Genomic DNA, 144,179 nt, shown 5'->3' with positions numbered 1-144,179 from the left:
TCAAATAAAGAAACAAATGCAGTTAAAGAACCAATTGCACCTCTCTCTGGTGCTGTTTGTGTGACTGTTTCATGTTGTCATAGCCCGTAACCTCATGTTTAATGTGAAAAGTACAGTACAGTAAAGATCCATTTTAAATGACTGTGGCTGCTCCATGTTCCTCTCCAGTTTGATTCCTGTTCTGGGGTGGTGGTGGGAGACTGATAACTTGACAATAATTAGGAGTTACCACTGTTTTCCAGAGGAATGCGGCAAATGTTTGGTTCCTGGTAGTAAACACAGGTGCAGCTACAGGTAGTGGACAGCTGGACAGCTTTGCATTCGAGTTTCAAATCAAGGCAGGGACTCCATTTTGCTGCTTACCATGCAAACAGGTGGAGTCAGTGCTGCCCCTTGGAGAACCTGCAGGCTAAAGAGATGAGGCAGAGAAAGGGAGGTTGTTACTCTCACTGATGACAAGAATAGATCACATTTTAATGCTGATTTCAGGGGGAAGTTGGGGGTCAGTGCTGCAAAGATCTTGACCCAACAACTCATTTAAAGTAACACATGGAGTCTGCCTACAAGTTGTTTCTCATCTAGTGTCTTTGGCACAGAACCAGCCTTCCTGGCAGCAGGTAAAGGAGCCAGGGCCTCTCTTCCTTTAGTCCCTGCTAATGCGTAATTGTTGTCATGGGTAATGCTAGCAGGCAGCCAGAATGTAGCATAGAGGCAGTCTATTGATCCCGGCTGAGACCACTGGGAATGAGGTGGTGAAGTTGCTGCTAATGGTGTTCCTATCACAAAGACTGAGCCGTAGGTGAGATTTCTGATAGGAAGTGCTAAGGCTCCCCTCATTTTTTCACAATTCACAAGTCAGGATGTTGCACTCTGTGCAGTGCTGACATTCAGCAAAAAGCCATCAATAACGAGAAGACTACTAGTAAAACAGACTTGTTGGAGTGAGCAGTACAAGTCCAAGGAGTATGTGCCTCGGGGCCTGAGGAAGAGACTGCAAGAATTGCCTACCTGGCTCAGGTTTAGCTGGATGAAGGATCTTGCTTTTTGAATGCAGATGTGGATGCAAAGAGGTTTGCGCCAAAAGGTGGAGCTGCATCCAAAACAAAACATTTTTAAAGGCATTTTGTAGTTTGCTTTTCTGGCTTTGTTATCAAGCTTGAGGGAGGGGCTTCTCATTTTTTTTTCCTTTTCTTTTTGCTTTGATCCTAATTAAAGCAAATGTATGATCTTATTGTAAGGAGGCAGGTTTGGGACAGCTAATTTATGATCTCTATTAAAAAATAAATAACGTGTGGTTTGCGAGCTCATGGGTAAAGGGTCAAACCACAAATTGCTGATCTGCCTCAGCTGGATTCCCTGCCTAGAGTTGCCTCGGGCAGAGAGGGGTGTTGTGACCAAACCTGTTGGGTAGTGCATCAGGATTGCATAGGCAATCCACCTTCGTCTCCTTTCTGTCTCTGCAGAAGGGGTTCTTTATTATGGCTGGTTCTGGAAAAGAAGGTATCTAGGTGGCTTTCCACAGTGCTGCTAGTGGCTGACCTGACACGCTGACGGAAGCTGGTTTCTTGACAGAACCATAGATGGGCACAACCTTGCAGTCATGTCTGTGGCTAGATCAGGCACCTCCCGTGAAGCTGAGAGATGGCACGAGACACTCAGTTGGAGAATGTACAGGCATTACAGTATTCCTAACCTCCTCTTTGCTGGCAGTATTTCTCCCCCTTTAAACTGAGCCTGAGAGCACTGCAGGTTGGACAAGTGCTGCTGTGAAATACCCAGTAAACTTCATCTTGTCTGAGCTCATCCAGTCTTTCCAACAAGGAGTACTGAGGTGGAGAGTCCCTGAGGAAGCACCAGCAATGCGACAGATTGACACTCTCAGAAATAGGCTGAGGAAAGTCACGATTTCCACAGAACTATTTTTTCCTGCTTGTCTGCTGCAGTAGGATCTAAGGTCCATTTCAGTTTTGCTCCTGCTTTTTCTCCCTGTTCCTGGGGTTCAGCTGCAACCTGCTCCAAAGGCTGGCGCCTGTGTAAGCTGGTCATCTCCACCTAGGGCTCTGCTTGGGCTCAGGGGCACGTCAGAAGAGGGCACTCCGGGACTCGAACATGTTTCCAAGGATGTTCAATGCAAATTTACTCTTTTTAGAAAGGAAAAGAAGGAGGACACTGCATCTCCACAGAGGTGATACTTAAGCTTTCCTTGACTGAGGGCTTTTTTCCTGTTCAAAGTTTTTTGTCTTCTTTCTGTAGGAAAATTATTTGAAATAATGTACTCTCTTAGAAGCTAGGAGCTGAGAGTGTGTGTGAAGAAGTAGGGGCAAAGGAGGTGTGTGGAGCATGGACATGAATAACAGTGAATAAAATGTTGAAGACTGGATGTAGGCTGGGAAGGCTTCAGGCTGGCTTAGCTGGGAATGCCACAGGCCAGCTTTCAGGTGTGACTGGCAGATCTGCATGGGCGCTGGTTGTTCTAGGACAGATTTATGGCGTGTTGGCAGCTGGTCTGTCATATCAGCGCACAGCTGCTGTTTGACAGCTCTTCTCTCCATAGGAATGGGGAAGCACTTTCACTTGCCATGTTGCATTGCCAACATACAGGAGATTTTTGTAAAGCGTCGTGGGGGGACGTTATTTCCAAAGCAGACTGTGCATCCTCTGAGTGATACTGAAGGGACCGGACCAAAGTTTGGTACCTGGGACAGTGATGGTCAGTGTCAAATAACAACTGCTGTTTCCTCTCCCCTATTCCCCTGCCTTGTCTCTAGTAAGCCTAATGCTAAGCCCACAGTTCTTAGTTGTGGCCTTACTGGTAACAGCTCTTTCCTTGCTACTTGTACTAACCTCAGAAGCAGGGACTAGCTTAGTATTTGAGTCCACCTCACATCCAACAAAAGGTATTGAGTTAGTAGGTTGTGTGTTTATTTTGTTGCTGTAAGAAGGGCTCAAAGTAGCAGTGGAGAGAGGCCATGGTAATGAAATTCTGTGGTTTTGAGTTCCTAGCTCTCCAGGCACTGTTGGAGGAAAGAGCTATGAATTTTTTTCTCCTCTAGCATCTGTCAGAACCTGAGCATAATCCCAGCCCTTCTGAGATTCAGTGCATGTCCCTGTGAATAACTGCACATCTCATTGTTCGCTTGCTTGGAGAGGTACTAATGAGGCCCATCTGTCTGCTTTGCAAACTCCAGCTGTGTCTGCTAAGCAGCAAAAAAAGGTCAGGGTGGATGTGCAGGGTGAGAGGGCATCATAGCCTAGCAGGACTCTTGATCAATGCAGTCCTCTGCTGCCTTCCTGCCCAGTTCTTCATCCAGAGGGTAACTCTGCAAGACTGGAGAACTGCAACGACGACTGGACAGAGGTGCATTTTGTTGCGGGATCAGTGAAGAGGCAGGGTCTGAGGCTGGATGCAGAGGCGGAGACTCCCTGGTCTCCTCCAAACAAGTGCATGTGACTGGATGCCTGACTAGAGACTAGACTAGAGAGCCAGGAGCCCGAGTTCTCGTGTAATACTGTCACTCACTTGTCCTGTAACTCCATGAACCCTGCTTAGGAGGTGACTTACTGGGGTAAGTGTTTAAACATGATTGACAAAACAGGCTTCAGACAACTTTTTCTAGAAAAGGGCAAGCTTCTCTGTGTTCCACCCAGCACAGAGAAGGCTGCTCTGGCCTTCTCTGGTTTCTAATAGTCCGCGTGACGTTGTTGTAGCACTTAGGTCCTTCCTGGAGTGAGCAAAGAGGCATTTTCTGGGAAGTTTCCTCTGTCCTGTGTTGAAATGGGCTGATTGGAAAGACTGTCTGTCTAGTGAAGAGCAGGGCGGAGAGCTGATCACTGCAATTATTCTGCCTCAGAACATGCTGTCCAGGTGCTGCCCCATGCTGCAGAGCCCAGCCCTGTTTTCTCTTCATACAAAGAGGAGGCTGTTTTGACCTTTCCTGTTTTTAATCCTCCCCTCCTACTTGGCTGGGGAAGCTGCACTTTCAACACATTGTATCTAAGTCAGCAAGAAACAACAACAAGCCCATTGGATGTGGTTTTTGCGGTGAATTTGTAAGTGGTTGCCCATGCTACCAGGTCTGGTTTGAGACCAGCCCAGTGGTTAAGGCATAGTAACGGCAATCTGCAGACTTGGGTTTTCGCCTTGGTTTTGGGGACAGGTGGGTTTCCACATCCCTGACATTCTTTCCACTGCTGCAAAATCTTTGAGGCAGGTGCAGTCCTTGCTCACATTTCACAGTGCATTGCACCATGGCTTCTTGGACTCTGGTCAGTGCTGTTGCAGGTGTGAGAAACCAAAGGGTCAAAGCAAGAGGCGCAATTATCGGGCTCCTTGGCTTCTTACCTTGCTGTTTCAAGACAGGGAGTGGGTGGTTGGCTTTCCCTGGGAGGAGGCTTTTATATTTCTTCTGCACAGCCTGGTTTGCTCCAGCATGTCTGCTGGCTCTGACTGCACCTCTGAAGAGACAGAACCTGCTGGTACCCAGCTTGCTTGAATCCACTGCAGATGGACTCAGGCCCTCCTTTAACTCACAACTTCTCGGGAATATGCTCAGGGGACAAGCAGGAGCTTTCCAGCAGCTTTATGCAATGCTGTCTGAATCACGCAATGAACAAGTCCAAGCCCCATCATTAGACTTTGGAAACTGCTGTCTTAGAGACAGGTTTGCTTATAAATATCCGTTATTTTCACTCTGGCTCTTCACTAGGGCAGCTGGCAGGAAAAAGGGATCTCTGCTTCTCTGGAATCTGCCTGCCCCTGCTGTTGTTGCTTCCCACCTGAGCTCATCTTCCTTGCTCTTCCAGCCTCCCAAGTTCTAGCTGTGCTAAGGAGATATCTGCTCCAATGTCAGCAGGGTGGCAAATGCCAGCTTTTTTTTTTATTGGGGGAGGGGACACCACAAGTAATAAGCAACTGGGCAGAGCACTTGCCACAGTCACTGCAGTGTGTAGGTATGCAAACCAGCTGCTTTGGTGGGTAAAGCAGAAGTACTGGGTCCAGTTCCCTACTCAACTCCAACAACACCCTGCATGACTGTGAGAAAGCCCCAGCGCCTCATGAAACAGGGATGACAGCGCTTCCTTTCTCTGCCTTGTTTGAGGAGGGACAGATCTAAGGCTTGCCAAAAGTCAGTGGAAATGCCGGCTTCAGCAAGCTTTGCAGCAGGCCTCTGGACTGCACAGGCTGTCTCATAACATGTGAATACATCTGGCCTAGCAGGGCTGCTGTCTCATTCAAGGCTGTTAGCTTTCCCATCCAAATGAAATAGCAGTCTTCTCCCCATGCCAAATCTACCCAGCACCGATTCCCCCGACCCTCCCACCTGCCTGTGCTGCTGCTCTCTCTGCCTCTTTCAGTTGTTTGGCATGAGTACTTTTAGCTGTAGGGTGCTTTATCGTCCCTTGCAAAGCTGATTTTGTATTTTGTACACTCAGTATTTGCTCCAGGGAACTGGGTTCAGCTTTCTGTCAGAACCCAGGGCTCCTCTTTTACCTACACTTGTTAGGTAATGCTCTGCTGTACATAAAAGCCCCAAAGCTGCTCAGAATGCACCCTGTATCATTCTCTGTATAAACTGTGGCAGGCACAGAATAGCCAGGACATGCTGTAGGCTTGGAGAAGGGATAAAGGAGGTATTTTTAAAACAATTAAAGAAATGGCCAGCTCCCCTCCAGTGGATGTTGCTGTTAAGGGTGTGGGGAGGGCTGGTGTGGGAGCTAAAAATCTCAAAAACATTTCTCATCTTTCTCTAGGTTACTGCCTTGCAGCCCTGGATTACTTCTCTTTCTTCTAGCTAAGCCTGGCAAAACAGGTCTGTCTTACCAGGTCAGGCAGTAGATCCTGCAGTGCAAATGCGGTGCTTGTCATGTTGCCATGCTCCCCACACCCTGCGGCTTGCTTTGCAAACAGCTGGAGCTAGTGTCTGGTGCTGCATCCCTAGTGCAGTGAGTGGTGAGGTGAGTGGGAGGAGACAATATTGTACGTCTCCAGTTGGCCACCTGTGCATCTGTTTGCTGGGGCCCCCTTTCCACATGTCTTCTTTGCCTGCAGATACCTCCTTGTCAGGGGAGTGTATGCCTAGTGCAGGCTTCTCTCCTCTTTGACACAGGGACGGATGCAGAGGGCAATGGGTAGTGTCTTTAAGGAGCTAGGATGCTCGGATCACTCAGCAAGTGATGCCAGGGAGATTATAGAGAAATGTGTACAGCACTCTGGCCTTAGCCAGTTATACCAGGTACCAAGCAGAAACTGACCGCTTCTGTGAAGAAGGAGAGTGATGCAGGGCTATAAATCCCTGCCTCAGGCTTGCTGGTGAATTCCAGGGAGTGGCAGAGCAAAGCAGGTGGCAGAGGTGGAAGAGCAAAGGGAGAACGTGTGTAGGGTGTAGCATTTGGAAGAGGCATTTGTAGTTTTTCAGCCAGGAGTATACAGTGAGGGTGGTGTAAGGCATAGAGACTGTAGGGAAAAACATAACCAGAGGTATACTTGTGTGAAGAAATTATGTTGGCGGAGGCATCTGAGGGAAAGATTTGGGGGACCTGCCCTACAGAAAACTTGTTCATTTCCTCTCAGCTTCCAAGCATTTGTGTGATCCTTGAGCTTTTCTTGCTTTCCATACAGCATCCTCTGCAGGCTGGTGCTGAGTGGTGGCAGGTCTAGGAGATGGGGACAGCAGTTTGCAAATGGAGAGCTTTATTCTTCAGTTCTGTTAAGCTGGTCTGTGTTTGGAGGCCGTGGCCGACAGAAGCTCATATAAGGAAGCGGGATCTCACCTAACAGCTGGGAATCTCTGTTTTAAGCCCCCGTTCCTCCCTTCCAGCCCCAAGGCAGTGGGTCCCTGGTGGGAACCTTGCGGAGTTTCACCCCGCTCCGGCTGGGAAACGCTTCTCCAGCCGCTTCCTCAGGCCCCCAGGAGAGGGCACCGTGCTCCACGAGAAGTGGGGAGAGACGGGGTCTTCAGGGCTGCCTGCTGGGCTGCAAGTCCTGGGGATGGGGTGAGGAATTGGGGTTTTTGCTACAGGTAAGACCTTGGGTTTCAGGACTGCATCCTTGCAGTTGTGTGGCAAGGCTGACCTTGCTGGGATCCCACTGGGAGCACGGGAGGAGGGCAGTGGCTGATGCCTGGGTGTTTTCTCTCCAGACGGGCAAATTATAAGAGCTCCCTGCCCCTGTGCTCTGACGGCCTGCTCCCACCCTCCAGTGCCTTTGTGCTCTGGCCTGAGGAGACGTCACAGGAGGGTGCAAGATGCTCCTGGAAGGGCTCAGCTGGTAGCTGGGCCCTGGTGCTATGTGGAGACAGGGCCTGGAGTGCTCTCCCTACACAGGTGGGCAGCAGGCTGTGCCCGCATGCCGGGCAGGCAGGTCATTGCATCCTCCTCTCTGCTCTCTCCTCTCACAGTGGGCATGTGACGGAGGAGGTGATGCTGACTGTTTTCCCTCGGTGCAACCACAATTATGTATCCCTTGTTGCTATGATAGCAGTGGAGTTTTAGTTTAGTTGGTTCAGATGGCTTTGTGGCAGCCAGACCTGAGTGAAAGGATGCACCAGCGCCTCCATGGGGGGTGCAGAAGTGCTCATAACTGGAGAGGGGGAGCATGCCTCTCCACACCCCTGGGGTAGACTCCTGCACTATGGTCAGTGCTTTAGCTTTCCAGAACACACCGCTCCTCCTGTTTCAGTAGCTTCTGTAAAATCCTTTCCTTGTGATGGTCATGTCTGTGAGGCCCTCAGGTTATAATACAGCTAGCTTTTGTGTCTGTGTGTGTGTGTGTGTCCGAGCATCCCACCAAACAGTGACTCAGGTCTCCTGGGCCATCACAGGAATGCATCTCTGGCCTTAGTTGTTCAAGGTAAGCGCTGCCTGTTGCGTGGGACAGTCTGAACCCAGCCTGCATCTGGCATGAATGAGGCTAGAGGGCTGCAGACTTCTCACCTTCAAATCCTGGGTGCTGGACTGAGTGAGAGCGGAGTGCCCTGCCTGAAATCTTGCAGTCAGTGGAAAAGTTTGGAGCATATGTGTGTGTGCGTGTTGAATTCCTGTGCAGGCTGGACTGCTGCCCAGCTGGCGGAGAGCCCCCTGCAGTGCCTGCGGAGTGTGTGGTGTGTTTTCCAGATTTCTACAGACGTTTAAAGCTACACACTATTGACAGTACAACCCGGCAGTGTGGGAGATGGAGGAGCTGAAAAGGCAGGGAGTGAGGAAACTTGATGCCACCCCACCATGCTGAGAGTTTCCCTTCTCCCTTGTTCAGGGATTGCTGATGGTCCCTTTGCTACTGTGCACAAGAAATGAGCAGCTGAACCAGGGCCTTCTGGCAAAGCAAGTCCCCTCCCATTTTTAAAGCAACCCAGAAAACTTTCCTGCCTAATTGGGATTATTTCTGGATCTCATTTTCTCTAGAGGGTTGACACTTATTGACAGATAATCCATGTCTGTAAGGAAAACTAATGATTAATTGCTTCCTTTCAGTTAGGCTCCCTGTCCTCTGTCTTGCAGAATTTGCTAACAAATATATTATCTTTCTGGCAGTCCAAAATAAACAGTTGTCCTCATGTGGGAGCTGGTGCAGAATCCAAGGCTGTACTTGTCTTTCCCAGCAACATCAGGCCTGGAGATAGGAGTCATTGTGAAGGAGTAGATGCAATCCTCAATTCACTTTTTTGGCCACAGACAGGTGACAGGGAATAGTAGTAACTTAGGCAGGGAAGAAATGGGTGGTCTGATTTCTACATTTTGTGAGAATGTGGAGAACAAGGCAGAATTGCTAACTGTAGGACTTTTCCTTTTTTTGGGGTTTTTTTTTTTGACATCATAAAAACTCCCTGGAATTTTGGCCACAGCATATATTCCATGGTGTTCAGGCAGGGTGGTATTTTCTCCTAAACACAGGGAAAGAAAAGATTACAGGGTGCTTGCCAACAGACTTAGGGTTAATGGGACTGCCTCTTAAATGTCAGTTATGATCTAACATGCCTGCTGCATTAATGATTTACAGGAATAGCAGTGTGTGTGTGTGTGTCTGAGCTTTCATTGTGAGAGTGGCTGTGATGTCTCTGAGAGTCAGATGACTCTAGAGCTGTGTAACAACCCCCAAAAGCTGCCTTTTTACTTCAGCTATCTGGCAGTCACCATGTAGGGCACTCCAATTACACTAGTAAAAGACTGTGCATGAGAAGGACTCTGAATTTTCACATTTTTTACTGGTGAGTTCACAGATGCATTTCTGTGGACTTTGTACCTAACACTGTGATGAAAATTGTTGATGTGCTTTTGTGCTTGGTCTTCATGCCCTAAATAGCTTTGGCCAGTTCTCCATCAGCTGACTGAAATGCTGATGGTGCTTGGACAGCAAATACTGCTAAGGAAAGCTGGTGCAGGCAAAAGCTGAGTCGTTCAACCTTTTGAAAGGACTCCTTGACAAAAGAGGGCAGACCAGTGTCCAGCATCAGCCCTAGAGGAGCTGGGTTTAGTTTCCTGCTCTGCTGCAGCACTTGCTGTTTCTGGCAATCTGTTCTAACTCCGTGGCCATCCTCCTCGGCTGGGACAGGGAGGTGTGCAGAGAACCCAGCCCTGCTTACCCTTAGTGTCATGCGAATTCCTTGTATGTTTTTAGCTTACTCTCCAGAGGCTGCAGACAGGCTCTGGGGTTCCTTTGTTCATGAACAGAGCCATTGTGCAGATCAGCTGTCCAGTACCACTTTCCAGAAATATTTGCTGAGAAACTTCCTTATAGGGTTTTGTAAGCCCAGTGTCCTTGCTAACTTGTGAGGGCTCCTCCTCTGTGCCAGAACTGCCCTCACCAAAAAGGAGGATGAGCTGGCTTTTTCCAGTTAACTAGTCAATATTTACTCTTCCAGGCAAGCTGTTAAAATGCTGTTGCTCTCATGTTTTGGTATTTGTTTCTCCTTTCTTGCTGGAATATTGCCCCAAAGTCTCCCACACTGGCAGCTCTTGCTTGTGTAGCGATGACGACATGTGGGCGTTCATAAAAGACAAGGTTGCGGGAGCCGTCCCGTGATTGCCAGGTCATGTTTTCATTTTCTGTTCTTAGTGTGGAGTGTGTTTCAGCCTGTCTGCTTCAAGAAAGGCTGGAGTTTGGGAAGAGAAAGCCACAGGATCATTTATTCAATCCCAAGGTGAAATCTTGCTTCCACTAAAATCCATGAGAAAACTCCTGTTGACTTCAGTGGAGTTTATTTGCCTCAGTCACCAGGACAAAGGCATCCCAGGTCTGGTTTTGGCAATTCCCACCTCCCCAGTTTCTTGTCTGCCTTTTTGTGCTGTATCACTGCATCCTGGGTCTGCAGCCCTAGTGTTCCTCTGCAGCTCCAAGGCAGCACCCTGAAATGATGACTGAACACGTAATAAAAAGTGAGACACTATCACCCTGGTGAGAATGAGGGGTCAGCCTGTGTTAGGGGCATCAGGAAAGCCCTGTCGTCTCTGTCCTTCAGTACAGTGATGCTGGAGTATGGGTGGCTTGTCCCTCTGGCCTTTTGCTGAGTTCAGTTCAGCCAAGGCAAGAGTTATGAAGATAGTTCCACCTTAGACTGATAGAAATGAAGCTGGCATTCCTCTTCCATCTCCCCCTTGCCCTAAGAAGTATAGCATGGTTTTGATCTGTAGTCTTAGCATGATTTTGTATTTGTTAGATGAAAGGATACGTGGCATTGAAAAGATGTACAACTTGCATATGGTGATAAATCTCAACCTAAAGTTTTGTGCCACAGATCCATAATTCTCCCACACTGACCTGTTCTTGGCAGGATACTGGGGCATTCCTCTTCAAAACCCCAGGGCACACATGTTTTTAAATGACATTTATTAAAGCTGTTTGTGTGTTAACACTCTCCTACAGAAAAGGGAAGGGGTCTTTGTGAGTTTTCCTGGTATAGAAAGGGAGCAGAGATGCCATAAATTAAGAAAAACTCCTTTTAACGTGTCTGAACAGATCAGCACAGACAGATTTCCACTCTGATACCATGTTTCTGGCAGTTGGCATGTAAGCCAGCTCCCATACAGAAAACATACCAAGTTAGCAAAGTGTTGCACCTGTAGTTTGCTGAGACAGAGTTAGAACAGTTCTGGAATAGCTCAGAGCATGCACTGGGAGGTGTCAGTTCTGGCTGCATTTTTCTATGCCAGCAGGTCCTTTGCGTGTGTACCGTAACCATGCTACGTTGGGCTCTGGTGATGACAGTCCACACTTGCATTACTTACTTGCAGTGTAAAGGTAACAGGGATGCTCTCTGCCAATAGCTTTTTTGGGAGTCCTGATAGAGAACCTTGGCCAAAGCCCTGTCTTAATGGATTTTTTGTGTGTGCACCACTTGGATATAGCTTGTGTGTAACATTAGCTGGAGCTTTGTCACTGCAAGTCCTTGGTCTAGCAGTCCTCTCTCTTTATTTTCAATTATTGTGACAATTAATTTCCTTATTACTGCAATTTCCTATAATCCCCAAGCATTTTTTTGAGAGAGGAATTACATTTGCTGCCCTGCCTTTCAGTGCACTTGCTGTTGCCTTTCTGGTTCACTAACAAGAAGCTTGAAGATCTTCATTGGGCAAATTATTTACTTTGTCAAAGTTATTTGGCTCCAGTAAGAAACTTTTCTTCTCCACTAGTAGGGGAAGGCTGCATGGTCCTTAATTGCATTCTGCAGCTTAGCCAAGTGAAATCTATCTTTATGCTCTCAGAGCTGAAGCCAAAAAAAATACCCCCCACTGGTCCCTCATGCTTTGCAACTCCTCACTGAGTGAGCCTGTTTCCAAGTGCTTGTCTCTCCTGAGATTTATAACCACTGGTGTAGTTAGCTTGATGGAGAAGATTTAAAGCTCTTGTGTGCAGAGCTCCACATAGGTTTGAAGGGTGATTTGCACTAGTTTATCTTTGTTTAAAAGTCCAGGTAGATAAGAGACTGGAAAGAGTTTTAGTGAGGGAGGAAGAGCCTGCCCCGGACAGTTCTCAAAACTGTATCTCACTGGTGTGCATTATGTTTGTGTTAGTGGCTAGATGCAAGCCCCTGGCTTGTGATTAAAGGCACTAAACTCACTCAGGTCTAGAGTTGAAGATACAACTTTCCTCCTGTGATACTGTTTGTACATGTAAGTCCACACCATCACCTCCCATCTGTCTGGATGTACAGTAGCAATGGCATTCTTCCTTGTGATTGAGTATGAAAGCCTGACTTGAGATGTTTCTGCCTCCCTGATCATTGCAGCTCCAATGGACTCCCCAGAAAGTCCTTTACAAAGTCACTTCAGTGCATCAGTCACCTCCCATTCTGTCCTCCAAACTCCACTATGCCGTAAGGTCAAAAAAACCTGTCCAGTGGTGGTGTGTTAAGCAGCAGGGCTCCTTGTCCTTTGGCCAGTCTCATTTTCTGGCCCCAGCTGCAGTCCCTGGCCTCAGAGAGTGAGCTCAGGACAACTGTGCCTTAGTTTTGTGTCTGTGTGGGGCTAACAGTTCTGGGATGGCCCTGCCTCAGAACTGTGAAAGTAGAAATCATCCGTAAAAAAGGTGTTCGCTTGCTGGTACCTTTTGGTACCAGCTGGATTCATCCCTTTTGTTGGTAATTATTTGCTCAATTCATACCAGTTTTAGTTTGGTTGGCTTCTGCTCTTCCCTTCTGTCCTTTGCACTTTTAACTATTTTGAAAAGTCTATTCAAAATCACAGTTTCATAAATTCTTACCCCTCACTGGTGGAGTCAAAAGTACAAGCCACACAGGTTGGAGAGTGGGGAGGATAAATCCTAGCAAGACTTGAAGACAGTCCTAGAAACTGTGCGGAAAATCATGGTACTTTTTCAGGTACTATTTCTACCCTTGCAGGGGAGGGAGGGCGTTAACACTCATCCAGCCCCCAAGACAGATTGTTGTGGTTTTATCTTTCAGTAGTGCAACTGGGAATATGTTTCCCTAAACCTATCAGAGTATCAAAGCCCCAATTAGACCGAATTTTAAGAACTTGATGAGGACCACTTGCAGCAGCTGTGGGGCAAAGTGAAATCGGCATTGTTCGTGCAGCTGTGGAGTACACAGTTCTTCTCTTGCACAACTTCTGTTGCTTTGCCTGCTTTATTCAGACGGCTTGCATACCACAGCACTGGGAGCAATTTCACAAGCTAGAATAAAGCCTCCAGTGCTTGCTTCCCTCCAGCTTCCCTGGGAACATGGGGCAGATTAGTTTGGTTGGAGGGAAATGGGTTCTCCAGCTCTTACAGGTGTATAGTGTTAGGTACTAACTTAAGAAATGCTGTGGCACCTTTTTCTTGAAGGCAGACTTTTGGATGGTTACATTCCTTTGACCGATGATCATTTACAAAGCTTAAGTGGAATTTTTCAGGTGATTCTAGGTTGGCTTGGTGTGCAATTAGTGAGCAGTTATGAGTACATATAAATAATAGTGTATTTAAGTATGTATAGATGCTATAATTAAAAACTCTTACAATATTTATTAATACTTAATTATAGACGGCAAAGGTTGCTGTATAATTCTGTAGGACTTCACTGATATTCTCAGGGAGGGAGCAGCTCCTCTGTTTAATTACAGCAGTGTCTGGGGAATAAAACCCTGCCCAGACCACCATTGGTCTCAATGTGTGATCTCAGTGGCTGCAGCTGAGTTAGCTTGCTGGGAAGTGCCTGGCTTTCATGATGGTTTCTTTCTGTAAGTACACTAGGTATCTTCCCAAACATAAAGGCAGGATGACCTCACAACAGGACAGTGTGGGCACAAAAGGTTGTCTTAGAGCCTCTTTGCTCATAGCGTCTAGGGCATACTCATGGAAGTAGGTGCTATGTGCACTGAGTAACATGTCAGACCTGGTCCTGGTCCTAAACGAAACATGGCATCTTCAAAAGTGAAACAAGACAGTAAATATGGAGTGATGGGTAGAGGAGATCAGTAAGAATCTGGTTAGTAAATGCAGAAAATCTTTAATGTGATGGGTGATTTATTCAGGTTGCTTGTTCCCTTAGCTCTAGGTGGAGGGAAAGAGCTCAGGATCTTCTAACCCTGTTGTTATTGCTCATTTCACATGACAGGAAGGATGTGTTTTGCAGTTAAACTTGTGTCTTAGAGCCTCAAGATCATGTTATCAATCCTATTGCTAACAAAATTGGTGACAAACCATGCCAAATGGAGCAAATGCTTTCTTTGCAAGGAAGGTTGAAATCGAATTTGTTCATGTTTGCAAAGCTCTTTGCACTGGTGGCTAGAAAGCAGAGTTTCAGTTTCTGACACTAGCTCCTTTTCAAAGGTGGTTTCCAGCATGCTGGCTAGAGGGGAGGCATCTGGTACTTCAACATCAGCATGAAAACACAGCTCAGATGGGGCCAAACTACAGTAAATGGAATGGGGCCTTGCATGTATAATATGTGCCTCTCTGAATGCCGGCATGTACCTGTTGAGAGCTCCTGGCATCTCCTACCTCTGGGATCTTGGCCAGAATTGCACTTTGTATGAGATACAGCACAGGAGATGTGCAGATGAGCAGTCTCCAGCTAGATGCTTCCTTTAGCAGTCAGGCTCCCCCAGATACTTAAAAACCCGGTACTGATAAAAGAAGTAGGTAATTGCCTAATCCAGAGGGGAGAACAGGTCAGGAAAGCAATGTGAAGAGAGGTTGTTGCTGTTGTTGGGAGGGAAGCTGAGCCACAAAATGCCACAGGCTCCAGCAAGCGTAGTGGCAAAGTTGAGAAATTAAGTGCATGTCTCTTGAGTCCCAGCCTGGAGCTTTCTTGGATGGCATCATGCTATGTCCTGTTGAATGCAACATCCTGCCTTATAAAAGAGTGGCAGCAAGGGGGTTGAACGCTGCTTGCATGGGAGATGACTTAACTGACTGCAGATGGTTAAGTACCACTAGGGGAAGACAGACTGTATTTAGGTGGTTGCTGTAGTCAAGGGAGCAGGACTACAGGAAAGATTCCCTGCTGCTCTGGAGTGCTGCTCCCTGCTTTCTTTGGGCTGCTGGGTCCCCATACGAGGCTCCAGTTTTCTCCGTGTTTTCATATTGCTGATTGTCTGTAAAGTCTTCTCGGAAGGAGACAATCCTAGATGCTGCAATCTGTTTCCTAGATGCAAAAATGTATAAGGAAGAGACATGTATTTACCTGTGTGCCAGCATCCATGATTTGTGAATGACAGAGCACCACACCTTCTGAAGGGACAGGAGCTGCAGAAAAACTGAGCTCCCATGCCCTTTTAATAAGGACACCCCTGTAAGGCTTTTTTTGCACAGCACCTGGCAGAGCAGAGGCTTTGGTGGGGCAGCTGAGTGCTCCTATGGCATAAACATGCAGCCTCTAACGTTGCAGCAGAGCTGCTAGGCCCCAGGCTGCTGCGGCCATGTCCCCTTGCCAGCTGTAATTTGCTGGTACAATGCTGTATTGTCAGACACCAGGTCCTAAGACCGTGAGGTCCCCAGATGGGAAGTTCATCAGGCTTCAGGCTTCAACTCCGACACTCCTGTGCTGGGGAAACAGGAAAGCCTGTACTACTAAACACGTTGGAGAAAACTGGCTTTCACCCCTCTGCAATTGCAAACATGCCCTGGGTTTCAGCACAGGGTCTCCAGGGACAGAACAACTTCTCCCTACAAGAAAGGTATTTCTTGAGCTTCCGGGCTCCCAAAGACCAGCTGAAAAGCTTCCTTAGAGCCCGTTATAATAGTGCATTCGGCTTGGGACCAGCTCCTGAGTTCAGCGGAGATTATGGTTGTTTTATTGTTGCTGGAGTTTTGTTGTTTTACCGTAGCAATAACTAGTATCAAACAGCAGGCTTTTTGGTCAGGAAAGTAACCAAGGAGAAAGGCTGAGCAAAGGACTCTCTCTTGTAAGTAAATGCTGATATGTTCAGTATTCACAATCCACGAAGTAACCCAGAAAATGTGTTGCTGGGCCCCATCAGATGTTCTCCTGCTTGTAAAAGTTCAGCTTTTTATAGTAAAAAATTACATTCTGAAGGGTTAGGTAAGCAAGCAAGCAAGGGAGAGTGTATGTCTTGTGTGTTTTCCCCCTTCCCTTGCAAAGCAGATGCCAAAGTTGGATTTAAACATTGATGCATGAGTTTATAAGAAACCATGAGCTCATTCCTGGGGAATCTAATGGCATGAGAGCCCACACTGAAGCAGCCAAACGTGATTTCCATGGTGCCCTGTTAACAATGGGCTGGACCCGGAGCTCCCTGAAGGTTTTCTGTTTGCTCCAGTGCATCCTCTCTTAGATGTATCTCTAAGGGGGTCCCAGGAGATGCTTAATTTCTTATTGGTGAGAGAAATGTAAAAGCTGATTATTTTATTATTATTATGGAAACATGAGGAAATCTTGTTGGGCAGATGTCCAACAGAAGTCTTGCATTCTCTCAGGGAAAACTATTTGGGGAAAGTCCTAGCCTGCAAAAGGTCTCCGCAGGTTTTGCACACACCAGCAGGCTAATGTAAACCTCTCACCTATGTGTGTATCTTGACCTGCTTACACATGTAGAAGGGACAGCAGCTGTACCTCCACTAGGATTTCTACCTGCAGTACGAGAAAGCAATGTCAGTGAAAGACAGCCCCCCATGCCTAAACAGAAAAGGCAGCAAAAGAGCAGGAAGGAGAGAAATCGTGAGGGCAGGGAGGAGCCACGTCTGAGGTCCCTCCAAAGCAGTAGTGGTGGCAGGACTTGGAAAGCTGCTTTCTGTTCATAACCATGGTCATGAGAGTACTGCACTTCAGCTGTGGTAGGCCAGATGTCTGCTCAGTTCAAGTGCTTTGATTTTGGTGGAATTTCATGCAAGCTCTTTGGTTTTGTACAAAAGGTGCCTCAGAAAACTGCTCTTGCATCCCGCAACCTACTGTGTGTGTGAAAGGAAATGTATACCTGAATCCCTGCTGTTGGGACTCTTCACCTGTCTCTGAGACAGCTACCTTACTTAGTGAGAGCTGCGAACACCCCCGTGCTCATTTTGCTTCAGCTCTCTTGTTCTTGCCTTTGGTTTACTGAACAACAGTAAAGACAAAATGTTTTTATCCTCCTTCCTTTCTGGGAATGGGAGACAATGGCAAGTGCTCTCGAAACAGCCCCACTTCCAAAGTCTGCAATTCCTTAAAGACAAAGCGTGAAATCCTTGAACACTGAAGTGAAATTAGAATTTTGCTTGACCTCAGTGGAGCCAGAGGTCCGCTGCTGAGGACTTGAGCTTTTGTTCTGCCTCTAAAGGAATGTATTTAAGCTGCTGTGATCACTTGATTTAGATGCATATTCTTAATAGCCACTAACTGATTTGTTTCCTGGAAGGTACAACAGATACGAGTTGTTCAGCATGAAAGGGGAAACCAGGCACGTTTATTTTAGAGGCTGCCTTGTCTACATGTAGTTGACTCTGCTATTGGGCAGTGACGTCATTCACAGAGCAAGTGCTTGGTGAAGGATCTGCTGTTAAAGCAGGCTGTGTGATAGGAGTGGACATTTCTTACAAACAGCATTTTAAAATTACATTAATCAAGGCTGAGAAATTTTAAGCTTCTGTCTGCCTACGGGCAGAGCAGGCAGGGAACCTGCTTTCCAGAGCTGGAAAACCTGTTTTATGGGGCCTGTCCTTTTGGGTTGCTTTTCCCTGTTCCAGCTGGTGCTTTGTTCCTGTCCGTGTTCTCTAAGGAACAGTCTTTCAGGCATGACTATATTGACTGCAGCAACGCCCCTGCAGGCAGGTCAATGCTTTTAAGCCACTGTAGAGAGGGAACAGTTGTACAGCAAGCTAAAGGTATCACCTGTACATCCATGAAAAGTTGGAGTTACAGGGTAATTCCCAAGTAAGCCATTCAGCATTAGGTACCACAGCTTTCCAGAAGTCCCCAGAAAGCGATTTGCCCTTCAGCTAGCAGCAGTTCCTCTCTGTTGGGAACTGACAAGTTCATCCTTCAAGCCCTCAACGGCAGGCCCACAGAACTGGATCGTTGTTTCAGAGCCTGTACGGCAAAGCACGTGGTTCTCCCTGCCTTCATCTACATTCACCTTGCTTCGTGAATAAATGGGGGAGATTGGTGGACCTTCTCCAGGGAAACCCTCAGAAATGTGTAGCTAAGTCAGATTAAAGTGCCATGCAGCAGTGGGGAATATGTGACTGCTAAATTTACCCACCATCTCATGCTGGGTATTTTTGTGTGACCTTGGAAATACCCTTGGTGCCTGGAGCTAAGCTTGTCACGAACAACCAAGGCCTTATCCTCACAATCTGGTTAGAAAAGTCAGATTGTTCCCAGTTATATTTTTAAAACCACTCAGAGCTGGTGTTGAGGTTTTGGATATTTTCTTTTGTTATAAAACAAGGAGTGTTACTTTCTGTTTAAAAAAGAAGACTTTTTTTGTTGTTTTTTACTTTACTGAGAATTTCTGTCTTTTGAGATGGCAGACTTGGTAGTACCGTCTCCAAAATCCCCTCTGACAGAAAAAAATCCCTCCCAGCAAACCTTTTAGTTTCGCCTGCCTTGTGACTGAGACCTACTTCAAAAACAGGGAGAAGGGCACTACTGAAAACAAAATGCAGCAGCTGATCCTGGCTCCAAATACCGTGGGTGCTTGAACTGCCTGTTGGCAGCAGGAGATCGGATACTACTGGCTGTCAGCTGCCTCTCTTAAGAAATGTTTTGGCCATTTTTCTTTCTGTTTAGATACAGCCTGAATTGGTCTGCTAGCCCATTAACCCCTCACATGCTGTCTTTGCTCCAGAAAAAAATGCTATGTTTCTAGAGAGCTAGAGGAGTGTGTTCTGTGCTACTGTGTGAAACCCAGCATGACCCAGATCCTGGGGTCCTTGCTGGTTATGGGAAGGCCTTTGCACAGGAACAGTGCCCGTGAGGGCAACATCCTGACGTTTTTCTACTTTATGAACCAAACCCTAGATGCCAGCATCACACTCTAAGGGATGCTCTCCACAGACTAGGGCATTGGGTAATAAGAAAGAGCTTTTTATATGTGTTCCATGGGCTCTTCCCAGACCTCTCCTTTGTGCTTGCTAAAACTGATGTTTGGATCATGTCAGCCCTGACCCAGCGGCTTTTGCACCAAGAACACCAGTAGGACATGTAAATTGTTGCAGGTGTGCAGCAGCCAGATCATGCACAGCCTCCAAAGTGTGGCACCCTGCCCCTCTGGGCGGCACAGCCCTCAGCCTTCATTCCGTGCTTCTGGAGCACCTGTGCTAGGCTGGCTACTGCTAACAAGCCCTGATTGCCACCACCTGGGTGGCACTGAGAGCACTCCAGAAGTTTCTCCACAGTTGAGTTGGATGCAGGCAGAGTATGTGGTGGTTATGTGGGTTTGCTGATAGCTGGAGGTAAGACGGAGAGGGGTTCGACTGTGGGGTGGGTGTGCTGGGAGGAGGAAGCTCTGGCTGGAGATGGGGTGGGGAGGGCAGGGCAGTTGAAGTGTGGCTAAGGGCTCCAAAGGCACAGAAGGGTGCTCTGTGGTTTGAAGTAAGTCACCGCCTGACAGGATTGAGGGCTGGTGTGTTGGCAGGACAGTAAGCTGCACCTCTGGCTGCAGGGAGCCATGTTTATATCGAGCCTGTGTAGAGCATGTGCTGTGTGAGATGTGGTTGTGCTTGGCAAAAATGATAGTGGCTCCACAGCACCAGTGACTCCCTGTGACCACAACCTGTGATGCTGGTGCTGTGTTTCTGTGTTCTGTCTGTAACATGTCTTTTGTTGGACGCTGTACAGACTGTAGAGTCCCTGCCCTGAGTGGCTTCTAGTCTTTCCTAGGATGCGGTTCCTGGAAACCTACAGTCAGATACCAATAGTTACTGCTCTCTGTTCAGGGAAAATAGGATGCCTTTGTGTATGTAGATGACTTGATTTCAGAGGTGAGGGGTGCTGGGGAAAAGCAGCCACTAAGTATAGGTCTTTTTGGTTGCCAGGTGAAATGTGTAGCGGTTTCCCTTTGTTGCTTTACAACTGAATGTCTCTGAGCTGCTCGGTGACTACAGGAGGTCTCTTGGCCTGTAAAGTAGGTTTCTCCCATCCCCCAGTGACCCAGCTAGGAACAATGGAGGCCACACAGTACAAAGAGCGCTGTAATAAAGCTGCCAGAAGCTGATGTTGCTTTCCCCTCTGAGTTTTTCCAGGCTTATTTTTAGGCAGTTTACAACTAATTCTTTTGGAGAAAAGAAAAATTGCCATTGTGGCTTCTAAGAACTGTTGATATAAAAGCCAGCCCTTTTAAAGACTGATATTCTGGGACATATACCCCAGGGAAAGACAAAAGTCTGGATATGTCATGCCAGGGCTCTAGGCAACATGTTCAAAATAAAGCAAAAATGCATGGGTGTTTCTTGCACTTTGTACTTAGCCTCCAGTTTTGAGTCAAGGGTAATACATGTATGAGCTGCTTATGAACCCTTGTTTTTTTGCTGTTGCTGTGTTTGTGTTTCTCTTCATCAAATCATGTCATCTGAGCAGGTCAGAAGGGAGTTATCAGGGCTTCTTGGAACTCAAGAAGTGCTTGCTCAGGGAGCAGACTGTCTTTGTAGGTTCTTTGAAATAGGTTGTGTGAGTTTCCCTGACAGTGATTTTGGAAAACCTTCCACAAAATTCCTGTTGTCATTGTAACTGCTTCTGCCAAAATGAAGTGAATGGTACTCGGTGTTGACTTTCCAAGTCCATCTTGCTCTATGGAGTATTAAACGCACCAGTTAATTGTCATAATCAATACTTAGGCTAAATCATTCTGGGGAACTGAGAAATATCTAATCTTTTTAGACTGGCAGTACTGAATCAGAGCTCTGGCCTCTCTTCAAATATGAGATTGCTTTAAATAAACATTAGTAAAACAAGGTGAAGTGCTTGGGGCCACAGGAGTGTCTTTGGAGCTAGAGGTTAAGGGTCTGGGTTAAACTAGAAAAGATAATTGGTAAAGCCATGTGGTTCTAGGAGGAGGTCAGGGTCTTGCTTATTTAACTGGAGCTTGGCATCAGAGTGGTATGTGGCAACCCAAGGTATTAAGGAGAAAAATAGCCTTCTGGCTTCATGACAACTTGGTTAGGTTTTCTCACTCTTGTTAGAGGCTTTCTGGGGAAACAGTAAATGTGTTTTGACTTTTCTTTTCACAGACAATGCTGTAAACGTACAGGGTTAACTTCTCCTGTCCTGTTCAGCTTGACAGGAGCCTCAGCACTTCAGTGCCAGGTGTAGCTGCTCCTTCAGGGTAGTGCAATGTGTCAAACGGCTCCAGGGAGGAGCAGGGTCCCTGTGCACGTGTGCTTGGTTCAGGAGCACACAGCCAGTGTTTGCTTTGACTTGACCTAACCCAGTCCTTGAGCCAGACCTGTCTGGAGACATGCAGGTCATTGGATGGGCTTGGCTCTGTCGGAGCAGAGGATGAGGGTCTGGATACCACAGCATTGTCTTGCATTGGGGGCACTCATGGAGACCCTCGGTGCTCTGCTGTGTCTGTTGGAAAAGGGTGATTTACCTTGTGGCTAGAAATGAGGAATCCTGAGTTGGTATGCATTGTAGCAGTAAGCCTTGCTGTGGTGGGGCCTGTGCGCAGGCGTGTTGGCTGTGGGCATGTTTTTCTAAGGTTTAGTGTAGGATGCGCAGAGCGTGCCTCTCTGTGAGCCTGCTGCTTGTGCCCAGCAGCAAATGGTTCCCGCTCAGCATAAGGCTATCTGGTTTGTGCCTCAGTGACTCAGGCTCTAGGCAATTGCTGCTGGACCAGAACTAGTATAGAGCTGGTGTTTTTAGGGGGTTTTGTGTGTGCATGCTTTTGTTGTTGTTGTTGTTTTGGGTTTTTTGGGTTAGGTGGTATTTTGTTGTGGGTTTGGGGGGGGTTCTTGGGGGTTTTGTGCTTGCGCTTTTTTTTTTTTTTTTTTTTTATATATATATATATCCTTACTGCATCCAGAGGAGTTGGTGGATCCCTTGGCAGGGGAAATCTGGCAGCTATTTCTATTTCCATCAGCAGCTCTGCGGATTCTCTCTGGCTTGCTGCCATTCTAGCCATCTTCCTGGGGAAGAGCTTGCTCAGTGCATGAAAAGGGTTAAAGGACTTCAGAACCTTCCTTGGCTTTCTGTGCTAAATTACCTTAAACTCTGACAAGTGGGATGGCCTAGACAGATGTGTTGACATGGCAACTGCTCCAAGGAAATGCTTGTCAAGAAAGGAGAGCAGCTGGCCTCCAGTCATGACAAGGTACTGCGAGCAGGAAGCTGCAGCCACTGCCCTGGCTGTGCCCCCAGATCTTGCTGTCAGCGCCCTGATTAGTGTGAATAATTTATATGTCTCTCTAACAGCCTGCAATGCAGCTGCAGTGACGTGAGCAGTGCTAACAGGACTCAACCACTAATTTGCGGCATTAATAATAATGTCCTCTTGCTTTTGCTCATAGCAAGTATATCCAGGGAAGGAGGTTAAAGCCAGGTTTTCTGTGTGGTGGCTCCAGTTGTTGTTCCCCTCTTCACCCCAGGGAGAGTGATACGCTTGGAGGTTACAGTTGCAAGGCTGGGAACTTGGGGTGGGAGTGCATGCCTGAACCCTGACAGGCGGGGCCACTGGCTTTGGCTCCTTTTCTGCCCACTCTGAAGGTGGCAGACCCAGCTTGCTGGAGAAACAGCGTGGCCTAGTGGCTGTGGTGCTGGGCTGGGGTTTGGGAGACGCTGTGCACTCACTTTCCAGCTTTGGCACCGTTTTTCTGAGTGGAGGTGGAGGGGATTCTGCCTTCATAGGTATTTAAAGAGTTACTTGCCTGTAGTACCTGCTGTTACTGTACCTACCATTTTCTGGGTGCTGTGGTCCGAGACCCTGATAGTATTTGCTGGCCAGCGCTGCTGTGCAGTTCCCTTTGGTCGCTGTGAGTCCCTCATGCAGACTAGACTTGGCAGGCTGGCTTGTTGAAGGAGAGGACCCCAGGTCTTACAGAGCCATAAAAAGGAGCTCTGCTGCCTTTGCGGACATGTAAGCTCCTGATTCCCCAGACCAGCAGTGAAGTGGCCTCTCCGAGTGACAAAGATGTAAGCTGTTAATTGCAAACAGAACAGCCTGTCCTGGAATAGGGAAGCCTTTGCTCTCTTCTGAGAGGTTTTGCTGTTTGGCATCTGTGTATCGCAGTACCCGGCTCTTGGTACATGAACTGAGCAATGGTGCTATATATTGTGCTTTCAGAGAAAGAGACAACCCTGAGTCCTAAGAAGCTCAATGTATTTATTTTTTGTTGGGGGGTGGTGGTCCAGGAGAATATTTACTTGATCTGATGTAGCATTTTCCGCGCAAGCAGCCATCTCAGCTTCCCAGACTGCTTTGCAGCACAGTGTGCTCAGCAGGCTCTGTGGAAAGGGTAATGCATACCCAGGTGATTTCAGTACATGGTATTATTTACCCTATTGACGTCAGCAGCTGCATGCTCTCAGCTTCTCTCCACTATAGCAGCCTGCAGGAGACAAGCTGCAGAGAGTTTATGAACTCCCTAAATGTGCCTAACCTTTCCGGTACTTGGCGTATAATTCTCAGCTAAGTAAATGTCCATTTGTGAGTATTTTGGGAACAAACCTCCTATTAGCTTTCTGTGTGCAACTCATTTTGCTCCTATTCTGCAAACCAACACCACATGGATTCTTATCAAAACACTGTAGCCTTTATTTGCTGATAAGTCAGTTCAGCGGGGACTGTTACATAAAACCATATTATGGCATTTTCCTTGCAGAAAATTACTGCATTTAAGTACCTTTTTGAGCAAAGAGATCTCTTCTCAAACCACCGTATTTAAACTCTTTCCTAACACTGAGTGACAGCTCTATGGGAAATGGAGCCTTCCCATTAGGGATACTGTATTGAATACTGGCTGGAAAGCGCTGGAAAAATGGACAGATAGAACTTTTGAAATAAACTGGAAAGATAAGATCCGGTGTATGAGTCTCCTTTCCCTGAACAGCCTTTTATTGATACAAATGCTTGTAGAGGAACAAAGAGAAATCAGACTCTTAGCATAATCCCATTTTCTGTTTAGCAGCAGTTTGGGCTTGGACAGAGTGTTTTGGGCATCTTGGTATTGTCATGCAGCGCTGCTGTTGTGTGCTTCAGTCTCAGCTTTGGTTAAGAAGTACGGCTCCAGCAGTTTGGGTTAGAAAAAGCTGCTTTGATGTGAACTGAGTGTAACTGTAGCAGAGCAGAGCTGTCTGGGTTTGCAGACAGCTTTTGAAACAAGCCGCTGTGAGCCATGTACTGAACTGCCCCTCTCATCTCTGTAGCTCTGCGAGGCCAGGTGGGAGGCGACAACGGTTCCTGTTGCATACTCCTGCAGTCCTTGGCTGGTGGGAGAGGGGAGATCCCACACATAGGCTGTGCTGTGCAGAAACAGTTGCAGGTAATCTTGTTGTGGCAATAGAGCAAACCACAGTGTGAGTTCTTATAGGAGGGGAAGGTGGTTTTATTTTAAACGAAGCCTGACTTGAATCACTTACACCCTTGTACCCACATGCTCATGAGCATGTTGCCATGATGTGTGTACATCCGTGTGGTCTGTTTGGGATTCCCTGCAATGATGCTGAGGACAGGGACGGTGCCTTAGGGCATCCTGCTTGCACCTCTGTCATTATTCTTAGATTGGTGGTGATGTGCCTTTTGACCCCTTTAGGAGCTGACAAGGTTCAGGTTCTCAATCTTTACCCCTCTTCTGGTCCCCACCGTTTACTCTGTGCACCCCCAGCATTAGTTTCTTGTCCTTTGTAATATTTGTTGTTTTTTTAACATAATAATACACAGTTTTGCTGTTTGATGTCAGCTTGTGAATAGTACATTATTGACACTGAATGGTATGTTGCTTAAACTGTAGGTTTGATTTTTTCATTAGGGGCCTTTTCTTTTAAATTAGAGGAAACTGTGAGCTAGACATGTCTCTTCCCTGGTTTCGGTTTCCACTTGTCTTGGGGTTTACACTCAGATTAACCTAAAATTTCTTAGTCTGTCTGGATGTCCATGTTCTGTTATAATTAGTCTTTGTTCTACTAATTTTCAACCACTGAGAATAAGAATAACCTGTCCAAATCATGTTAATACCTTGTTTAGTCCACACAGGGTATATTCTGTTAGACTTGGAAATCTTAGTCAGTGGCACACTGACTGTATCTTGAGGTGTATGTAATCTGTTTCTTGAGGTGTAAGCAATAGTACAAATGCTTTGCAATTGCCTCCTATAATCCTTAAAGCAGTGGAGGCAGAAACGTTCATTATTTTGCAATTGCTATTAACAGTAAGAGGCATATCCATCCCCACTGAGAGCGCATGCTTCCCTTGCTTGGTGGAGCTTTCAAATTGGACCTTATTTTTTCTGTTTTCTTTTTTTTTTTTTTTCTTCTTCCTCCCCCCTCCCTACATGTTTTTACCTCCCTGCTGGTAGTCCCGCTCCAGTTTCTTTCTTGTGTCTTTATTCACCTGTGGCATTTGTTTATAAGGAGGGTTATTTGTATTAAATGCCTGAGGCTCATCCATTTATGTTTACAAAGGGCCTTCCCATTTAGCCCGTAGATTGTGGGATTTTTTGGGTGTCAATTTCAAACACACAACAGAGTATCCTACTTCTTGTATATGAATCCCTCTGCAAAGGAATCGCTACCAGACAGCATTCATTGCCATGGGCTGTTTTTGTCCGCTTATGTATAAAATGTGCTCATAAGTGTGCACACAGTCTGACAGCCTGCTGGGGTGGCACGGGGAGGTGACTTGTCTTTGTCTTGCCTCCTCTTCTGCACATTTTGATTTTTGGATCCAATCTCTTGGCACCTCTTTCAATCTATGCTGTTCCACACTACTACTTAACTTGTCTTTTTCCATGTATTTTACATTTACCATGTAAAATGTTATGACATCAGTTTATCAATTCCTCCTCTTTCTGTCTGCCTTGGTCCTGTTCTTTCTGTTGTGCCAAAAGAACATCCATTGCTAGTTGCTCCATGTGCCCCAGGCTGCCTGCTGCTTTAGCAGCTAAATCTGCCTTATTTCTCCATTCATTTTCCTGATTCTTATTCCTTTGAGGTCTTGTGTACCTAATTCACAGTTGATTCCCTGTGAGATTCACCCAATTAGAAGTTTCTTTTCATCATATTTAAAATGAGCTTTCTGCCATCTGACCGCCACTCCAAACATGCAATGTGATATTCCCATTGGAAAATAGCCTGAATCAGCGAAAATCACAACGCTTTTGTTGTTTTAACTAGCAATTCTCTACACTTGGTTGACCTGCTTGGCAATGCTCCTTGTATTTTGTCCTCATCAGGGTCAGGGCTACAGAATTTATGCACCGTTTTCCAGTTTTGCAGTTTGAATGTCCAGTAGTGGAAGGGGAAAGGGAAATTTCTGCTATAATTTTATATGGTCTTAAATCTTCTTCAATTTCATGTGTAGGGTGTTCTTGTAAATGATTTAAATAGTCATGCTCTACTCCCTCGTTAGAGGATACACAAATTAAGAGATTAATTTCTACCCCCTGCTTGTCATACAGCATTGCATTCAGTCACATCCTCTGTAGCAGCAGCTAAATATACTTGCAAGTAAGTCTCATCTTAGATTGCATTCCCTCTTTCAGTATTTGTGAAGTCTGATTATCGTCAGTCTGTTGCTGTTGGTGCCTTTTTGTTTCAACTCTCTGCTTCTAAGAATATTCTCCATATTGTGACCCTTTTAGGAGGGCATGCTGTTAGAGACACAAAGAGGATGCCCTTTCTTTTCATTTGCTTTATAAAGTACAGATTTTACACTTATGTGTCTGCATAGAACAGTATTTACTAGAATATGCCCCATTGTCAGACAGGTTTGCATATCTGAAACTGCTTTAGCAGTCCAATGAGCAAGTCCTTCTCTTGGATTAGCTCCTTTAGAAACTTCCAAAAACCTTTAGAGAGGTTACCCACTCTGTCCATTTTGGGAATAAATTATCTGAGCCCCTGCTTTTTTTTGTGTGAACATAACTTAGTTGAGCCTTTTCAGATCTACTACAGAATTTCTAAAATGCAGCCCCTTCTGCCTTTCAGGATGTGCACATGTGACTTGACTGCCAACTCTTTATTTAAGCAGTTCCAATTTAAGTAGATCCAGCTGCTATTTGATGTGATCAATTGCAAAAGTCATCCACAATATCTTTTTTAGAAGTAATGCAGCCCTCTGCCCATCAGCTCCATTCTTATTTTGAAATAACAGCCATTAGGATAAGACTGGTTGGTTGGTTTATTTGTTTTACTTAAATCTCCTAAAACAGCTGTAGCATAAAGCCTAGCATATGTGTTTCCCTTTTGTGTTGTCCAGCAGTTAAGTCTATACACATTCCACCTACACCTTGTGGTGTTCTTCAGTTAATGTGGAAAATACTGTTGTGACAATGTGAGGTCTTACAAGAGGGGAAAATGTGATTTCAATTTAAAATACACTTGATCTCCCTTGCACACTCATGCCCACATGCTCATAAGCACCAAGATGTGCATATCCATGTGATCTGGGGGATGCCTATGGCATCCTCCTTACGTTTCCTGGGTTCTTCTTAGATTGGCAGCAAGAAGCTGGTTTTGGATGTACCTTTTGACACCTTGAGGACCTAACAGGGATCAGTCTCTCAATCTGCTTCACTCTTCTACCCCCGCACTTATTCTGTGAGCTGTCAGGATTAACTCGCCATGTGCTGGGATCCGAATGTCCTGTTAATGTAGATGCTACCTACACCTTCTATTCTTAAGCCCTTCTCCCACACGTTGTTTCTTTTAGTGCTTTCACACCTGAATGTTCCCATTCATTCTCCATTCACATTAGCCTTCATGTTTATGTCATGTTTCTCTAGACAGTGGGAAGCAGGAGGGCAATAGTCCCCTCATATCCTGTAGGCTGACTTGAGAAGGGGCAAAGGAGAAGAACTGAATCTAAAAAGCATGGGGTTCCAATGAAAAGTGATAGTTCGTCGGGAGATAAAACCTCCAGAGTCTCTCTTGTGGCCTGAGACAGTGCTTTGCCCGGCTTGCATAGTGCTGCTCAAGCTCTGCTCTGTTGACTGCATTTGCCACCTCACAAGGGCTAGATGAAGGTATGCTCAGTAGTAGGCATGAAGTAAACTTGTCCTTGTTTGTGCTGCAGGGTGTTGGGTCTGTCAAGAACAGGTGCTGGTGAAGCATTTATTGGTTTGGTGCTTGCTTTTATGGGCCTGATGTTTTTGCTGTGGGAGAAAGTCTGCCTCTTGGGAGGAGCTGTAGGAAGGAAACTAGCTTATATTTGCATGCAAACAGTCCTGCACTGGCTGTCACTGTAAAGCAGATGACTCCTGTCAGTGCTATAATGTTTGGCTCCCAGTGTCACAATTCTCTGACATGTGAGCAAAGTGCAAACCAGCATGGATGCTGCACACAGGCTTTGCATGAAGCTGGTGGAGGGCTCGACACAAGCTGGGAAGAAGCATGGCTGTGATGTGGAGTATTCCTGGGCAGCCCAGGACTGGGCAGTGCTGTTTATCTGAGGACTATGCTGCTCTCCATCTTGTCTGTGATGTTTTAGATAATCCCGAGTTCGTACCTCAGCAAGCAGAGCTGGGGAGGGAGGGAGACTTCATCTTCAGCTGACAAATCAGTTCTTACCTGGTATCAGGAAATCGGCCAGCTCTGTTTTGCAGCTGGGTAGGTGTGTCCTTCCAGTGCCCAAGTCAGTATAGCTCCAGGTAAATGCATGCAGCCTTGTTGCTGTTTGGTGCCGTTTACCTATCCAAGTATACAAATCTGCCTGTACTAGGAGGAACAGTATCTAGATTTGGCCGAAGCCTTGCAAGACTAAAGCTCCCAGCCAGCAGCTGTATCACTCTTGGAGCTTTTCTGGCCATATGTCTGCGTTCTGGTCTGCAGAAGTCCTTCCTGCTCTGTGTGTGCAGAGGCTTTTGCGTCTTTTTGAGCTGTCATTGAGAGTATTTGCTATTCTGGGGCTATCTACTCCTGCAGCCCTCTCCTAGACACTCACCCTTTCCCTCTTTCTAATGCACCAGTTCTTTCACAGGCTTTCTCTCCACTCTTCCTTCAACTAATTCCGCACCGCCCCCCCCTCCTCCCCCCGCTTTGCTCTATACCTAAAGGACTTCGGGATGGAGCTTTTCAGGGCTTATCCTGAATGTGTTTAGGACTCTGGTGCAAGGTGAACAGAGGCTGAAGCTCACGCCCATAGAGATGTAGAGATGTTATGTACCGAATTCAGACAGTTTTAAAGCTAATACTCAGATTGTAAAAGCCTAATCAGCAGAAGAGATGTGTATGCGTTCTGCTTTCACCCCATGCATAAACTGTGCTGATAGTCGGCTGCTACCTCGTGTGTATTGTGTTCTTGTGACAGCCTTGCTGCTGATCCATCTGCCAGGGACTTAAACGAGCACTGTCAGCCAGATAACACTGAAAAGGAAAGCTCTGCTGGCCTGAGGCCCAGCAGAGAAATGCTGTGCTCTGCAACTCTGTAAGAGATTTAAAGGCTCTGACCTAGTCTGTAAGTCAGAACTTATCCCAGTGAGGGGGAGGGCTTTCTCCTGTCTCAGTATCTCTTGGGGATACAGAGGGCTTAGCCTTTGCATTTTGGGGGGGTGGAGGGGGAGGGGAGTGTCTTCCAGCTTGTAGGGTTAGTTGAGGTAACCCCTGAAGGTGTGACCTTCTGTGGTTCTGCTTTGACTGTCAGCAGTGAAAGACTATGTCTCTATGGGAAAGTGCCTTTGCATTCTTTTTTTTTCCTGTCCTGTACGTAGCCTGTTTGTGGTGCTGTTGGGGAAGGAGTGACTAACAGTCCCTGTTTCTGTGGAGCTTGAGTCATCCTGTGATCTCTGGCTGATATCTCTGGTTGTGCGGGGCATGCAGGCAGGTATGGTGCTTCACCCTTCTCACTTGCATCATTGCCCAAGACTGTATCAGGAGTTTTAGGAGTCAACAGAGGAGCAGGCTATGTGGGAAAGCAGCCATGCGAGATACATTGAGTCCGTTGAGCTTGGTGTAGAGTTAAGGCACAGCATTGCTGGTATCCTGTCTGGGTGCGTAGTCTAAAGTCGCCTTGGCACTTCTGATTCATGGGAATGTGGAAGATGATCGGTGAATTCGTCAGTACTGTTATAAACCAAGCTACTAATTCTGTTGCAAACTGTTTTGTGTCCCAGTGCATTGTACTAACTGCTCAGCCGCAGCTGTTTGTGGCCAGTTGTAGCTGAGGTTGCTACGCAAATGCAAGAGGGACAGCAGTTTCAGTGTGGGAGGATAGGTGAATCTGCTGGGTACTACACTAATCTTTGCTTGACATCTCTGAGCATCACACTTTTCTTCCTATTGGAAGGGTTTCCTTAAAAAACCCTGAGGGTCACAAGAGTGTTGCTAGTGATTGTTGAGAGAGCTATTCCCCCCCCCCCCCCCCCCCCCCCCCATCATGACCTTTTGTGTCATGTAATTGTTGCAGTCCTATGGAAGAACTGTAATGTCTTCCCTGTGTTAGTTATCTCTGGTCTCTGATGCTCCCTCTGTGAAGAGCATGGCATTTTGTTTTTCTACAGAGCCTCCTCTGCAGTTGCCTCTTCTCTCTGTGAATGTAACCTTTCTGCCTAAATTACCAGAGAACAGACATGGTTCACTTTCAGTTTTCACCCTCAACAGGACAGTGGTGTAGTGCTTCAAGCAACAGAGTAGGATCAATTTTTCATGGCTGTTGCTCATAGTTCTAGAGGAAAGAAGCCTCTCTTCTAAGAGGGAAGTCCTAGATTGTCTTAGGCTGAGTCAAAGTAAGCCTATTACACCCCAGATCAGAGTAAAAGGCTTTAAGGAAAGCAGTTGACAGGGTGCAATTAATGAATCACAGAATGCTTTGGGTTGGAAGGGACCTTTAGAGATCATCCAGCCCAGCCCCTGCAGCGACAGGGACAGCTTTAACCAGAGCAGGGTGCTCAGAGCCCCGTCCAACCTGACCTGGGATGTTTCCAGGGATGGGGCCTCCACCACCTCTCTGGGCAACCTGTGCCAGTGCCTCACCACCCGCACTGTAAAAAAATTCTTCCTTATCTCTAGTCTAAATCTATTCTTCTTTAGTTTAAATCCATTATTCCTTGTCCTGTCCTGAATATGTCCTTGTCCTGAATATCTATGTCTTGTTCTACTCTTGGGAGTGGGGCTTGTCTTCTCAGATCTCTTTCTTACACGCCAATTCAAACTTGCTGTGCAAGCAGAGAAGGGGGAGAGCAGAAAACATGGGTAATCCTATTGTTGCTGATCCCACAGAAGAAAAATTTTTCCCCAACTTTGCCTACTGTTCCTTGATCTCATCTTAAGTAATTTTGAATGAGTCTTCTATTAAGGAAAGTGGAAAGTACTGTAACAATCTTGTGGCATGAAGTTTTCCAGTCTCTACAAAAGACTGCAGTGTCCCATGCAGTGCCTTGATCTTTGGTCTGCCTTAAACTCTGTGTGTTTGTGGACTGCAGAAATAGACTCTTGGCAGTTGGTACCATAACTAGCTCAGTAGGACCTAGTTGTAATTTACTATTGCATGAGTAGCTTTCCAAAACTCTCTTAATTTAGGAACAGTCAGTGAAATCCCCATGTGGTAGACACCTATTTCCAACCAGTATGGTCCTGTACGCCTATGGAAATACAGTCATTATAAGTGACACTGCAAGGTATAAACGTATGTATAGCATTAGGTTGTACTAATCCAATTGTTTTTTTAATGAAGAATTAAATCAGTGGAAAGTAACTTCAAAAAAACCAGCTCAGTTCCCTGACAACTGCTCCTATGCTATCTGGAATGGCTGTAACAAGGATCTATGCTATTTTTTTTTTTTTTGCAACCTTTTTCTCTACAGAAAAAGGACATTTAATTTAAAGAGTTTAGGACAGTGTTTTTATTTGTATCAGTTTCTTCCAGTGAGAAATTGAGGAGCTTTGTTTTTCCCAGCAAAGAGTTAATTTATTTTTTTGAGGTTCCCCCATCCTGTCCCAAACTGGTTTGCATTGCAGAGCTGCTAGAACAAGTATTGTAGACGATGTACAGAGAAGTAATGTTTTTATAGGTAAAGATAATGTGGAAAGTTAGAAAAGCAGGTAAGCAGATCTTTTTCTGGACACAATCCTTTTTTAATTGCACTTGATGTAACAGGAAACAGACAAAAAAAGACTAACCTCAAGAAATTTCATGATAACTTTGGAGTCTTGGGGAAAATGTTCCGCTATGATGTCCAAAATAATCTCATTTCTTTCTGTGAGGTAATAATCCTGATCCCAAGCAGCTCCCTCTGTAAGTGCTTTTTCTAGTCAAATCCAGGCTGGTACTTCTCAGTGGAGCATGGGATGACATGGTGGCATGCTGTGATTATGTTTCTAGGGAAATTATGATGGATTCCCTCTGGCAGTACCCAAACCCCCATCCCCTTTCACACAGTGTTCCTGGAGTTTAGCATTATATGATCAGCATTAAACTGCTTTTGTATTGCCTGTTGGATAGCATATACTGATTAATATGGAAAAATGTCAAAACTGATAGTAGTTTTGAGAATAACTTTCCTCTTTCAAAGTCAAGGTGATACACCACTGACAGATGACCTTGCCTGTTGTCCTGGTTTTGGCTGGGATAGAGTTAATTTCTTCCTAGTAGCTGGCACAGTGCTGTGTTTTGGATTTAGCATGAGAATAATGTTGACAACACACTGATGGTTTAGTTGTTCCTCGGTAGTGCTGACACTAGTCAAGGATTTTTCAGCTTCCCATGCCCTGCCAGGAGCCCAAGAAACTGGGAGGGAGCACAGCCAGAAGAGTTGATCCAAACTGCCCCAAGGGCCATTCCATACCATATGACATCATGCTCAGTATAGAAACTGGGGGGGTTGGCCGGGGAGCAGCGATCGCTGCTCGGATCGCTGCTCGGGAACGGGCTGGGCATCAGTTGGCGGGTGGTGAGCAATTGCATTGTGCATCACTTGCTTTGTATATTTATATTATTACTACTACTATTTTACTTTATTTCAATTCTGAAACTGTTCTTATCTCAACCCAGGAGTGTTTCTCTTTCTCCTCTTATTCTCTCCCCCATCCCACTGGGGCAGGGGGAGTGAGTGAGCAGCTGTGTAGTGCTTAGTTGCTGGGTGGGCTTAAACCACAACACCTGTGTTGGAGGCATGCTCCTGAAGTGTTTGACATTCCATGGGATAGCAGGCAGTAAAGAAATGCAGCTTTTTTTTCTTGAAGCTATTAGAATGCTTTGTCCATTCATATCTGCCTTCAAAAGCCAGTGGTATCAATTACCGAAGGATGTCAAAATGATTGGAAGCAAACTTCAGTCTAGAAAATCAAGCTTTTGCAGTAGACATTAATTTTCTTTTTTGTCATTTGTAGCCTGGTGCCTCGGAGAGGAAATAACCTCAATATAATACATAAAGAAGCTGCTAAGAACACAAGAGCGGCAGGGGCTGCTTTAGCTCACTAGATATTTAAAAATGAAATGCACATATTCTTTATTTTGTATTAATACACTGTAATTGCTTTACAGAGTCCAGCATATCAGTTGCATGTAAATACTACAGATGAACTTGCCAAACTGGAGCTCACAAAACTAGTGCATTTATCCCAAAGCAGAGACTAAACCCTCTAACTCCTTGAAAAAATACATTAAAGAACATACCACACACACATATTGCACTTTTCTCCATATGAAAATTTTACCCCATATACATCACACCAAAGTCTCTTCAAAGGAATCTGTAATACAAGATAATAAAGCTAACAATTACTCTAACAGTAGTGTACACAGTTCTGTAATGTTAGATGTAACAGATTTGAACAAAAAAGCCACTTCAAAGTAGTATGAAGTGGTGCCCAATGGATACTCTGCCATATTAGAAGGCATTAGAAGTCTTTTATTCTAATTGGCTTAAAGGAAACTACGTGAAATGTTAAATATGCTTTTGGTTGAGGGGAAGAGTCAGTCTGAACTACATTAAAAAACAGCGTAGCTTCCCCCTTACCAGCACTGCAAAGCTCAAATGAGCTTAGACTAGTTGGCACATTCTGATAAATGAATTGTAGAACTCAAGAACAGAATTATTTTTGAGTCCTGAAATGTACAGTATCCTGGAGTTGGATGGGGAAGGAAGTGGTTATAGTTATGGCAGTAAACCAGCTCCTGGAGCAGAACTGGGCCTGTCTCCATAGGTGGTGTGTGTCCTGTTAGCAGTTTTCACTGCATAGCTCCTCGAGTGCTTGGTCAGGCATTAAAATTCCAGAAATTGTTTATTATGCTGTGGGGTAGGGAAGAGGGAATGAAAGGACAGGACTCTTTGTTGCCTCTCTCTTTTTTTGCAGTAGTGAAATGCCAGGTCTGTTATGCTGCAGTATTTGTCAAGTTGTTTCCCTTCCCTTTGTTAGTCACTTAAGGTGTCATAGGGGTTTCTGGGTTCCATAGCCATTTACTGTGTCGGATGAGTTTCCTTTTGAAGTGAAACCACACAATAAAAACCTTTTCTATCTCAGCTATTTAAAGTTAAGCTTTCTAGCTCTCTTTATTCTGCATCACATAAGTAGTGTATGGATGTGATTCCTGTTCTTTACACTCTCCTTGCTGATGCCTTGAGAATCACTGTGGTATCAGAGGTAGAAGCTGAGTGCTTAGGGATTGAGTCCAGCTGCAAAACTGGACCGGTACCAGAGCAGGCTACATAGCAACAGGATTTGCCTCTCATTGTAGTATACAGGAAGCAAAGCGCCTTCTTCCAGTTGTTAAACCCTGCCCTGCTCACACAGCCTACAATGCAGTGACTGAAGTCCTACTATTCCACATTTAAATGTGGTCTTATTGCTGTAAATACTGGCTGGTTATCCACCTTTCTACTGAAGGAAAAGAGAGCAGCTTTGAGAACTCCTTTTCCTAGCTTGGTAGGATCTGTGATTTAACAAATACGGAAGAACCAACATACCAGAAGTACCTTTTTGTTTGTTTCTTCCTTCTGCTACCTGTTCAACTCATTCCATTTTTAAATCACCACATGCCCTGAATACCCAAACTTTTGAGTTTGGTGACTGCACCCTCATTATTTGTAGTATCAAAGACCTTAACTGACCAAACTTCCCAGCAAATGGTGTTTTCTACACATCATCAGCACAGTTTCTCTGCCATTCTTTGTGCTTTAATGAATCTGCAGTTGTGCTTAATGTTTGCTTAGAAAAGGGCTGAACTGTCTAGCTGTGAGCCTTGTTTGTCTATCATCCTGTAATGTCCCACAATACTTCAAGGCTAGACACAAAACGCAAACTAGAGATCTAAACTTTCTGCAGATTCTTAATCCTCCTATGACTCTCATTTCATGACGGAAAGTCCTGGAGACACAACTGCTTGCTGAGTTTAGTATTTCTTGAAATGGTTGATACATCAACGGTTTGTGATGCTAAATATTGCTGTAATACTTTCAATGTTATATACACACGAACAATCAAAACACTAAAAAAGTTAAACATTATGTTCCACATGGTGGAACGTGTGCTCTGAAGGGACTTTGGCTATAGCAAGGACATAAATGGGGTACTGTCTACTTTCTTCAGAAAAAAGCATATAGGCTGATAAAGAACTGAAAAAGGCACAGCACTATCACTTCACAGGGTTTTTTTTTTTTTTAAGCTCATTGTTTTTATCCTTAAGTTCTAAAACCCTAAATAATTGTCCAAATATACAAAGCTCAATAAACCACCAGCAACACATACTGCAAATTCAAAACACAGTTTGTTTGCTTGTCTTTAAAATGCAACAGAAGGACAGATGGATCCTTTCCAGTGATTGGAACTTCTCCAAGACAGAGCCCTCCACAAAGGCCTGCCTGCAAAAAGGCTTGATTTCAAAAGCCACCCAGGTGGTTTTTTTTGTTGTGTGTTTTTTTGTTGGGTTTGGTCCGCCCCACCCCACCCCCCGCCCGCCACTGGCTGCAGCTCTTGATTTTTTTCACGGTACTTCTTACCTTCTATCTCTCTGTTAGCTAATCCTTTATCCTTTAGTATTCTGATCCCCACTCAGAGGTCTCTACAAACCACTGTGTGACCTGTGTCAGTTCCAGGTATCTTTTGACAAAGTCAAGATGTCACTTGGAAGAAATCCAGAAGCTTCCCTTAGTGAACAATTAAGAGTTCCTTGGCAGGCTTGGGAGAGACTGCTTACTTGCTAGCAGGAGGAAGGGGAGGCTGCCTGAGATGCCTGGTGATCTCAGAGACTTACCATGGAGTAGTTCCAGATCAGTAGCTTAACCAGCAATTGGATGCCAAAGTGCAACTTTCCTTTAATTCCACCTCATGCTACTGTTTCAAGAGTATTACAGTTGCCATCAGCGCAGACCCAAATCTACCCTGAATTTCAATGAAAACTATTGCTTTTATTGCCAAGAAGTACAATACAATGTGCACTCATTCTTGTTTCTCCAAGTGAATGTTAGAGGAATGCTGACAACCCCCCCAATTTTTTTAGAAGGAACTATTTCCTTCCTCTAAAACTCACTTTTTTTGCCGCCTCCTATGCAAACTAGTTCATTATAGGATGAAACTGCACTATCTGTTCTCTAGCCCCTGCCACCAGCAAGAGGAGCTAGTGGCCAAACCGCTTCTTGCCACCTTCTGCTTTTTTTGCAGTCAGGTGGATATTTAGTTCCCCTGTTAATTCAGGGGTTGAAAAATTACCATGAACTGTGGGGTAGGAACAAAAACCAAAAATTCACATGCTTCTCCATTTGTCCTGTCTTCCACTCTCATGTTAGTCACCCCATGGTATTAATTCACCAGGACATAGCCACTGTGCTGGGGATCTACAGTCTCCATCATTTCACAATCAAAGAGTCCAGGCAATTCCGAGAGGGTTAATGCATCATAGTTTGACTGGGACTCGTGAGATGCTGAGCTGCTCTGGCTGTCAGGCAATGCTACACTGCTCTGTTGTGCTGGGTCCATGGAATACTGGCACTGGTCTGGGTAGTCTGGCTCAGAAGAGGTGACAACAGGCAATTCACAAGTCTGATATGAATATTGTAAGGACTGTGGTGGCGGCTGCACCTGAACTGGTGATGACAACCGCGATGGGCTGGTGATCTGGGAGGGTGGCAGTGGATCCAGCTGCACCTTCTGGTATTGACTGAGGAAGGGGTCGTATTGCATTTGTTCCGAGGAAGGCTCCATCACAGGGCTCAGAGGCTGCTGCAAGCTGAACTGGGTTGATTGCTGCTGCTGCTGTTGTTGTTGTTGCTCCTCCTGGCATGAAAGTGGCAGTTGACTTGACCGTGAGTATGAGCTCTCAGCTATTTGCATCTGGTTAAAATAGGCCTGCAGCTGGGACTGCTTCTGGAGAAAGAGTCTCTTCTGATGCAGCCTGAATCAAGGACATAAACAGCAATTATTTTCACCTTTTGAAGTGTTAAGGTGCTAGCGTAAGTCCTGCATGCTAGTCACTCAAACAGTTCCAGCAGTGAGTGAAGTACACAACTGGAAAATTCCTGAGCAATCTTGTTCATTAAATTTTACAGCAGACCAGAATCTTCACCTTTCAGCAAATGCGCAGAGGCTGAGTTTGTAGATCTCCTTTTGATAAACTTTTTAATCGCCTAGTGAATTCTTTCCTGTGCAATCAGGTTAACCCCATGCATTGTTTAATTTTGTTTGCTAAGAATAAGATGCATTGTATTTGTATTTTAAACCTGCTATTCACTGCTCTGTGGAACTTGGGAGCTGAAGAAGACTTGAGTATTGCTGGCTACTAATGGAAATGAACAAAGTCTCCTTCTCCCCCGTATTCTTTTTCTCTGAACTGCTCCCTATGACTTTTATGAAACTTCATGGTTTTGACTCTTTGCAAACAGTGAGAATTTACAACGCAATGCAAGGTTATGGCTACCTTTGACATATTCCTGTGATATGACAAAGTGGAGGTCTCCTGCCAGCCAATTCCCAAAGCATGCACAAATAGGAAACCTACTACTGATGCAAGCTGACAACGTTCAGAAAATTAATCTGTTGCTTCCCAGCTTATTTCTCTATGCAGACCTCCTATTCTTAAAAGGAGTACACCAAGCTGCTCTCAGTACTGTTAGTTAAGTTCTTGATTAGGACTAATCAACTCTGCAATTGTCAGGAGTGGCCATAAGCTAGAAAGTAATTACAGATTGCATGCTTTCTTGAAATCAAGTAGTATTTTTATACCTCTGTTCCTCGGTCTTTTTACTCTACACAGCACGTAGCTAGGTTATTTTCCTTTCACTTTCTGTGATTCTTTTGCAAAACTCAGGGACAGTAACTGTCTTGCTTCCTTGTTTGATGATTACCAAATGATGCGTTCATAAAGAGCTTACAGCCCTTTAACTTGGCAATTAAAATCTTGTCTGCTATAGTATGTACAGTTATAAGGGGGCACTTCAAATCTATTCACTCTTTACTGTAACTTTTTCAGAGGGGTGTCACTTCTAAACTGATCTTATGTGACAAAAAAAAAGTTGATTTACTTTACTGTAAAATTATTGGGTCATGGGAATGAGACAGGAAATAGAATCATAGAATCATAGAATGCTTTGGGTCGGAAGGGACCTTTAGAGGTCATCCAGCCCAACCCCCTGCAGTGACAGGGACAGCTTTAACCAGACCAGGTTGCTCAGAGCCCCGTCCAACCTGGCCTGGGATGTTCCCAGGGATGGGGCCTCCACTGCCTCTCCGGGCAACCTGCGCCAGTGCTTGACCACCCTCATTATAAAAAACTTCTAATGTCTAGTCTAAATCTATTCTTCTTTAGTTTAAATCCTAATACCTAAATGACTGCAGGGCTTCCCAGCAGGCAGAAATACACCATCCATATTCTGACTTACGATAAACACTGTGACATGTAGGCTATAAGCAGTGGGTGGTTGGGAGGCTGAGGGTGGAAATTAAGTACAACAATGTAAGTAGTAGGGTAGCTTCCTCCTACGCTTCTATACGCCCATTAGCACTAAATGAAGCATGCGGGTGTTTGCAGTTTACCTGCACCCTAGTAGTGTTAGCTACTAGGGTGACAGGGAGATAAAGCTCGCAGCAGAGAAATTTGGAAACGTGTGGCAGGTCTGTTGCCTCTCTTAAAAGGAGGACTGTGTCCTTACCAATTTTAAAGTGAAGCTTTCCTTTTTCAAATAATTTCTAAAGGGACAAAGATTGTCCCAGTTCTTTTGTTACTCTTGAGAGTAAGAATAAACAACTTATCTGCATAGTTTGGAAGCTTCTTACCTATGCTCCTGTAACTGCTGTTCCAGACTCCGGGGCAATTCTTTGCAGTACAGCTGGCAAGCATTCTGACCTTTTGATAGTAGAGTGGGTTTCTGCAAGAAAAGCAGTGCTGTTTTTACATTGCATTTGATTTAATGCATTAGTCCAGAAAGCAAGCAAAAGAAGATTGTCTACCCTTATGACAGTGTAACTGCCTGACTCCACTTCCAGCAGCTGTCAGTAGAGCTGCTATCTAAAACCACAGCTACTACTGCTCATTGGCTTCTAACCCTTAGACATAGAGTATCTTTGCATGATAGATTGTACCATAAAAATCCATAGAAAGATATCTTCCCAAGTGAAAGGGAAGCTGCATAAAATTGGTTTAAAAAAAAAAAAAAAGAGGGGGGGGGAGAAACAGTAAGCCCAGGGGGTCAGAAGTGGCTCCTCAGATGCTGATGCATAACCTTTATGGGGTGCAACACAGATAATAGGTATTCACTAGCAGTTACTTCTAATTGCTTTAATAACACTGTACAGTAACAGACTGAGTAGGAGAACAGCAGTAATATAGTATACTTTTTGCATAATTAGGGTCAGTGTCTGACAAAAGAAAAATATAGCATCGTTTCAAATTCAGCTGACTCCACTAATTTAGCCTTTGACCGATTTTTCCTGAGTAATAAGATCTAAAACAAGAGTCTCCTGTGTAGTAACAGCAGCTGGTTTAATTCAGTGGAGGGGAGGTATGGTACCTGGAGCCTGTGCTGTAAGTACTGCATTTCTAAGCTTTGCCGCCTGGATAATAATGGGGGATGTGCACCATTAGGGAAAGCAGATGCAGCTTCCTGCTGCTGCTGAGATGCTTCCTCCTGCAGAGAGAAGAGGAACAAGTTTCATCCCCAGAAAAGGCTTTTCTGCCTCAACCCCTTCTTTAAGGATTTTGCCTGACAGATGTTTCGTAGCTGCCATATGGACTGGTCTCTGGTGTCACTCACCACTTTCACTGACTGCATGGTGAGAAGCCTAAATTACAAAGCTTTGAACTATCTGTGCTGGAAAATGGCAAGGGCTTACATCTGTAACTGGAACAGCATTACATATAATGTATTTTCTGACTTGCCCTCTGAAATAGTGCATGTACAGGGTGCATCTACACTCTGAACGTGCTTTCATGCGGCTCTCGCTTCACAGCAACAGAAGGTGAAAAGCTTTCAGTAGTGGTGGACAGGATACGTGTGGAGTAGGCATCTCTAGCAAGCTGGGGAGTGCTGACATGGGAAGGGAATGTCCTGAGAACACCATGAGCACTGCAGCATGTTTACATCAAGTGAGAGATTCTGTGAAAACATTGCAACTTTGTGGTTGTCAGAACTGAAGTTTTCCAGCAGTCAGAAAGTACCAGCTGGAGCTTTAAGAACAGTAGACTTCATCTGGAACATTAGGTGCTTACAGTGCCTCTGTACTTCTTACCCATTTTCTTCCTGGGGTTTAACAGAAACTTATTATGCCTGTTTGCTGTGACCTGTTCCATTTGAAACAAGTAACTAGGGAGCTGGTAGAAGCTATTTAGCACTTCACTATGCAAATCAGGCTAACAGTTATCACTAGGCTTTTGCACTTCTTACAGCTATACCAGACCAACTCCAACAGGGAGAGATGTTATTGGGCTTTGTTAAATCTAAAACATCCTTCAGATTAAAAGCAATAATAAAATCTTGGATTCTGAAAGCTAACAAGGCCATCTCACTGACACCATGAGGATGGTAAAGGCTAGTCTGCAAATGCCCATTTTCTATTCTGCAAAAGACAGAAAGGAAAGAGGGAACTTTATCTGTGAAAGTTAGCTCTCTCCAGATCTGCAGAACACCTTATCCCCTCCTCATCTGTCCCAAAGCATTAACACCTGAAAGATGGAGCTTGGTTTCTGGTTTAAGTACCTGCGGAGGACTATTAATGAGGTCCTGCAACTGGGTGGCGGTTGATGTCAGAGAAGGTTCTTCTTCTGATCCCATCTGTTCATACAGCAACTGGACTTTGTTCAGTTCCAGGATTCCTTTGGTTCGTGCCAGATTCTGGAGGTGCTGTCTAAATGCTACAATTCCTGGAGAAGCGTTGAGCAAAACGGTTTTCAGCGTTCTCAGAAAATCAGTTAATTTGTATCTGGTTAGCACAGCAAATGTGAGATAAGCTGAGTAACAACCAAGTCACAAGGTGGCTTGGTGCTTCTGTGTATGGAGTACATTTACTACTGTGTCTAGGTATAACGTGTCATGACAATGCTTGTAATTACCTTGTGTGAGGGATGTGTCAGAAGCTCTGCGCCCCTCTCGGAAGCTGACAGGAGAGCGGTTGTGGGCCTCACGCTTTTGGGAGGTGAGTGCTTGCATGGCTGGATTGGCAGGTCTCAGACCTATGAAAGGTGTTGTCATTCTTGGTGCTTGCTGGTTAGTTAGCACCATTTCTTTCAAGGAAGGGGTGTCTTCCAGGAATTTAATATCTCTCTGAATGGATCCCATGTCATACTCTGAATCAATACTGCTCAGAGATGAGTTTTCATCCAACGAGTAGACTTTCCCTGTGACAAAAACCAAAAGCCAGAATAAAAGGAAAGTGCAGCAGTAATTTAACAAAGCAAAGGAAGTGCCATAGGCTCAAGCTATTCCTGCCAACAGTGACTGTCTTAAAGAAAACAAAACAAAAAATCAAGTTTCACAGAGGAATTGTAATTTAACAATTGCAGCACCAGAACAGGGATTTGGTACTGGTTTTTACATTATCGCAGTGGTAAGATGCTATGCGGGTGATATTCACTGGCTGGCTGGAGAGTGTTCAGGTGGGTTTTTTTTCCCCCCCACAGATAATCCTGACAAGACTGTAGCTTGAGCTGAAAGGCTTGGTCACCTCGCTGGTTTTGGAATACCTGAGAAGCTGGAGGTTTTTGTTTCCCCATGGTCCTCCTCTGCCAGCGCATCTTTGGGGGATGAATCATCTGGGGACATGTAGTTACGTGAAAAAGAACAAGCCAACTTGCCAGACTTTACTAGTTGCTATAGGGGCTGTACATGACTGTAGCCAGCTGTGTATTTGTTGCTTTGGTTTTACACTGTCTGTACAGCAGGTTTTGGGGTGGTTTTGGTGTGTTTTTTTTTTTTTTTCCCCTTTGCCCTTTATAGCAAATGCTAAGTAACAAAACCGAGAAACTCTGTCTTGTACTAGCCACTCTTAAAACCTAGCGTTTTTCATCCTGGGCTTATTAGATCCAGTGCCAAGAGCAGGAAATGAGCTTTGAGATGTCTGTGCTAACTTCTGTACCTGTGCCTGGCATCATCACTAGCTGATTGGTAACTTCTGCCAGAGTGTGACGCCGCTTCCCACAGCGAGCTGCTTGGAGGGCTGCGAATGCCTGTGCAGGGTCATCTTCTGACTCTCCTTCTGCCTCTATTCCTTCATCAATAGAAGTTTCCATCATGCTGGTAGGCAGTGATTGACATCCTTTCCTAATCACCACGGGAGGTACAGGATCTAGCAGGCAGCCATTTACCTAAGTGGCACAAGGAGGAGGACAGCTTTCAATTATGTGCACAGAGCATCACCTCAAAGAGCAAGAAATCTCTGCCTATCATATAGACTGAAGGCAGCCTGGGTACTTAAAATGCGTGAACCTCCCTATAAGCTACTGAGGCAAATAAGACTTGTTAGGAATTGTACATGACAAACAAATCCCTCCAGGTAGGATCACCACTGACATTCTCTTAGTACTCAACTCCCTAAATCTAAATACTCCTATTTCCACAGTACTATGTTCTCCAGGGCTGCTATTTTTTTTTTTTTTTAAGAGTTATTAAAAACCTCTGCCAGCTTAGTCACAAATATAAAATATTTATGGAACGTACAATATTATTGTTTCCCCTTACTATTCCTACTGTGCTCATTTATCATGCTCAGATAAGCACTATGAAAAAATAGTCTTGTATTTAATTCTGCAGCATTCTTGCAGAGATGTGTTCAAGAATAATACAAGAAATGCACCCTTTCCAGCAAAAAGTCCATTTGATTCATGGTGCTCCTCTGCAAACAAAGGTTGCCTAGAGAAGCTGTGGAATCCCTCTCCTTGGATTCATTCAACTTTGAAGTTAGACCTGCTTTTAGCAGGAGGTTTGGCTAGACAGCCTTTAGAGGTATTTTTCCAACCTAAAATACTCCTAGGACTTTAATTCTGTTTTTATTCTCCAAAGCAGTTTGTCCTGAATCCTTTTGTGCCTTAACTAATTCTTTGTCATATGCAACTACTTGGGTTTTGAGGACCATGGCCTGCACATGTGCTGTTTTGGGGTGGGTATTCTGTTCTGTAATACCTTAGAAGCTCTAATTTGTGTCCTGTTGCACAAGTCACTCCTACCATTTTGGTATGATCAGGTTGGGTAAAATATGGATGAAACACCACATTCATTATGCATAAAACCTGGCGCTGCTACAGGTGATTTTATGTAAAACTGTCAATGAACCATTCCTGAATTTTGTTCAAAGTTCTTTGGTATTTTGAAAACAAGCGTGCTTAGAAAAGAAGCTGTCAGCAAATGGCCTTGCAAGCAGACTATATGGTAGTACTCTAGGAAAATATTTAAAGCAGTATCAAGAAATAGCTATAAATATTTTGAGCGTCATTAAAACGATGATGCTTGCACAGGAAAATTCTGGATCTGCTGCCTCTATTTTAATGTAATGGATTATATCTTTAAGCTTAATTTCTTGCACACCTTACTTTCCATTTGTGACTTCCCCATTCAAATGCCTTCTACTGACTGGGCAGCAAAAGCACTGGGAAGACTATTTTGTGAACTGCGGGAAAGGAAAAAGAGAACCAGTACCATGTGGACAGTTGGCTCTCTGCAGTTTACCATGACACATGGATCAGAGCTTGGAAGTCTTTAACAGACATGTTCTATAACACTTAAGACACCGAATATTCCCAAGTCAACTGTGATTTGACACCTCACTGTAGTCACCATTTGTTGATCTATTCTGGCCAAACTACATCTATAAAAGCAAAGGGGGATGCAAAACAAAGTTTGAAATCTTAATTTCCAAATGTCTTTGAACTGCTTTTTGCTTTCCAGCTCTAAGAGACCACACAAGGAGTTACTTAAAACAGTGATGAGAACCAGGGCCACACTCTTAGTGCTGGTAACTAACCAGTAAGTGAGCAATAAAAGCTTCAAAATGGCAAGCATGAAATCAAACCCCTAGCTGGCACAATACAATATGCTGAAATTAAAGTTCTAACAACAAAAGTTTCATGAGAATAATAATATACTTCATAAATGTAATTCTTTTAAGCTATTTCCCATTTCTCACAAAAGCTCTAACTGCTAAGTCCTGTGTATTTCACTTATTCCTTGCTACCCTACAGAGTATTGTCACAGACCTCAAAGTTGCATAGCAAAATGGATCAGGCTGTAGCTTCCTTCGGAGAGCTAAGCTGTAACCATCCATTTGTAAGGCTGTGGAGCCGTCACATCCTATTAGTTGAGTTCAGTTAAATCTGTTAACTGTGGAGGTGTGGAAAGCCTACATGAAGTCTTCCAGTCTGATTACAGGAAACAAAACCCATTAGATGGAGCTGCAATTTTACATGGTCTCCAGTGAAGATTTTACAGGCATTCCTAGTTACAGAAATGGCCTAGCTGAGAACTGCTACAACCTATTTGAGATGCCGCAGTTCTAATAGTTTTTGACAGTCAGATGGTTCTGCTGGCTATTTACCATTCAACAAAAAATTAACAAAAATGTAACTTTTGGCTGGCTGATTATGAAATTGGCAGAGAGATAGAATTTTAAGGACATGGTATTTTAATTGCTTTAGCTGGCAATGGAAGATTATGGTTAAGGTTCCATTATACCTTCCTGTTCTCATTTGCCTGAATTTTTGGATGAGTAGCTGAGCAGGTTACTCTAGATACTCAGCAGTGAACCCTTTGTATTAAAAGCTATATATTAGAAGTCTCCAGGGCTCTTAAAAATATATTTGAGAAGAAGAAGAGAAAAAAAAAACACTCTTGTAGGTTGATTTTTCTTTTACAAATGACAGTGTGGTAAGATTAGGATGTAAGCAAAGAACATGAGGCAGATCAGTGATCAAAAAAGAGACACAGCTGTTGAAAGTTATATGCAAGAGAGAAGTAAAAAAAGAATCTGGCATACATAGAACTCTGACACTCAAAGAATACTTAAATTTAGGGAAATGGGCACAATGTTTTGTACGTGGTAGTACAAGAAATGTACAAATCAAGTGTGTAGATACTAAAGGTCTTTGTATTTGACTTGCTGTCTATCCTGAGAGATTACCCAAGAATGAGAACTTGCCAGAGGCCAGCATTTTGGGGACAGCATATGCTTAAGAGTAAGTGCTTGGGAGCAGGTTGAGAACATCGGGTCTTTGAGTAAAAGGCTACTAAAAGCAGAGAGGAGCAGGGTTCTCCAGCTCACCTATCTGCAAGTGTAGATATACAGGAGGTCAATGAAGTGACATTAGTTTGGATTAGCAAATGCTCTGGCTCCACAGTGCTTTGTGCTAGGATGATGAACTCTACCCTGTCAGAAGAACTGTTCTGCAATTAATTCTTGAAGAGCTACAGCTACTACCACTAGCTGTGCTTTTACTAGGCAACAATCTTTTTTAGCCTTATGATTTTTGACAAAACAGTAGGGTGATTTTAAGCTGTACCTTTGGTGTCTCAACTCTTTCTTCCTCCATAAATGCTGACTCTCCCTGGCAGTTGGATGGAGGGAATGAAAAGGCTTCTGCTCCTGAAGCTGAGGGAAGACCTGGAGACTGCAACAACCTTGCGTTTTGTGAATGCAAGTTAACTGAGGGTACCACAGCTTGTGCCTAAAAAAGATTTTAAGAACTCCAAAACCAGAACAGTTTTAGGTAGAAAACAACATACAAAGTCACACATTAAAAATAAACAATACCTAGCCCATTTCCAAAGCACGAGAAGTATAAGATTTATTTCCTCATTCTTGATGAATTACATTCTTAGTTTTTAGACTTTAAAAAAACTACACATCCCCCCCCAAATACACGAACAAACCCCAAAGGTCATTAAGCTAGCTACTTATTGCACCTGAGCACTTACTAGCAGTAACAACAGTGCTTGGGACCCTTTGGTGCCCTCCAACTTCTGACATGCTAGAATTCCTTTTTATATTCAGTACAAACCCCCTTAATATTACCATGAGGCATAAGGCTAGTTTCAATGACTTTTCTAACATGCACTGATTCCAGCAGGAAAAAGCATGAGAAAGAATAGAGCAGGCTGGATCTGAAATAAGGTATTGTAACAGAGGGAGCCCTGTTGAAGGGAGGAGTGTGTCTCATGGAATGCAAGCATGGCACAATTAGGAAAACAGTGGTTTTCACTGTTTCTTAACCTTAATTTGCTGAAGTGCAGTATCCACACAACTTGCCTGTCCAAAAGGAAACGAGCAGCCTTAGACAGGAGCCTGTGGTGCCACCATGTGTGAAAACAAATTTTCTTGTTACTCAGAATAACTGCAAGATTCCTTGCAGTCCTGAGGAGAAAGTAGTAATATGGCTATAAAGTAAAGGAATTTAGTACAATAATGAACTACCTTCTAGGACGTTTTTTCCTCCTCCTTGTTCACCTGTCTCCACCTGCTTTTAATACATCTTATAATTAATAATCTGCTTTTGAATACTGTGTCTTTCTATCATTAGAACTACTATGCTAGAAAATAGCTGGTTTTAGTCTGTCAGCCATATTGTTCCTGGACCTATGTTTTCATAGCTGAAGTGATTTGGCATTCATTTCAACAGAATCCAAAACCAAATAGTGTCTTGCTGCCTCAAGCGAAAAAGGAGAAGCATGGTTGTGATTCCTCCTGGAAGTGGAGTCCGGGCGCTTGTTCCATACAGCAGTAATACAGTACCTAGGAGGCTGTGAACTTGAGAGAATATTTACTGGAGACCATGATAAATCTGAGTCATCTTAGGCCAAGTCTTTCATGTTTCCAGTTATGCATTAATAGAAATCAAAAGCTATACAGCATCTGTGTATCTTAATGAAACAAAAGAACATGTAAAAAAAAAAAAATCTGAGAATTATTGGAATAAGACATGATAAACTGTACATGACCCTTCTTTCTGAAGACAATTACTAGGGAAGAAGCAGACTGAATAGCCTTAAAGCCTGTGCTGAATCAGTCAGTATAATTAGAGAGGATACTAAGTGGACAGCCTTCCGCAATGGAAGGGCTGGCACCAGATGTAAGGAGCACCCAGAATTGCTCTTGATAAAATACATGTGACATCCTTCAGACTTAAATCAATTAGTGATCACATTGGCTCTATGCACATAGAGAGGTTTTGCAGCCATGCTGCAAAGTCTCCCTTGAAACCGGACTCTTGCAGGGTCACAAGAGGAAAAAGTGGCACAAATCTTAAATAACATTATTTAGGAACAAATCTCTGAGTCTTGAGCCATTAAGAGTCTCATGACAATGATATTTTTATTGGGTACTTAAGATATCACAACGAATTGGCATCTTAACCTGATAGGTTGATCCTAATATTTTTCTTTTGGGTACCTCTTTACTATTCTCTGCCATGCTTCATTTCATGGGAGACAGAAAGTGTATCTAGAGAACAGCAGGGGAGAAAGCAATTTTATTTTCAACAGGTCCCTTTAGACTGACTATGTTTGTAACACTAAGTAAAGCCTGCATGCTTTTAGCCCCTGTGCTAGCACAGCTCGCCATAAATTCAACAGCTCGTTTGTCAATCATGTTAAAGATATTCCAGGTGTGCACAGTTTCCAGAAATGGTATTTCTCTAACATTTTAACCCATGACTTCCCAGCAAAAGGTTTGGAATTCTCAAAAACTGAAGTGGTCCAATTAGAAGCACCAGCACAATATTTTCCCTTTAACTGGGAAAGAAACTGGGAGTTAAGGGTAAATGATGCAGATACCCATTAAAGCCAAAACCAAGCAATTTTTTTTTTTTTTTTTTTTTGGAGGAGGCAGCAGAAGCAGTTGTAGGAGGCATGCCAGACAACTGATTTGTCATCATACAGTTCTGACAGGAGGCAAATCCAAAGAAGTCTTTCCAAAATGATGCTGCAAGACTACATACTATAGAAATCAGAAAATAACAATGGATTTTAAGTGAATCTATGCAGAAATACCATTTTGAAAGAGAAGAATGTCTTGCACAGCCTTAAGCCCACCTCTGCTAAGAATGAGACCTTACCTTGGCTACTGTCTGCTCAGCAATGGTGCTTGGCCGACGCTGACGAGGATCAAGTCTCTGTTCCACAGGGAAGCTACTCCGATGTGATTTGAGTCTTTCCACTAACAAGTAATAGATAGCAGCAAAGTGGTTATAACTCTTGTTCTGCAGAGACTGAAAGACAGAAGCACAAAAGTGTGGGTGCAGCCAAATATACATTATCTTTTATGTTCTACAAGACAAAGAAGAAGAAAGAATTGCCATCTGGGGCAGGGAAGATACTGAAGAGGCAGTGAGGTAGGCAAACATTCTGAATTGAGAAAGTTTCAAACCAGAGTACCAGGTAAAGAAAAGCATCAACATTAGTTTAGTGGGCAAGCTCACGGGAGTTGGCTGTGTTCTGGGCTGCAATAGTACTTGCAGCTAACATTCAGGTGCTACTCTGAACCCTCAAAGATTTGAACCTGGAGAAGGGACTGAGCTCCAGGACCTTCTGAATATATTGGCCATGCCAAGTCACTAGAAGCAATGGGGAACTAAGCCTCTGCGAAGTAGAGAAACTAGCCTCTTCTAGCAGAAAGTACTCAAACTGCCAACCTCCACAACAGTTTAAAGTATCAACCATCCTACAGAAAATGATTGTGTTAACTCCATAGGGAGTCTTGACATTTATGTTTGGTAAGAAGCATGATTTGGGATTGGACAGAGACATTCAACTGCTTACTGCTTTTATGGTCTTTTTTGAATTTCATTTTCCACCCTCTGAGAAGTTCAAAATGAATTTACTTTCAATTCTGATTTCCCCTCCTCTCTCTCCACTTGACAAGTAATGATTTATCCAGCCCCACCCAGGAGCAACAGTGTGGAACCTAATGTGGCTCCTTTATTTTACTTCTGCTTAAGAATCAACTTAGCTAGCAAACAAATCTCTAGAAATGACCAATTGTAAGCAGCAGCAAGTATCACCATTTTAACAGGCAGCCCCTATTGGGCTACCATTTTTTATATAGTGCACGCTATATTTCTAAGTGTCCTCTAGCTTAAAGCAATTGCAACACTGAATTTTTATAAAATGTGTGCTTGTTTAAATTAAGTAGTTAATACACTGACAGAACAGTACTTAGTCCTGGGATACATGACCAGAACACATTATTCTTTTCCATGGGTTCTAATGTGGATTCCTGACAAAGAGGAATATCCTTTCTCTCACGGTGCTGCCTTTTCATTGACCTTTTTTTCCTCTATGGGCAAAGGATGCCTTGGACTGGAATAACTGTGTGTGGCCAGCCAGCATAAGGCACACGGGTGAAGTTGTCTGTGGGCCTACTGCACAATGTTTTGCCTGCAGTTTGCATAACGCAGAGACACCTTATCCCTGCCAACTGTTGAAATAAAGAATGTTGCAAGCAACTCGGATAATAAGTTCTAGTCATAAAAACAAAACAGGAGACCCTCCCCCCCCAGGGACAAATACTGGTTTAGTCTATTTTACCTCAATAGTTTTCTGTTGGTCTATTCCAAGGCTATGCATTAGCCGTAAGACCTGCTCATTATACTCTCCAATGGAAGGCTCATTCTCCTCTCCTGGTGGATAAAGAATAGGTCTCTGTGCAGGAACTTCTATAAGCATCCACTTGTGCTCCTTAATCTGAGCAATAGTTAACCGTTTGGATGGGTCTAGGACCAACATTCTTCTAATCAGATGTTCACACTCTGTTGGGGGAAAAAAAAAAAACTACCAACCTGCTAAGTGGTACTTGCATATATTCACCTGAGACCTACCAATACAGAGCATGACAACAGGAAACTGCCTTACTTCTGTGCTACATTTCCTGAAGGCTAAACAATCTCTCAAAACAAGATGAAAAATCACATTAAGAAGGACAAAACCCCAATTTTTAAATGCATAGTATGGCTAACAGTGTCATTCCTTCTACACAGCTCCTACATGGGGGTAACGGTAATATTTAATACCTCTTTGAAGCTGCTTGTGCTGTTCTAAGTACAGTGCTGACATTAACTGACAGAGCTTCAAACGACCTCTGTGAAGTGTGGTGGGGATTAATTAGCATCCTTCTCCAGCAGTTTGAAATAGTGTGTCCAGGCTCATAAAACAAGGAATTGGCAAAACTAGGGTTTAGTGTCTGGATTTTTTTTTTTTTTTTTTTTTAATTTTCACCCTAGTGGTCACAAAACCAAAGGTAAAAATAATGTCTCTGTGGCTGTGAATAGTAGCCAGTGGGTCTGCGTGCTTACCTGTTTTAATTCCAGGACCAAAGCACAATCAGTAGCTTTAGGTGCCAAAATAAATCTGAACACACCAAACCATTGCTGCTTTTTGACTACTACATGCTGGACAGCATTAAAACCATCACATTTTTCTTCAGATCTCAGCTGGTTTTTGGAAATGAAGGCACGAGAGATGAACATGCAGTTTGTATATGACAGGAAGTCAATGTAAGTTCCTTGAGGGGAGCTTATCAATCTGCCATGCATTTCTAGCTGACCATGATATGGCTACAGCACAGTTGCTATGAGTCAGTCCATTCAGGTAGTTACGACAAATAGTTTGCAGAGAGATTTCTGGCTATTTATTTCTGTTTGTCTCTCTTGTTTTCACAGTTTTGCCAAGAGGCGCACCCTTCCCCACTCCCTGCATCACCATGTGATCAGCAAGGGGAGAGGCAAACAGCCTGTGAAACAGCTGATCTACACTGCAGTCACAGCAATGATCGCAACTCACACAAAGGTACCTGGATCTAGCTTGCATGCCTATGTCAGCAAAGCCACAGAAACACGATACGGTTCAGCGCTGGATGCAAAATGTGCCCAGGAAGCTGAGGGGTTGCTGTGGTGCCATAATGGCATTGCTAAAAGCAACCAAGTGCACTATAGCTACACCGTAGTGGCTATTTTCAGAGGTGGTGTGCAGGAGTACATGCCACCAGAAAGAAAATGGAAAACCAGAATGTTTTACACCACAGAACCCTTAACAACAGGGCTGAAAAACACATTTTTAATTCCCTTTGGGGGAAAAAAAAAAAAGCACAGAAAGCAGTATATCTAAAGAGGATTTGATTCAGGAAGGTTGTTTTGAAGTAATCTGGTTTAGAGACCCTTTAATATAGGGAAACTGAAGGACACCATCAAATCTTGTGTAAAAGTGGCCCCACTTGTACTTGTCTGAACAAGGCATGAGGGAGAGTGAAACCCAACAGATGGGTCAATTAAGTGAGGGAGAGATCTCTCAGTTGCATATGGGAGTGCCAGACACATGACAATGAGAACCTGGCATATCAACTGGTTGTGCACTTTTCCTGCTTTTGTTTAGCAGACACTGTCAAAACCCAGGAAACACCCAATCCACAACTTAGGTTTGACAGCGATACTGCTTTCAGCGCATTTTCTTTCCACATTAAAATGCATACGGCCTTGCAGGACGAAAGCTAATTGCTGCACAAATGTGCCTCTCCCCCTGCATCCCCAGATTTCTGTTCACAGTAGAATGAGAGATCCTTCAGCTTCCATTTTGACTCCCTCCCTGCCCATGGGTACAGCGACACTGCAACCTCCATGCATTGTGTCAGGAAAAATGGGTTGGTTTGCCTAGCAGCAGCCTAACTGCAAAGGCATACAGCTCACCTAGGCTTATTTGTGTCTCTGCAGAACGAATAGTCTGCTATACCATAGCCTAGTGTGCAGATGCACCACCCTTTGCTGTATTGCAACAGAGATTATTCTAAAATTTACTCAAGGTTTACCACACCAGGAGCATAAGAGGGCACATTGTTACCTTCTGACATAAAATAAGGGATCCTGAACCTTCCTTCAAGAACTCGTTGCCTCAGTATGGGGAGTGTTGGTCCATCAAAAGGTAATGCTCCACAGACCAAAACATAAAGAACTACACCCATGCTCTGTAAGAAAGAGAATATTCATTTCATTTTTCAAGCTACAAGCAAAGTCTCCGAGGTTGGCTAGCCAAATCCTGTCACAGAAAAAATTAAAATTACATTCTGCAGAAACAAGAGATTTATACAAAAAGGAGTTAGGTTTCTGAAGATCCCTAAACATTAAGAACACTCAGCTAACCCAAAATGGCTAGGCTTGCAGTACCTTGTGCTGATAAGCAGGTAAGCTGAAGTGTAATGGGTTAGAGACTCTGGCTGCTAGCAGGAAGCTCCACGCAGATGACTGAATGATACCTGAAAAGTGAGCCCCAACTTCAGGTGAGAATTAGAGATACTTTTTATTAATCTCAATGTTGTTCAAACAAAAACAAACCTCAAACAGCAGCCACTCAAAATAAGAAACTGTAACCTTTTACATTTACCAATTCGCAAAAGCCTGGGTAAGAGGCACACTGGTAACTTCATGAACAGTCAGCTTCAAGGGAACACCAACTAATAATCCTGCACTGCTCTGTGCAGTGCTGAGCATGAGGTATTATTTAATATGAGCAAAAGGAGACAATCTGGGCAAGAGTTCTCCTCCAACTGCCAGACTCATTTTTGAAAGTATGCAAATGGAAATAGTCTTGCAGTATATGCCAAAAAAATATAGTGCCACACTAGATGAAATAACCACACCAGACCCTCGTGCCAATCAGTTGGCATAGATAGCGACAGCACTGGATTTCTCAAGGGGAAAAAGCAGGCATTCAACATTCACCTTAAAACTCTGTACATACACAGAGATTTTAAAATTAAATATATATTTTTAAAAGTCACTTCCTTCCTTAGCCTGCCAAAAACTGAACTGTGGATTGCTGCATTCCTCCTGCAAGCTCAGCACTTTCAGCAGACCTATTCTGTGACTGGGTGATGCAAAGAGATACAGAATCCTTAACTCGGAACATACGTGAAGATGATGATGATTTTATCTTAAATATAAACATGCGTGCGCTTCTCTTTGTGGGCAGGCAGATTCTGTTAACGATTTAGAGTCTTCTATATTTAAAGAATATTTACCACGGTTCAGAGATTCACTTCTGACATTCAAACAGTGCCTGTGCTACTTGAAATAGTAAGCATAGCTGAGGTCTGCTGTACGTTTATTTACCGGTTACTAAAAGGCTGTAGCCTTGTTTTTAAAAAAAATCTAGCTAGCTACATATATATATGTGTATGTAGATAGAGAGATACATGCATACACACAAATATATGTATCTAAAATGACAGGTTTTATTTGTTAATGCAATTAGATTAATTTAAATTAGATTAGCAGCCGAAAGGTGACTTTCCATGAACTGCCCTGTTTGTATAACAGGCTCTGACCAAAATGTCAGTCCCCATGTTACGCTGTTTGCAATATTATCACTGCAAACCTGATGCCAGAGCAGAGACTGCTTGTACTGTCTCTGGTTGCTTTAGAATATGAATACATCATTATAAATACCAGAATACTAAAATTAAAAAACAAACAAAAAAACCCAAACAAAACCAAATTAGGAATGAAAAGCAGTCTGACAATGTGTGAAGGGTGCACAGAGCTTCTTCAGTTCATTTTAGTCCTTTTCCATCGCATAACAATGTGGGTTGCGCTCTCTGTCCTCTTCCATTAGAGTAGTACGCATGGAGACATGCTTATTCAAAAACATGCAGCTGCAGTAGAAACGTTTGTGGCACAAATGTGCTTGTTTCTAGCTCAAAGAGCAAAGCAGTCATCATCTCTCCTGTGTTTCACTGGCTCAGAATCCCTTTAACCTCATGAAGAACTTACAGCCTTTCAAGTTCAATTCCCACTTAACACAGAAGATGCTAAATGCACTGAAAAAAGCAAAGTTCATGCAATCAGTCAGGAGAGCGTTTGGAGGAGCTACAGTTTTTCCTCTAGTGGGCTAACATGCACCTACAGTGTACATTTAGTAGTCACCTGGAGAGGCAACTTCAATTCCATTCAATGTTAAGAAGCATTTTATGACACTCAAGAAATAAAGCTTAAGAACAACAGCTTGTCCACAGCCTAAGAAAAATCAAAGATGATTCCTTTGTTCCAGCTTCCTAAAAGTTGAATCCAGTTAAAAAAAGAATAATTATACCCAGATATCCAGCTGGGGTCCCTCGTATTGCTGTCCTTCAAAGACTTCTGGGGCTGCATATGGTGGGCTTCCACACCATGTCGTCAGAGGCTCACCACTCTTATAGAAATTTCCAAATCCAAAATCTGTTGAGACATTAAGGGGAAAGTCACTCCACACTCCAGTTGCAGAACAGAGGATAATTATATGCATGGGCTAGGCCTGAAAGCTCATTTTCATTCATGAAAAGCTCTATCACAAATGCTTTTATCAGTACTCACACTGAAGATACTTATTGGGATGCTGAATGTCCTATACTGCTATTTTCATGACAACTACGTAATTATTAAGACACTCTGCAAAACTTCACAACCTGTAGGAGTTTTGAGTAAACTTCTACCAGTTTGCTAAATCCAAGTTTATAAACAGCTATCACTAAAATTCAACAAACTGACAATCATGCATACATATGAGCTTATTTACTTGCCAAGAGATATCTGAGATTCCGTACTGGATCTCAGATTTCCTGACTTTTCTTTAGGTGCTCTCTAGCCTTGAATACACAACAAATTTTGACAACAAAAGCATCAACTTTGGAGATGGGAGGGAGGAGCTCTACCAAAAGCAACAAGCATGGGAAAACACAAAGCCTTTTGCTTGGAAGGAAATTGTGCTACTGGGATTGTCTACAGCCCTTTCAATCTACAACTGAAATTTACCATTCCACAGCTAAGGAGTTCTTTTAAATGTTTCTTTTTATGGCTTAATATGGGACTAGACATGGGTCCCATGGGACTTCAGTATTAGTCACCATTTGTAATAATCCAATAGTGGAAAGCAAAATGACAGCCACTATTGCATAGAGACGTGAAGTCAGATAGAGTCTGATGTAATTTTTTTTAAGCTTCCCCTGTTGCTGCTCTCCCAGGTTGCTTTTTTTTTTTTTTTACTAGAACAATACAGCAAGCAACATTAATATGGAGGAAGCTGGCTTAATGACTGAACTGCAACTGATTATTTTCAAACTGCAGAATTTCAGGTGGCTGCTACCGCTCCCTCGTGCTCCGATCTGTAGCTCTTGCCTTCCACTCCACTCTTACTAGTGTCTTTGGAGCTCTTCACAGCTCAGACCCTCCCGTTCCTCTCATATCCTGTCATCGCTCTTGCCCCCTTTGCTTAGTTCATACATCATTTGCTTTAGCATTCTTTACTCTTCCTGCCAGAATCCTAACAGTCCCTTCCACATCCACTGCAGATACCCATTCTGAATAGTCCTTCCATGATGTGCCTCAGTATTAATACACAAGGCTGTTATTCATCAGGCTTTTAATAAAGGCCATTGGAGCACAGTGTTTGGATACACCTATTCGCACCATGAATCAAAATACTTGCTCCGCTGAAGTCTAGTGGAGTTCTCATGCAACATTTCTCCCTGTTGCTCCCAGCATTAACGCTCTGTTACTGCTTAGTCTTCTATTCCACTTGCGTTGCAGGCCACCCTGTATGATGTTCTGTGACAACAAGTGCTGTTAATACTAAAGCAAAGAAGGAGAAGTTCTCAAGGAGAGCGATCTGATAACAGGGACAAATATTCTTTGGATTTAAGGCTTTTAGGCAAACTGGCTTCAATTCACTAACTGTATCAGCTGTCAGCTGTATCTCCAAAGGAAATACAGAACGGAGCATTGCAAGTGATATGCAAAGACTGTCAAGCACAGCAACATTGTTTATGTTCATCACTGTACTCCTCTGTGAACAATGATTTAACTGTTCCCAGCCACTTTTTCCACACAGGAGCAAACTATGCAGTAGAAGGTTACAGGAAGTTTCTTTTCTTAAGGTGATAATGCTTTTAGCCTTGTATCTAACCAGGCTCCTGCATGCTGGTGTGACTCGAGGAATCCTGTGAAAGTCAACAGTGTTGATAAACAGTAATCAGGCTGCTGATTTAGTACTGTCAAGCGCTGAACACCTCAAAGGTATGTTAATACAATGCAGCGCTGATCAGCAGATAGCAAAACTGATAAACACTGTGGTTAGCAGACACACAGTACGGGTACCACTTCATTTACTTCTATCTGTATAGGTTCTGTTACTCAGAGGAAAGAGCCCGGCTCACTCATCATACATCATGAGCTATAAAATCACAAGAGAACCCTCAGAATCAAAGCAATAGAGAGATATTAAACAAAAACTTACCAGGCTTAGATAAAGTTAACCTGGAGCTGTTTTAGAGAAGTAATATGTAAATTGAATCAGACTACTTCACTGAGCTTAACAGTAAAAGTATTTGGTTGCTCTCCTAACAGAAGGACACAAGAGCTCCCACAGTTCTTTTAACAGAACTCTTCCTGCAACATACATCAAAAATGAACATAGGCGGAAGAAGCAGTTTTGGGAACACCAGAGCTGAGGAGGCTTTTAGAGCATTTTTCTCTTCTGTCTTCCAAGATTTTCCTTAGCACGTAATAAGGTATAGAATCATAGAATAGTTTGGGTTGGAAGGGACCTTTAAAGGTCACCTAGTCCAGTCCCCCTGCAGTGAGCAGGGACATCATCTTCAACCAGATCAGGGTGCTCAGAGCCCTGTCCAACCTGACCTTGAATGTTTGAAGGGATGGGGCATCTACCACCTCTCCAGGCAACCTGTGCCAGCGTTTCAACACCTTCATTGTAAAAAATTTCTTCCTTATATCTAGTCTAAATCTTTAGTTTTAGTTTAAACCCTCTTTTAGTTTAAAACCATTACCCCTTGTGCTGGTGCAACAGGCCCTACTAAGAAGTTTGTCCCCAACTTTCTTCTAAGCCCCCTTGAAGTACTGAAAGGCTGCACTAAGGTCTCCCCGGAGCCTTCTCTTCTCCAGGCTGAAAAACCCCAACTCTCTCAGCCTGTCCTCATGGGAGAGGTGTTCTATCCCTCTGATCATTTTTGTGGCTCCTTCTGCAACTGTTGCCACAGGTTAAGACACACCACCCACTGCTTTAACACCTATATATGAACCTGCAGGAATATTTTTGCCTTTTGAGGTTCCTGCTCTCTGTCAAATTTGGTTACAGGCAAGCAACAGGTTCAGAAGTTACCTGGGAAACATACACAAACAGCATGGTCTCATAGGCCTTTTGGTGGTTTTCATTAATTCTTTTAACTACAAGGTCACTAAAGATTTCAGCAAGAAATCTACTGGACTTAGAAAGAGATTCCAAGTCTTTGTGTCCCACTGGTTAATTCTTATTACAAAGACTACCTCTTTAATACCTTACTCATCTCTGCTTCCTTACTGCATCACACTGCTGACTCCCCATTGTGTTAAACAGAACCACTAATATAAACATATATTTTTAGTTGTCTTTAATGAAATGCACTAATTAATTAGGAATAATAGAGAATCAAGACTATGCAACCATCCAGCTCTCAGTATGGAAATCTCTACAGTGGGTAACATGCACTGTAAGGTAATGAAAACAGTCACTATTCCATTTAGCAGCAATATTGCTGGGGGGCATTCATAATATAAACGGGCCTTTTTTTACATATCTTGTGTTGTACCTTGTGTTGGTGGTCCATTTGATTCAGGTAAGCAACTGCTAACTGTAGATCAGCCACAGTTATACACACACAATCAATGCCATTCTCATTTTATCCATCCTTTTTCCAAAGCTCACGGTAATCTTGAAGGTACAGCTAGGTACAGCAATATAAATGTCTAACCTCACTTAGACCAGTTCTCAGTGGTGTTCTTCCACAAAAAACGCATCTTTAAAAATATTTTGCAACACGCATAAAGCAGCTCTTTGTATTTAGGAATTTCAAGGTATTGATTATGGAATTCGTCTCTCTTATCAGGGGGTTTTATGGTGAGAAACAGCATACCAGTTTTACAGGTGAGGACACTGGAACAGAGAATAGACTAGCCCAAATCCAAGTAACCAACCAGTGACTGACCCAGGCCAGGGCCAAGCATAACTGAAATGCCTGGTCATTCTCTAAACAGCAAATGGAAACCAGTCACTCTCTGCTGAAAACTTTTGCCTCAACATTTCCACAGCCTGAAATTCGATGCTGTAATTCTGCTGTAAACTTTCTGCCACCTTTAATGTACATCCCATACTCTAGGCACATCTCAGTCCAGTGACTCAAATACACCAGGATATAAGGGGAAGCACTAAGTCTCATTTCCTTTTGTAAACACTGGCCTTGCTTATTTTTCCCTCAGTTTTAACTATACAGTCCAGTACTCGGCATATAATTCATCACTGTCTCAACAACTGATCAGAAATTGCCTTTTCTTTTAAATAAATGAGTCATTCTGTGGAATCTTATTACAGAGATTTCTGAATTTGCTATCGTAAGAGATCAAGTATAAAAACAAGCGGGATACTCTTATCAGGCTAGTCCATGATTGGATGATAAAGATACTGGCTTAATTGTCAGCAGCAGCAAGGTTGTGTTGAAAACATAGGAAAATGGGCTGCATCTACTTTCAACTACCTGACCACACACCTGAAACTTCTAGGTCTAACCCAAAGCTGCCAAAAGACTGCTCTTTATTTGTCTAGACCCCTTAAAGAAACTAGGCCAGCGGCTGAGCCCGTAACAGCTGATTCCATACTGGGCTGTCAAAAATTTCTCCTAGGTTGCGCTAACCCCGCAGTTATCCACCTGGGAAGACCTCTAATTTGGATCTGCACACACGTGCTCTGAAAACAGTTATGCTTCACAGACAGATGGGCAGGTAACTGCTCTGGCTCCTTGTACACTCCAGGTAAAGTCCAGTAACTCTGCTGCAATGACAAGAGCTAAATCTCTCTGGTGCCAGTAACTCCCAAGCCATTCTCGTAATTCCTCTCGCAGAAAAAAGTATCCGATCTTTATCTGTCCTGGAAGTGATTCCAGAGTGCCTCAGTGCAGCTACACAGGACATACTCCCAGAGACAGCTGACAACTGCACAAACGCTAACTGCACCATTTGCTGCTGTGTGCAGATAATGCCTAACCATGGGGATAATTTTGGGACATCCACTTCCGATATGCAGCAGAGAGAGTATGGAATAGAATATTGCTGCTCTTTTCTGGAAAGTTCAAAATACCTGTGGGATGGGATTTGTAAGGTCATTATAAAGGGCTAACAATAACAGCAACATGTTAAAAGTCAGTGGAAACATGGCATGCCAATTCCTCTACAACAAAAATTCTGCAAAGATACAGGTCCTTAACACTCCATGAATAAGATCTGCTTACAGTAATTCAATCAATGGAGCTCTTTAGCATCACCCACAGTTGTAGGATTAACCCTTTTCACTTCTCATCTCAAACTAACCATATGCATTATTTGCACTCACACAAAGCAGGAATAGCTACATCTCTTATATCCTCGCAGTTTTACCTTTTTTCCCCTTCCTTCCCAAAATGCTTTTGTTCTGAGCAAGTAAATCTCTGTTCTAGGAAAGCTGATTTGGTCAATAGATAGCCTTGTTCTCCTCTCTTCAAGACTAGAACTACAGGGCTTATCTAACATCAAATCTGCTAAAGTGACCCTAGTGACAAATAAGGAGCTGCAGCCCATGGCTTCAGTTTGGAAGAAACAATTCATGAGAAAGATGAAGAAAGATGATGATCAGAGCCTTTGGACTTAAGCAAACTGGTTGGTAAAGGGGCTCTGGGGCATAAATAACTTCAAAACTGTTGTATTTCATGATTTATCTTAACAGATTTGATTTAGAATAATCTTCTAGGGCAGCATAGTAGTATTTGGTGGATTGATTACTTTAAAAATCTGACTAGACACTTGAGGACTTTTAAAAAGATAAATTCTAGTTCAAATACGAATGATTGAGTTTGCTGGAAACAGTGACTGATTGAATCAGATCTACAATCACTCTAGCTCCTTAGAGATTTGTGTAGCTGTGTGCTGACTGCTAATGATGAGCTGTCATTTTTTGTGATGACACATAATACTTTTATCCCTCACCTATTTTTGCATTGTCCACAATCAGACTGGAAACTTAAAATACAGACAAATATTTAAGCTTCATTTTATCCTTTTAACCCAATGTCCCTAAATTAGTATTGTATTCCAGATAATTAACATACTTTAGTACAAGAGAACATCTTACACTAGTGGAAATATCTGGTACAGGTGGAACCCTCAAGAGGTTAATCTCCAGCATCAGTCCAAGGTCACTGTATTAGCTCAGTCAGAAAATCAGATACCCAGTCTCACAGCAATGAACTTCTGGGACTTGTCCATAATCAAAAAAGAGCCCCCCTGCCTATCAATAAGAAAGCTACAATGTTGGAAAGACTATTTGAAGGTCAGACCACACGCGAGATCCATAATGATGTCATGCTCTGCAAGCACACAGAATGCCCGACAGTTGCATGAACAGTTACGCAATAGCATCCTGGCATGTCACCATACTCTGGAGGTGCAAACGGCCAAGGTCAGCTCAGATTCCAAATCTACATAGGAAACACTGAATATAACATTCATGCTATCCTTCCTTTTACCTCCTCAGTTCTGAAACAACTGCAACTTCGGCTGTAATAACAGAGGGGGAAACAACAAAATCTTCTACCAAAAATATCCCTCAATCTCTGTATGTCACCTGCCTTTTTCCTATCACTGCTAGACTTTTGTTGTGAATTTTTTAATTCTCTCTGAGGAGACTCTTCTTCATGCATAACTGGCTAGGCAACCTTGACAAAACTTCAGGAGACATGAAGCAATTTCTTCTCTCAGAAGCATTTTGCCATCTGTATAGGTGTCATTAAATCTGATCTCTCCCTTCACTTACCTTGAATTTGTCAGATTTTCAACATCCTCTTAGTATTGCAGATAAATATCAATCTTTATCTCTGGACTGCAGCTCCTACTCAGGTGCCACCCTCATAAATCTTCGTATCAAATTCACAAGTACATGTACGTGTATTTGTAAGCACAGCTATAGAAAGCATGACCTGCTTGGAAATACACAAGATTTCAATTCCTAAGAAAGTGAAACTCTTTGCCTATACAGACTGGATTTAAATTAGCTATTTGGTGAATGTGAACACATGGAAGCCACTTCAGAAAGAAACATGAACAAATCTGAACAGCAAAAGACAGAACAGAGTCTTTAAGTATGACTGATCAATATAAGAGAAGCTTCAGGTTTGTGTTACAATTAGGATTTTTTTTTTCTTTACTATTATCTTCACATGCTTAATTTCGTAACACATAATAGTTTTATTTATGGTTACCAAAAGTAGCTCAAGACCAAGGACATCTTAGAACTGAATGGCACGATCCTTGCAAGGCTGTTACCTTTGCTCCCTATATGAGCAATAGAATTACAGAACTTACGCTGTCGAGACAGTGCTTGACTGGGTGGAACTACAGCAGTTGGCTTGGATCTGATGATCCTGTGACAGCATAGATGATTAAGTTTTATTAGGCAAATCCATGAATGAAAGGTCTATAAATTGATACTAGAAGGAGTAGCCAAGGATGCACTCTGTATAAGCACTAATGCAACAATACTAGCTGCTGGGGCTTGGGGGCAGGGACAAACACGTGGGGAATAGGCTGCAGAAAACGGCCAGCCTGGTATACTCTCCCCGTCACTGCTACATGGATCTGACCCAGTATAGAGCTCCTCACGAGTCTGTGCACCTTGTCTAGCAGTATGTGTCTTAAAAACCTGGAAAATGGTTCCTTCATTCTGTCTTTGATCTGCAGTTCTAAAACTTCAATTTTTTCCCTTTTTCATGGGCAAGGAATACCAGTATCCTTCAGTTATGAATTTCTGCTGGAAAAATAGCATACATTGACAATACAAAGCACAGTAAGAGCCAGACACCTACTAATTCATACTGGACACTTTCATGTAACATAGGATTTAAAAAGAGTGTTGCATATTTCAGCAGTCTGCTCTTATCTTTAGAAATCCAATCATATTCTATTGTTGGACAAAATAATTACCTGTGCAGGGAGATCAGCATTATTTGTTAAGGTACATAAATTATTATGGTTACCTCTTTTTGCTTCCATTTTGCTTTCTACACTTGTATCTTCAAATGATGTTAAACCATTTCTTAAGGACTCAAGAATTAATAGCGTCCATGAAAAACATTTCAAAGAAAAAGTTCAGGATTTAGATAGGATACTGGACGCTTGGTCCATTGGGATTCCTCAATTTTTAAGTACTGCACTGTCAGTTTAGTTGTCCCACTTTTTGGAGTGTTAGAATGGCCAGGATTCAATTAAGCACAAAACAATCACTAGTCACTCATTCTCTCTTCCTCCCTCCACCTTGTTTCTACTTTGCAATTGCTGATCTACCGTAATCATTCTGGTTCAAAGGTAATAGTTTTTAACCTAAGAACACTGTTAAGATTTCCCATTCCAGAGAAATGGATTTTAAGAACATTACTGATGTTTAAGGGGAAAATGTGCTAGCCCTCAAAACAACATATGCCAGCCACAGAATTCTAAAAGGACTGAAATTGGACTCGTTACCAGAGGACTGAGATTATATAACAACTGAATCACAGAATGGTTTGGGTTGGAAGGGACCTTAAAGATCATCTAGTCCAACCCCCCTGCCATGGGCGGGGACACCTTCCCCTAGAGCAGGCTGCTCAAAGCCCCGTCCAACCCGGCCTTGAGCACTTCCAGCAATGGGGCATAACGGAGCGATCTTTATCTTCTTAACATTTGCCTGAGTCTGCACGTTAAAAAAACCATACGATCATTTGCAGCATTGTGTTCACTTGATTAAACTCCGTGTTTGTGCAATCCGCAAATATTGGCTCTCAGCATTTGCGGTATTTTGTTTCTCAATCTCATTACCTCCTTTAGAATAATCTTGAATTATAAGGTATAATTTTTTGAACATACATCATTTAAATGGAATCTGTTTTCCTGTTAAAAATGGAAACAGACGAAGATTTCAGACCCGTTTGCAATTTGAGAAATGGAAGCTCCCTGCCAGAGCCACTGCAACTTCTGCTGTGCATCTAGCAATATGAGGTAGTCTCTTAATTTGTACCTCTAAAAATCCTTTAGAAGGGATACTAGCTTCAGAGCTACAATTAATCCATTCTTCTAAAATTACCAACAGAATTCAATCTGCCTGGCTTCATAGAGACACATGGATCTTTTGGTATAATAGTAATATGAGCAAAGGAGATAATCGGGAGAGAGGTACTGATAAAGGAAAGGTATGAGTGTGTTAGAAACAAACCTGACCCACTTCATGAACTGAATGCTGATCAGCCAGTTCTGACGTCAATGCGTGTTTTACTGTCCACCAGCAAGACAAACCAGCACTACAACCTACTTCAAAATAACAATCTCTCCTACCTGATCTGGTTCAAACACAGTAGCTTTACCATCAAGATGGCATGATTTCTGCAGACATCTATAAGGCATCTTAATCTGGCAGTTTAGTGGGGCTGGAAGTATACAGAGAGAAGCTCACTATTCCATCCTCAATTCAAAGCTGTATTTAATTTTCACAAATGCACAGATGTTCCCTGTACAGACAACAGGCAAGTTTTATTTGATGACAGCACAGTGTATCAGTGATCAGTAACTGAAATCCAGTCCCTGTGATCCCTTAAAAAACACAGCAAAACATACAGGATACGTGAACAATCCAGCTATCTACAGGCAATAACTTTGAGAAGAACAAAGAATGTTTAGCTTGCTAGTGCTGAAAACAAATTTGATGTCAAACCTGATGGAGACTGCCTGGTGTGGCATTCTTCAGCCGCAACCTTCTCAGTGGACATTTTATCTGATTAATGCCTTCTTGTATGTTACTTATGCTAAAACTTAAGTTTGAGGCTTTTGCTCCTAACTGCCTCATATTTCTAGAAAATAAGTCTATCAAAGCTCTCACCTCAAGATCTTTATGCATCTTCTGTTTCTTGTCCAGTTACTAAGACTGAAAGGAAAGATGCTTTGGATTCTATCTGTCCTCTTCCCTTTAGAGCAATATTAACACAAAACTATTAAATTTCAGTCCAGCCTCCTTGTTTAAGAATAAAAGGTGGCACTGTCATCAGCTCACAGTTTTAGGAACACTTATTTTTGAATCTTAGTTTATTCTCCTGGTAGCTGAAAGAGAGAGGTAACTTTATGCACATTTCTGTATTTGACTGAAAACCACTGTATTCTATTCTTAAAGAATAAAAGCTTCAATAAAAGTCTTAGAAGCATCAGAATGAATCAAGAGGTCCCCTGGAAGTTCGGAAGACCTGGAATGGCCACGAGTATCTATGGGGGTTTCATAGCTGCTTGGAGCGATCAGCAAGGGACAGCCCTGCGCACAGGGCTACGGCCCAATGCAAACACTGACACTGCAGAGCTCTCTATCAAAATAATTCATCAGTTACGCTGTTGTTTTTCAATTGCTAGATTAATTTGAATTAGAGAGTAATTCTAGCTATCAGAGCTGGGATCCTGGCTGCCTTTTGTTCTTCCACAGTTTGATAAATGAACCATGAAGAATATGAACCACTGGAAGAGACTGTTCTCAGGGATCTGTACAGCACCAGATAACTCCGAAATCACAGATAAACCATTCTGTGAAATCATCATCTATCTCCTTTACAGAGAAAAATAAAACAGCTGACTCAGCACAAATCACTACGAAGTTTCTAGCAGTCATAACTTTCCTCCAGCTACTTTATCACCAAAGCTGGACATAGGAATTGCTATCAATCTGATAAAGCAATGATACATGAAAGATACATGGAAGAATCAGACCATATGAATCACAGCCAGTTAATGTGATCATTTACATACAGACCACCTATAATTAACTTTCTGTAATACAGAGGCAGAGCACAAGAGCAGCTAAGAGGAGGAAAAAAACAGCGTAGCTGATGGAATCTAGTAACTACCATTTATCAATGCTTTTATTTGAGTCCCTGGAGAACCTATGCTTGAAATTCCCTGCAACAGAACAGTTCATGTCTCCAAAACCTTTCTTCAGTTAACGGGTCTCCCGAGATGCCTCTGAAGTAGTGTTTTTGTGAGCCTGCATCATGCTTGCACTGCAGTGTTCAGGGAGGCAGGGGACTTGCATCCCCGCAGTGCTAAGGACATCTGTGAAAGGAATACCTCTGAATACGGCCCCGCTCCAGTGCAGCTGAGGCCCCTGGGGAGTTCTGGAAAACTATGCCAGGCTGAACGTGACAAGCTACAGTGCAGAACACTGATGTGGAGGAAAAGAATTTAGAAGGGATAGAATGTGGTGGTGAAAATGGGGAGAAGAGCGGCAGATCGGAAGGCAAGGAAAGAAAGCACAGATGAACAATAGCACAAAAATTCCCTTATACGTAGTTCAGGTACTCATAGTAAGTGGGGTCCGCGTGACTTGCAGCCCTTAAGGCACAGTATTTACTGAAGCCATATGTTGTCCTGGTAAATACAGTTGTATGTTGGCCATAAATCTCCAGGTGCTATGATTGTCAGTAGGTGCTAGAAATAAATGCAAGTTTGAAATCAGAAATGAGAAAAGTAAAAATACTCTACAAATGGTAGTGCTGATGAACCCACTAGATTAAAGCACAACAAGGTACCAAAATCCTTTCACTGTCAAATTCACAGCCTTATTACCAACAGCTGTGAGCGAACAGTGCAGGTGGCCCTCTTCGTTTTTCAGAATTTTGAGACATCACCACCAATTCAATCTCAATGTTATTAGCTGTTATACTTGGGCCACTTCATTATAAAGTCCAGACATCATCTCCATCCCAAACTGTTTCTTTAGCTTTCTTCAGGTATCAAAAGTCCTAAATAAGAACTTATACCAGAACTGCATCTTCCTGCTACAACAGTTGCAAAACCCTTTTACTTCATCTGATGGTAGCTTTTAATATTTTTACAGTTTAACATTAATACAAAAGCCCACAATAAAGTATAAAGAAAATTAAAAGATAACCATACAGTTTAATATCAAATAAAATGAAAAAGAGGCTACTGCAAAGACTCTGCTATTAATTTATATAAAGCATTAAACAACAATTGTTATGAACGTGCTGTAAAATTCCCACTCTGAGATTCTAAAGAGCCATGAAATCCAGAGAACATGCCGAAGAGCAGATTAATAGGCTCCCCTCTCTAGCTTCAGAGTTTGTTTTCCACACTCTTCCTTCTGCCAAAAAATCTCACCTTACATTCAGATTTGATAACAAACAGTAGCCTAATAGTCTATGAAAATGCTGGTTCTGGAGCTCAACATGGCTGTATTTTCCTCTTGTCAATTTTAATTTATCCATTACTTAACCTTTCTGTAAACTCTTAAACCATGTGAAAAAGATGCTAGAGGTGGAAAGGTGGTGGTAAAGGAATGAAGAAATGAATGCTTTAAATGTACAGACAAAACCAAAGGTCAATACAACAGCAACAAACATATCCAGGATCTGGGAAAGCAACTCCATTAATACATACATTGATAAGAAATCCTTCTTAGTCCATCAGTAAAATCCCATTTCATAGGCAAAGATAACCTATGCTGGTTTTTGGGGGTTTTTTTTGATAGCAGTGACTATGGGTTCCTTTTCTTTAAGTTTAAAGAGGATAAAGTTCTTGCTCAAAAAATAGTTTTCATCTCAAAGGTGAGTGCTCATTTTAAAAGACTGTGTAGATTTCCCGATCTGATAAAGATGACTTGAAAGGATTTAAAAGATTTTTCCTGAGGGTGAAGTCTTCCCAATGTTTGCTGTAGTATTGCAGAGAAAGGGGTGAATCTTTGTGACACAGATGCTAACCAGTTAAACAGGTGTTAACTTTTCCTTTAAAATCTTTAAGGACACTATCTTCATACTCCATAGAAAAAAAGGAGCGCATCTTTTAGAGAGCTGCTGGCACATTTAACACTTTTCTGCAATTTTATCCTTACAAAAAGCATCAGAGATCAAGATACATTTTCAGTTCATCCATTTCAGAAATGCCAAAGAGGAAAATTCAAGGGTAATATAATCCAGCAGTGATCTACAACTCCGAAATGTTTTATCACTTTATGTTTCTCAGCCTGACTGGCTATTTATTCACACTTCCTTCTCAGAACTAGCAAGCTTACTCCTATACAAACCAACTTCTTATAGCAGTGAGCCTTCCTTTCCCGCTCCCATATTATTGATGACTGAAGTTCAACAGTCCTCCAAATCAAGATGTTATCTAGCTTTCCCGTTTCAAGTGTTGCTGGGCTAAAGTCAGTATGGAAGGATTCGTAGAATTGTAATGAGTTGACAACCGCCAAAATGATTTCCATTGCTAGCAACATCTGCTGTGTCTAAATTTATAATTAAAATGAAATCATGCATGCAAAAAGAAAAAAAAAATCAATAAGCTTCCATTATGAGTTTTTCTAATGTTGAAAGAAGTTATTTGATTAACTCTGTTTTAACCTGAACATCTGGCAGCATTATAGACATGTTATGACACCCACAAAAATGACTATAACTCCAAAAATTATTTCCTTTTTCCTGAAAGTATAATAGAGCTAATCTAGGAATTTTTAGCTACATGTACTGTGATATCCATAATACAAAAATATTACATGTAATACCACTCTGATTTTCTGTACCTTAAGCACAGCAGAGTATCTTGGGCAGCAGCAAATGAATTACTGGAACGGCCTTCATAAAAATAAGGTGTTACTGAATATCATCTACATTCTGAGTACCTGCTATTTTGATGTTCATGTTGTTGTCAAGCAAAAGATTTTCAGCCTTCAGGTCACGGTGAACAATCTTTCGACCATGGCAATACTCCACTGCTGAGAGGATCTGCCAGAATTTGCGCCTGGCCTCAGACTCATTTAGACGGCCATGGCTGGCGAGGTAATCTGTTAAAATAAAGCAGGTTTAAATGGATTGGACCTAAACCAACAACCCTGAAACGAAACGATGTCTCTCAAATATTTAGCACTAGAAAACTCAAAAAGTATTTCAGCCAATCCCAGTTTCCAACCGATTACTCTCGCACCCTCCCCTCCAAAAGAATGGAAAAAAAAAAAAGAGTACGAAAAGGCTGCTGTGTAATGAAACTCTACTCTCTGTTCCTTCTTTTATAGTTAGTTACCTGACTATTCTGAGAAATATTTTCATATAACACAACTCCTGTGGAATGGGGAATACTTGGAACAACTGGCTTAACCCTGATGAGGTACTTTAAGCTTTAGCCTCTTATCAGTTCAGGCAAGCTGCTTCATGCCACTCTTCTCCCTCTGAAGCCTCAACAGAGGCTGTAGGCTGTGTGGTGGCCAAAAGTACTTTTTCTCTGGAAATAAAACAAGTACCCATAAGGTACCCATCCTTACCTCTCTCTTGTCTTCACCGCATCACAAGCAGAAAGAACATTTTGTTTTCATATTTGATTATGTTGTAAAAACTAACATTAGCCCTGAAACAAATGATAGCTCTGAAACCGAAGACTTCATTTATCCTCAGGAACAAAACCAAGTGAAGCAGCAGCTGTGTGAGTCTTGACAGAACCAGCTTCTATAGCCAATTCTATTCTTTCTCTTATGAGGCATAAAATCAAAGAATCAACTGTTAGGATGGTTTTAGAATTGCCTTCAACATCCTACAAAGAATGCAGTTAATGGCCAAGGTGCAGCAAACGCATTTACATACTGGACCCAGTGATCGCAGGCAAGGGCTGAGCATATACACACCTAGCAATCTCCAACCACTTGCTGCATCACAACTAGTTCTGAAGTTAAACAAAAAACAGTGAGCCAGAACTAAACTGCTGGAGCTGCTGCCGGGCCCTCCTAATTATCATTTACAGAGAAGGTCCCATGAACAGGAATCATCATTTACAGACCAGCTGACACAAACTTTTCTGTCTGAATTCAATTAACAGGTTAAAACAGCTGCTTCTGCAAGTTGAAAAGTGATCATGATGTAATGGAGGTTTTGAGCCTACTTCTGTTTATTTATAAGAATCTCTGACAAAATCCTTAAGTAAAATGATTAATTGTATCTTCTAAGGTAGTTATGTAATCTCAGTGATCCAAAGAGGATCATCTTGCCCAACGCCACAGTGCCAAAGCAGAACTGTGGCTTTGTTAGGTTGTGGGGGTTTTTTTTAAATAAAATATTGTTTATGGGCTTTATAGGTGCTTGCAACATTTTCATTTAAGCTTTTCTGCTTTCTTTATGATAAGCCGAGAAGGCCTGAACAGCTCACATTAAGCACACTCTAAAACCCGAAAATACATTTACAGTAAAACTTCACCGATGGCGCACTTTCTGCTTCATTGTTACTGCACAAAAGGACAAAGAAATGTGTTGTTCAAGAGGAGGGGGCACAGACCCACCCACAAACCATAAGGATTTTTGCAAATATTCAGAAAAACATGAAAAAGAAATAATTTGTTGTTGGATTGTATAAAACCAACCATTTCACTGACCGTGCATTCTTAGACATGACGAGTTCTCTGCTGCCACTTGGGTCGCTAGACTACGCTGCCATGAAGTGCTCCAGACAGTATCATATTGATTATCAAAGTGACTTCTGAATGATATTTTCCACTCGTACAGTTTATATAAACAAATGCAATCTTAATTAATCTTCTTAATACGCCCAGTAAAACAGGCTTATTTAAAAGATGTCTTATAGGGGCATCATTTAGGAAAAAGTTCTATACGCCATTACCGAGGTAACTTAACTTTGTTTTACTTGTGGTGGGACTGAAAGGATTTCAAGCACTGCTGCTACTACCTCCCAAGCATATTCTGCAAGCACAGAGGTGGCTGCTCCTGAACCATCTGAAGTGGCAGACTAGAGACCTCGGGTGCAGTATACTCATTTCAACATCCCTCAAAAACATTTTTAAGGAAAGCACATTAGAACTGATAACTCTCCTCAGAGCTTCTAACCTACCTAAGCCTTAATGTACTTTCAGCTGGTTTAACTTGGCAAAGCATAAGAACAAACAAAAGCCTGGCAGTAAGGGGAGATCATAATATTTGCAAGCTAAATATCATTCAGTCACAAAGTGACTGACAAATCATATGATATCAAGGTGAAGTCGGATATCAAAGGCACAAACTAAATCACACTGAATGCAAAGCCAGCCCTTTAAGCTGTTAATCCATCATTTGTTAGCAACGCAGGAAATAAGTTAATGAATCCAAGCTGTCGTTTGCTTTTATGGTTCTAGCCTGTCAGGACTTTAATTTAAAGGTTCCAAACCACCTTGGCCTTAAGCATTACACCAAGTCTAGTAGTCTGCACAGAATAGGTCATTTATTCTGAAATATACCGCTTTCCCTCCCGGAGAAGCAGAACATACCACAGTCTATCTAAATAGGTGATGGTATGTGCAAAGATACTGTTTGTGCATTAACCAGCTTGCAAATAGGAAAGGCTGGGATACAGGCAGTGTGCCAGCCCCCGGGTTACAGAAACCACTTTGCAACAGCTGAAACTTGCTAGAGACATTCTGCCACAATAGCCAGAATCTGGACACTGGCTGAATATGCACGTCTGTACCTCTGGAGCTAAGAACTCCTTAGGTTTTGCTGCAGATACCTAGAGCAAAGCACCCTGTTGTACCTTGCAAAGACTGAAATAGCAAAGCTACTTATGCTTTCATAAATGTATCCTTTGACAAATCTTACCCTCATGTCATACCCTCTGGCTACATGTTTCTATGGTAGGGGTTTGGGGTTTTTTTGTTGTTGTTGTTGTTGTTTTGTTTTGGGTTTTTTGTTTGTTTGCTTGGTTGGTTGGTTTGAGTTTTTTTTCCCCCCATAAGAAAATAGAAACCAGAAGCTATCTTGGATTCAGCTGGATCCAGAGCAGAAAGCAGGACTGTTGTCACAAGGCAGTTTGCTGTCCAGCCTTTTCAGGAGTCCAAAGTACATTTGTTTACTGGACAGTTGAAAGATTAAGGTGGTATTTACTGCAGAACAAACGACTCGGAGACACTGTTTGGCAAACCCAGTGGTCAATGCTTTTCATTTAAAATATGGTCCTTCATTTAGGTGGACAATTGTAAACATTTTAAATTTGGTATGTTACAGCTCTGTTAAAGAGGTGCGTACATACCAAAGCAAGTACAGTGAAGGATAATGAAGATGATTAAGGGACTGGACACTTGTCATACACGGGGAGGCTAAGAGCGCTGTGGATGTTCAGCCTGGGGAAGACAAAGTGCAGAGGGGAATCTTATCATGCATATAAATACTTGACAGGAGAAAGACGACAGAGCCAGACTCTTCTCAGCAAAAGTAACCCAGCAAAAGGACAAAAGGCAGTGGGAACCAACTGAAACACAGGAAATTCAATTTAAAGCTAAGAAAAAGGGGTTTTTTTTCTGTGCAGGTGGTCAAATGCTGGAACAGGTTGGCTAGGGATTGTAGTCTCCATCCATGGTCCAGAGCAACCTGGTCTGGTTGATACTGCTCTGAGCTGCAGGGCTGGACTAGACGTTCTCTACCATTCCCTTCCAACCTCAACTCTTCTGTGATCTGGGTTCAGTGTAAGGCAGTGAAGACATCACTCATCCAGTTCAAGCTTAGTAAGGGACAAATAATCCTGTGTTAGGGGACAGTTGTAGTCTTATGAATGCCTATTAACAGAAGCAGTAATAATCAGTTAGAATTTCAGCCAAGGAAATCTACATTAAATATTAGGAAGAATCTTTATAATTAGAAAAACCCTCAGATCCTGAATAGCTTTGTCTAGGAAGGTTACTGAATCTCTCTCTAGGACATTTCCGAGAATGATGCAGCTGATCCTGCACCAAGGCTAGGACATAGCAGATAGCTGCTCAAGCCCATTCCAGTCCAGCTTTCTACATCTCTGCTCAAAACATGTATGAAGTTGTCCAGGACAAACTGCTAGGTAAAACTAGGCTCTTACAGGTACTGACATAATTAAATACTAATACTCTAAGAAATCCAAGAGATGGCCAAATGTCTCCTTCATGTGGAAGCATTTCTGGAGATAGTTCAAGTTTATTATTCACTTAAAGAGGTGCAAGATGCTGAGAAGTTGATGTTGTAAGCACAGAGGTTTATATTACCAAACATGTCTCCTTAAGGCTGAAGTATTTATGCAGAAATACTCTAGAAAACCTGTAAGACTATCTTCTATGTTGACTGAGCCAGGATACTGCAATATTGCAAAGGACTACTGGACAAAAGAATGCTACTTGGCTTCCCTAATGAGTAGAACAAAATCCAGAACAGAATTTAAATTTGGTTAAACTGTGCATCAGTTACTGCCTGTTTCCAAGAGAAGCACACAGGAACGTGTCAATAAAACTGTAATGGCACGCTTACTTTTTCATTTGCACAACCATAGCACACTTTGCATGACTACTGCATGTACATATTTAATGTAGGAGTGTTTTCGCATCTAGCTGCTGGTTTGTGTAAGAAATGTTTTTCAAAATATTTACCAGCCTCTCTGCAAGTTCAGTGCTTTGCTATTCCAAAATCATACTTCTCAGGGATGTTTGCTTTTGCATGTGTAGAAGATGAGACCCACCAGACTGCCTGGGCTGATCTATTTTCCCATACAACCACTGGGCACACACTGGGAATGCACAAGAGCCTCTTGCAAAAACAGGCTTAAGTCCCAAGGTACCCTTTGGGACAACAGAGGCAGAGTATAACAGGACTGACTAAAGGAGCTTATTTTGCATTTCTGTGCATTACTATCATTCCACAAAAGTAATTTTTTAAATGGGGTGGTGGATGCCCTGGCTGGCATCTAGCAAGAGTAAGAAATAAACATTTTGTTTCCATGGTGAACGCTTTTGAAAATGTCAGAATAATGTTATGGTTCTTCACAGTAAAGCAGAGAGATGCCTGTGTAAGAGTAGGAGTATTAGCACAATAATATAGTCTGACAGTATCCCGTTATTTCCTGTAGGATCTCTACAAGGCAGAAAGGTCCTCGCAACATACTGTCCAGCTGCAAAACAGACTGAAGGTTGTAAGGAACACACAAGCAATCAGGAAAGTCAACTACGTGATGAAAGTAACAGAGTGAGTATGCAAATGCAGTTAAACTGTTCTTCCCATGTCTGGCAGTTGAAATGTTTGGCTCAAGTATTCCTTAGTCTTTCTTTTCTTCACATTCCTTGCATGAAGGAGAAAAAGGAAGTACCAGAAAAGTACATACATAGGCATCGTGACCCTGTCATGTGTCAAATGCTGTACTGGAACTCTAGATGAAGAAGTTGTGCTATTATCACTTGTTTGGTAGTTTCAGGCTAAAACCCAGCAGGAGGCCACATGTGGAAACTGAAGGACAAGATCAAAATAACTGCTCCTAAACTTCAGCCAGAAGCAGCACATTCCTTTAAATAGTTAAAATTGTTAAGCCAGGCATAAATCACACAAGCTGGTAGTTTGGTCGTGTTTACTGCTTTTAAAATGCACGTCAGCAGACAGCAAGCAAGAGGGGGTAGAAACAAGGATAACTGAAAGCTTGGATATCCCCTTTTCCTGTTGCTGAACGATTACTTTAGTTCTAGGCTTAACAGTCAGCTTCCCCCTCCACAGTCTGGATTCTTATAACATAAACAGTCACTGATGAAAAGCTAGGGAATTAGCCCTTCAGAACAGGTTCACTGTAGTTTAGCTAACAGATAATCTGCATCTCAGCTGTTTTAGAGACTTCAGGTGAGAGGTGCTGAAGGTTACAAGATGGTGGCTGTAAAAATACTTTTAAACATACAGCAGAAACAGCACATTAAAAACTTTGTAGATAAAGTATTAAGGCACAACTGAAACCTTTTTAATTCAAATGTTTTATTAAGTCTAAAGATCTTTTTAAAAAACAAATCTAAAATGTAACAGCATTTGAAGCGTCTAGGCTAAACACATTTCCTGCAATGGCGTTAACTGGCAAAAGGCAAATTCAGAACTGCTGTTGAGTATAGAAAATTTCACTGAAGCTATGAAGACAGTGAAGAATGTTAGCACAGGGGTTAAAAATAATCCTGTCCATGCGCTACCAGTCAGCACTATGAAACGATGGTTTAGCAGAGCTGTAAAGACTCAAAGAGGTTTAATACCAGGCTACTCACAGTGAACTTTAAAGCCTGACATGCTATTAGGAGAACATTTACCAGTTACCAACTACTGACAACCATCTTGAAGAGCATGCTATGTTCTTTAAAGTATCTTATTCAAGAGGAAATTTTGTACATCACCAAGTAGCAAAGTTACTCAGAAGAGCTATCACAAAGGCTAACTTCAACTTAGGGAGTCCAATCTCTCAGCTCCTCCTGTACTCAGAGAAGAAAAAGAGGCTCCTCTGGAGGGCAAGTCAAAACTCTGAACCAGCCCCATGAGAGGCCTCTCACTCCTCACTGATTACAGAGAGTACCACAGGAAGATCAGGTCCAATAGACTGAAGTTTGTCTTTCTCATTGTACTGCTCCCACCTCACTAGCTTTTGGGTAAAAAATTTAAATAAACTGCTCTTGCCACAAACCTAGAGCATGTCTTTGGTTTTTGGTTGTTTTGTTGTTTAAGCCCCCCTTCAAGTGCAATCAAAGGTTAGTCAAAGAACAAAAGAGAGCACAATACTTAAATGCTGTGTCAGGAGACCGATTAACTAAAGAAATAGCAGATTCCACAGGTTTAACCATCTTGCTTTACAAAAAAACCCAAACAAAGTAAAATCCCCCAAAAAGCAGGATCATGCAAAGTGTCAGAAACTTTGAAGACACTTGAGTACAGGACTCCAGAAGAACATCCCACTACTTGTGCTGTTTGAAAACCAATGTTATAAAAGGCAGGCTTTATTTCACACATTGTTAAGCTTGAAATGGCAAATTCAATACACCCAAAGAAGGATCAGGACAGGAAGGAGGAAAAGCTCATGTAGTTTGAGTCATCTTTCTACTTTTTTTTTTTTTTAACTACTACCCTGCTTTTCTCTACTTTCTAGTGACATCAAAGTTGCCCTAGACATGATATCCTGCTTATGACACAAGCAGTCCAATGATAAGGAGTTTTGGGGGGGGGGGGGGGCGGGAAGAGGAGGATAATCCAGACAACAAGAAAGGACTTTGAACATTTGAGTTCTGTTTTCACAAAATCCATCCCGCCCTGCCCCCCAGTGTAAAAAATAAAGATCAGCCAGGCTCCACCTCTTCGGCACTCCAATCACCAGGGCCCTACATGCTGAACTCTATTCCACTGCCCTCTGACTTAGTTTCTCTGAAACTGTCAGTCAACATCACCAGGTGGAATTTTCTCAGCAACTCCGATTTTGTTATTGCAACTAAAATGCATGTGAAAACTCTAAGTGCCTGGTTATGAAGCACAGAACTCATGAAATTAGCTTTTTTTAAGCAAGAAAGGTTGTTACTCAGTCCAATTCCTAAACAAAGCAACACTACCTGCTATGTATGAAATACTCCAGCTTGAAAGATTTTCTTTACCTTTGAGAATATTTCTGCTCCTCTGCTATTTTTTTTATTCCTTTCTTCTGTTGCTCTACTAGGGCACGCTAGACTCACTCAAGAAAGATAAACTGTTTGTCATGGGTACCATTCAAACTTAAAGTTGTTATTACATATTGCTAGACAGCGACCATTTGCTCTTCACCTAGCACTTACTGTTGTGGTGCACTTTCTGAGAGCCTGCAGAAAAAACAGAAGATAACTTTTCCCCCTCTGACGCTCTTAACATGTTTCTCCTGTTACCTCATTTCTGCTTCCTCCTCCAAAAACACATATAAGTGACAAATACATACAACAGCAGAATACCCCATCCTTAATTATAAAAGCCACTCTGAGAAATCATTCCAATAAATCAGAAAAAAAAACCCAGTTAGTTTAGAAAAAACCTGTACAGAAATATTAAGTCTCTAATAATGGACCCAGAAAGATTCCTTAATTATTTTAATGAGAAAACAAGGTCTAAGAATTAGCTAAACTGTGTCTGAAACATACATTAAACGATCTGCAAACAGGGAAAGTCTCGGACCCCAAAAGGCTTTGCTTCTTCAGAATGAGCTGAGTAAGTTTTACAGGAAATGATACACCTTAAAGCCAAGACAAATAAGGTGGCAAAAAGAGTCACCATCCAAGTTACTTCTAGAATCTTTAGCCATGCTCATTTAAGTTTTATATTTTGTGCCTTCTGTTAATTTGTTTTTCCCTACGACCACCTCACTTTCTCACATAACGAAGCAGCAGCAATACAAACATCTGGTCATGTAAATACAAGTTAACAGTTATAGAATCCTGACAGAGTGCTGAGAATATTTCATATATGAAACCTTAAAACTACACAAAATACACAAACTTGTCCTGATGTAGGTACAAAGGTAATTTTTAGATGGATTTTTGGCTTATGCTAATCACTTATGCAAGTCTGCAAACAAATCTTGCAAGATAAACAGCCTCCGATGTTGTAGTTCCCAAGGCAAGTAATAAGATGAATGGCAAGATTTCAGAAGGACAAAAAAAACCCAAACAAGTTGTAGGCCAGCCTGCAACTCAAGATTAGCCCTGGTTTGAGAACAGCAGCTTAGAAGGTGAGAAAGACAGAATCCCCTTTCTTCTTATTCAGTATTTCCAGATGGTAATCAGTATAAAGCAAATCATGCTGTTCCTTCAGAGAAAAACGCAACACAAAAACCAAAACAAAACAACCAAACCCACATTCCTGAGAAATGCACAAGATATTCAAAAGGTACCAGACCCCAAAACAGACCTATGCTAACATGCTGTATACAGAAATGGGAGTAACATTCTTGGTATTTTATCATCCCAGCCTTATTAGAACATTGTCTTGCTATTCTGCAGGTTATCAACCATTTCAAACAAGTTTATGAATAGCAAGCTTGTCTTTAGTCAGAAGAACACAGGCTCACCCAAGTTTTTTGTTGCATGTGCAGGAGCTGAAAAAAAACCATTTTTTCTTTGATCACTAATGCGCATTTCAAGGTTAAAGGCACTAGCACAGGTCAAAATGAAATGCATTTATCTACTTAGTGTCACATCTCATATGTTTCTTCTTTGTGGCCTCAAAAGGAGCACTGCTCTGTGTAGCCAGTTCTGGGAAAAAATTCAGCCTGTCCCTCCTTGAGAGGGCTCCGCTGCTACCCTAGCCTCAATAGCTTAGAAAAAACCTCAAACAGTAACTTGGGACATGTATGCACAGTACAACCACAGAAGACAAAATGCCCTAGAGATAAACGATAACGGCATGGCAGATGCCATAAGCCTGACTTTAGAGTTCTGGCAGTTACTCAAGCTACACTGAATGAGACCTCAAAGGCTACAACCTATCTGCCATAACCAGGTCTGTGTTACATGTATGTAGAAGATTTTTTTTTTTTTTTTTTTTTTTACTGTGCTTATTACCACAATCAAGAAGGGCGAGAGCGTTTGCAGGAATCATCTTCAGTACCAGAACGCAATCCTCAGGAGCGTGGAATCACTTTTACTATTCACTCTGTAGCCCTTGGGAAGAATAAAGGCTGATGCACAGCCACTTCACAAATTCCCTTTTACATAATCATCATCATATTTTAAAATTTAGTAAGCTTCCTCAATTCTTCTGGTCCTTCAGAATACTGAAGGATTCTCTACTGTTCTGCACTTTGAGCAATCATGTACACTAGAAGAGGGCTGAGCAAGTGTGAAGTGTTCACTGCTCAGAATGTTTATATACTACAGTTGTCCTGCACTGATTTAAGTAACAACTTTTTCCAAAGAAACAGAATGACATCTATTGTAGTCCAAGCTGAGCATTACAAAACAAAAAAGTTGCATCATGAAGCATTACAACTAAAAAAATCACTGTATTTCACACAAATTTAACACTGAAGTCCTGCTTGAGTGATGAGTTTGGGCTGAAGAACAAGAATTAATGTGAATTTGACCATGCAGGTCAACACAGACAGCCTAAAATTTTTATTATGAGTGTTACTCCAAGTCACCCTGACACTCCCCCTTCCTGCCCACCATGTTCTTCCTGAAAACATATTTTAAAAAGTCTGATAAATCAGTACATAACTGCACAAGAAACAGGTTCTTCAGTTTACCTGAAATACTGTTTGGACCACTGTTCATTGTCAGGCTGAACATGTAAATATAGTTTTTAATCTCAACTCAATACTGAAAACCTGGTAATTCTCTCAGCTGAGATGAGAGTTTATCCTGCATTGTTCTGTTTAACAAGTTGTATCTTCTGCTAAAGGAACATAGTAATTTTAAACTTTTTTCTTTGTTACAGTGTACACTGTAACAGTTTCCCTGAAGTTCTTAGTTCTAAAATGAGAAACAGTGACAATTAAAACATTTATTGACAAATAAAGGAAAGTGACATACTACAGTAAAAGGGATTCTTGGGCAAGATAAATACATTTGACAAACTTCATAAGTTAACATTAAAATGTTGAACATGAAAATATTCTCTTGCTTACCGAAAATTTCTCCATTTTTGGCAAATTCTGTCACAAGGTACAACATGCTTTTGGTCTCCATCACCTGTTGATGGAGAAATCGCACATGAGATTGTTTGCAGGAAGAGCAAAAAGCAAACACAGACACAAATGGATATTGATTTTCATTGTTCTCTTCTGGTGAAGATGTGAAAGTCTTTGCCTTGCACATACAGTTGTCACAATCTTTCATGTTGTTTTTTCAAGTTACCTCAACAATTTCAAGGGGAGCATTTGCATGCCAAGCACAAGGATAAGCTTTAAATACTTCATAAAGCCAGTGTACACAGGAGGTGGTGGATAGGATTCTCAGCCACAAGTGACTAACACAAAATTATAGCATCCTCAGCAGCTAGTTTAAAGACTTTAAGTTATCGGCCTAAAGTAATTCCCTTGCTCAACTTTTCTAACATGCTGATGGCTGGTGCTTGGGAAAGATGACTGGGGATAATACTGACCTCTGTTACCAACAGTGCTCTAGTTATAGAAAGAAAAAAAAAATAGAAAAAAACACATATAAGCAGTCTTAAAACCTGGCAAAGTTCAGGTAAAAACACCAAGTCACAGGATCCCATTGTACAATCGGACAGTACAGAGTACAGCTACAGAACTATCACATCCTCAATATATCCGCTGGTGGGTGGAGGAGGAAAAAAAACAAACCAAAAAACCCCAAACTTTAAGCATCCTCTACTTTCTGTTCTGGTAAGTTCCAGCCTTCCTATTACAAGAACAGACTACTCAGTTCAAAAACATGGGAGGCTAGAAGGAATAGGGAGAGATAAACAGGAAAAAAGAAAGAGGGTAAGGGGAAGACTTTAAAACTTTTCCATGAACAGTTGTTCATGGCCTTGAACAGAAAGATTTCACCCAACAACTCAGAATTCCATGCTTCTACGATGTAAGTTGGGAAAAGGCAGCCCAGTCAGTTATCTTGCAGCTTTCTTCCTAATGATCTACTACTCCTCAATTGCTTCAACAGCTACTCAGGAATGCACTGTACAAATAGCACAAAAGATACAGTGAAAGTGAAAAATCTTCTACTTCAAAATAAAAAAGTAATTTAAGACTTCCCTTCAGACAATACAAGAATTTCAACACCCACCACATTTTGGGCCTATTTCAGTAACCACAGTAAAATAGCTCAGCCTGAGCTATCTGTGGACAAGGCCTACTTGAATTTCATTTTTGCATTTTATTTATGCACAAGCTTGAAAGCACTAGAAGACTGTCACAAATAAACTCTTTAGAGGAATGCTTTAAAAAAAAAAAATAAAGGCAAACCGTGAAAGATATATAGTTATAAAATGAGCAGAATTACCAAAAAACTGACAAGCCATCAGACAGGACAAGATGGCAGTTCTTCAGTCTCTCCTGCACCCTTGTTTAATTCTACAACAGCTGAGCATATCATGACTGAAATGTCTCTACCTGGAAGGCAAAACAGTTTGGAAAGACTGTTTTAAAGCAACATTTGGAGACAGAAAACTGCAGCAGCCTCTGGATTATATATATATGGAACCATTCTTAATCAAGCCAAGATTCCTAGCTTCACTATAACTTTGACAATCCTCAGTAGTTCCTTGACATGAGACAATTCAGAAACTTGTAGCATAGACACAGTACAGTGATGGGCACATTATACAAACTAGTGAGACAATTTGATTGAAGGCTATTTTAAAAATAAACTCACCTATCTACCAAATGCATTTCTAACAAGCCAATCCCTCAACAGTAAAGGGGTAAGCACTACATAACAATTACCCTCCTCTTCAAGTGATCTTGCTGATCTCCAGACTTAATTTACCTACTCTTAGTCTCTACCATTTTTGTGTTTTGACACTCATTCAGAAGGAACTGTGGTAGATATTACTCAAGCTAGTAAGAAATTTAACTCCCTAATGTCTGCCTCTACTTGGTGAATCTACTGTATTTTTGAGAGGAAGTACCAGTCTCTTTCCCGTAAGATGAAATTAAAGCTAAACAAGTCTAAACTGGGATCTTCATCTTTATTCAGTAGAACAACTCCAACACCACAGGTCCAAGTCCTTGTGCTCACATTGCCTTTATAGATGTCAGATTAACTTAAATTCAAAGTTTGGTTTTAGCACACACATCTTCATTTGTTTGTTGAGCTAGGTTTATTTGAAACAAGCAAGAGAGTATCTCAGAAGCACCACGTGATTTGTTAAACAGAACACAAACAGAGCCCATAGGGAATATTCTCAGGAAAGCCTTAAAAGCAAGAGTTAACTGAAGCAGGAATGCCAGCAGCCTTAAACATTTTATCATATGCTAGCAGGAACAGAAAATGGAAAAGAGGAGAAACAATATAAAACAAACCTATATTTTACTATACAAACTACACACACTAAAAATGTCACAAGTAAAAACCTTCAAAAGTTTTCATTGTCTGCAATTGTACGCGCTATCACAAGTGCACGTTTATCTCTTACATAAATACACATTGTTGTACCATAATTACTCCTTTATGTTATAAAGGGATGCATTCAATTCCACAACATACATAATTCACTTTAGGATAAATATCGATTTGTTTATTTCCACAACAGAAGCGAAATGCAAGATTCCAACAAAAATATATCCAAAGAACTAGTTATCCATCTCCTAGTAAATGCACTTCAAGATAAAGTGTTTGGGAAACTCTTGCTTGGTGCGCACATTTACATCACAAGCACAGAATCTGGATTTATGTATCCTCATGTCTTATCTTTGGATAAGGAAAAAAAAAAGGCTGCAAGTACTCTTCAATCTGCACTCTGAGCCAAGACTTGACTAAAGAAAACCACTATATCGATGCAGACCCTCCCAGCTAGTACTCGCTGTGGACACATTACACTCAATATTGCTACCCTGCTCTAGCTTACGTAGTACCTTGTCTACTAACAAGACAGCAAAGTCTCATCACCAGACATTTCCAACACAGCTCTTTCACTAACAAAATTTACAACCTTCTGTGTATTTTAAGCAGATTTCAGGTACACTTGAGTATCTAACACAGCCAGCCTAATTGGTACCATGGAATGAAAAAGACCACAACTGATGTAGTTTCAGAAAGTTACACACTTATCCAGTGCAAATCAATTCCAGAAAAGCTGAGTTTGTCATAGAATCACAGAATGCTTTGGGTTGGAAGGGACCTTTAGAGCCCATCCAGCCCAGCCCCCTGCAGCGAGCAGGGACAGCTTTAACCAGAGCAGGGTGCTCAGAGCCCCATCCAGCCTGGCCTGGGATGTTTCTAGGGATGAGGCCTCCACCACCTCTCCGGGCAACCTGTTCCAGTGCTTCACCACCCTCATTGTAAAAAATTTCTTCCTTACATCCAGTCTAAATCTACCCTCCTTTAGTTTAAACCATTACTCCTTGTCCTGTCACAAGAGGCCTTGCTAAAAAGATTGCCCCCATCCTTCCTATAGCCCCCTTTAAGTACTGAAAGGCTGCAATAAGGTCTCCCCGCAGCCTTCTCTTCTCCAGGTTGAACAATCCCAACTCCCTCAGCCTAGCCTCGCAGGAGAGGTGCTCCAGCCCTCGGATCATTTTTGTGGCCCTCCTCTGGACCCGCTCCAGCAGGTCCATGTCCTTGTGCTGAAGGCTGCAGAGCTCGACGCAGTACTGCAGGTGGGGTCTCACCAGAGTGGAGCAGAGCAGCAGAATCCCCTCCCTCGCCCTGCTGGCCACGCTTCTTTTGATGCAGCCCAGGATTTGGTTGGCTTTCTGGGCTGCAAGCGCACATTGTTGGCTCATGTCCAGCTTTTCATCCACCAGTACCCCCAAGTCCTTCTCCGCAGGGCTGCTCTCAATCCCTCCATCCCCCAGCCTGTATTGGCATTGGGGGTTGCCCCGTCCCAGGTGCAGGACCTTGCACTTGGCCTTGTTGGACCTCATGAGGTTCACACAGACCCATCTCTCCAGCTTGTCCAGGTCCCTTTGGATGACATCTCATCCTTCTGGCGTGTCAACTGTGTCTGGTGTGTCATGGACTGTTGACCTGCCATAAGTCACTGGTGTAGAGCGAACTCTTCATACAGGAGCAAAAGAGAGGGGAAGAAGGGAAAAAAGACACCGCTAACCATACCTGGTAGAGCTTTATAATGTGTGGGTGATCAAGCATTTTCATTATCTGCACTTCTCGGTAGATCTTCTCCAGATTCACAGCATCCAGCTGAGATTTGTCAATGATTTTTATTGCTACCTGCAGACAAATAGCAAAAGTGAGATTAAAACTCCCCAATGTTTTCCTCATTAGTTTATCCTTGTTATAAAGGGAATAATGCAACTCCAGATAACTGGGGGCTTTCTTCTAGCTCAGAAATACACATCCCACACTTTAAAAAAAATACAGCAGCACAACATTAAACATGTCAGTAGTCCCACTAAGTGGCTGCAGGACTATCACCTACATCAGCATGTCAGAAAAAGAATGTTTTACAAGAAATGGAAGACACAGAACAGGAGATGGAGGCCAGAGCTCCAACAAGCCCAGGTACAGAATGCTCTTATATCAGGTGGGAACAACTGAGGACCCTTCATGGAGCAATATTACAAAGACAAAAATCTTCTTAAAAAGCCTAATGGTGTCCATTTCTGGAGTCAAGGTAGTCAATTTGAATCCCACAAATGCAAAATGATATTTTAAAAGAAAAAATGTTGGCTCAACACAAATAATCAAAACATGGTGGATCCATGTAGTTTCAACTGTTACATGCTTATTTTAACTATAATTAATATGCTGCTAGATAAGGGCATCTGCAGTTCACAAGTTCAGGGGAAAAAACCTCTGTACAGTATGTTTGTCAGTCACACCTTGCAAACAGATCTCAATTAGTTTAGAAAACAGATCTTGGTCCTACTGACCTTGTTTTTAGCCAATACCTGCAAAGTGAATTACCGATAAGTACACATGCTTAGGAGACTAAAAATTTCAAACAGAAGACATTTAGGAAAAAAAGAAAAAAATTAAACCAAGCAGAAAAATATAGCTGCTATAAAAACCATGCAAAGGATAGCAATACTAAAGAGTACTGAATATATAAATGGTGTTTATTCACCCTGAATATCATATTATTAGTGCTGAAGCAGGAGCAAACAATCTAAATCACAAAAAAGCTTCCAATTATAAGTGCATTTCACAAACTATTGAACTGTAGGAGACAGCTGCTATGCAGGAGACAAAAATCCACAGGAGGTGAACCTCATTATCTCCAGGAATGCTGATTATGGACCCACCTGAATTCAGAATTAACTATTTATTGACTTAATTTCAGTATGCTTTTGCTTGATAATCTCTTCAAAAGTCACTTGTCTTCGCCAACCACCAGAAAAATAAGATTCTGCTATGAGTGAATAAACTGATTTAGCCTTGTAATCAGTGAAAAGTTGTTTTCAAGATGCAGGATCCACTCATATAGCTGAAGCAGAAAAAGACTGTTTTCCAAAGCAAACAACCAATTTTTAAAAACTTTTTTCAAAACATAGGTGTGGGGTTTTTTTTAAACAATGTCCAATTAATGTAGAACTCACTGAAACTAGATTTATCAAAACCTAATACACATTTATAACAACAACAATATATACAGCCATTAGACAGAAAACAAGAAAAAAAAAGTTCACATCCCACAACTTTTTCACCATTAAGCAAGCGTGAGTTACTCCATAGCCTTTGTTCTTCAAAACATAACGCTGCACACTTTGGAAGAAGTGGTACCTAAAATGGTATTCAACCACTCCACACTGCCCTCCTCCTCCTCTCCAGCTCTCTGCAACTTTCTTCTGTCCTAGGATAACATACAACAATTTAGGGGATCATGATGCCCGATCTTTCCAAAACATGCTTCCCCCGTTGTCTTGTGCTAGCTATCGTATTTACAGCACTCTCCATAATGCATCTACTCTGTCCTCTTTCACATTACACTACACACTGAGAAGCACACAAGAATAGTGATGCTCAAGGTGGCAGGTCCTAAAAGATTACAGATCTCCCTTTCAAAAGTTTCCATCTTTTGACTATGAAGACACTATCTCTAAACCATGGAAACAAAACATGTGGATTACCTGCTTATGCTCCTATTTGTTACCCCCTCATCCTACTACCATTCCTTCCAACTACAATATTAATTTGCTGTCTTACACTTGGTATATGTATAAAACTTGATAATAAAGGCCTGGCTTCACACGTGCAAGGAATAAGGGACACGCAAAAGAACAGTACCATGCATGCGACTGGACTATGCAAATGCGTACTTCCCACTTGCCAGATTTGCACTCCCTTTGACTGCTCCCTACAGCAATTGCTCATTCTCTCAGCAGGTCCCCTTTCACTCGCTTATAAAGGCAGAACAGCAAGCTGCTTCCTTATTTGGGCTGATTATATGCCATGTGGCAGCAGAGGATGCAAACAATCATTCATGCAGCTTAAGAAAAACCACCACACAAAAATCGTACCTTTAAGTCTCACTGGCCTAATTTAAGATCACACCTAATAAAATGACTTCTGGTTATTGTTTATTTTTTGCAAGCACAATTTACTAGCCTAAGAAGAAATCACTTCACTAGAAAGTTACAAAATGTAAAAGTAATCAAACCAAACCACTAAAGCCAGACCCAGTTGTTATACATCAGGAAATATTTATTAAAAACAACTCGTGTCACATTTCTCCCCTTCCTCTAGATTATTTTATACTGTCTCTCTGGAATCAACCAGAGACACAAGCTGGTTTCTCCATTCTCCACATCTATCCCAGCTCATACCTGTTACTTGGGTGACCTCTGGATTAAGAGGAATGGATCTGACTATTTCTTATTTACAAACAAATGAAAAGATTAATCTGTAGCAATCTTGCCTTCCTATCACAAACTGGTAATACATCTTTCAGTCAAGGCACAAGGTATCTCCAATCTTGGACAGATCAGGTGTTCAGGAAAGTCTAAATGCCTCCATCAGTCTAGAGTAATGCAAAAAAATCCTGCTGCATTTTTTTGGTATTTAAAGTTTAATGGCAATCTAATTGGAATAGCAATTTACAGAGACAGCATCAGCCTCTCAGTAACTTGAGGTGTTTACAGTAGCTTCTTTCTTCTCCTCCTTCTTTCTTCACATAGACACCACAGTGTAGAAGCTTTACCTAAAACCTGCATCACTTGCAACTTTCAAGACCGCCTCCTTCCCTGGCTTTGGTTCATTTAATTTCACCTTGCAGTCACTGTGCATTTTCTTCCCATAGTTAGGTGTTTTACAAAGCTATCTTCAAATGCAAGCAAAAAAAAGTAACTTTCTCCTGTTTACTCTTCTTGCACATAGGAAATGTGTGCAGTACAGAAAAGTTAATAAAAGCAAAGCTATAGAGGACTTCAAAGAAAAAAGGTTAGGTCTAGCATAGAAGAGGAAAAAAAACCCAAAGAGGTGAAACTGCAGCAAAGCAATACATAAGAGGGATTTGGATGGGGGGTGGGGGAACAACAAAAAAACCCCAAAATACAACCAAAACCACCCAACAGCAGGCTGCTCTCTGGGGCTCATGCCGAACCTTTGTTTCGCTATCCATCACACCATCAGTTTGATTAGCACAAATATTTATACTTCCATACTTCTCACCCCCTCCTAGTGGGGAGGGGGAGAATTCTGCAGCTGCATGGCTTGCCAGTGCTACTTCTTCCACTGAAGCTTCACTCCCATCACCTTAGCCTAGTGAAAAATCTAGCTTTACAAGTACACTGACTCTTGGTGGTTTTTCCAGTATAGTTTGGCACACCAGTTTGCTCTGAAATCTTGCGTAGTCCTTTTACTGAAAGTACAAATATTTCAAATACAGCCTGTTAACACTTCCAAGCCTATCTACAAGTGTCTGCTGCCAACTTTCTCCAGAGATACCAGGCATTATTCTGAACACTGCAGTTCCTAGCTTCTAACATCCACACAGAGTTACAACAACAACAAAAAACCCCAAAACAAACAAAAAAATTATCAGTTTTAAACTTTGTTTTCCCAGATAACAAAAGTATCCATTTCCCTAGAAAAACCTAGGTAACTCATTTGTCCTTCTTCAGTTTTAAAGATTAAATCTATTTCCACTTCAATTTCTTAATAATCTACAGTGTCTACTGTACTTTTATGTTTTACAAGGTTAATAAGACTATACAATTATACAATCACTTCAGTTACTAAAAAGTAAGTAATTTTATATAATTTTAAAACATGCAGAAGACATTTTTCACCTTTACATGGTTAAAATCCTTGAATAGATCTTACGTCCTGAGCAACAACCAGTAAAGTTTCATTAGAGGAAAGAAGCATTTAAAAAAAGAATAATAAAAAAGAATGGGTCATATAAATTTGGGAAGCATGGCTACAAATCCTGCTATAATCTTCACTACACTTTCTGGCCAAGAACAGTGCTTCATGTTCCAATGTTTCCTACTTTCTTCCTTTTCCAGAAGTTTCCTACCCTATCTCTTTGCTGCACACATTTAGAAATAGAGCAATTCCCAAAGACCATTGAAAGACTGAAACCAAATCCTTCCTCTGGAAGTGTGGGAGCAAGAAAACAAGTCTTCAGGTCACACATTTCTTGGAGGAGAATGGCTCCAGAAAAATGCTCTTTCAATAGTTATGAAACATTTCCTTACCTCCCCGTACCACAAGTAAAAAGTGATTGTAGAACAAGTCACAGAAGTTTAACACTCCACAGAAGCACACAGTAACATTCTATATTGTCTATTCAATCACCTACCTACTCCCAAAATCATAACACTAACATGTATCACTGATGAAAGCATTCTGCCTTTATAGCTTTTGCGTCTGAAAAGATCTGTTTTGTTTCCACGCTGGGCATTCAGGTACAACAAGGCATCAAGGATTTGGATGAATACTTCCACAAAAATATTTTTATGACCATATCGCCAGATAATAATGACAGCATTAACAAAATGCTCTTTATTAAGTCAGTTAATACTGAACTCTTGCAGGCAACCACAGAGCTAGAAAAAAATGTTATATGTGACTTTGCGAATGTTGGAAAGCAAATTGCTTCAGAGCACTACAGAATGAGCCACTGTCTCAGCAGGCTACCTGCTATCTCTGTCATCACGTTAAGAGATGCATTTTGTGCTGCTGCATCCGTAATCTGTTCAAAAAAAGACAAACAAGACTTCTTTAGCTAGATCATTCAGTTGACAGCTATCACCAATATATTCATAAAATTTGTGTTGTCTAACCGCATCAGCTCGGTCTCTCAGATATCTAAGCACAGCTCTCCACTAATGAAGAATATCTTATTTGAGATGCAAGAGGAAGAGATGCAAACTAGTGAAGAGCAAGCTATATTTCCAGTTTAAATAGGTTTTTAGTCTAAAACCCCCACCACATTACAACTAACCATATTTTGTCTTACAATGTGGAATTATCTGGTGCTGTTAAACAGTTGTTTCTGAACACAGAGAGTAAAAGCGTGTGCCTACTTGAAGGAAAAAAGTTTGCTATTTGCGATCCTTGTACAACTCTCAATGTGTATATTATAGATGTGCACACAGCGGCAGCCTTCTATAGGAGAAGCAGCATAGTAGCAGCTGGCACCACTGCTGCTACAGTCAAATGCAGATTAGGTATGTCAGTCTATTCGGAATCTTCAGTTTTCATGAGGCTTGCCAGGGCCATAGAAGACTTAAGAGGAAAAAACACTTGGAAATACTTAAAATCCAACAACTTCTTCATAAGGATGTGAGAAGGAACAGTGCATTCAACAGCAACAGCTCACTTTTGTCCATATATCAGCTGTGTCATGATGACAGGAAAAAGGGAAGTAATTCTTCGAGGTAGAGAAGCTGCTTCAAGATGGGGAGCAGCTTCCTATCTGAAAAGTGTGTTTTGTTCCCGAATATACAGCTTGCTAATAACTACTAGCATCTTGCAGAGATGTTGGAACATCACTTTAATTTTTTGAAGACAGTGCAGAGAGACTGACTGCACACAGAAGTGAATTCTCATTTCTCTAGTATGGTCAATCATTGCCACAGCACAAGCAAACAGACTCTAATTTGGCACATGCCAAATTAAGGACAATTACACAAGTTTTACAACTCTAGTTTTGGCTTTTTTGGGGTTTTTTTAATGGTTATCACTTCTCCTAAGGAAAATAAGAGACAACAAACTAGAAAATCCCAACCAAGCATCAATATATAGTATTAGTACATACTTCAAATGACCAAAAGAAAAAAAAAAAAAAAAAGGAATCCTGTTCCTTCCCTTACATTCCCCTATCACCAGTTCTTGCTGCTTAAAGACTTATATTCAAAAATATCTTTGCAACTTTTATGATTTCTTTTAATCTAAAAATATTAGGAATGAACACATTTCCTTCCCTCTTTTACTAAAGGCCTAGATAACTGGAGTTTGCTCAATTGGAATTAAAACTGTCAAGCAGTGAAGGTGAAATGTTTGTCAAAACAGGTGAAAGTTCTTCCATCTTTCAGCTACTCCAGCTTTCAATTTTCATCATTTTTATGGTATTCATTTAATTCTCTGACTAGTCTTTCACAAAAAAACCCAAACAAACACAAAACCAAAACCCAAAAAACACCCAAACCCCAAAAAACACAACACCCCCCAACATGGCCTAACAAGTAAACATATAAAAAGAGGTTTGTTGATGTCAGTGCAAGCTTTAAGGTTTCATGTAGGTTACAGAAATTCAGATTTGAGTTGTTAATCCAGTACATCCTAAAAGTAGACAGACTGCATTAAAATTAACAAATGCAACTTCCTGCAATCTGGAGCAACTCCAATTTGCAACAGCGAAGTGTTTGGATATCGCAGATTTATAAAAGCATTAACCTCCCTTATAGCACAGTACGTTATGCTCAACCTGATCTATCTGCGTGCTCCCACTCTCTGCCTCCAGATATGTTAGCCTCCTCTCCCCCTTGCAACAGATCGAGAGAGCCCACAGCTGCAAACAGCTGAATCAGCACGCTGTCTTCCCCCCGCCCCAGCAGTGTCATTTTCCCATTGAATTACTCCACCACCCCAAAGTGTGCTATATAGCACAGGGAGCTGCCGTCTCCACTTGCACCGTTCACTTTTACACGTACCTAAGCACACTGGATCAGGCACTCGCTTCTAAACTAGTATCAAATCTTGTATCGGGAGCTGGTAATTTTCAGAGAAAAGTGCAAACCACCTGTAACATATCAGACAGCTAAAAGCCTAACTGTGAACCATAAAGACACACTAGTGGATGAAGGGTTTCATTTTCATCTGAGGAGTAATGGCTAGTATTCTTCTGTAGATGACTAATCCTTAGGGGGTATTATTTACAGAGTTTTGGGGGTGGGTGGGGAACATGACTTTCACACACACATAGAGTTTCCTTCATCCTTAAGTGCATTGCTTTTTTCCAAGTAGGACCTTCATCTATTCTGAGAGCATTTCACTACTGTTCATTATTTCACACGTCTTCACATTTCACTAAAAGCAAATATCCATCATCTTGAACTTTATGCTTCCAATTACTTTTGTTCTCTTTTCTTAGTCTCCACCCTCTGACAAAAAAATTTTGCTTATTTGTACATGCCTCATTAATAAAAGTTACCCTGAGATCACAGGATTTCTTGGCAACAGGATAAATTAGCATGGCAGGAAAACACGTGTCGTTAACTTAAATGGCAAACAAACACACAAACAACAAGCAAAGCAAAGGTCACATTCAACCCTGGAGCCCCCCTGGGGTACCCTGTATGGACTGTCATTAAAAAGGGTCATGCACTACCTCTATTAACTACAAATACATATCCATCCCCCATTTTTCTTAACTTTGACACTTCTTCCTTTTTGACTATTTAGTCACGCAGTTTTACTGTTGCATTAATATAGGATTCAACTTATGATTTCTGAGTTTGTTTGCATACACCATCTACTAACCTGTCTTGGGTGTATCTTCTGCTTCATGCCTTGTTTCACTTTATTTTCACCTATACCTTGCTAACAATTTATGGCAACTACATTTACTATTTTCAGTTCAAGTTACAATTTTATATTCTGATATGTAGGTTTATATTCTGATATGCAGATTTTCCATAAAAAGGATGGATTCTGTACATAATCTGTAAGTGCTGACCTTCGCAGGTAATAAGATCCCATCTTTTTCTAGTTTGACAGTTATTGGCCAGAGTTATGTAAAAAAAAAACAGGCAAATATTTTTATAGGTCAAAGCCATATAAAATACAAAGTACCAATGCTAAAAAAAGTCCAACAACAAACAGGTTCCAAATTTAAAGGGTTCACATGGGGCGATTCAGGAGAAACTCGGACAAGGAAATAGTCCTTTTTAAAGGGGCTTTCTGAGCAAGTCTCAACAGCAACACAGTGCAGACCTTCCTGCAGTACAGACCTGGTGGTACACAGGTACAGCCTTTCCGGAACCTAATATGCTGAATATTCTTCCACTGGAAGTTTAACAAAGGCACAGATGAGTGTGAGAAATTAGCAACTCAAGAAGTTTAAGCAACAGTTTAGAACAAGCTTGAAATATGAACAGCCTTCCATCTACAAACATTAATAAGCAGGACTTCTACTTTATGTGCATAGTGAACTAACACTAAATCAAGTAAGGTGGTCCAAACTTGAAGTGCTTATTCAAAGTAGTATTTGGCTAGGATTAATTTCCCCTGACATCACTAGAAGTGATTTTAATAGGGTTCCCCTTCCTCAAAGGCCACGTAAATACTTCCAGCAACTAACTCGGCAATTAAATTCCACATAAACATTCTTGCATCTCTTACTGCAGAAAGTCAGTGTAGCTGTACTGCAAATTGAGAGACCTTGACACAAATCTCCACCACAGGCAAATCTGCTGTAAAAATAATGCAGAAGATAAAAGGGCTTCAGACTGGACACAAGCCTCCTCAGAGAAGGAAAGCTGGTTAAAAAATTCAAGACTGTATTAGAATGCGCTAGAATTCAGCAGTTTCTTAGGACACAGGTGGAAAAATCATACCAGAGTTGGGGAGACGTTAAGGTCTAAGTTTTCTGTAACCTTTGTTATTTTGAACAATACTAAACAAATATACTTTCTAAAATCACACACAAAAAAAAAAAATTAAAGTTTTCATCCCCATCACAAAGTCTGCCAAAGAAACAGAACTAAAAGTAAATGACAACTTAGTATCTTGAAGTGAAGCGTTTGTAAGTTTGGCATACGGCATCAAACTTGGGAACAGAATGCTAACGTTGCAAGGTCTTTGCTTGACTCTTCAGTAATAGCAAGGAAGGATTTAAAAATAATTAACAGTTTATTATGAAACTTGAGAAATAAGACAATACGAGAAATTTCTTTTAATACTTGAGATGCGAAGTTAATCTATCACTGCACGGCCAGAAAAACGTTAGCATTGCAGGTTTGTTTTCCTTAACTGAAGTCCAAACTAAGGGCATTTTTCATTCCTGCAAGGAATGATTCTACCACACAAGACCACAGTAACTGAATAATTGCAGGTCTTTTCAGTTTTTCACCCTGTACTTCGGACAATATTTTATTTACTTCTGTCTGGAACAGAGCAGCACAGTAAGCTCTTCTTCAGTAAACAATGAAAGCAACCATAACAGAGCCTTACAGAAACCTTACCTCTAGGCGTAGTGACTAAAACTACCTGAGAAGAAAATATAAGAGGAAGATGATCTTTCAAAGCCATTGCTCTCATCAGATACCTGTTTTTAAAAAGTGAACATGACTGCATTTTATCCATGCTGGCTTGCAATCGGTTTTGTTTTAGGTAAAGCATAAGATATTAACAGCCTACAGGCTAGTAATCACCGGCTAACATACAGGGGGCGGGGGGACGACACGGTTAAACAAAGAGACTAAAACCGGTTGAATTTGGTTAACTGGCAGGATGATGCATTGAATTCAGGACACACACACAAGTTCCTCTGCTAAAACAGATTCCCGAGGTGGAAGGACTGCTCGTCTGCAAGTATCGGCTAGCTCCGGAAACCGTGCAATATTAAGGGCACGAAAGCAGGCACAATACAAGGTTCGAGCCTTCCCTCTTAACGGAAAGTTATCGCTGCTGAGGGCTACGGCCAGGAACTGAAGCCAGCAGCTGCCCGCCCCCCGCGCCCTCCCCAGCCCAGTGCCCCCCGGTGACACGGCCCGGGCCGCAGGGGCACCCGCACAGCCGGCCGGCGCTGCCCCTGCCCTGGCCGGCAGGGCGAGAGCAGGAAGACAAGCAAGCGCGGCGGCCAGGGCTCCTGCTCCAAAGCCTGCCCGCCGCCGAACGCCTCAAGTAAACACAACACGGGCCCCCTCCCCTACGCGGGGAGGCTCCGGCGCTGGAAGGGACAAAAGGAGCAGGCAGCCTGCACGGGCGCTGCTGCCCGCCCCCGCCGAGCCACCCCGGCCACCCCCCGCAAAGCCCCCGCTGCCGAGCGGAGCCCTGCGGCCAGCTGCCCGCCCCGCGGCCCGCAGCGCAGCCCCGGCCCCCCGGGACCCGCCGCCCCCCCCCCCCCCCCGCGCCCCGCCGAGCGGAGCCCCCGCGGCCGCCGCCCCCCCGCCCTGCGCGCGCCTCCAGAGCCCGAGAGCTGCCGCGGCCGCCCGAGCCCCCGCCGCCCACCGCCCACCGCCCGGCCGGGGGAGGCCCGGGGGCCGCGGGAGGGGGGGCCCGGCGGCGCGGCCGGGCTAGGCCGGGGCCGGGGGCGAGGCGGCCCCCGCGGCCGCGCCTCGCCTCGCCTCACCTCGCTGCGCGTGATGCGGTGCCGCGCCAGCTTGACCACAGCGAAGTTGCCTTTGCCCAGCGTGCCCTCGATGTCGTAGAAGCCGACGCGGACGGGCCCGAGCCCGCGGGGCAGCAGCGGGGGGGGCCGCCGGGGCTCGGCCATTACCATGCTGGGCGCGGGGGGCGGCGACGGCGGCTCCGGCGCGAGCGGCGGCGGCTCGAGTCTGTCTGCGGCGCCCTGGAGCCGCGCCGCCCCGCCCCCTGCGCCCTCCTCCACCAACCGCGCGTCACAGCGCGCGTCACGGGGGCGGGGCCTCGCCATGGCAACCGCGGCCACGGCGGGCGGGCCGGCCTCCCCTCCCGCCCCGGCGGCCCCCGCGGCGCTGCCGGGCACGGGGCCTCCGCTGCCCTGTGCCCGCTCCCCGCTCCCCGCGCCGCGCTAGGCCCCCCCGCAGCCGGGTCCCCCCGCAGCCGGGTCCCCCCGCAGCCGGGCCCCCCCCCGCAGCCGGGCCCCCCCACAGCCGGGTCCCCCCGCAGCCGGCCCCCCCACAGCCGGGCCCCCCCGCAGCCGGCCCCCCCCACAGCCGGGCCCCCCCACAGCCGGGTCCCCCCGCAGCCGGGCCCCCCCCACAGCCGGGCCCCCCCGCAGCCGGCCCCCCCACAGCCGGGCCCCCCCGCAGCCGGGCCCCCCCCGCAGCCGGGTCCCCCCGCAGCCGGGCCCCCCCCACAGCCGGGCCCCCCCCCGCAGCCGGGCCCCCCCCGCAGCCGGGTCCCCCCGCAGCCGGGTCCCCCCGCAGCCGGCCCCCCCACAGCCGGGTCCCCCCACAGCCGGGCCCCCCCGCAGCCGGCCCCCCCACAGCCGGGTCCCCCCACAGCCGGGTCCCCCCGCAGCCGGGCCCCCCCCGCAGCCGGGCCCCCCCACAGCCGGGTCCCCCCCACAGCCGGGTCCCCCCACAGCCGGGCCCCCCCCACAGCCGGGTCCCCCCACAGCCGGGCCCCCCCCGCAGCTGGGTCCCCCCGCAGCCGGGCCCCCCCCGCAGCCGGGCCCCCCCACAGCCGGCCCCCCCGCAGCCGGGCCCCCCCACAGCCGGGCCCCCCCGCAGCCGGGCCCCCCCGCAGCCCGGCCCCCCGCAGCCCGGCCCCCCGCAGCCGGGCCCCCCGCTCCGCCTCCGCACTGCGGCCGGCCGGACGCTGCCCCTCGCGCTCCCTCGGCCCTGTCGCCCCTCGCAGCCGCGCGCACGGCGTGGCTATCGCAGAGGCGGCGAGGCCACCGGCAGCTCCTCGCGAGCCCGCCCCGGGTGTCTCTCCAGCCCTCTCCGTGGCCCCCAGGGTGCGGTAGGAGCTTGCGCCGCTGCACCTGGGTCAGAGACTCTGTGGCACTCTCCGTAGTTTCCCGGCAGAAATACCCTCTCCTCTCCTCTCCCTGCAAGCGAGCAGCATGTCCAGTGGGCCAAGCTATTCCAGATCAGAAAGGTGCCCCTCGTTAGCGCATCGGCTTCCCAAAAGCCCGCTCAGCGTTACCCAACGCTCGCCTCGAGTGCTGCGTGCAGCCCCGGGCCCCACAATCCAAGCAGCATGAGAAGGGGCTCGGATGCATCCAGAAGGCAGCGCGGCTGGGGCAGGCAGTGCTGAGGACTTTGCTTGGCCTAGCTGGGAGAAAGGGAGGCTGGGGGGCCATCATTGCCCTCTGCAGCTCCCTGAGGAGGGGAGGTGGAGAGGGCGGTGGTGCGCTCTTCTCCCCGGTACCCAGTGACAGGACGCCTGGGAATGCCTCACAGCTCTAGCGGGAAGGTTCAGATTGACACCAGGAAGCTTTACTGAGAGGGTGGTCAAACATTCCAACAGATTTCCCGGAGAGGTGGTCGATGCCCCACGCCCGTCAGTCTTTAAGAGGCATTTGGACAATGCCCTTAATAGCATGCTTTAACTTTTAGCCCCGAAGTGGTCAGGCAGTTGGACTAGATGATTATTGAAGGTCCCTTCCAACTGTACTATTCTATTCCAGTCTAGTCGAGTCTATTCTGTCCTATCCTATTCTATCCTATTTATTTCCTACACACCTGGAAAGGCGGTTTGGAAGCTTTGTTAAGCCCTTTGACATAAAATGGTTAGAGGCCCTGCAGAGTTGACAATGTAAGTGTGAAAAAATTTAAGGCCTTTTGTGCTAAATTTCCTTTCCAGTACTAAGTCCACCGAGTCTGCTTTAAGTTTACACTTACACATTAGCTTGCTTTCATTTTAAAAATGCCATGCTCATTTCAACTCTGCAGCAATCTTTCCTCTCCCAGTTCATGCCTGTCCCTCTCTGATTGCTCCCTGTCCCCTGGCCCGTCTCATGCTGGAGGACTGGTACCTTCTGACGTTTGGATACCAGGAATCAGCCCTGGAGGCTTTGCTCAGTTCCTCTGACTAAACAAGGCACGTCCAAAAGCTGACGGTACAAGAGCACATGTGTCTGTTGAATCAGCTGCACATTCAGCGACAGTCACAGACGGTTTATGAACACAGAATGCAGTGGACGCAAACACGGCTCAAAACAGAGCGTGGCCACAAAAAGTGAGTGGAAGAATGCAAGAAACAACCTTCTGTCTCTTGCTTTCCTTTTGTATACACACCTTACATATAAAGCTGCCTCATACTTCTAGAAAGTTTGTTAAATTTGTTATGTGTCAAACAGCAATGACTGTTCTGCAAAGGGAACTGAAAACTTCTGTGAAAAGTTAATGCTTGTCCTTTACTGCGCTTGCAGTTCATGAGATTCCTCTAAGGAATGACATTTTGAGATGATGCTGCTGACTTAGACCGCTATGGGTAATAATGGTGCTGTTACTGTTCTATTTATCCCCTTAAGAAGTTCTGGCAATGACTAACTGGTGACTTGAGTTAGTCAGACATCCACCCTTTTAAATGATTGATAGGTGCATGAGCAAGCTTACCATAATCCTACTTGAATAGAAAATGGTATCATCCCCAGCTGCTGCTTGTGAAATTTCACTCCTGTTTCACCCTATAGGATGCTTCATTTTTTTGAGAAATCTGAAACACTGACCAAACAGTAATTCTACCATGATGCAAACTTGGTGTGTTAAAAGTAACTTTTTCTACATTGTGCAAAATACTGCTTAATATTCATTCTCAGTCACTTTATTGTAAATGAATTTTTTACTAATAAGATATTTATTTGCTTCCTGCCCACTTTCATCCAACTAAATTCTCACCAGACTGGTGCAAAATCAATTCTTAAATCAGATTTTGTGTTTGGAATAGAAAACTTCTGCAGAGACTTTCTTGTGCTGCACACCACAATGCCATTTTTGGCCTGAAAGTTCAGGTTACAAAAACATTTCTTAATAATGCTACTAGAGGAACTGCAGTCACAAAAACATTCTTTGTGCAGCAGCCTTTTGCTATGCTTCAAGGAAAGCGACTCAAGTGCTTCTCACAAACGCTGGTAACAGAGGAGCTCTTCCAGCCCGTGTTCAACAGTGGGCTGAATGGCACAAACTGTGGTGCACACATGCCCTCTTGTGGTCAATGTTCCTGCACGTAATAATACAACTGTGGTGCTCTACTAAACGGAGATGTCAAAGAAAAGAAATTATAAAATTACCTCGCCTTCTGATAGCTTCCAGAGATGCTGAGCACATGCAGCTGACTTTGCCTGAGCTCAATAAGCCAGCAGCTCAAAAGACCAGGGCACACACTTAGTTGCCAAAATATGGCTTTACATGTTTACACACCTAAGCTCCAACATCTGGCTTGAGCTTTTTCCTCTCATTTCCTGTTTTTCAATGCCTAAAAGATGCTTAGTGCCTGCCAAAAAAAAAAAAAAAAAAAAAGAGAAGAGACCAAGGATACAAGAGTAGAATTGGATAGACACACAATTGCTTGATAAAAGAACACTAAATACTGCATTAGAAACCCTGTATGTTGCAAGCGCCCAGCAATGACTACTCTCCTATACCAGGACTTTGCTTTTCAGGAGATTGCTAACTGGGTGTCATTTTCGAAACAGGAAGACGTTGGTTTTCTTTTTAAAGGGATTACTTCTTTCAGGGCTTCATTTTGCGCCACTGTCTAGTGGAGGAACAGTGTGAGATTGGCAGATACTCCGTGTTACTGCAGATACGCAGGACAGAGCCATTGTGCACATCAACCTCACCTATAACGTTCAGGAAGTGAGAGAAGCAGCTGTGGCAACTGACTGAAATATTTCCATGTTTGCAATAGACAGCAATAGAACACATATCCAGAAATGTCTTCCTGCATATTTACATTGGCAGAGCGCACTTATGGCCACATCATGCACTCATTTCTGTTGTTGTTTCAGTCCCACATAAAACATGCTCTGCTGAAGCCTTTGGCACACCTTTGTTTCCTGGCAGTTTATACAAATTGGTTTTGCTTCATTTTCCTATTTATTTATTTCCATGCAACGGAGAAGAGCAAACTTTTAGGGAACCCTGTCAAGAGCTAAATTCATTTCAGATGCTTCATAGACAGACCTGCTTGGCAGCAAAATGTTGCTCTTCTGGAGCCAGAAATACTCACCTGCAGGGCAATAAGTGAGTAATATTTGTGTTCCTGCTTGGCATGCTTTATTTGCTTGGTCATTCTCCCTCCGTTACCTGGTCTCTGATCAAAGAAGAAAAAAACAAAACTAAAAACCAGATGGATCCAAAACCTGGAGATTAGCAAATCCCTAGTGTAAAGCCAGACAAAGCAGATATAATTCTTTGTGATTTTAACAATGTATTCTTAAGAGTTCTGGCTTCAGTAAGCATTTCACAGTGTCAAGATTACCTCAACCTGCACCTTTCTTTCAGCTCTGCATTACGTCTTGTATGCCTTCAGGCAAAACTCATCCAGCAGAACTGGGACTTCACTACCACAATCACATTTCTGTCCATCACAGAGTACACAAGGTATCCTAAACAAAGTAAATACTCTTAATGAAAACATTCAACCAGGGAAAGGAGAAGAACAGAAATCTTTCCTTGCCACAATACTGCAGGCTATGAAATAGGGGTGTTTGGCTGAGAAATGACTGAGAGTTACATAGCAATCTTCAAGATTGCTTAAAACTCCATTAAGTAAATCTGAACTAAGGATTTGAGAAGTCTAAACAGGGCTATAAAGCTTAAAAATTTCCCTTGGCTGTTAAAATCATAACACTGAGGACTAACTTCAGTGACCAGTAGTTCTTCTCTTATCACAGTAAGTACTCCTGTGTTAAGAAGTCCTGTGCTTGACTGAGATCTCTGGACAAAAGCTTTGTTGAAAAGTTGATATAATTGCAACCAACACAGAATGGCAAAACTTGGGGTGTTGTGAGGGTTTTTTTTATACATAGACAGATAGATAAACAGGCATTTACTGTTTTTGTTTGGCTTGTGAAAAGGTCAAACGTGATCTGACAAAATAAGTAAAAAAGATTACTTGCTGTATACAGGTCCAGGTACCAGAACTGCTCAACCAAACCGTATCTTTAATCAAATAATTTTTTATACATAATGACAGTTTAGACATGCTTCAAAGTTGCTGCACAGTTCTGCTAGACAAGAAAATTAAAACTTTGTCAATTACAAGGCCTCATTACTGTAGTCTCAAAATCACTTCAGAGTCACTCATTTTCAGATTCCAGGCACCCCTGGAAGCCTGTGACACGCTGTTATTTCTGTTTTTCATATGGGACTGAGATACTCGGTAGTTAAGATCAGACTGAGAGAGAGCAGAGAGCTGAATCCAAATGGCCCCAGATACATGACAATGTCCTAAATGCTTTCTTTTCTTCAGTGCAGATGTCCAGCTTCCCAGCGTTCAACGTACTTGGTTCTCTACGTGGCGCTCCCACTTCTTTCTCAGTTCAATGGGACACAATCAAATAAAACTCCAGTTTTAAGGAACGGCTCCATTGCTGGAATAATTGAAAACACAGTAAGTGCAGACAAAGCATAATGTGCCAGTTTACTCAAAGCTGAACATACTTGCCTCAAGAATATATAAACCAATGTATATGAAACAGCTGAGATATCAGATCAGACAGGACAGATAAAACTTAATGGCCTAACTTCACAGTATTTCCTATACATATACAGCTACAAACGTGCAAAGATCCCTAGCAAGAAGCTATACAGCTCTGAATGCAAATCTCTAAGCATATTCATGACTTCAGTATTAACAGCTTGACTCAATTCACACGAGAAACTCAGACTAGCTCTGTACTCAAAAAAATCCAGAGGCCACACTGCTGCTATCAGTATTTCGTGGCCACTGACTGCCTTAGAGTCTAGCACTTGCTGCAGCACTTGTGCTCCAGACTCTATACATCCATTTAGCACCAACGTGTTCAGGTAAGGACAAATGTCTTTAGAGAGCAGGAAGTGCAAAACAATGCTGTGTTGTCCATCTATAGCCTGAAGCATCTGGGGAGCACAGGAATGGATTGTGCCTGTGCGTTTCAGTGGGGGGAATCTTGTATTTGTAAATGGGATTGTGCCTGTGCATTTCAGTGGGGGGAATCTTATCTTTGTAAATGTATTTTCAGTTTTGCAGATCTCAGTATTAACACCAAACATTTTACAGAAAGTAGTCCTTTATGTGACAGGTCATTTGTTTATTTGATAAATCCGAATTCCCTTCCTATTCGTTTCCAAAAGCCCTGGCAACTTCCTGTAAACTAACTGTTACAATGGAATTCAGCTAAAGCAAGCCATATCCAGCAGCACATGGGATTTTGCCCTGAGCGTATTCAAGTCAATATGAATCTCAATTTTTATCCAAGCTCCTGTTACACTTAGCTGCACTGACAAATGCAACAGTGCAGAGACCTGGCCACAGGAGTTAGCTCCAAGCTCCTATGAAGGTCATTGAGTCCTTATAACTGAGACAAACACAGATCTGATCATGTCTCATCAACAAAATATGTATCAGAAAGCCCTAGCAAAAACCAAGTTAATCATGATCCCAGGTTGTCAGCACTGCTCCTGAGTCCCCTTTGCTGTGTTTCTGCTCAGCAAACATGTACAGTGACGCTCTCTGTACTACATGGTGTAGGAAATTACAAGCTTATATGGGAGATGCTGGAATGTCCTCCATCTAATGCATGGAAGATGAAAACTTGTCCACATGATAAGTTCAAAATCAAAGACTTCTATTTACTTAAGAATCCATGCTGATGGGCCAATTTTATACCTTCTTGATTCCAAGTGAAGTTGTGCGGTATTCAACTTGCTGTGGATAACTCTAGGTATCTCTTCACCAAACCACAGCTAGGCAAGCACAGTTTGAAGAAAATGCTAGGCACCAAACTTTTCATTTAGTTGCCTTCCTGCACTCTCAGTGATAAATGATGTTATCCTCCCAGGCAGAAAAGACAGTGCTGTGAAGGAAGATGCATGGGACCACTCTTCTCTCTCTTCCAATATAAGTTCCTCATTCTTGTGATACAAGTGATCTGTTGAAGTGTGCTTTGAAAGGCCTTAAAACGTGCCAATGACCAAGTTAAATTCAGTTTATCTTGGAATAGTTCATCACAGCTGCTTTTAACTTCCTACACCAGAAATCTCATATTGCTATGCCCTGCTGCCATTCATTTCTACTCCTCCAAAGGTGCAGGAAAACGGGAGGTATCTAATATTGGCTTCAAAATGATGCCTTAAAAACTATGGTAAAATAAGATATCATTCCCTCACACTGTCAGAGAGGAAATTCCATGAACTATCCTCAGTCCCTCACCTTAATACTTATTTAATCTCTGTACTGGAATATGTGAGGTCCCTGTAAATAGACAGCAGGTAATTTATTATAACTGATTAGCATGATAATTCAGTTTACCTGTCAAAATGCTGGTTTTAATCCAATTCTTTACATTGACCTCAACCTTTACATTCACCTCAACCTTTTCATAAATTCCGTCTCCATAGAGATTAACATCAGGATGTCAGTCTTCATGGAATTCAGTACGTCACAGGCCCAAGGAGGAAAAAGATCTAGAATAAAACTGCAGCTGGCTATTCCTTCTACAGGAAAGAAACTGGTACTCAATTTGTCATTTAGGCCAAATTTGCACATCTCTAGACAGCTAACCAGGCTGCTATAATTCCCCGAGACCAATCAGAATGCTTTGGAGTACCCCTTCCTTTAGCATTGCAGAGAAGTCCCTTGTTCCTTGCTTTGCAATTCCTTTTGCCAGAGGGTAAGTGAGGGAACACAGTTAGCCTTAAGACACCAAAGCACTTACTGTGATTCTTTAAAAACCAGCCTAATGGCGTAAGTAATGCACAGTGATGTGCTGTGACTCACATACACTGTCTTGGCAGTAAGAACTAGGAGAGAGGGAAAGAAGAGAAACCACAGTACTCTGTCTTGTGAAGTGTCTGTCAGTGTCATAGGCAGATGGTGAGGGAGGCCAGCAGAGCTGGGATGTGGGCTGACACGGAAACAATGACCAACCTGCAACCACGGCAGCTTTCCTGGAGACACCTATGAGAATCCAAGTGTGAACAGTGATTGACTTTTAACACCTTTGAAGATAAGTACGTCGGTTAAATAGGGATTTTGGATTGCCCTTTAGTTTCAAAGGCATTTCTTTGGAGTACAAAAAAGAATGAAGAGTATTAACAAGTCATTCCTGGGGCAAAAAGGGGCTGGATGCAAAGCAAAATATATATATTATTTTCAGTTTGGATATTTAAAAACCCACATTCTTTCAAAAAAGAGAAGAATATAGGGACAATGCAAAACCAGAATAAACATCACATATACTATTATTAAAATAAGTACATAGTGAGGACAGGTTAACTTGTATTGATATTCATTGTCATCCATATTCCAGGCTTTTTTTGTCCATTTCCTTAATATCCATAAATCTCGTTCTCCACCCAGGCCGATTCCTTGCTCCTCCCCACATGATCTCCACACAGCTCATAGATGTCATTGGTCACAAAGCCACTTTCAGTACTGGACAATGTCACAAAGCCACTTGTTGATGTGTTCATTGCTGCATCATCATAATCCCTGGAGAGGCTGTCAAGCACCTTAACTTCCTGCGTACGGAAGGAAGAATTCTTAGTGTCAGGCCTGGTTCCAGCCAGATCTGCTTCTGATTGCTTCTTGATTACTTTGTAAATATCCAGATTTGGACTGTTCCTCCTGGGGTTAGACAGCCATACATCCTCGTCCTTTGGGCTTGCATCTATTTGCTCCTGTCTCCTTAGGCATGGAAGGAAAAGGACAAGTCATAATACGCTTTTTTACAGTGGCAAATACAAAACAATGCCACACCTCTCTCACAGTAATTTGATGATGACCATTGAGGAAAGATGACACTCAGAGCCTGGACTCCAGATGACATTTGTAATTACTTGCTATTCCAGGTGTATGGCAGCAGGCTGCACACCTGGGGTAGTCACATGGCAGGACCTGCTGGAAGTACCCCTGGCACCCTGCTGCTGGCTGAGATGCTGAGGCAGCAAAACTCGACACCGACACTCCCAAAACCACAGGCAGCATCCCCACCAGAGGTACTGTGCACATAGGGAAAGCAAGGCGAGGAAATTGGTAAATGTTATTTGCTCCAAACGTATATCCTTTTATTTCTGCTACTGTGTTTTTCACTTTTGAAGGGGATCTTCTGATAATTCGAATCTTTTCTTTAATAAGAAAATTTAAGTGCTAACACTTCAAAACCATCATCTTGTTTTACACTATTCCCTAACTACTGTATGTCTGTGAACATAATAAAATGGCATAATGTGATTTACCCATGAAGTAAAACTTTAAGCAACTCAGCCTGCAGCACCTATGCCACTTTTTAAACATTTATTTGGCTGAAAGTGGTCCTCTCCAGAGCATCTTACAGGATCCTGAAGCTAGCTGTAAAATGATTGCCAGGACAAGATATCACAGGTTCACTTGTTACACAAAAATGTCACTTACCTCTTCACAAAAAGCCAAAAACAGAAGACGGCTGTAGTGACCATCAGGAGAAGTAGCACAGGAATGCTGGGAATAAGGATGTAGGCAAGACTCTGAACAGGTTCTAGCGGTAAAAATGAGATTCCAGCCTTTATTCGCTTCCAGTTGCATTTGACATGCACAGAACTTCATAGAAAAACTAACAGTTGCAAAAGGCAGCATCACACCTCAATGGGCTTCTAGTCTTGTTCATAATCTAGCACTATCTACTTCTTCTCAAAGGCAGCAAGTCTAACGGAGACCTATCATCTAGTTAAGCAGGTTAAAATAAAATAAACGCAAATGTTCAAGATGAGGAACCAACAAGCCTCACTGTCTCACTGTAAGAAGGCAATGGTAGTGCAAGTTAATGCAATATACTGTCTTTTAAGAGCTTAGGAACCCCCATCCAAAAGATTTCAGAGAGCAAAATGTCTTTTATGATCTGTGAATTTGTAGGGGGGAAGTCAGTGTGGTAAGAAGAAATGGAAAATTTTTCATAGCTAATAAGAGACTTACAAAACATTAACAATTTAGACATTCAAAAGTGATTTGATAAATTAGAAGTACCTTTTTCAGACCCAAAATACTTGGCACAGCTTTAGATTTAGAACATTTTGGTAGCCAAAGCAATCAGTTTAGGTTTGTACTGGAAAAGATTTGAGGGAACTTTTTTTTCAGATGCAGTTGTCTGAATTCAGTCTTCTACATTTAGGGTCAAACACTTCAAACCAAAATGTTGACTCCTTGCAGCCACATGTGAGAAATGTGGGCCCGCATAGTTAGAGAGAGAACAGGCCAGCTGTTGAAAGCACAACATACCTTTGGCTTCTACAACTGTTACATTAGCATCTTTCTTATGGCGTTCCACTGGGAATACTGGGTTCAAGGGCTCTGTTGCAACCTCTGGAAAGAAGCAGCTTAATTAATATTGCAGATGTTATTTGAAAGAGTTTAAGAATCATGACAAGTAAGAGTGAGAGGAGATTGAATAGACTGCCAGCTGCAAAGATGTGTAAGGTATACTGGTACTCTTTTGCTTAGATTTCTGCAGCAAGACTGTGTTCCTGCAGAATGGATTATAGAATACCATGAGAACAGTGCAAACTGCAGGGAAACTTCTTGCTCAGTAAGTTTTCAGTCTGTGAGTGTCCTTGACAATGAATGCGGACGAGAGTGTTTCTACTGAAAGTTAGCATATCATTGAAAAAAGCCCCAAACAAATATCTGTAACTTACCTCTTTGAGAATTCTCTATTGGAGCATCCGTTGGCTTCTCTGAAAGAAAAAAGATATGCACAGTTTCCTCACAAGCTTGAGTAGGGAGACCAAGTGTATATTTGAGATCTCAAATACTTTATAAAAATACCCTGAGAATTCATGTAAGTCACAAGGCAAGTAGCTACAGGTATTAGATACTGAGATTGTTTTCCCCAGGACTTGCATAAATTTAAAGGTATCTGCCTCCCACCAGATCTTTCCAGTGAAGCTAAGAAAGGGCTTCCTTATCTGTTACTGCAATCTCCTCTTGGGAGACTGGGAGCAGGTTGGGTTTTAAAGCCACAGAATGACTCATTACCAAGAGAATATTTGCAAATGAAGTTATTTTTCATGTTGCATCTGTCATCGTTCCATTGAAACATGTAAGGACCTCCAACACCTGGTGGGGCAGATGGCTGGTGGTACATCACAACACAGATTTCACTCCCACAGGATGGCTCATCTGCATACCAGTTCCTAAGAAAATACAACAAACATGGTAAGTAAGACTTGACGTCACTTTCCATGGTACTGCAGAAGCTCAGATGGGAATACAGCATACAGGGCACCACGGAGGGCAGAATCAAAGAGGATTACAGCTCGGCACACCTCACCCCACCCTCACCCCCTGCTTCCACTGTGTAAAAGTAGGAACAGTAGCAATACAATTATTTACAGTGTGTCTTCCCTTTTTGGAATCCTTAATTTTCAAAGAAAACTCAGCAAGCAAGCTGTTCAACAAATATTAGGGAGGGAAGGGCTGGGTACCTCGCTGCCTGAAACTTCTCTGTGAGGCTGAGTAAAAGCTCAGGAGAACTTTGACAAAAAACTCTACACAATTTTAGATCTGTGCAAAATCATGTCAAAATGAGTTTTGCTCTCTGGCCTCAGTGCCCAATGCCTGCAAAATTTTGACACCTATTTAATAAGAAAACGGAAAAGCTAAAGCAGGATCTGTTTTTCTCTGTCTAGAAAAACACTAACATGAAAAAACCCTGTCTTGTGGATAAGTTTGGTTGCGGTTTTTTTGCAATAATAAACTTCACCACTGGAAAACTGTGTAGGCCTTTCCAAGTAGTACATAGGAAAAAGGCTTCACTATTTAGCACTCTGTAACACAGTCATTACTGAAGAGGTACTTTATGCATCTCAGAGAAACACTTCCAAGACTCTGTCTTGATTTTGAAAAATATTCAATACCCAGTGATTTTGGAACAAGCAATATTCTGCATGCCAAGCACTTTCTGAAAGCCGATCCATACAATATAAATAATTCCAGATATACCACGGTATTCAACATGGGAAAAAACCCACCCGTTAAAGCAGTATTTTTTCAATCATTACAATGCTGTATTCCTCCCTCACTTCCTTCCTCCCCTAGTGCCCTCCCCCTGCCACATGCCTGATATTTTCCTTGGCTTCATCATTTAGCATAAGCAAGCTGTGTCTCACCAATGAAAGGCAATAAAGCTATGTCTCTTCCTTAGCAGCAGCAGATCTGGTTCTAGCTTCCTATTATCTACCCCCAATATCTGAACCACAGGAGAAACTTTAATATATTGAACAGTACTAAAAGCAGTTGTGTTTTATTCATTCCTGCACAGAGTAACCAAAATTTCTTATGGGTTCCCAAAGCATAAAGTTCACAATAACAAGGTATTTTTACACATGTCCAATATAAAGAAGAATGCAAAGGCAGCCTTGTCATACATATGACATGTTGCCGTAAAATATTTAAGAACGTTTGGTTTATTTAATGAAATTTGCAGTTCAATCGCTGTAAATGCAGCAAGAAGTTCAGGATAATGAGTGAACATTGTATGGTTTGATTTTTTTAAAACTTCTTTAATCACAGGTTCAACAGTAAATATCTACCAGGCAAAACTCTCTTGAACCTGAAGTTCACTGTAGAGCTGGCACCTCGTTGCTAAGACTTTCATCAACCTGGCAATGTTTAGCACAGATTTTCTAGTTCTGTACCACAGAAAGGCAGCCCTTGTAGGCCTGGATCTAAGAATATCTTTTGTCTAGAAAACTGTGACTCATGATTGAAATCAAATCATAATTTAGCAGAACTATTGAGGCTAAACACACTTTGGTTCTACGCTGAACAGAAATGTGAAAGTAGCGAAAACAAGTCCAGCAGACTTCTACTGGTTGTAAATATTGTTGCCTTTATATTTTAATTATAGAAAATGCGGTGGTTGTGCTTGCCTTAGAGCAAGGAAGCAGAAATCTAACAAGTGTTGTGAAAATTTTAATTTTTCATGTCTACAGTAAATACTGCAGCTCTCCAATTTTACTGTCTCACAGGAAGAAATGCTATTGCCTCAGCAAGTAGAAGGAGAAGGGCCCATTGCTCAGGACATCAGGGACAAAACTTCAGGGGATCTGAAGTGCGGGAACCTTCAGGTCAAAGCACGTATTTTGTACATGCCTAACAGTAGATTTTTAAGACCAGATCGTTTGTTCTTCCACCTCCTTTTAGCAATCAAAAACTATAAATCTAGCCCAAGCTAGACACTCTAGGTGTCTTATACGGAGCAACAAAGAGAGCAGGGTCTCTAGAGGGTAATTTGTCTACCCCTTACATCTGGATGGAATGAATCGCTCTCTGGAGCTACTACCACTCTTCAGTGACTGCAGAAGGAACACAGATGACAGCTGGGACAACACTGCTTGATTATTTTGAAAGAATCCTTTCTGATTGCTAAAGGCAGGTGACAGTCCCTGACCAAGTTGCTTCCCAATCTCACTCACGGGTACCTACCGGAACTTGGATGAGCTGCCATCTGACCAGGAGTACAGGTTCTGACACTCTGTACTATTGTCTACCTCCTCCTTTTTCCTCCTAAGCCCTATCCAAAAATCTCCATCAGAAGCTAAGAGACTCTCAATAAATTTTTCAATCAGTCTTTGCTCTGCTTCTGTTTCGATACTGACTAGATGTCCGCCATCAGCTCTGCAGGCAAGGTGTGCTTCTTCATAGCTGATCCTGCGTGAAGCATCATGAAAATAAACTATTTTGTAGCATGGTTGCTGTGTTCCACCCCGGCAAACTGTCTGTCCTGCAGAAATGGAAAGAAACCTGTTACAGCAACTATGCCTGTTAGTACCAAAAGTGAATGCTAATACTTCCATTTAGTTGAGTTTTGCACTGTACGATAGTTTATATGGAAAAACACAACACAGGTAAAAAGCCTCTTGTATTACTGGACTGGCAAATGGCATCTCCAAACTTTTCTTACTGCACGTGACAGTTTAGGTTGATCTGCACAGCACTGTTCTTCCATGTCCTACACTTCTCAGCTCCCTCATGAATTTTCTGCCATTTGAAGACCCTAGGAGTTCCCTACAAAGAAGCAATGGTGTGTCAGAGAGCAAGCTGACATATGCAACCTTTCAAAAACAAGAGTTCCTTTACGAGGATTCAAGGAGGCTTTTTAAAATTATTATTTTAAAGGAATTTAAATGGCTAAAATTAGAGATGCCCTTACACAAGCAGAGATAACAATAATTTATCTTTTGGGCTATATGTAGTAGTTTGATGGAGTATATACTGCAGTGTATCAAGATGTGTCCACGCAGTCCAGCTGTAAGCATTGCTCTGCACTGTAATGTTACTGACTGCCCAGGAAGTAAACAATGTCTGTTTTCAGACTGTCACAAGCCAAGGACTTTCTCATGCGTGAAGCAGCGTGGCTTATTTTGATTACACAGAGAGTAAAGATCAAAGTGAAAAGATACGTAATCTAAAATTATGCACTTGTATGTTTCTCAGCAGAAGAGTCCCAATATTTAGACTGTAGAAACAAACAGTTTTGTTTTACTCAGTAAATATGTCTTTTCAAACGCACTGCAGACACAATCTGCTAACCTACATGTTTTTACAGAAGAAAAACATTTAGCAACATTTGTAGCGCACTCGGAACAAATGGGATGTGAGGACAGGTCATTATAAAGCCCTCCGTGGGATATATGCTGGCTTTTCTTTCTTATATGTTCCTGTATGGCCACTCTAAGAGTGGGAATTTAAACACCTTTCTTTCATACTGGAATTTTTGAACAGTTTAAGCACTCAGAATCACAGAGTCTAACATTTTACACAGAAATTAAAACTGGCTCTATTGCAAAAGCAGTATTTAAAAATACATCTCTAGGCATAACCTGCGTTTCTCTTGGTAACTTAAGACTCATGCAGGCTTGGTGAAAAAGTCAAAAGACCTTACCTCTTCTGAGGGATATGTCCACTGCTATTGTGAAAGACATAAGAAAAACACAGATGGCACATTGTTATAAGAAATTGAAGCAGCTGTCTAGGAACAGCGTCACAAGCGCACTCAGGTTCTTTTCTGATACACAAACACTTTTTTTCCCCATTAACTGGCAGAAAATCTCTGTCTTATTAGCCAAACTTGCCATTGCATTCAGCTAAGGAAAAAATTATTGTAGTTGATTACTGCCTAAACTTCTTTGCTAGTTAGGTTTCCAAATACAGTTTACATAACGGAGGACAATTGGATATGTAGCTCTAACCGATGCTGAAAGGGTTCCTTGTATTTTTGCCTTAAGTCCTCATTGCCTACATGGGATCTGCCTCAAAGCCTGCTGACTTCAGTGAGCCTTGGTAATGCAAGGCTGGGGATGGGTCAATTATACCGAGAAGTCAAAAATTCATGAAAAGAAATACATCTCCAACCCCAGAGCTGGCAGCTGAACCCTCTACCTCACTCCCACAAAAGTCCTACTGCAACAAGAGCATGGCGGAGTTAAAAATGTATTTATAGATATAATAAAACTATTTGCCTTACGTTGGAGTAACATGAACATTTCGGGACGACGGTGTTCAGGCTTTCTGCTGAATCCTGGAATCGACCTATCAAGTCAGGCAGAAATTTCCCCCAGGCTGGCTATTCTGTGCCCTAAAACCAGACTGCACTACCTAGTTTGGGCGCTACATCCAAAAATACCGCTGCTCCAACCCTGAGCCGCCACATATCTATTCCTATGAAAGGCGACTAAATAGGCGACATTCCTTTGCACAAAACCAGGACAGACTGCTCATCAGAAGAGACTTTGTAGAGGAAGAGTAAGACGACGTAGCGTTGGCTGGCAGCTCAGCCAGGCTGGCAATTGCCGCTGAGGGTCGGGCGACAGGAGTAGTTCTGTGAGCCCCGGCAGCATCTAAAATTCCTAGCACCGAGGCAGAAACGCAGCAGAGCGAGCAGCAGGTTTCTCCTTGGAGGAGGAAAAGGAAAGCGGCCTACCGGCGCGCTGCTTGCGAGCAGGCAGGCAGGGGCGCTCCCACCCGCCGCGGAGCGTGCGGGGTCTGCCCGGGGCAGGGCTAGCTCCCGCTGGGGAGCCAGAGCGGCACAACGACCGCACGGGGAGGGCCCGCACATCCTCGCCTGCGCCGCGACGGCCGCCCCGGGCCGCCGAACGCTGCCGGCGCGGGAGGGGAGCGGCCGGCGGGGCTGGCATGGCCGCTTCGAGCCAGCGCCGCGCCCCCCCGCGCCCACCCCGCTCCGCCCAGCCGGCCAAGCGGAGGGCCCGCCGCCCCGCAGGCCTTACCGCTGAGCAGCCGCGCCCCCGCAGCCCAGCCCAGCGCGGCGGCGCACAGGGCCGCGGCCGCCAGCATCGTCCCCGGCTGCGGCGGCGTGCGCGGGGCTCGCTGCGCCGCCCGGCCCCACGCAGCGGCCCGGGCCCGGCTGCCGGGCGGGGCGGGGCGGGGCGGGAGGGAGCGGGCAGGAGCCGCCGCCTCCCTGCCCGCCTCCCTCCCCCCCTCCCCGGGCTGCGGGCCAGCGGGCCGGCTCCGCCTCGGGGCGGGCAGGAGGCGGCAGCGGCCCAGCCCCCGGCACAGGCCTCTCGCCGCGCCCCGCTCCGCCGCAGGCAGCCGCCCCCGCTCGGGCCGCAGGCCCGGCCCGCGCCTCTTGCCGCTGCCGCCGCTCTCGGCTGCGCCCTGTGCCGCGCCTCAGGCACCGCACGCTGCCGCGCGTTGCCCCCGCTCCAGCCCCGCGGCCTCCCTGTGCCGCGCGTAGGCGCCAAGGCTGGGGCACCGGCGGCTCCCGCACCCCACGCGCGGAGCGGGAAGCGCAGCCGCGGGCCCTGAAAGCCAGGCGGACCCTCCCCACGCTGAGGGGCGGCCGCCTGTAAGAGACGGCTGGACGACTGGAAGAACAGGGGAACTTTGTTCCAGACGTGAACAAAAGCTGCCTGCCTGCTGGCGGCCGGCGCGCAGGGTTGGCGGGGCCCAGGCCCCAGGAGCTTTTTGCATGTTGCGGAGGGGGTCGGAGCACCAAAACGGACGGATGCGGGAGCCTCAAGAGCTACAGGTGCTGCTCAGACAATTACTAGCTAGGAGCGATGTTTTAAGATAGCAGATTAATGATTTTATGAAAGGCTTAAAACCTACCCCAACGCTCGGGAGTCCCGTTGGAGAAACTGTTTCTGAAATCAGTCCCTGAAGTAGAGAAAGATCCTTTAAAACATCATCAAGACGTCGCACTCCGGGTCACCAGAAGTCAGGGATCTCAGAGGTGGTGTTAGAGCTGAACTAAGGCTATGGCTTGGCAGCGAGTGTCATGTCTGTGAAACGCACACATCAGTGGGATTCTAGAACCGAACTTTCACGTTTCCTAAGCCCTTGGCGATCAAGGTTCAGATTTAGTAAATAACTAGGCATTTGAGCAACTTTACAGTTGGAGAACTTTTGACAAAGGCAATCCTGTTTGGGGAGGTTTTTTTCTTGGTTTGCAGAGCAAAGTAACCAAAATAATTACAGTGTTCCTAGGAATTAAACAAAAACTCGCCACCTTTACAGCTGTAGGTATTTCCGTAATACAGCTTAAGTCCCCCTGCTAATCATCTTAGCAGTCTATCCTTTTTTCAGCATGTTTGTATTCTAAATCCATTGGAAAGCATTTCTGTAATGGCTCTGAAGGGAAAAAAAAATTAATATATCCATGGCAATTAGTAGCAGCATTATCAACATGCTTCCTTGAATTACTGCTGAATAAATACTCTGCCACTTGCATTTTACAGCCTCTCCCATATCAAAAGCACAACTGAGGAATACACTGTCATACAACAGCAGCGAAGTGATTACTAAAGATTTTATTAACTTCAACAGTAAAATGGCAGTAGCTGACAGAAGCCTTTGCTGATCTATTTTTAACAAAGGTCAGCTGCAAACATTCAAACGCTACATGTAACACTTGATAACAAAACTTAGTGTCTTAATTGTGCAACCTTAATATTACTAGCCACAGACTCTTCCATTTGACCGTTTCTACTTTTGTAAAAAAATTTCCTAACATAGCCAAAGCATTTGGCACAAACGTGAAGAAAATATATAGTCTCTCTTCTTGTAGAAAGATGTAAGCATGTCTTTCCAGTTCTAGAATTCCTAGCATCCCAAATGCTTCATTGATACTTTTGCACTTTATTGCCCTTTTCCTTTCATGCTGACAACTTCAAAAAACCCATAAATGAAATAAGCATTTTCATTTCCTGCACACTGAGAAGGCAGTAAACTGAGCCCCCCACTTTGTCTCATGGTGCGTTGGTGTAAGATGCCAATAAAGAACAGACTTCAGAGTAATTTTGAGCCTCAATAAGCAGCTATTGGCATATGTTGTTCACTGCTGTAGTGCCAAGACAACAGGAAAGCAAGAGGACAGTAAAAAACGTAGTGTTTCCAAGATCAACAACAGCACATTAGGAAATAACAGTTTACTATGTACATAAATTGCATAATTTAAAATGTTTCTGAATTAAGCATTTAACTTTAGCAAAACAAAGAAATTTACGGATAGGCTAACAAGTTGCTGCAAGCCTCTCCACAGCCTTTGTCACATTCATGCCATGCCTCCGTAGGAGCAACTAGATATGTTGTCAAATGAGGAACATACATGGCTTGAAGTCCAAAGCAGCATGGTTCTGATACCAGCATATTTTTTTCTGGGGCAGAGAAACACCTTATTCTCTCCATCAGGCAATTTAGCTGAAGGGCCTTTATTTCTTCTTGATCCATAAGGTCAGCTTCAGACACCTTCCACCTGCTGGAAATAACACAACTATATCAGATAAAGTAAATTGTTGATGGGGCAGCTGCAGCTAATCTACATGAAACATCAATTCATTACAGCCACACTAATATCCTGAAAATGTGTGTGGGTTTTGACTTTTTGGCCAGTTCTGCAGAGAAGAGTCAGTGTGAAATAGCTGCTGGGATGCAGAGTTCTTTAGCCTGGTCTATGTTACCATGTCAGATACTTATATGCATATCTAAATGCAAAGATGGCTTGTAAATGCCTAGCTATGTGTAGAAAGCAAAATCACAGAATACTAGTTCAGAGAATCCACGCAAAAAATGCCCACACAAGTATCAGAACTTACAGAAAAGTTCACTGAGAAATACTTCAAGGGCAACATACAAGCTAACAGAAAAATCACATTTCTTCGCGTGAAGTACTGTACAGGATTCATACTCCAAATTCCTCAGTAAGTTCTACACTCAGGCACAAAGCAGTTGGATGAAACCCTTTCAATATGCACATACTACATTCATGTAATTATAGTGCTAAAGATATGTAGCTCATTGGGAGATTTTTTTTTAAAGCTGTTCCAATGTAATTCCCAATAGGGATGTACTTATATATCAGTATAGAAGAGCCTTATACTAGCTTAATGCTTTTCTCTGAGGAAATGTTTTTTTTCTTTTTATCAGTACACACAACTTTACATTGATAGATCTGGATCAATTTGTAGATTTAAAGCAATACAAATTCATTACAAAACCCCCAAGCTGCTAGTTAAACAAAGCTAAAAAACCCAAAGCACTGAACTATTTAAGCTTGAATACTGGTAAGGAAGAAATAATTATTTCTAGTTTTAAACACGTAAAAAGTCCTTGACTTAGTATAAACACTGCTTAGCACAACTAAAACATCAGTGTGATAGCACATTATTCTCATGCCAAATCCGAACCACAGCACTATGCCAGCTACTAGGAAGAAAATTAACTCTATCCCAGGTGAAACCAGGACAAGGCCTATGAAAATACATACATAAATCATGAGTCTGCTGAAATCAAGAAAAAGATGAGCAACAAGAAAAAAGAGAACCTGCTGAAGGAAAAAAGAATCAGGAAGAGAGTGTAATCTATCCATGGAACATATTTTGACAAATGTAGCTCTTCTCAAAATACGAAATATTTTCTCAGCCATTCATCTGAGTTGCCACTGGAAAGAGGGATCATCTTGGTCAATACAGACTATAAATATAAGGTTTAGCAACCTTTGCACCTATGTCACTGGCCTAAACTTAAGGGAAGTCTACTTCAGGCCATTTCATCCCGCATATTTCCAAAGTCTTCAGGTGTTCCTAAAGGCTTAGTTTACCGGCTCTATCTTACAGACATGTGTGTGATGACAGAGACAATTTCAACAGGGCTCCACAAGAACGCTGCAGTGCATCCAGGCAGAATAATTTTCAGGATCAAACCCTTGCTCTGGATTTGTGTGTCAGTATTTGTAAGGCTGACTTTCCAAGGAATTTGGATGAGTCATGTCATGCAACATTACATGATGACATAATATGCTATTTTGGTGATCTATTTTGGGATCTATAGGAGGGCAAAACCATGGAAACTTCTTAAAATTTGGAAAAATATAACCAAAGAAAGCATCCATACAGTGTGATACTACTGAAAAGGTCATACTGGTGCTTTTTCCCTCATTCAGCCAAGACATGCATTTGGAAAGGAACGGGCTTTCTGATATTTCCTGGCCGTTTCAGGAATATGGAAACGCTTTGACAACAGGTCTTTTTCCTGACTTTCTGAATTCCAAATAGAATAGCAAAATTAAAGTCTTCATAACTTTTAAAAAGTGTCTAAGCTTCCACTTCCTTCCCTTAAGCACTGTTTAGAAATAAATGGAACATACATAGAAAGTAAAGGAGAAAAGCAGAGAACAATCACAGCAGCCTTTCATCCTTTTAATGTCTAAATTTTATAATAACAGGTATTAATATAGGATAAAACTGAGTAGTTATTTTAATAATAGTAATAATAGTAATAATAGTAATAATAATAATAATAATAATAATAATAATAATAATAATAATAATAATAGTAGTAAAACAACCAGAACATCTTTGCCCCCCAAAATAGGGCCTAACTATTTAGATATAGGGGAAAAAAAACCAAACCCAAACTTATTTTAAGTACTTTCTTTACATTACTTGATGAGTTTTGATCTGTGGCTTATGTGGATGAGTAATCAGCACTTTCTAAAAAGAGAGAGAGACTTATTCATTATCACTAGTTCATTCTAAACTTACTGTTTATGCTGGAAGACAGCTTTGCTTTATACAAACAGTGAAACAAAAGACCACACTAACAATAGTGAAGAGTTTGGGGTTGTTTCATATGCTAATATGGTACTTGAGTAGTCTAGAGGATAAAACTCAGATGAGTTATTGTGTCAGAAGGAAGGAGACTCATGGTTTTTTTCAGGCCTAGCTTTAATCCATAGAATTTGGACAAAGCTGATATACTTGGTTCAGCATTTTAAAAAACTTTGAGAAGAGGAAATACTTAATATGAACCAACTTAAAAGCTTAAATAAGGAGGAAGAAAAAAGGAGGCCTTTATGTCTAAAACGAATACGTCATTTCTGAAAGTATCCTTTGAAATCTTGTTTTCCAAGTTACTTCTCAAATCACTACACTTATTAGCTTTAACATTTCAGTTCTACTCTCTACTATTGAGTAATGAAATTGTATTAATTAGGATATGTAGTTCTTCAGAAGGACAGATGTTTAACCTTATATGGGGTAAAAACTCATCTATCTCTGCTTTGTATCTTGTGAATTACAACTGAAGGAAGGAAGTGCCTTAATATAATCCAGACCTCTTATTCTTGAATTTTCTTCTCCTGATAAACATCCGGCCAGGCCAAGCAAAACCATTATAAATCAGTAAATCTAGAGTTCACTACTGATAATAATAAAAATCCCTACATGGAGTTCTTCCTTTTATTGCTCAAATTTAGTTTGCGAGGGCTTTTTAGGGAGCAGAGCATGTGAAACCTGCAGCCAGTTTAATAACTTTGTTATAAACTGAGTTTTAGTGTTTCAGTGGAAAAACCCCTAGAGAGAACAGTGAAAAAACCCGAAGCAAGTAACAATGGACAGGCTGTAAAGATTCCTTTGGCATATTAAACTGAGAAATTTAGACACTTACACATAGTTGTATTACAATTGGTTTAATTTAAATAACTGAGGTCCTTTCATTATGTATCTCTATATAAAATACAGGGCCTTCAGCAAAGTGCTGCCACAGTCCTCACTGCCATTCTGACAGCACTGTAGTCACTGCTTTTGCTGTATTTCCCTTCTCAGTCCCAAGTTCTTCTAGTTTCCACACTTTCTCATATTTGCCCTGTGTGCTATCTGCCTCCACCAGTGCGGTCAGCTTCAGTTCCTGTCTGCTCCTCCCACAAGCATCTCCACATTTTTTGTGAAAATGTGTACTAAGTCATCCTTTTGAGATAGTTTGTGAGAAGACACACAGTCCATTCTCAACGACTCTTCTGTTGTCTTGGAGAAGGTAATCAAGGCCAGCGTGTTGTAGCTGACTAAATTATAGATATACCCATACAGAAATAAAATAGCATTGAGAAACAGTCAGTTATACCTTCAAACACTTCAACATATTTATAATATCACTGTCTTACTCCTTGCGGTTTTCAGTTTGGAAATTGTCCAATAACCATATTTAGCTCGCTTAAACTTCATTTAGCTTCTATGCCTATTGCTTCCTACTGTCTGGCCCGAGGCTTTCAGAACCACACAGCCTACACGATCCTCTTTCCTTAGGGAATTTGTTGAATAAAGCCAACTTTTCTGTGTGCTTACTCAGTTAAAACTGAGGTGCTTTTGCTATGCAAGACTGATACCATGATACAGTTTGCAACACCCCATGAACTCTCATACGCTGGACTATGGTCCTTTGAATGCTGTCTGTATTGTCAGCATGCACAAACCTTGAGATGCACCCGTAATAAAAAGGAATCAGACTTACTGCGATCTTTTCTTCTCTCTGTTTCCTCAGGAAAGCTAGTATTTCTTCTCTTCTCCTGGCCTGAGAAGAAATATATTTACCACAATAATCTCAGAAAAATGAATTAAAAGCATGTAATACTTGATTGTAAACTTTAAATTCCTCATTGAAGCTAGGAACTAGAACATAGAGCAGAAACAGGCATAACAAGTTACTGGATAAAGTACTTTGATTTCTCTTTCTTCCTGAAACCCTGAAAACACACCACCTGGGAGAGCAACCGTCTCTTCCTAGATTTACATGGGGTTTGAAATAATCATTCTTTCCTCAAATCAAAAGGAATCCCTCCAAATGTCAAGATGAATATACATACTAAAGTTAGCAAATACTATTCTGTAGCATCTTGAGATTATAAAATTAGGGTAATTCAGGACTCACATATGCATAATGAGTCATTACAAAACCCTTTTCATCTGAGAGGTGCAACCAGAGATAACTTTTGTCTTCAGTATGTATCTTTGGATGAAGACGGTCTCTGCTACTCTGTAGAAGTGATTTAAAACTGTGATAATTTCAAAGCCGATAGAATTTAGTCCAGTTTTGAACTACAGAACATTTGATGACTTGTTTCAATCAATGGTCCAGGTTATTCTCTCTACAAGAAGAGAAGTACACATCCCAAAACTTGTTAAAGCTCCTTTCTTTATATAGTTGGAAGAAAAAATAATTTCCTAGGGAGAATAAATTCCTACTGAGAATTTTTTAGTATTCCAATTCCCAAACATCTAAGCACATCTGTATATTTTTACCTTATGGAAATGAATAGCTTTCAGCTACAGTGAGACATCACTGTTTAAGCTGAGTAAAAGCGTATTAAATTGTTTTCATAAATTCCTAGCAATTTGTTATGAAACGGACATTCCAGGAAGTATTTTGGGAAAACCATCAACCAGTGCCAGAAGGGAACACATCTCAGCATATGACTAATTAAAAAAAGAAAAGGAGTTTCTTATTTGTTCTTTTCCATCCAGCAGTGGTTAAGAAAAGATGATGTAAAATTGATGGGGAACCCCCCTGGTTTTTAGTGCAGTGGATTCTTTTGTCTGATGACAATATCTTCCATGCAATTTTTAGAAACTAAGCAATCTTCATCATTTAAAGTGGTTTCTTCAACAACTCTTTCCAAGTTTTAATCAGCTTTAAGCCTAATAAAAAAAAATTGCCAACTTTTTTTTCCCCCAGCAGATTAATGGAAATGACAGCAGAAAAGACAAAGCCCAAGCTCTAGATGTTTGGGAGTCCTGATATTGAAAAGTAACACCCACCCAATATTCTAGATTTCTAATTCTTATCCTTTACTGTTATTCCCTTTTCACAAATGGGAAGTAAAATACCTGAGCTGATAAAAGGAAAAGCAAAACTGAGCCACATCTTGGATCACAATAGGAAGCTGTATTTTTATTCACTAGTACGGGGAGTTAATGTAATCACAATACCTAAGGCAAGTAATGCATGTCTGGGAGTGGAAACCAGGTTCAAGGAAGAGATCAGATCATCAGGCAAGTTCGTGGTGATGAGGCAGTACGCGTTCAAGTCAGGAAGGCAGTCCACAGGTCAGGCTCAGCGGTGGTACCTTAGAACTTACTAACTAAAGCAAGCCAAACAAGCCCAAGATCAAAAGAAGAAGTGGCCAGGTTGGAAAAATGTCTAGCAATACAAAGATCTATTCAGACAAGCTAAGCGTTCCTATTTTAGATGCATTAAACTGATTACTAAGATTTGCAGTGTTTATAACTTCGAAATTTCTTTGTTAATCATAAACTATCCTGTAAAGCCTGTGGGAATTAATGAATTAACAAATAGTCCAGTGAAAAAAACATCCAAAAGACAACAGCTTTTTTGCCATGTGCATCACTACGGTTTCATATGAAATTAGCTAACTAATTAAAGTAAGCTTTTCTAATACATGAATTCACTGTCAGTTTGTGAAATAACAGTGTTAATGCAGCTAAGCTTTGTTTCTAAAAAACCCTGTCCCTGTACTACTGTGGAGAGAACGTTCACTTCCCAGATCTACACAACAGAGCTTCCAGGTTTTGCTCTCCCAGGGGACATGCTGTGGGAAAAGAATGTCTGAATCAAGTCTCAAATCTGGAATTGAACAGTAGATGACACCTATGACTGATAATAATGTGAACATTATTCTTCTTTCATTCAGTGCATTAATTTTAATTTTCTTAGACTTATGTGAGGCTTATAGCATGTCCTGTAGCTGTATAAAGTAATTTACTCATTTAAATTAATCAGTCATCTTTATGGCTGCTGCAGATGCCCAAAGCTGCAAAACCTTGCTATCATCTATCGTTACTGAATTTTTAAAAATGAACAGAAGATTGAGGGAACTGTTGCTAGCTTCAGCCAGAATTCAGAAAGAAGGCTAATTGATGATAATGGATGAGATGCATTTTGGAATTATTAATTGGAAAAGGAGGATTGCTGACTTGCAGGAGAGACTTGCAGACCTCAGCACCTTTCTGCACCTCTTGCAGATTGCTTTCATCTGGCCTGCTTCCCAAATATAGGCTAGAGGCTTTTCAGTAAAAATGTGGAATATTTTACTAAAATGAGAAAAAAACCCCCAGTATAATTGCAGAGTCAGGCTGAAAATATTATTACAATATTTAATACTAGTTGTCTTAGTTTCCATTACTTGTGTGAATTGTATTCATGGTATATATGTGGAACACTAATTGACCAGCTAGATTATTAGGGGCTTCAGTAGAGGTTTATATCAGTGTCTCAATAGCAAGCACAACTGTTGTCTGCATCTTCTGGTTCTCAGCAAAGTAGCAGGAGAAACCCCAAGCTCTACATACTTGGTCCAATCCCACTGTTTTGCAGATGAACCTCAGTGATCTGGGTACCATGTCTCTTATTTTGCTTCTTTTCATGGCCAACTTAATGCTTGAGTCACTGCATAAACATGAGTATATATACCTCATAGCATGCTAAATTTTATTCATCCCACCCACCAATTAGGAACCGTTAACTGAAGTACTGAGTGGGCGGTTGCATGCCAGATTGATGTTAGCTTTTGTAGAACTCCACTAAGTCAGAAGGCTCTGCACAGTCCGGAAGGATCCAACCTGAACGGTGCTACCATATACCAGTTACGCCTTCCTTTGGAAAGACAGCATAATCTATAAACTCAATTTTGATGTTGTTTGCTGAAATCTACAGTTTGTTCTGCAGCTAAGTAGCTTCTGCAGAATTTGAAATGACTTGGTCTAGCAGTTCTTGAATTATACCTCTCTAAAAATAACATTTAAACCTGTCCCTGAGTGACAGGCTAAGGCAGAAACATTTCTGTGGAAGCTGGTTTAATAACCGCTCACTACCAAATTTCCTGCATCACTCACTCAGTGAACTCTTGGCACTAGCTGCTGCTGGGCACAGGCTAATGGAACTCTATTAATAACTAAGACAACTAAGAAATAAACTTATGCTTTGAGCTGTGCTTCAGTGTCTCTATGCCAGCATTTTGTGTGTGCAAGTGCATGCAGCACTGCTGTTCCCCTGCCCCAAAATTATCCACTTTTGAATCTGGGCACTCTCATTTGGCTACTTTTAGATACTAAATCAGAACAGACATTATGTGCTTACTATGAAGAAATTAAGTACACAGCCTACTACTTTCAGTCCTGCCCCAAGCCAGCATGACCCAATTGGGAATAAGTTTAAGTTAACCATCAAGAAATGGGCTGCATTGTGCAAACCACAGAGTGGGCCAGCTCCAGGTGATTTTTGTTACTGGTCATCATGTCATTTCCAAAGTTCCAGTATTCCACCAAATGACACACGGTGCATGGAAATATTTATGAAAAAAGAGTAGGGATCAGCAGTTCTTGCCTGCTAAAGATATTTTTCTTTTACTTTAGTTTTCTCCATGCTTTGAGCTTCCGAGAGTCTCTCTTTCTCGCTGTTTTTCTCACTTTCTGAGATGCAAATGAGCAGGTGCTTCTGCTACCACTGTCCTTCACAGAGAGCAACTGAACCATAGCGTACTTTGAGGCCATTCAGAAAGTTAGTGATCCCAGCGTCTGGATCCCACGACAGTAGGTATCAGCGGAAATATCTCAGTCCTGCGCACTAGGGGCTGTGGCTCTTCTGTCAGCCAGAGCTTATTGGCATGAGTCATTATTCGCTCCTGAGAATTAATTCCTCCCAGAAACCTAGGCAACAAAGGTTTAGCAAGCTGGGGGCACACAGTACTTCATACTTACTTCTAGAAATTTGTGGGCCCTGGAGAACAGTACTTCTCTCTGGAAAGTAAAATCACATTAAGGGTGCCTGGGAAGGTTGGGGGTGGTGGTGCAGGGGGGACATGAGGCTCTGGAAAGGTGGGGGGTGTCTGGAGAGGGTGCAGGGCTCAGGCAAAAAGCGTGGGGCCCCTGGGAGGGCACAGGGCCTCGGGAGGATGTGCGACACCCCAGGGAAGGTGTGGGACCCCAGCAGAGGCTCCGGAGAGGGGCCCCAGGAGGAGCATGAGGCCCCAGGGAAGGTGCAGGACCCTGCAGAGAGGTGTGCAGCCCCGGAGACGGTGTAGGGCTGCAGGCAGGGTCCCCTCATGGGGCAGGGTCCCCTCATGAGACAGGGTCCCCTCACAGGGCAGGGTCCCCTCATGAGACAGGGTCCCCTCACAGGGCAGGGTCCCCTCATGAGACAGGGTCCCCTCACGGAGCAGGGTCCCCTCATGAGACAGGGTCCCCTCACGGGGCAGGGTCTCCTCATGAGACAGGGTCCCCTCACGGGGCAGGGTCCCCTCATGAGACAGGGTCCCCTCACGGGGCAGGGTCTCCTCATGAGACAGGGTCCCCTCACGGGGCAGGGTCCCCCCATGAGACAGGGTCCCCTCACGGGGCAGGGTCTCCTCATGAGACAGGGTCCCCTCACGGGGCAGGGTCTCCTCATGAGACAGGGTCCCCTCACGGAGCAGGGTCCCCTCATGAGACAGTGTCCCCTCACGGGGCAGGGTCTCCTCATGAGACAGGGTCCCCTCACAGGGCAGGGTCCCCTCATGAGACAGGGTCCCCTCACGGAGCAGGGTCCCCTCATGAGACAGGGTCCCCTCACAGGGCAGGGTCCCCTCATGAGACAGGGTCCCCTCACAGGGCAGGGTCCCCTCATGAGACAGGGTCCCCTCACGGAGCAGGGTCCCCTCATGAGACAGGGTCCCCTCACGGGGCAGGGTCTCCTCATGAGACAGGGTCCCCTCACGGGGCAGGGTCCCCTCATGAGACAGGGTCCCCTCACGGGGCAGGGTCTCCTCATGAGACAGTGTCCCCTCACAGGGCAGGGTCCCTTCATGAGACAGGGTCCCCTCACGGGGCAGGGTCCCCCCATGAGACAGGGTCCCCTCACGGGGCAGGGTCCCCTCATGAGACAGGGTCCCCTCACGGGGCAGGGTTTCGCCATAGGGCATGGTCCCCTCATGTTGCAGGGTGGCAGGGCCTAGACAGGACTCAAGTGGTGACGGGAACATGGCTGAGGTCCACAAGGTGCGGGTGAACCCCATGTGGGCTGGGCTTGAGCCAGCAAAGACAAGGGGCCCATCGGGCACCGCTGGGTGCTGTCCTGGCTCTGTCCTCGTGGCGCTGCATAGGGCTGCATCCTGCTGGTCCGTGAGGTGAGCCTGCCCAGCTCATCCTGTCTGCTCCTGCTCTGTGGCCATGAAGAAGCAAGAGGACCCTGGTGCTGCCTGTGCCACTGACAGGTCCCTATCACTGCCACCTGCTGCTGCGGTAGGTACCCGTGACCTCTCTGCTGGGGCCCTTGCCTTTTCCCTGCCATCACTGGCATCTGGGTGCCAGGAGGGAGGACTGCAGTGAAGGTGTGAAGCCATCTCAGAGGGGACACAGCAGCACAGACATGCCTGGGGAGCCTGGAGCCAGCTGCATGCTAAGGGACACGCTGCCTGTCACAGTAAACACGGAAGACCACATTGCACATCTCATTACCAGCATCTTCAGGCCATTTTCACTCAAGACTGGCCGCAGGCCTCTCTATGAACAGGAAATAGCTGTCACCACAGGCCTCAATTTATTTATTCTACAAGAGTAAATGGAGGTAAACGTGAAAACAGCGGCCTTAGACAAGTGTAAGACTGAGGCGAGCACAGTCAGAATGGGAGCTGATGACTGCACATTTTGGGAAGAAAAAACTTTTCAGTTTGTTCTCATGTTTTTTAGCATCCTATATGCAAAACAGTTGTGAATGAAGTGTATCACACAGTCAGGTACAGGTAAATTGGCTTGACAAATGCACTGATGTCTCTTGCATGCGTGACAGGTAATCCCGTACATGTCACTTGTTTTATTTCACTGTCTTGCCTGTCTATTAGATGCTTCTGCAAAGAGGTTAGTCTTTCTGCCTTCTGTGGTCAAAATTCCCATGCGTCTGATTTCCGTTGAGATATCTTCCAAACCTTTTTACCTGGCTGTGTGGCTAGTGATTGTTACTTTTGGCAATCAGCTAACTACACTGCCTAGTAACTAGGCTGATGTTAGAGACAGTTCCCTTTCAACTCCTACTTTGATGAAGACTGGGTTTTTGTTAAAAAAACCTCTTAGAGCAGGTTCTAGCCCTATTAAGTATTTCCTCCATTATTAAAATTCTTGAACATTAAGCAAAGTGATCATAGTAAAAAACATTTATAACGTATGGTGAGTTTGATATTTAATGATTGCTCAAAACCCCCTTCACTGACTAGCTTGTTACATAAAACATGAAAGCTAAATGAAAATTATTTTCCCAGTACCTGACAGATAAACTGAAGGGTACAACCAAAAAAAATTCTTAGTCCAATCTTGATGCATAAACAATTAAGTATGCAGTGAGTCTTCATGGGGCGGAACAATTTAAACACAACAGACAGCATTCTGTCTCCAGGAAAGTTCTTAAGGATTTTAGCACCAACCTCAAGAAATCTAAGATGTCACTTGATATTGCCAGCACATACCATATGTTTCTATTGGACAGCTAAAATTCCGGAAATAAAGCTGTAAATGAATAAACATTATTAATAATTTTGCACTGGGAATAAGGATGTCATAAGGAAGTTTTCTAGTGCAGTCTTCTGGACTGAGGTTGTAGCAGGGAATCGTGTGCCTTGTTTTGATGGCAGTAAAGTTAGTGATTGCGGAACAGTGGATACAATCAGCTAACTACACTGCCTACAAACCAAGCACTGCTCTTGTGATGGGGTCATGGCATTCAAACCTAGAAAAAAAAGAAAGCACTTCCAATAATTATATTAACATACTCTATCTCCTCAAATGCTCTTATAACAACAAGCAATTGACCATAATGGAAAACATTGGTCATACCACCCTTAGTGTTATTCTGCTAAATCTTTATATCACAAATTAATTGGTCTTAATAATTAAAAAGTGCTGTGGATGCATCACAAAGATCATTTCAGGAGTGCAAAGACAAAGCAATGAAGTACTAAAATTTAAATTATTATAATGCACCACGATGGAAATGGGAAATGAGAAAAGCCTTGGCAGTCAATCCTTACTGCATGAATGCGGACTAAGTGGTAGCTGTATTCAGAGCTGGAAGCACAAATACAGCTGCAAATGTGGGCCATGGCAAAATGTTCAACAACATGAATAACATTCTACCTGGTTTACAGCATGTCAGCTGTTAGTGCTTATGTCACAGTGATCCTGCTTATCCTTGTTCTCTAACTGGGGCATTTGAGTTAATGTCCTACAGCATGGGTTTCGTGCAATTTCCTTTTAAAGGTTTTTGGAAGAAACTGCATGTAATTACAGCAGCAGTAAGAATGGTAGAATTTCACTAGTTCCCTGAACTTCAGAAAGCTTTTTTTTTCCAGAAAAATATAGGAACACAGATCATGCTGGTAGTCAGATGTCAGGCTGCTCAAACCTTTTACACTAATTTGTGGTAGCTAAAGAAATTAGGAAATCTGTTCTGCAGAACAAAACTGAATATGTGTAAGTAGTTATAATCGATTATGCCTTGTGTCTAATATATGTATATGCAATTAATAATGAGATGAAACTATTTAATATAGATTTATCAGGCTATTCCTAAATCAGGAATGAGACAGAGTCTCTCGGGTTACAAGGATAAGTTTGTCTGCAAATTAAACAGTTTTGCTAGCTTTCACCCACAAATGCCTTATTGTTAAAATGCATAAAAAGAATTCAGGACTTACCCTCAAGAAGCTTACCTTGTAATAAACCTGATAAGGACTTCATTTATAATAAAATGCTTTAAAAGGTTTAATGGGAAGGGGCAAACGCCTAGCTTCTTGACTCTTCATTTCCTTCCCTTTTCCATGGCTAGCGCAGCAACCTATTCACTGAGCAGCCAGCAGTCTTTCACTGGCAGACTTGCCTCTGGGGATGGTTCCTTAGGTGGACCCTGGGTGCCCCATCTCTTCCCTTGGGACTCCTGGGTTGGAGTGTCCCCAGTCTGGGCTGTGGGTCAGCCCCATGCCCGTAACCTTTGTGTACACTCTGTTGTTGTCATGGTCACTCAGCTGGGGCTTGTGCATGGAGACTGGACCGTTGCTTTGAAACGTGAAGATGGCTCTTGCCACATGAAGCTTTGTTGCAAAAGAGGTTTCTATGGGCAAAGTCAATACAGAGCACACATGGAGTTTCCGCCCTGCTCCTGTGGACAATGGCTGCAGGTTGTCTCACAGACGCCAAAGGTGATCCAGGCTTTAGTGTCACATGTGGCAGTCCAGACACACGCCTCTAGGCTGATATCTGGATAATGGGGCTTCACCCTGGTTTTTTTCATACCAGGAGTCTAGCTGCCATAGAAGGAGGCCCCAAAAAGGACAGACTAACAGCTCAAAAGAATTAATGTCTTGTGCTCCTGGCACTGGGCTGCAGTGGGAGGCACATGCTGCACATCTTCACCCAATGGTGACCTACACCACCTCTCTCCCTATTTCTTGGGGACCTAGCCAGCCATTTCTGTATGCGTGCTCTTGACCTGTTCAGCTCACTGCAGTCCTCTCAGTCCCTTGCATTTCAGGTCTTGTTTCTCTAAGTAACCCTTTGCTCTGTTCTTCCTCACAATCAGCACCAACACAGCCCCAGCGTGCTGCCGCTTATGTTTGGAGGGGCAGAAGGCAGATAGACAAGCCCATACGGATTGGTACAATTTGCCACACCGGCAACCGAGGCAGAGCAGGAGAAAAGATGTTTTGTGCTCTGCATTGCCCCTTTTTGTGTGGAAGGAGGAACTGCAAGAGAAAAACGACATGCTCCTCCCTGCTGTGTTAGCAACAGTGGCAAGATGTGGTTCTTAGCTGGTGATGTAAGCACACAAGCACTGTAAGAATAAGACTTTCAAGAGTATCTAGTGATTTGGGGTATCTAATTGACCTGAGATGCTTTTGAAGGGCTTGTCCTTTAGAAATTCCTGGGCATCCTACCCTCTTTGAGAACTGCATACCTCTATAAGGTCCATGTAAATTGAGTCCAGTCAGATGGCTCAAATCTCTTGTCATTTCTGAAAACCATGGCATGCAAATAGGGAGGAAGAAAGAACTGACAAACAACACTTGATTACATTAGCAGAAAAATTTACAAGGCTACAGCAATAGCTCTTAGACTGCATAAAATGAGCCCAGGTAGCTTTGCAGTCTTTACTTTGCTATTTAATTTTAGAACATGCTAGACCAGCACCAGTCTTTTTTTTTTTTTTTTTTTTTAATTGCTTAAGTTGCTGAACACTGATGATCTTAAATTAAATTCTATTTAATTTAATATGCAGTGCTCAAACACCTAAGATCCTCTTCAAGCAAATTTAAGCTTTTCCCAATTCCTGTATTGTAATATGAATTGAATTAAAAGTATGAGAAGGTGCTAAACATCGCTACATAGCCCTATGAACCACAGTTTTTCTCTTCTGCAAAGGAAGATGACAGTTCACAGAATGAGGGCACAAGCAGGTCCTGAAGTCAACTGTTACAGATGGAGTTGCGAGCCAGAACATCTTCTATAGCTGAGGAATATACCTCCTTAGCAGTTTATCTTATCTCCTGCATCTGTCCTGTCTGATACTGTTTTGTCATACCATTGTGGTTTGCCTGCTTATCTGCACAGTATGGGTGTTCTCACAGACCTAGTTTCAAAGGCCTTTTACACCAGTGAGTGTTTTCCTTGGGCAAGAGGCTCCTCCTGATCAGTGTAACTAGCATGGTCATACTGTCATGTGTGCTTTGCATAATAAAATACAGTACTCATGGTAAAATCTTTAACCGGAAAAAAATTATCTGCTAATAGCTATCACTTAGGTTTTTACAGAACACCAACTGAGTAACTAAGTAATCAAGTACACATGAAAACCCTAATAGGAACATGGTTAATTTCTGAAATATCTATTCTTAAGCCCTTTCATCAGGCCCAGAAATTGTCTACTTATCTAAGAAAGGGAAAAATTTGTGAGCAATTAATACGTTAAAATTTTAGTTTGTGGGTTTGATTGGAAAAAGTTTCTGTCATTTCAGTCACAAATAATTCTTTGCACAGAGACTGCATGATTTAAATAACGGTGTAAGTTTTTAACATCCAGATACGAGGTTTCTTCTGGCCTCCGACATAATGAATGGTATAGTCAATTGAATTGATGCTGTATTCATGCAGCGCTACTATTGTTTGTACATTGCTGTTACATGATACTTCTGAATGCTATCAGGACAGTATATTGTCTGGCAAAACAAATGCCAAGTGCTTTTCTATAAGAAGATTATCACCTAGGATGTTTTCCCATATGGAAATAACTCAGGCTTACTGATTTTTATATCAATAGTTATGAACTTCAGCTGCTTACCTGGACAAGTCATCCATCATCCACAAAACCCAAATGCTTGTAGAAGGGAGATTGCTACAGCAAGCTGCACTTTGTTAGTTCCATGTACTCGATCCTTTAAAGCAAGAAAACTGCAAAAAATTCTGCATGGGTGACACTTGCCAGTAGTGTGTTTAGGGAAACAGTGTTTGCTCTTGGTTTGGCCTGCAGTTACTAAAGAAACTGTGTCTGACTCTTTTCCTTTGTGGTTCATGCCTAGGCTTGCCTGGTGACCCAGGAGACCCATAATTTAATCTGGCTAAGAATGCTTGCGCTGAGTTAGGGGCCTGATCCGAATCCCACTGAAGTCTTTGGACAGATTTCTGTTCATTTCAGTGAGCTCTGGATCAGTCCCATGAATTTCCAGGGACTGTAATGCAGTGGTTTTTAGTGGTTTGGGTTTTTTTCTCTTCCTGATAAGGATTAGAAACCAACAGCACTATTTAACAAAAGGTGCAAATGTCTTACTCATTTATCTCATGCATCATGTCAGTCAGAACACTTGGCTATTCATCATGTTTTCTGCAAAATCTGCTGGGATGCTAACAGTTTCTGTTTGGATGCAACTGGGAATGAGTGGGAGCACAATTTGTTGACTGCTACTTAATGGATCTTACATTGGGATGGACTGGTCAAATTTTGGTTTTGACATTTTGTTTCTCAGTTGCTTATTATCCAAATGGAGTAGCCAGGGCTACGTTTTCTTCAAGTCAGTGACAACTTGACAGCATTACAAAGGATTTAAGTTCAATGAATTTACCTAATTAAAAGAGCCAGTCTCTCTTGTCACTGGAATGGGAAGCCAGAAATACTCTCTGCTATTCTGGTTTCTGTGTCATTAACAGAAACACTTTTGAACTCCTGCATGATATTAAAAATACCAAGTTAAAAAGTTCTCAGAACCTTACTTCTGTATCAATGACAACCTTAATAATTAGAGCCAACTGGACTGATTGCCAAGAACTTTGCTTAAGTTTTCCTGTGTTTGTTATAAATGTGTGCAGTTTGGCTTGGGTTTTGCCTCCTAACATCCAAGAAATAGCACCTTCTTAGATGACTGCTTGCACTTCTGTAATCTGGTTTCTCAGGTGAAGAGTTTGTTTACTGCTGGCTTGCAGTTTGCGTGTTAACTATGGGAACAAATAACTCAACAAAAGGAGGTGTTGTAGGAATTCAGACTTCTCTTTGATTGTCCTTTGTGGAATCTAGTCACTTCGCTCTTTTGTCACAGAATTTCCTAACTCACAGGGCCTGCCTGGACAAGTTGGAGAAAGTAGGAAGGCAGGAGACAGTTCAAAGTCCCATCAGCTGATGTGTCCCACTGATCCAAACCAGCTTGGCATTTATTGAGGAAAAGACAGTAACTGGGCAACTGAACTGTGTCAGGGTCAGATCCCACATGGCAACTATGATCAAATTATGGACTCCAGGGCAGGGGATGGCCTCCCTATGATGCCTGCTGCTGGTTTGCAGAGGGAATGTTATTTTAGCCTTGATAGTTCAATAATAAAATGAAAACAATGTTTATAGGAAGAAGTCATATCTTTTATTAGATTATAATATCATATTGTGAAAAAATGACATGAAGACAAAGAAACCAGACTAAATAGCAACTTCCTAAGCTTTGGCAAGAAAGACAGCATCATCCCTAGAGGAGTCACAGTCTGTATGTCTGTGATTGTGCATGAAACCCTGAGTGGACTAAATTGTTATTGAGAAGAACTTCAAAAACTATAATTATGTGCATTATCCATCATTTTTATGTGGCAAATCTTGCTCTCATTTGATATTTTCCTGGACACCGATTTTGTCAGCAAAGTTAAAAACCCCCAGATCTGTGGTAGTTGCTCCCAGCTGCATTTTCTTGGAAGTAAAGACACTAGAAAAGGAATCAGTTCATTGCATTTCCCTCATACTTTGCATGTATTCTAGCTTTTTCCTCTGCAAAGCCTTGGGATACTCGTTTACAACTCCAGTAGAAAATTCTTAGACATTTAAGATACTTCATAAAGCAAGTGTCATCTCTTGGAGAAATTATATGTGGGGGCCTCAGGGGTGGCTAGATGAGAATGCTGGAATGCTTTTCAGGAATGTATAGCTCTGGCAGGTCTATGAGTAAATCCTGCAGGGTTAGAATGTTACAGGACATTGCCTCTCAGGATTGAAGATTGTTCCAGTGCTGTTCAGAGAACTGACAATCCACCATAAGGCATGCAGCGAGTCAAAAATGAGTTTGTGAAGACCTGCTTATAGGAGATCTGTATCTAGCTGTATCTGTTAGTCTCCCCCTCCGTCATTGATGGATTCTCTCGCAAAATGAGAAACAAAGCCCCATTTTTTATAACACCCATTCCTTATGAAGTTCAGCTGTACTCTGTAGCAAAATCTATGTGATCAAAAGTTTCAGATCACTTGAGAACTTTTTTTGTTGTTCTTTTGATATGTCACCATGCAACAGATGTTTAAAAAAAAAGAAAAAATGATGTGGCTGTAAACATGGTCTTCAGTGTTTACAAGGGAATCCATTCAGATCAGAAAATTACTCATCAATCACCTGACATTTTTAAAGCAAGTTTAATCTCTAGAATAAAATTCAGGCCTCAGTCATGCAAATCCAGCTTGCCCGTTCAAGAAGGCTCATCTGTTGCCCAGAGCTAATTTTGGTGTGCCAGATGCAGACGGTCAGCAGCAAGTAAAAATCCTTACAGGCTGCATAGAAAGAGGCTAACCAACTCCTAAAAAATGTTGTGTGGAAATTCTTCCCAGCAATGCATAGCAGTGGTTTCCTGTTGTCCTACATCATTCTCCAGAAAGCATAGAACAGGCTACCATTGCCCTCTTATGCTATATGTGAAAGGGAAGGAATGACTCATGGCTTGTGTATGGAACAAAATCCTTATGTGTCATGACAAGCAATAAAGTGCAGTGCAAAGCACATGGCAAGGATGCTCTTGTGGTCAGAACACTGGTGTACTATATTAAAGGTAAACTCCTGGTACTGGTGAATGCTTTTCCCAAAGATTCATCACCTATCTCAGACTTTGATTTCTCCTTCATTTGAGTGGTTATTGAAAGGTCCCCATTCGTTAAGGAAGTATTTTGATATGTGAGAAAAAGAAAGAGAAGACGTCTTTTTTTTGTAGTTTTTTACTCATTCCTTAAAACCAGAGTTTCTACTAAATGCCTTGGTAAGTTTTGTGGGTTTTTTTGTTTGGGTGGTTTTTTTGTTTGTTTGGTTGGGTTTTTTTTGTGATACAGAAAGAAACTGTAAAGAGCAAGGAATTAAATATGTGAGTGGAGGAGAAAAGAAATCCAGAAATAGCCAGAAATTCATGATTTAGGGTACACTTCCACAAAGATGTATACTTCTGTAAATTTGTGCCTTCATACTTTATTTTTCTTATCCCCTGTCTTGTATCACAATCTATTCACAAGGCTGAAGTGTAAGTACTTGAATTGCTTGGCTGCAACATCTACAGACAGTGGAGCCAGTTTAAATACTCAGCTCTTTTTACCTTAATTTGTTCTTTTGTCTTGACGGTTCCTGATACCTGATACTGGAGGCACAACTTCCTGAGACAGCAAAGGGGAAAAAGAACACATCAGCTATTCTCTGAATGTACCCCTGCTAATTATTGTCTGAGGTTTTAAACAAAGAAGCACTCACATTTGAGAAGCTGCTTGTGTATGAACTCTTTAACAGAGCCGTTCAATTTACACTCTGTATGAAATGCCTCAAAAATAAACTAATGCTATACTAATAATCTGAGCATTTATATAGATCACCAGGAAGACTAATGTTATGATAAATACAGAGTCATGCAATTTTCAAAATAAAGAATACCAGATGTGAGGGCATCATAAGGAAAGTAACTCTGTTGTGTAGTCTGCTAGAAGCAGTCAAGTGCAATTTTAATAATTAATTAATAAGCCTGGTACTATTTTTCTCATGGTGAATATTTTACTTAAGTTTTCACAGATGTTTATAGGATAGACTGATGGACACAACATAATACAGTACTGAATCAATTAAATATACCCTAAAAGAAGGAGCTGATATTAGAATAAAACAAAGTAGATTGGAAATAGCTTTGAAACCAGCATGTTAGTTAGTCTAATGGTGCACACCTGAATATTGTTACATTCCTCAGAGCCACATGATTTCCTGTTCTATATAAACCCTAAGCAAGCTGTACTATAGGAAGAGCAAGAGAGGATTTGGGTGTTGGGGTTTTTTCCCCATATATAAGTTATATAAATTCTTGTAGTATTAGATTAGTTTTCTTGGTGACTGTTTGAAGCTGTTTATAAAGCATATCTCAGTTTTTAGCAGCTCTGGTCTGAGAAGGTAATGCTTGTGGTCTTCAGTGTATATAAAAGAATTATGTAACTGTAAGAACTGCTAGTTGTTGACTGTAATATATGTGATGTATAATAAGGATTAACTAATTATAATAATATTAAAATCTTTTAATACTCTGTTAACTTGCTTAGTGTGAGTGCCTTCTAGTAATGTATTAAATTAGTTTCACTACCCAGAACTAAATTTATCAGTTGTTTGGCAATTGGGCTTATCTGGGCTCTACCTATTATGGCTTATGCAGGTTTTGCAATATCTGTTCTTGGAACTTGATAGTACCTTAATGTTATTAAGTCTCTCTAACATAGTGTCTCATCTCTGCTGATGACTATCCAACAGCTAAAGCACCTTGTGCACTTCAATTTAAAATGAAAGATGAAATTGCTGCCACAGTCTTCTTCATCACGAGGCTAGTGAAAAGGGAAGACAAGCTGAGCAAGCATAAAATGGAGAAATTTGCAGCTAAATTGACGACAATACTGTTTGAAAAGTATAAGAATCACTGGTACTTGGACAATCCATCCAGAGGACAAGCCTTCAGGTAAGAGTAGCCTTAGTGGAAGAGGAATGTAGGCTTTGCATGACATTCAAGATGCAGTGAGCAGCCTTTCAGTGCCTGGAGCCCTTAAACTGGGAATAAGTGACACAAAATTGAAAAAGAACCACTTAGCTATCCCTTAAGCTTGAGGGAAGAAGTGTTATTAACTGGTAAAAATGCACTTATTTTGAAAGTGGTTTCACAGTGCATGCCTGTGTAGCTATGACTAGAGAGCTGAGGTGGAAGTCTTTGGACAATATGCACAAAGTGTCTTGAGTAGCCTTCTGTCTTGAATCCAGAATTCAAGTGGTCTTAAACTGACTTGTGGAATTGTTGTAACTGCTTTTAATTATCTTAAAAATTACCAATGAAGTGAGCTGCTGTCTTATGTGTTTGAAAAAACAAAACCTCGTTTGGCTTTAGAAATCAGCTTGGTAGGCTAAATTGCTGGTTGGGCTATAAGTGAGAACTTGCATCAACAGGCTAAATGTGTTGAGAAAATAAACAGTGAACTTAAGTGTACTTCTGTATGAGCAGAACTTGGGAAGTTGCAGTGAAATCTTACATCCACCTGCACTTTGTTCTTACCTAGGTGTATACGGATAAACAAACATCAGAGCAGAGATCCATTGCTGGAGCAAGCTTGTGTGGAGAGTAATGTGGACTTTAATAAGCTTGGTCTGCCAAAAGAGATGACACTATGGGTTGATCCATTTGAGGTGTGTTGCAGGTGAGTTGCGAAGCTGTGACTAACACATGTCAAGTGCCCTGCACAAACTTGATCAACTCTGTCTGTTACTAGAGTCTTAGTGTCTGAGAGTACTAGTGTCAGCTGACTACTAACAGATGTCCATGCTGCTAGTGCAGAGCTGCAGTATACAAATACAGTCACTTCCAGGTATGGTGAGAAGAACCGTCCCTTCACAATTGCGCACTTTGAAGGAGAGGAGAACCCAGAGCTTCCTCAGCAGATCAGTTATGCTGTTGACAGAGCAGCACTAGACTACCATTCTGGCATTTCTTCAGATGAGGAGAGCTTCAACAAGGAGCCGAAAGCTATCCCTACTGTCAGCAATCCTAAGAGTGTCTACCAGGTAAGCATGTGGTAATGGCATGTGGCTTTCAGTAAGAGCCCTCTAGGTTCTCTCATGAAGGAATGCAATAGACTTAATTATGGCCAGACTAATCTCCTCTCTTTGCCAAACACATTTTAACATTATCTCATTTCTTGCTGTTCAGTTCAGTGACTACTGCAAGGCATCCATACAGCCCTGGTCTCAGTATCTTCATAGGAAGACCTATATGACTGATGGCTCATACTATGCCCAGCACAGGGGTTACAAAGTCTACAGGCCAACAGCTGCTTTCACAGGACCGCGTGTTGATAGATACCACTGGATCAATACCAAGCGGTAGATCTGTGGCTGCACCTGTCATAGCTCAGTGTTTCAACAGCCTATGGTATGGGAGGAAGGCTGGCACTACAAAGTTTCATAAGAACAGAAAGCACTTATTGTCTAATCTCTATCTCTTACTTTGTACACCCGAAACTTTGGGGTTTTATTATACAACCTTTTAAAAGTTTTATTAATGTTAACATAAGATTGAAAATTAATGTGGGACTCTACTTGTAAGTTAAAAAGGAAATGCCTATATCAATAAATCTACTCATTGGTTGTTTTTTTTAAAAAAAGCTGTCTGATCTGCTATCAGTGCCCTGAAGGGAGTTAAAAAGCCTTTCGGTGAAAACACAAGTGAGTTAAGGAAGATAAAAACATCCTCCAAGCTGGCTTGAATGATAGTCTGCTTTCTTCTGGCAAAGGTAGCAAGGGCAGCTCCATTGTGAGCAAAACATCTACACATCACAAGCAGCATCACTTCTGTGCTCCCCCTTGAGTGAAGCTTTGGTCTATGCAGCTGTGAAAGACTGCCCTGTGGCTCCAGCTAGTCTCTAGACTATAGCATACCTGTCAGAAGAACACAGCCTTATGGGCAGGAGAGGGGCAAATACATGGTAGTGTAGCTTTCCACAGCTGTAAGCTAACACATCACCTTGCAGAATGATGGACCTGTTATCTCTGAGGATATCTAGCCTGCCAGTTTGCAATACTGTGGCCCATAGGAAGCTTTTCTCATAGCTCTGGACAACTTGAGTCAAACTGTCTTCTGTTTGGATTTCTGGACTAGCTAGATGGAGACTTCCCCTTTCAGTGCAAAAGGACTCACTGGAATACTACTGGGCTTCAAAACTATGCTCTGGGATATTGTTTCCAGTACTCAGTAAAAAAAAAAAATGTGGTCTCAAACAATTGGAATCAATGTAACTTTGCTCTCTTGACTTGCAGTATGTCTTTCTACTGACTGTATTTGTCACCTACTCCATCATTGCCTGGTGATTAAACTGTGGGGCATAAGGGTTACCGAAGTGATGTCAGTAGCTTCTGTCTTGCTGGTTAATCTGGTCAAAATGCTAAACAAACTAGTTTGTCAGGACTTAATAGCTCAGGTAAGTACTCATGGTTGTCACTTGCTACAGCCATTTCTACTTGCTGCAGCCCAACTATTACTACCTAATAAGTGATGAGGGAAAAAAACATGCTAATAAGTAGCCATTTTTTGTCCTGCAAAAGCAGCCAAGTAGGAGCCAGTTCAAGACTGGAGGGCTAACTGTATAAGTGAATCCAAAGAGAATTAAAACTGCAGTATAGATTTTAGCTAAAACTTATAGTAGGTGTGAAAAGCTAATGCTTGCTGTGTCAAGCCATTGGTGCTCAATAAACTGTATCCTATCTTACCTTTCAAATATCATGTGGATGGGAATAATCAGAAGGAGGCCAAGGGCTATAATCAACTATTCTCACAGCTATGTCTCAGTCATGCTTCACCATGACTTTGTCTGTGTTTCTTCAGAACAAACCCACATCAGTCACATGTACTTTTACACAAGAATTTTGTGATAAACTTGGTATTAATAGGATTCAGTAGATCAGACATGCAAAAAGTAAAAATCCTACATTTCCTATAACTAGAGATAATTTCCTTCTTAAAACACTTAATCTTAAAGTCTGTTTTTAATATGTGAATATTGCAATCTGTGGGGTGTTGATTAAACTGAGTAAATAAGATGAGGAGAGGCTTCTTCATTACTGTAAGTCAGAAGCAGTGTTTCCAACCAATTCTTGCAGCTTTGATACTAGAACTTGCATGCTAGCAGCTTAATCCCTTTATCGTAATCAGTAGTGGATTTTTTTCCTAGCAAGGTCGAAATAAGCATCTGTGTATGGGGTGAAGGTGTGAACAATTGATTCAGCGATACAGCATTAGTGTTGAGGGTATTAAGTGACTCATGAAACAATTTGAATCTTGTTCTGTGCCTCCATGAATTCTTGTACTGGTGGGGAAGGAAGGATCCTAGGTGACTCTGCTCTTTCCCCACTTTTTACCTGAACCAGAGGCTGTGATGGGCAGAGAAGAGGTGATGTTTCATTGATCAGTGAATACTGAATGTTTCATGTGTTTCAGGGTTTAGCTCTTGAATTTGGGAGGAGGAAAGACTGACTCTCCGAGCTTAAGAACAGGGCTAGTCTTTGACAGTGCAGGACTGGTGTTCCTGTATAGATGGTACTACAGAGCAGCTGAAATAGGGTGACTTCAGAAGAAGTAAGGGCTGTCTGGTCCAGGCAAGTTGCTTTCAGTGGTGGAGATAGTATTTCTTGCTCTTGATGTGTAATTGTGGAGATACAGTTACTTGGGTTGATTATATCTATAGCTTTTACTGTCTCAAAGTCAGAAGAAAAGTGTAAGTATCAGCTGATGTCTGCAGAGGCTTCAGAACATGTAGTGGACTGATATACTAATTTAAAAGAATATTTTTTTTAACACTAAGCAGATTTATGAGTGACTCTGTTTTGCTTCTGTTCCTGGAAACTTCAAGTCTGAGCTTTCGCAACAATGTTTGTGTTTTCACGACCAACCGGGTTAGCTCAGTTGGTTAGAGCATGGTGCTAATAATGCCAAGTTCACAGGTTCAATCCCTGCTTACTGCAGGGGGGGTTGGACTCGATGATCTCTCAAGGTCCCTTCCAACCCAAAGCATTCTATGATTCTATGATATAGCCAGAAATGTCAGTCCCTTAGACTAAGGTCACTTAAATTGCTACATTGCTTTCACTCCTAATTTAATGAGCCTTTACTATGAAAGGGGAAAAATACACTGTAGTTAAAACAAAAATACAAGAGTTACTTTGTCTTAAAGCCTGAGTACAAATGCAGAGGACCAAGTTAGAACCAAACCCGCAAGACTTTTTTTGAGTACCGTTACAACTTTCTGTCTAGGGCTATTTTCTCTTCTAATGCATTTATCTGTTTTACCAAACAGTCTTTCTCCAAACTAGTCATTTCAAGGTAGTAAAAAAGCAAGTCTTCATTGCCTTTACTGTTTAAAAACTGGTGTTCCTCCTCTGTGATATGTACCAGCTCTTCAGTTAAACACATCCACTTTATCCTAAAGTTCTGAAGGGGACACGTAAGCACAGGTTTCCTCTTCAAAGCTAAAAAAAAAAAGGTGCTTAAAATTAGACAGTAGAAATGCCACTGTTAAAGTGGTATCTGTAGACTCTTCACAAGAGCAAACCAGAAAGACAAATTTCACTGGAACTTAACTTCTCTGTTACCGAGAAAGTGATGGTAGCTTACAGAGAAGTAATCGGTCTTTCTGTGACATACCCTGGCATCAATTCTGATCTGGTCTTTATACAATGTGCCTACATGTAGAAGGTTATGGAGACTCACTTTATAGTGTAAAGTGAGGTCATGATGAAGAGGTGTCATGACTTGCTTTGTATCAAACCCCCCAAATCATTCAGTTGTTGCTGTCTTAATACAACAGTTAATAATACCTCCTGTCAAGTCATTCTTACTGTGTGCTCCATCTTCTTCACACTCACCCTGCAGGTGTTTATATACATTGATAGTAGGATTCTCCCTGAGTCTTCTCTAGGTTAAACAGTCCCAGCTCTCTCAGCTTTTCCTCATAGGGGAGATGCTCTAGTCCCTTAATCATCTTTGTGGCACTTTGTTGGACTCTCTCCAGTATGTCCATTTCTCTTTTGTACTGGAGGGCCCAGAACTGGACACAGTACTCCAGGTGTGGCCTCACCAGTGCTGAGTAGAGAGGAAGGATCACCTGCCTTGACCTTCTGGCAATAATTTGCCAAATGCAGCCCAAGATACCATTAGTCACCTTTTCAGCAAGGGCACATTGTTGGCTCATGTTAAACTTTGTGTCCACCAGGACCCTCAGATGTCTTCCTACAAATCTACTTTCCAGCTGGGCAGCCTCCAACATTTATTGGTGCATGGGGTTGTTCCTTCTGAGGTGTAGGACTTTGCACTTCCTCTTGTTGAAATTTGAGGCTGCTGTCAGCACATTTCTCCATCTTGTTGAGGTCCCCCTGGGTAGCAGCAGCTTCCCTCTGGATCCCAGCTGAGTTGGCTCATGTGCAAATAGCTCAAACTGCTGGTGCTTACCCATATCTCTGAGGATATATGTGTGCACCTGTTTCTGATGGTACAAATGACCCTTCTCTTCACCAGCTCTAGCTCGAGTCATGATAGTTTTATCATCATTGTGCAGATGGGATAGTTAATTCTGGATCTGGGTACTCAAGGAATGGCTGAAAAGACTTTTGGCTATATGGCTTATGAACCTCTTAGCAGAAAGCCAATGCTGTGCCTTCCCAATACACTAGGAGTACCTTCAAGTTCAGGAGTTTAAATGATATATAGAGCTTCTACTGACATCCTACAGGAGTCTGACCTTACCAAGCAATGATTTGGAGAGGCAGGCATCTATAAGCCAGTTTAAATTGCTATCTTGTAACAAAGTAAGAAAAGAAGGATGGGGAGCTTTCAACCAGACCAGGTCTCATGATTTTTCTTATTACCTTCTCAAAGGCTTCCGTGTCTGTGAGGCTTTTTACTTTCACCTCAAAAAGTTGGGAGATGAGATTTATTTCTTCCTTGGAGAATGGTTCTTCCTTTAGCAACATCTGACTTATTCCATAAGATTTATCGCCCTGGAGAAGTGCTGACAGCTGGAGTCTGAGAGAGAATGTTTCACTAAGACAAGCCTTTAGTGCCTAGGAAAAAAAAAATGTTTTGAAAACCTGGAAGTTGTCGAACACAATTCTTTACAGCTAACCACTGAATAGAGATATTAGTAAGGGGGAGGGGAAAAGATGGAATCAAACAATAATAGGGTATCAAGACAGGCTTTTGTTACTGGAAGCCTATTTCATCTGAAAAAATAACTTCAGTGGCCTCATGAGGCTTTGATGCACACCTCAAATATGCTGCATAATGTGGTTAATACGCAGTTGTTAAAGACAGGATCAGGATAAGAACATGGTGCCATGCATGAGTAGAATCCTGTTTGGGATATTTTTGTTATGTTGGTTTCTAGACAATGCTGGCTGTCCTTACCACTCATGAGGAGAACAATCATTCATAAAGGGTAGCTTTCAGTAGGGGACTAAAATCACTGTGTGTACATGGGGGAAAATGAGATGATGATGGGTATCCCCTGCAATACAAAAGTGCACTTTATTGAAGGCTGAATGGAAAGGGTTGCATCACATCAAGGTGTTAGGGGCGGAACACTGCAGTTTCATTTTTCTTTCTCAAAAAAATCTGTGTCTGGTATAACTGTGTTCTCTGAGTCAGGACTGCAATTATGAAGGAGCATTCTCTGATTCTCCCATATACTGACCAACTGATGGTTAGAATGTAATTGTTTTTATCTCTAGCTGGCAGTGGAACAAACAGGTATTTCTGAGTTAGTGTTATTTGTACACATGTATAATACATGATATGGTGTATTTTTCTGCAGTCTTACTACTTTCACGAAGGTGAAGCAGTGTTCTTTGAATTTTGACTATGAATCTTTCTGTGAACAGCCACAATGTAACTGTTGGGGTGGTTTAGGTGGTAGTTAGCTGTCTTATTTTATCTATCCTTTTTATTTTTATAATTGGAAGTTGTACAAAGGTGTTAACCCCCCCCCCCCCCCCCCACTTTTAAAACCGTAATTTTTTACGAACTTTGCTGTAATGTAATTACATTTGGAACATATTGATGTACCTGATAAAAAAGCCTCAGAAAGAGTGGGTTGGCATCATGGTTGAAGTCAGCAGCAGTGATATGAGCTAAGCAGTGCACGAGGAGGAGAAGGAAATTTCCTACAGAACTCAGGCAATCTCTTAGAACGAATAGTTTGTTCTTTGAATCCTGAGAAAGAATGAATATCCAGAGCTGAGACAAGGGCACAGCAGTAGTCAGCTCAGCTGAGGCAACTCTTCCAATGGTTTGTCTCAATTTTAGGGAAGTTAAAACATTCAAATTTAGAGTGCTGGGGAACATCCATATACACAAGACAGCAGCATTGTCATAAGACTTCATAATACTCTATGATGTGAATCTAAAGCGTTCTTGCATTCCCTGTTTCTAGATAATTTTATATTTATATATCATGAACTTTAGAAAACTTTTCTCTCAACATCCCAGAGTTTTACAAATAAATAATACTAAATAGTCAGATGCTGTAATTTAATTAGCAAGTAAAATACTGATAGACTGCTGACTTCTATAAAGCTGACCTATAGAGAATTTGGTAGGAATGGGAGTGGTAGAATTTGGACATGAGAAACTAGGTAACCAGAGCTGATTTAATAAACATGCTTTGGGTATGACCCTCACATTAAACATATTCAGACTCAGTATCCTAGAGTGCTCTGTTAAGTTTGTGTTCAGATATATCTGGAGCATAACATTAACGTTTGAGGATTTCTGATATCAGTATTTTTTCCTAGAAAGCATCAAGCATACTATGACTTGAAAAGTATGAAACATTTTTGCATTTCATTTCCTAGTCCCAGAATTTAATGGATATGAAAATATTGCATTGGCAGACTAGATGTGAAGTTGACAAACCTGGTAAAAGAAAAAGTTTCTGAAGGCATTGCCTGTGGCATTACTAAGAGGTATGCTGGAGGCAACACACAGGTTAATTTCTGGAGCCTGCAAAGAGAAGGAAAAATGCTTCTGTAAAAAGCATGTATGCATGTCAGATCTGCGAAGTAGGAGGGATTAATGGGATATAAGTTCATTTAAATGTCAGCTTTGACTTGCAGTGGGTATGCAGAGACAACATATACCACATGAAAATAGAGACTTAAAAAAAACCCCCAAAACTAGCAAATCATAGTTTATCTTGCCAGTTTTCTAATTAAGTGAATGAAAGTGTACTCCAGCCCTGGAGCTCTGGCTGTAGTTACCATGATTTTTATTATTATTGATAGTGTTATGAAAGACCCTGGAGAGTTCACCTAGACTAAAGCCATAGTGTGCTAAGAACTGTACAAAGAAAATGAGAGAATCCTTGCTCCAATTCATAAAGAAACTATGTTTTATCACAATATTATGCAGTATGCAGGGATTTGGTAACGCAAGAATTAAGTGATGTGCTCAAGAAAGATGCCACAACAAATATAAAGACTGCCTGGGGATCTTGTGGGGCAGAGGTTTGAGTTCAAAACAGTCCTACACCATTGTGGAGAAAACATAAATGGAATTAAATTCCTGATGTTTGCACACTAGTCATTCTCTACTTGATCTTGCATTATAATTGGTAGATACTTTGCAGCCTGTTGGCTAAAGAATTTTTTTGATAACTGCCCTCTTTCAGAAGCACTGATTACTAAATGTCAGTATCTTAAAAACTTACATCAATGTGAAATCTGAGAAACTGTAGGATGGAGATGCCATACTGATATATGATAAACTCTCTTGTAGAAAGGGTTGCCGGATCAACTACTGTGAGTTCTCCTTCTTGAGTCATCAAGGCATCCTGTATACCCTGAGAAGTACTTGCTGTTTCTGCAAGAACAGTAGCATTTCATTAGACTAATTGGTTTCTATTTTCATTTTGTTTGTCCAAGAGATAACATACAAGTGTATAATATACTGCATTTCTCACCTCATAATATAATATCATTGCTCAATATAAAATGAAGCCTCTCTGATGCATTATGAATGTTTTTGAGAGTCATGAAGTGCTTGATACCCTTAGGCAATGCCCAAAACTTCACTCTTCCTAGTGAAATTCCTGGTAACTAACGCCTAGAAAAGTGGTGTTACTTATATGTGCCTTAGCTGATCAGCAGCAAAGCTGGGAGTGATTCTCTGTTCTGAGTCTTTCTCCTTCGCTGGTAGAGCACTTCCTCCAAAGAGGAGAGTAACTTTATGATGTCTGTCCAGCAAAATCTTATCACAATAAACACACCCAACAGCTACCTGAATGATGAAACAGAAATCTTCACATTACACTCAAGTTCTGACTTTCATATAAGAAAGAATGGAGGTGAGATTTACTTTTGTCCAGCCTTTGGCTTTCTAGTAATCCAGCTGCCACTGCATGACTTTGGAGCTCATAGTTCATGTCTTTCAGAAGACCAAGAAGAAAAAGGGTTTTCATACACTTAGTTTTATCACCACCTGTGTAAACAAATATGGAAATATTGCTTTCCTAAACAATCCATTTCTTTACCATATCTTTTTTGAGCAAACTTTTCACACATTGGAATTATGTAGACAAGTAAGGTGAAACTGGTAAATAGTTTTGCTGTTTGGAGCACGACACTGAAGTCTGGGCAAAGATGTTAATGTTGCAGAGAAAATATCTTTCTCTCCAAAACTCTTCGCACTATCCAATTCACTAGTTTTCTCCTTCATATATCTCAAATATTATGTGGAAGTATCTTTGAACATACCATTCTTCATGTTTAATTAAAACAAACAAACAAACAAAACCCCAAACCAAACAAAAATCCATGGGTCCAAATACCTGTAATTCCCATAGTTCTTGTTTGGACTGCTTACAGAATACTCCTCGCAATTTTTCTTAACAAAGTTGTCTTTGTCACTGGTGCATGTTTATTGATGAGAAAAAATTTTCTATCTGCCCTTAACTCTATAGTGACTTTCTATCAAAGTGTCAAATTCCATATCTTATCAGAATTGATAGGAATTTTTTTCCAGCTAATGAATACAACAATTACCTGATTAAGTGTTGTAAGCCCAGTATTTGGTTTATTATAAGGACTATGTCATTGCTATTTTACAGCTGTAGGCAGGTTACTTATGCAGATATCATGTGTGGCTCATGTATTTTGTTGTTAAGCAGACAAAAAGGAGGTAGTTGACAGGAAAAGAAGCCTCTTGTGAGATCATTTTGTGCAATTTGTGGGGCAGTAGTCTATAAAGTGGCTTAAGGTTTTTACCGTACAGAGAAGGTGTCGTGAACTGTGGATTCAGAAGAATGATTCTGGATGCCATCAGGTGTTCTACCTGCTTCAGCACTTTGATATCTGTGGAAACAGTATATACTAGTTACTGACTGCAAATAATTCCAGAGAGGTTTGTGTCCATTCCTCTCATTGTTCCATAACCTAACCTTGACTTTTCTATGTAGTATTTGGGCTAAGACATCAGTTTAGAAGTCAACTGTTAGGAATAAAAGTTGTACTTTTTGACTAAATGTCTAATTTTTGGAAGAGGCTTAAAAATACAGAAGTGTATTGGAATTCTCCAAGGGGCTAGATAAGGAAATCTTTCTCTGGTGTTCTGGTAATTGTGTGACTCTTGCACTGGTTGCTGTTCAGGAAGCTCTGGGAATTGCTTACAGAGTGATAAGAGAGCAACAAGGCCAACAGGACTGCTTGATGCACTTGGTGTGCTCTCTCTTTAATTCCAGTTTTACTGCATGAAGGAATTCTTTTTCATCTGTTTCAGACAGCACTGTTTCAAATTAAATTTTCTTTTGCCTTATTTCTTTGTCTTTAGTTGAATTCCAGGATTGTGCTATCCCACTTCATCATGCTTATGAGTAAATAAACAGCTGGTTAGTTCATAGAGAAGGTGCTGGAAAAGATTCTGAAACATTAAGCGATTGAATACATGTGATAGTTCACCTGGTCCCTATTAAATCTTTTCAATCCAAAGAGGAGGAAATTCTGTTACTTACCAAGTAGCTGCTGGTGTTTCAAGCAAACCCCTACAGACCTGCTAACCCTAAGGATGGAATAAGCTCAGCTCTGCAGATGCATAAACATCATCTAGGTAAGACAATTTTATTCATGTCCTAGGAAAGGCAAGCACCCATGTAAGTACCCAGTTTTACATCTGAATTTTGGTAATATCCTTCACTTGAAAGGGTGAAAACCCGATGTTTTCTGAGCTGAAAAATACACTTTTAACCTAAAATCTATCTGCTTGTTTGCTCAGTTTCTAGGAGTGCTTAGGTGTTCTCCTGCTGATGGTTAGTTGGGAGAATGTGACTGACTTGTTTTCTTCAGAATTGCATCATTCTTCCTTATTTTGTTAGTCTAACTGTAGTCTGAATTCCACCCCAC

At 42.5% G+C, this 144,179-nt stretch overlaps 3 protein-coding genes across 3 annotated transcripts; 1 reads left to right on the top strand and 2 right to left on the bottom strand.

The window, feature by feature from the left end:
- Positions 1-36,752: 36,752 nt before the first annotated feature.
- SIK2 (salt inducible kinase 2) lies at positions 36,753-93,800 on the bottom strand. The gene is made up of 15 exons (XM_075723237.1): positions 93,651-93,800; positions 83,003-83,119; positions 78,889-78,952; positions 68,156-68,317; positions 54,497-54,621; positions 52,250-52,373; positions 49,949-50,169; positions 48,478-48,630; positions 45,928-46,092; positions 42,516-42,744; positions 41,494-41,778; positions 41,141-41,304; positions 39,956-40,072; positions 39,222-39,313; positions 36,753-37,344 (listed from the first exon to the last, which is right to left on the bottom strand). Exons 1-15 carry the CDS (start codon positions 93,798-93,800, stop codon positions 36,753-36,755), a joined length of 2,760 nt encoding a protein of 919 aa, XP_075579352.1.
- An 8,639-nt stretch (positions 93,801-102,439) lies between these two features.
- LAYN (layilin) lies at positions 102,440-110,485 on the bottom strand. The gene is made up of 8 exons (XM_075723332.1): positions 110,419-110,485; positions 109,077-109,100; positions 107,618-107,915; positions 105,167-105,324; positions 104,827-104,865; positions 104,411-104,494; positions 103,571-103,673; positions 102,440-102,844 (listed from the first exon to the last, which is right to left on the bottom strand). Exons 1-8 carry the CDS (start codon positions 110,483-110,485, stop codon positions 102,487-102,489), a joined length of 1,131 nt encoding a protein of 376 aa, XP_075579447.1. The 3' UTR covers positions 102,440-102,486.
- A 22,056-nt stretch (positions 110,486-132,541) lies between these two features.
- On the top strand, positions 132,542-134,127 carry BTG4 (BTG anti-proliferation factor 4). Its single transcript, XM_009489820.1, has 4 exons — positions 132,542-132,714; positions 133,304-133,441; positions 133,610-133,805; positions 133,951-134,127. The coding sequence occupies exons 1-4, from the start codon at positions 132,542-132,544 to the stop codon at positions 134,125-134,127; spliced, it is 684 nt and encodes a 227-aa protein (XP_009488095.1).
- The last annotated feature ends 10,052 nt before the right edge of the window (positions 134,128-144,179 follow it).

This window comes from Pelecanus crispus, chromosome 19, assembly GCF_030463565.1.
Source record: "Pelecanus crispus isolate bPelCri1 chromosome 19, bPelCri1.pri, whole genome shotgun sequence".
NCBI lineage: Eukaryota > Metazoa > Chordata > Aves > Pelecaniformes > Pelecanidae > Pelecanus > Pelecanus crispus.
This window is presented reverse-complemented; position numbering and strand designations above follow the sequence as displayed.

Coding starts and splice junctions, on each gene's coding strand:
- SIK2 (XM_075723237.1), bottom strand. CDS start 93,800: ATGGTAATGGCCGAGCCCCGGCGGCCCCCCCCGCTGCTGCCCCGCGGG. Junction 78,953..83,002: donor ACATTATAAAGCTCTACCAG/GTATGGTTAGCG, acceptor CTCCATCAACAG/GTGATGGAGACCAAAAGCAT. Junction 42,745..45,927: donor AAAGAGTTGAGACACCAAAG/GTACAGCTTAAA, acceptor TGTGCCACTTAG/GTAAATGGCTGCCTGCTAGA.
- LAYN (XM_075723332.1), bottom strand. CDS start 110,485: ATGCTGGCGGCCGCGGCCCTGTGCGCCGCCGCGCTGGGCTGGGCTGCG. Junction 107,916..109,076: donor GGACATATCCCTCAGAAGAG/GTAAGGTCTTTT, acceptor CCATTTCTGCAG/GACAGACAGTTTGCCGGGGT. Junction 105,325..107,617: donor GGCAGCTCATCCAAGTTCCG/GTAGGTACCCGT, acceptor GTATTTTCTTAG/GAACTGGTATGCAGATGAGC.
- BTG4 (XM_009489820.1), top strand. CDS start 132,542: ATGAAAGATGAAATTGCTGCCACAGTCTTCTTCATCACGAGGCTAGTG. Junction 132,715..133,303: donor TCCAGAGGACAAGCCTTCAG/GTAAGAGTAGCC, acceptor GTTCTTACCTAG/GTGTATACGGATAAACAAAC. Junction 133,442..133,609: donor CCATTTGAGGTGTGTTGCAG/GTGAGTTGCGAA, acceptor AGTCACTTCCAG/GTATGGTGAGAAGAACCGTC.